Here is a 142,732-nt window from a genome sequence, read left to right as displayed (position 1 = left end):
TTCTCATGTGAATGTACCTACTTTGGAAGTAAGTAGTTTTAGGTCAGATTTTCTATTAAGGTTTCAAAAGCCCTCTAAACAAATCAGGAACCACAAGGTAAGAACCAAGTACGACATTAACATTTTAGTTAAATGCCCCTGACTCACAATGCCAGTTATTATAGCTCATAGACAACTTGGTTACTGACAAGAAAATTTGAGGAAACAATTCACCCACTCAAGAAATAAACCTTGGCACAGTTCCTCTCCTAGTTTCACAACACCCAAGCACTGCTTCCTTCTACACCATATTCCTATACCTGTTGGCACGTGATGGGGGGGGACTGACAGTGTGCATGTGTGTGCACACGTGCATGTGTGTAACATCAGACACTTTAGGAATAATTCTGTCCAGCAGAATATACATGACCTATGTATAATATGTAGTGGTTCTCGACACTGATTTTTTTGGTAACTTTCATTTCCTGATCTTGATTTAATGTAAGAAGTAATGTTTTACTTCCCACCTTCCCTGATGAAGGCAGAGTCAGTGGGTGGACACAGCTGGGGGCTGACTTTGGCTTCATGGAAGAGAAATACTCTAGGGGTTAAACTTTCCAGACGACAACAGAACAGGACTTTTTGGACCAGGGAGTGGCCTGGTCTTGCAAATGTTAGTATTTCCCCCCAGAGGCTAAACGACCATCTGTCTGTGAGCACTGCTCCTTCCAACGCTAGGAATCCATATTTCCAGAAACAACTAGGCCAGTAGCAGCCCTCCTGCCTCCCAACTCCAGGTCAAGAAAGGCACAAAGAAGACTAACACATAATACTGAGGTGGTGCTTTGGATCCGGGAGACCTTGAGGTACCAGGAGAAGAGTACCAACAGCCGCATCTGGCCAATGGGAAAGGTGAGGCACAGAGAGACTGATTAAATACTTTCAGTCATAGGTGAGAGGGCATTGAAGGGAGAGATTATCTTTTTCCTCACATTGGGGAAGAAAAGATGCACTGCCAACAATAGTGAGCACAACTCTCAACAGCAAAGAGGCAATTCCAGCTCTTCAGCCACCACAGTCAACTGTCCTCAAAGCCTCTGTGACGATTCCTTCACAGAGGAAATCCAAACTCCCTAGGGCCCACCCTTGGGACTGCATCCAGGGCTGAAGATTTAGGCAGGATTGGCCTGGGCAGGCACATAAGGAAGCTCTGCTTCTTAAGGCATGGCTGCTGTCCGTGAGGAGTGGGCTCCACAGTGGGAGGTGGGCATCATACACTGCCTCCTCCTGAAACTACCCTGCAAGAATGCTTCATCTGGTGGAAAGCTGCTGCCTAAGGAACCCACCTCCCTCAGAGGCTGGGGGCTTCCGCTTAAGCTAAACACCATTACCAAACCAACTAATTTCTTGTGTCACTTGGGAGAATAGGAGAGAAAAAAAAAGACAAATTAATCATTATTTGCAGATGATTGTCTAACTAGAAAACCTAAGGGAATCAATGAAAAAACTATCAGGACTAAGACCAGAATTTGCTCAAGTGGCAGATTAGTCAAGCATACAAAAATCAATAGCTTTTTGGGTCACTTGGGTGTGGCCTAACACCTTGGAAGACCTGTGCTTTGTTGTGAAGTCTAGCGCTTTGTGCAACTTGCCGTATTTTAAAAGATGGAGGTGAGCTAGGAAAATGCCTCCTCAGCTGCAGTAATCGCAGTCCTCTCAAACACCAATATGTGAAAGGTGCCTAGGGTGATTGCTGCAGAAGGGGACACAATTACCCCTGCATTCTCTCCCGTGGGGGGCTCTCCCCCCAGGCCCAACCCAGCCCCTTTCTCACGGCTCCTTTCTATTCCAACCCAAAAGACACACAGGGCAGCTTGGGAAGGGCCGGTGCGGGAGCGACTAAGGGTGGATGTGGTCAAAGATTGTGCTGTCATTTCTATAGGAAGTCAGTTTTTTTAAAACAAAGGCAGCGGACTGACAGGTCTCGCATGTCGGTCCTCCCATTGCCTCATTGTTTATGGTGCAAAGGTCGGGTGGAGAGGTCACTGTGCTGTGTCCCCACCGGGGACTCCCACAGTCTGGTCAAACTGGCCACGGGAGGCCCCACGGGGCTGAGCATGGCAGTCCAGCCAGCCCAGGGCGCCGGTCATTTGCGGTCCAGGCTGGCATGCAGCTGGGCCTCCCGTACCATGCGGTCGAAGGAGCGCGTGTTGGTTTCCTCGCGCACTTTCTCGCGCACGTGGAAGGAGGCCCGGGCTGTGGAGCGAGCGCTTTCCAGTGCCGTTCGCCGCTCACGCGATAGCTGCTCGCTGCGCTCCAGCTTGCGCCCGATAGCTTGGAGTAGCTCCCGTCGCCGACAGTCTTCGTCCCTCTCCACCTTTTCCTTGTTGGCGCGCTGGGCCCGCTCCTTTTCCGACCGGCTCTGCCCCACGCGCCGCGCCTTCTGTTGCACAGCCTCCTCGGCCGCCTGCGTCGCATGCTGCAGCCGCCGCTGCCCTGCCCGGGCCAGTGCCTCCAGGTGCGCCTGATGCTCGCGATCTTTGCGCTCGGCCGTCTCCTTGGCCCTCCGGCCCTGCAGCTCCTCCCTCCGGGCCCGCTCCCGCAGCTCTCGGGTGCGCTGCTCCACCAACTGTTCGTAGTTCTCTTGCGCGCGGCCCAAGCTGGCCTCCAGGGAGCTCCGCAGGCCCTCGCGCTCCTCGTGCTCCTGCCGGGCCCGGCCTTGCAGGAACTCCTGGTGACGCGCCTGCTCGGCCCGGCTCAGCTCCCGCTTTTCCCGCTGCAGCTGGCCCTCCTGCCGTTGCTTGGTGCGGGCTGCACGCTGGGCGCGCTCCTTGCGGACCTGCTCGGCCCGCTCGCGTCCTTCCTGCAGGCCCTCCTCCCGCTGCTTCAGGTTCTGCTCCTGCTGCAGCTTGCGCAGCCGGTCCTCCCGAGCGGAGCGCTCCGCTCGCTCCCGCCGGAGTAGGCCCTGGCGATCGGCCAGCTCCCGCCTCCGTTCCTCGCTGAGCTCGCACTGCCGCTGCCGCCGCCGCGCCGCCTCGCGCTCCTCGCGGCCCCGGCGGCCGCGCCGCTCCTCCACCTGCGCAGCCCAGGCCCGGCGGCCTTGCTCCAGGGCTCGCCGCTTCTCGCGTTCCTCGCGCTCCCGTCGCTGCTCGGCGCATACGCGCTGCTGCTCCCACTGGCCATGGGCCGCTGCGCGCTGCTCCAGCAACAGGCGCTCTTCCTGGTGCCGCGCCAGCATCAGCGCCGCGATCTTCCGGTCGCGCTCGGGTACTCCTCTCAGGCCCCGCTCAGCGCGCACTTGGCGCACGATGCGCTCCACGTGCTGGGCCGTCTGCGGCGAGTGGCTCAAGTCGCCGAGGCTGAAGCTGCGGGCGGTGAGCGGCACCAGGGCCAGGGCGGACGGGCGGCCCAGAGGGTTGGGGGCGGAGGACAAAGACCCCGCGGGGCAGCTGTTCCTGGCTGAGACCCTCTGCGGCCAACGCAGCTCCCGCAGGCTCTCCCCACTGTAGGACGACGACGACGCGCCCGACTCGGAGCTGAGGGCGCCCTCACGTCGGCGGGACAAGGAATCTAGTGAGTGGCTCTTCCTGCCCGCCCGAGAACCCGCGGGCGGAGGTTGGGTCCGGGCCGGGGACGGACTGGAGGAGGCCTTGCGGGCCGCTCGCGGCGCGGGCGAGGCCGGGAGGCTGGCGCTGCTGCAGCTGCTGCTGCTGCCGGCGCTGGGGGCCGAGGCCGCGGCAGGCGCGGGGCCCAACGGCGTGAAGAGGCGCCGCTTCTCCTCGCGCACGATGCGCTCGCGCTCGGCCCGGCACTGCTGGAGCTTAGCACGCCGCTCCGCCTCGTACGCCTCATACAGGCCGGTGGCCACTCGCATGGAGCGGCCTGGGGCCTCACGCACCAGGTCCGCCAGGGCCCGTGGCAGCAGCTCTACTGGTTTGACGGCGCAGCGGGCGCAGGCCTCGAGCGAGCGGGGGCTGGTCAGCACGTATCGGCTGCCCTCGGCCTCCGGACAGTCGAAGTTGAAGAGGTCGAGGTGCAGCAGCGGGGACTGCTCCCGCCGCCCGCCTTCTGCGGCGCACGGGACTTCAGCCTTGCAGGGCACTGACGCGGAGGCCGAGGCCGAAGAGGCTGCGGGCTGCTGGGCGCCTTGGGCGTCAGGGGGCACGGATGCGGCGGCTCCATTTCCTCCTCCTGAGCCGCCGGGCTCGGCTCCAGCCTTCTCCTCTTCAGGTATGGGGTCCACCATGACTGAGCCCTGTCCTTTTGTGGAGTGTCTGCGGAAGACAAGGGAGGGACATCATGGGATACATTTGAGAACAGTTTCCCCCACCCCATTCATATCCACCCCCTCCCATCTTAATCCGCTTTGGGATTAGGCTCAGAGGCCCAGGTGGAACGTAAATCATAATACCGATGCCCTGGAAACCCAGGCGGGTGCCGGTCCTGGTGCACAGAGAGCAGTCTCCATCTCCCTGAGCCCCGGAGTGTGGGGCAGAGGACGTGGTCAAGCTCCCCAGGGCGTCTGGCCCGCTGGATGCATCTCCTTACTGCTGCAAGTTAAGATGAAAAGATCGAGGTGCAGGGCAGTAGCCGGCCAGAGAGGCGCTGGAGGATTCCCGGGAGGATTAGTGTATTTGTTTGTAGCTTGGGCGGGCAACAGGGGATGCGGCTTTGCAGGAACAAAAAGGGAAGAGGCCTGTTCTTCAAAAGGGCATTGCTGCGAGGTCCCCATTTGCCTAGGGAAGAAGTTATGGCTGATTGCTCTCTGCCAGAGGAGACCCAAGCACGGGGTGCTGGAAGGACTGAGAAATGCCTCAATCCCAAAAGGCCTCTCCGGGAGGGGGGTGATGGATCTTGCTCCTGCCTTTTGTGTATGGCTTGCTAGGCGCTGTGCCCACCTCATCCCACCCCCACACCTGCCCCGTTTTTGCACAGGATGGAGAAAGTGCCTGGATCCTGCTTCCAGATGCACCGGCTCCCCTCCAAATATGATGTGCTAAAGGCACCATCCACCCCAGTTTAGGCTCGGACACCTGCCCCCAAATGCCCTCCGAGTCCCTCAGCCGTATCCCAGCGAGGTGGACTCCTGGGATAGCCTGGCCTCACCAGTGCTGGCAGCTCCGGGTCCCCGGGCGGGTTCACTTACCGCACGTCCGGGGCTCGGGCCCCGCGCCGAGGGCTTTTGTTCGTAGCTCGCGGCTTTACTCTGCGCCTCTTCAGTCCCCGCGCCGGCGGGGTCGGGTTACTGCCGACTGCATCCGCGATTGGAGCGCCAGCTGCCACCTCAGCCACCGCCAGCGTCTCTCCATGGGGCCCGCACACATCCCAGACGCTACCTACACACGGGAGGGGGAGGGCGACAACGTTTCCCTAAAATAACGCAGCTCTGCTCCCTTCCTTCTCACCGATTCTTAAAAAAGGAAGCCGGGTTCCATCAGTGCTGCATCCATCGCTGCCTCTCCAACCGTGAAGGTACCGCAGGTCTTTCTACACCCCCGGCGCCTCCTGGTGGACACTCAAGGGTGTTGGTTTGTTTGCTTAAAGGATGAAGGAGAGAAATTATATATATATATATTATATATTATATAAATTATATATATATATCTTAATTTCTTTCAGCTCCTTAACTGGGTAGAATGAAGGAATAGCTTGGTTTGTTTGCTTCTCAAGGGGACCCTGAGAAGTAAACAAATTTGATAGTGAATAATTAGGGTGAAACAATGGCTTCTGATCCAAACTATGATGTTATTTGTTTTTTAAGGAAAACTAAGAACGTTCAAATAGGTTTGAGGCAGGCAGAAGATGTATGACCAGAGCTTTATGCAACATTTTAGGGCTTCCTAAAACCAATTAGTGCTACTTAATCAGTATTATTTTGAGACCCCCTCCTTCCCACCTTTTTCCCATTGGGAGTGACAGTGGCCATCGGCCAGAGCTGGGAGGGGAACTTGGAGGGAGCCGGAGGGTGGGTGGGATATGACACTAGCGTGGTGAACCGTGTTGTTAATAACCTTGATGTTGTCAGGCAGTGAGGAACAAGTCAAGGGCTTAAAGCAGGGAAATTACATGATTTGGTTTATATTTTAAGAACATAGCTGGCAACAATGGGCTGAGGGCTTTCGGAGGGCCAAAAGGAGGCAGGAAGCCCAGTTAGCTGGACAGTGCAGTCACCTAAGGCAGGAAGGGTTGGGACCTGAGGGAGAATAACAGTAGGAGTGAGCCTGTGGGAGGAGGGAGTACAGATTCCTGAAATAGAGAATACAAGAAGGAAAACTCAAAGGTGGCTCTGCTCTGGGGTTTGGGGAGTGGTGAGGGGTCAAGGATGACTTCCAGGAGCAAAGAGGTGGCTGGGTGTACCACAAACTGAGAGTGGATCCAAGAGGGAGGATTAGGTGGGGTGGAGGGCCGCGGAAGGATGCCTTCCTTTCTAGACCTTGAGTTTGAGGTGTTGCTGCTCAGCAGGTGGCTGGGTAAGTTGTGCTGAAGGTCTGGACTGGAACTAGAGGTTAGGGCTCGTCACTGTATGTGACGTTCCTAAAACCACCAGTGTGATGAGATCGCCCAGGGAAGGCAGGTGGGATGCGAGGGATGCGGGCAGGGCATTGATGGGGCTGCTACGGGACAAGGAGTCCAGGAAGGGGACCGATAAGGACAGGCAGGAACTTGGGGTCTTGTGGAAACCAACAAGAGGATGTAGGATTTGAGGCAAATTTCTTAGCCCTTCTGAGCCTCAATTTCCTCAAGAGCACTTCAGAACCAGAGTGGGCCCCAAGTGTTAAGGCTGCAGAGGTCCAGAAAGATTTTTGCTTGGAATCACATACCCACTGAAACTGGTAGTAAAAGGGTCTTTGGCGACATCAGCAAAAACAGCTGCAGTATTGTACTGGGGGCTGATGCTGGTGCAGTGGGAGGTGAGAAAGTGATAGTTACTGATGCTTGACATTTGAATAAGAGTGTTAAAGACTGTGAAGGGTTTGAGATTTTATCCTACTTCCATGCTAACAAGTTAGCCTTCCAGACAGCTAGCCGTCCGAGACTCTTGGGTCAGAAACAAAGGACTTTGTTGCTTGGGGTACAGGCAGCATGAGATTAATGTTTTCGTGGACTCCCCAAGTCCCATGGAACAAAGGAGAAGTGGGCTTAGATAGATACTGCACATACAATGGGTGTGTGTCACAGCTGAATGACCCTAAGCTTGGTAAACCCTAATCTTTTAAAGGGGCTACTAGCAAACCTGTTCAATCTTTTCCCCAGAAGGAGGCATTATTTTTGTTATCCTGGATAGGAAACATCTTCCCTGACTTGTGGGAGACTATTTCTCTCTTCCAAGGATGTTTGCTATACAAATATCCTTGAAAAATAATATAGGATAAAAGCCTTTGCAAAACATGCAGGAATGCAGTGAACAACTGCTTTTGATAGAGAAAAGGAGTAATTGGTCAGGTGACTAGTAAGAGGTGAGGCTGGGATTTAGACCTGGCTTTGTCTAACACTGAAGTGCATCCCATGCACTGTATTTCCATACCAAACCAAGCATCTGGAGAGAAGCGGATTCAGATGCAGAAAAGTGGGGTGGGCAAACCTCGGTGGTTTTCCCTCTTTATGTAGAATCCCATTAAATTGACTACCTTAAAGATTAATAATGTCTGCTATATAAATATCATCTTTGTCATTAAATAGGGACAATAATAGCTACCTTTCAGGGTTGTTGCCAGAACTGGAAAGACCATGTGCCAAGTACCTAGACCAATGTATTGTCAATTAAGCAGTGATAAAATAGTTCCCATTCATTTTGATAAACCTCACGTTTTAGGTGTGGTCAGAATCAATAAGGAAACATCTGTAGTGTCTGCAAGTTTTTAAGGAGAAGTTCCACCATTGACTAAGGAGTAGTTCTTTATCTGGGAAGGTCGTGGAAGGAGAGAGCCTGGGAAGGGGGTCCTGAAATACGACACTGGCCTAGCCAGCTAGTTCAGCAGAACTAACTTGGCAATCAATGGGACACCATTAAACGGTCAGATATCTCTTACCTCTCATCTTTAAGTGCCTTGATCATTTCAGGAGATGGCTTTCACAAGGGTTAAGTGCTGATTTCCTTCAGGTTGGGAGTCCTAGCCTTGGATCTTTTAACACCAAAGATCAAGGGTGTTAAGTCCAACTTTATTATGATACTCAGTAAAGAAAGCAGTCCAGTTTGGGAACGCCCACCTGCCCCTTTTGAGTGGGATAGTGGACAAGGTGACGAGGAATGTGGGCTTAAGAGTCAGACAGACTAATCATTCAGATACCAGTCTGTAGGATTTGAGGCAAATTTCTTAGCCCTTCTGAGCCTCAATTTCCTCAAAAGAGGACTGCATAATATGCAGTTATTTTGCCTTGCACAACCCCCTAAAGACAATAATCTATTAAGTACGTTGTTACATTCTTTAATGTAATAGCTCACTGTCAGTGTAGGCTGCTGTAACAAATTACCATGCACTGGGTGGCCTAAACAACAATTTATTTCTCACAGCTCTGGAGGCGGGAAAGTCCAAGGTCAAGGTGCTGGCAGATCTGGTGTGTGGTGAGGACTCGCTTTCTGGTTTGCAGACGGCCATCCTCTTGTATCCTCACATGGAGGAGAGCAGAGAGGGAGAGAGAGCAAGCTCTTATCTGTCTTGGCTTTTTCCCTTTTTGATGTTTTGTTTATATATCCCTTGTTATTAGTTTCAGGTGTACAAAACCACACCATGATTAGACATTTACACACCTCACAAAGTGATAACCGCAACAAGTCTACAACTATCTGACACCGTACATAGCTATGACAATGCCGTTGATATATTCCCTATGCTGTACTTTACATCCCGTGACTATATATATACAGAGGGTGCCAAAAAAATGTATATGCATTTTAAGAAAGGAAAAAAACTGTATTAAAATTGTAATAACATATGTATATCGATAGCAAAAGATGAATACAAGTCATGTGTATACATTTTTTAGGCACCCCCGGTATATATTTAATTATAGTTGACATTCCATATTATTTTATATTAGTTTCAGATGTACAACGCAGTGGTTAGGCATTTATATAATTTAAGAAGTGATCCCCTCAATAAGTCTAGTATCCATCAGACACCATACATAGTCTTTATAACATTATTCACGATATTCCCCATACTATATTTCACGTCCCCATGACTATTTTGTGACGACCAATTTGTATTTCTTAATCCCTTCACCTTTCTCACCTATCCCTCTAACCCCCTTCCCATCTAGCAACCATCAATTTATTCGATCTATGGGTCTATTTCTGTTTTATTTGTTCATTTATACTGTTCTTTAACTCTTTTGCTGCATTAATTGATTTCAATTTATTTTTTCAAAATGTGTCAAAAATTCACAAAAAATAAAAAGATAAAGTATTCTGACTATTTTATGCATTTAATAACATTTTGAGCTGCTTTGTACATAAATGAGATTATTTTTATTTTAAACCTTTGTTATATGGTAATAAATTTACCATTATATTGAATTTTAGCGAAAAATACTCAAAACATACTAAGTGGCATCAATTAGATTTAAGTATAGATAAATTAGAATCTAATGGCATTGATGACAGAAAAAATTATTACAAAATGTTACACATTATGGCATACATAACATCTTTGTTGTTGATAGTGCGAGCCACAGGAAAACATATCTGAATGTTGCAGCAAAAGAGTTAGATTCCACATGTAAGTGAGATCTTACGATATTTTCTCAATCTGACTTATTTCACTTAGCATAATATCCTCTAGATCCATTCATGTTGTTGCAGATGGTACGATCTCATTCTTTTTTATGGCAGAGTAATACTCCATTGTATAAATGTACCACAATGTCTTTATCCAGCCATCTTTTGATGGGCATTTCAGTTGTTTCCATATCTTGGCTGTTGTGAATAGTGAGCACTGCAGTAAACATAGGGGTACATATATTCTTTTAAATTAGTGTTTTGGATTTCTTTGGATAAATACCCCAGAGTGGAATAGCTGGGTCATAAGGTAGTTCTATTTTTAATTTTTTGAGGAACCTCCATACTGTTTTCCATAGTGGCTGCACCAATTTGCAATCCCACCAACAGTAGACAAGGGTTCCCTTTTCTCCACATTCTTGCCAACGCTTATTTGTTGATTTTTTGATGATTGCCATTCTGGCAGTAGTGAGGTGGTATCTCATTGTGGTTTTTATTTGCATTTCTCTGATGATTTGTGAAGTTGAGCATCTTTTTGTATGTCTGTTGGTCATCTATATGTGCTCTTTGGAGAAATGTCTATTCAGGCCCTCTGCCCATTTTTTAATTGGATTGTTTATTTTTTTGGTGTTGAGTTGTATGAGTTTTTATAAATGTTGGGTATTAACCCCTTATCAAATGTATCATTGGCAAATATTCTCCCCTTCAGTAGGATTTTTCATTTTGTTGCTGGTTTTCTTTGCTGTGAAAATACTTTTTAGTTTGATGTAGTCCCATTTGTTTATTTTTTTTCTTTTGTTTTCCTTGACCAAGGAGATACATCAGTAAAAATATTACTAAGAGTAATGTCTGAGGGTTTACTTCCCATATTTTCTTCTAGTTTTATGATTTCGGGTCCTACACTTAAGTCTTTAATCCATTTTGAGTTTATTCTTGTATATGGCATAAGAAGCTGGTCCAGTTTCTTTCTTTTCTTTTCTTTTTTTTTTTTTTTGCACATACCTGTCCAGTTTTCCCAGCACCATTTATTGAATAGACTGTCTTTACCCCAATGTAAATTCTTGCTTCCTTTGTCATAGATTAAGTGATCATATAGGCATGGATTTATTTCTGGGCTTTCTATTCTATTTCATTGATCTATGTGTCTGTTTTTATGTGAATACCATGCTATTTTGATTACTATGGCCTTGCAGTATAATTTAATATGAGGTAGCATGCTGCCTCCAGCTCTGTTCTTCTTTCTCAGGATTGCCTTGGCTACTCGTGTTCTTTTATGGTTCCATATAAATTCTATGATTATTTGTTCTAGTTCTGTGAAAAATGACATTGGTATTTTGGTAGGGACTGCCTTGAATCTATATATTGCTTTGAGTAGTATGGTCATTTTAACTGTATTAATTTTTCCTATCCATGAGCATGGTGTATGTTTCCATTTATTTGTATCTTCTTTAATTTGTCTCTTCAATGTCTTATAATTTTCTGAGTATAGGTCTTTTATTTCCTTGGTTAAATTTATTCCTAAGTACTTTCTTTCTTTTTTTTTTTAAATTAAAGTTTATTGAGGTGACAAATGTTAGTAAAATTACATAGATTTGAGGTGTACAATTCTGTAATAAAATCATCTCTATATCACATATTTCTTTTTTGATGCAGTTGCAAATGGCATTGTTTTCTTAGTTTCTGATAGTTTGTTATTTGTGTATAAAAATGCAGCCAATTTCTGAATATTAATTTTGTATTCTGCTCCTTTACTAATTTTATTTATCAATTCTACTAGTTTTTTGGTGGAATTTTTGGTGCTCTGTATACATAGTATCATGTCATCTGCAAATAATGACAGTTTTACTTCTTTCTTTCCCATTTGGATGCCTTTTATTTCTTTTTCTTGACTGCTGGCTGTGGCTAGGACTTCCAGGACTATGTTGAATAAAAATGGTGAAAGTGGCCATCCTTGTCTTGTTCCTCATCCCAAGGGGAATGCTTTTAGCTTTTCCTCATTGAGTATGTGTTAGCTGTGGGTTTGTCATATGTAGCTTTTATTATGTTGAGATATGTTCCCTCTATTCCCACTTTGCTGAAAGTTTTTATCATAAATGGAGGCTGGATTTTGTGAAATGCGTTTTCTGCATCTATTGATATGACGATATAATTTTTATTTTTCATTTTGTTTATGTGGTGTATCACGTTAATTGATTTGCAGATATTGAACCAACCTTGCATACCAGGAATGAATTCCACTTGATCATGATGTATTATCTTTTTAATGTCTTGCTGAATTCAGTTTGCTAATATTTTGTTGAGGATTTTTGCATCTATGTTTATTAGGGATATTGGCCTATAGTTTTCTTTCTTTCTTTCTTTCTTTTTTTTTTTTTGTAATGTCTTTGTCTGGTTTTGGAATCAGAGTAATGGTGGCCTTGTAAAATGAGTGTGGGAGCCTTCCCTCCTTTTGGATTTTTTGGAGTAGTTTGAGGAGAATAGGTTTCTTTTTGAATGTTTGATAAAATTTCCCTGTGAAGCCATCTGGTCCAGGACTTTTGTTTGTTGGGAGCTTGTTGATTACTGATTCAATTTCATTGGTAGTAATAGATCTGTTCAGACCTATTTCTATTTCTCCTTGATTCAGCCTTGGAAGATTGTATGCTTCTAGGAATTTATCCATTTTTTTCAGATTGTCCAATTTGTTGGCATATAGTTGCTTGTAATATTTTCTTAAAGTTTTTTGTATTCCTGTGGTGTCTGTTGTCACTTCTCTTTCATTTCTGATTTTATTTATGTGGGTTCTCTCTCTTTTTTTCCTGATGAGTCTGGTTAAAGGTTTGTCAATTTTGTTTATCTTTTCAAAAAACTAGCTCTTAGTTTCATTGATCTTTTTTTTTTCAGTCTTTCTTGCATTTATTTCTGCGCTGATCTTTATTATTTCCTTCCTTGTACTCACTTTGGGCTTTGTTTTGCTGTTCTTTTTCTGGTTCCCTTAGATGTAAAGTTAGACTGTTTATTTGAGATTTTTTCTTGTTTCTTTAAATAGGCCTGCATTGCTATGATTTCCCCTCTTAGAACTGCTTTTTCTGTGTCCCATAGATTTTGGGTCATTGTGTTTTCATTTTTGTTTGTCTCAAGGTGTCTTTTGATTTCTTCCTTGATCTCATTGTTGACCCATTCACTATTTAGTAGCATGTTATTTAGCCATTATGTTTTTGTGTGTTTTTCAGTTATTTTTCCTGTAATTGATTTCTAGTTTTATACCATTGTGGTCAGAGAAGACAGTTGACATGATTTCAACCTTTTTACATTTATTGAAACTTATATTGTAGCATAACATCTAGTCTATCTTGGAAAATGATCCATAGGCACTTGAAAAGAATGTAATATTCTGCTGCTTTGGGGTAAAATGCTCTAAAAATATCAGTTAAATCCATCTGGTCTAGTGTGTCATTTAAGGCTGCTGATTCCAGGTTGATTTTCTATCTGGAAGATCTGTCCATTGGTGTCAGTGGGGTGGTATAGTCCCCTACTATGATTGTGTTACTGTTGATCTCCGCCTTTATGTCTGTCAATATTTATTATATATTCTTAGGTGCTCCTATGTTGGGTGTATAAATGCTTACTAGGATGATGTCCTTTTGTTGGACTGATTCCTTTATTATTATGTAATGTAATGTCCTTCTTTGTCTCTTAGTGTAGTCTTTGTCTTAAAGTCTATTTTGTCCAATATAAGTTTTGCTACTCCAGCTTTTTGTTTGTTTGTTTGTTTCCATTTGTGTGAAATATTTTTTTCCATCCCTTTACTTTCAGTCTATGTGTGTCTTTTGATCCGAGGTAGGTCTCTTGTAGACAGCATATGTATGGATCTTGTTTTCTTATCCATTCAGCTACCCTTTGTCTTTTTAATTGGAGCATTTAATCCATTTACATTTAAAGTGATTATTGATAATCACGTAGTTATTGTCATTTTATTTTTCATATTTTTTTATCTTTGTTTTTTTCTTTCTTCTGCTTCAAGAAGTTTTTAAAAAACATTTCTTGTAATACTGACTTGGTGGTAATGAATTCCTTTAGCTTTTTCTAGTCTGAGAAGCTCTTTATCTCTCTTTCAATTTTCAATAATAGCCTTGCTGTGTAGAGTGGTCTTGGTTGTAGGTCCTTGTTTTTCATCACTTTGAATATTTCCTGTCACTCCACCTGGCCTGCAAAGTTTCTGTTGAGAAATCAGCTGCTAGTCTTATCGGAGCTCCCTTGTAAGTAACTAGTTGTCTTGCTCTTGCTGCTTTTGGGATTCTCTCTTTGTCTTTAACCTTTGCCATTTTAATTATGATGTGTCTTGGTGTGGGCCTGTTTGGGTTCATCTAGTTTGTGACTCTTTGTGTTTCCTGGGCTTGTATGTCTTATTTCCTTCGCCAGGTTAGGGAAGTTTTCAGTCATTGTTTTTTCAAAAAGGTTCTCGATCTTTTGCTCCCTCTCTTCTCCTTCTGGTACTCCTATGATGTGAATGTTGCTATGCTTGATGTTGTCTCGCAGGTCCCTTAAACTATCTTTTTATTATTATTATTATTATTTTTTCTTTTTGTTGTTCTGATTGGGTGTTTTCTGCTCCCTTGTTTTCTAAATCACTGATTCGATCCTCTGCTTCATATAACATGATGTTGATTCCTTCTAGTGTATTCTCCATTTCAGTTATTGTATTCTTTATTTCTGACTAGTTCTTTTTTTTTTTTTATGGTTTCTATGACCCTTTATGCTTGCTATCTCTTTGTTGAAATTCTCACTAAGTTCCTTAAGCATTCTTATAACCAGAGTTTAACTCTGTCTCTGGTAGGTTGCTTGCCTCCATTTCATTTAGTTCTATTTCTGGAGGTTTTTCCTGTTCTTTTATTTGGGACATGTTTCTTTGTTTCCTCATTCTGGCTGCCTCTCTGGGATTGCTTCTATGTATCAGGTAGATTTCCTATGTCTCAGTCTTTTCTGAATGGCCTTATGTAGTATGTGTCCTGTGTGATCCAATGGTGCAATCTCCCTTATCTCCTATGCGTGTGTTCCAGGAGTGTCCCTTGAGTGTGTTGTGTGTGTTCTCCTGTTGCAGTTGAGCCTTGATTGCTTTTGACACATCAGTGAGTGGTATTGACTCCCTGGCTGACTGTGAAGATTGGCTACGCCCACAATGTATAAGCTGCTGTGTGTGGGGCTGATCCCTCAGAGGGGGATTCGCCCTCGTAGGCTCTTATGCTTGTTGAGACCACCCTTTTTGTGTACCACTTGTGGGATTAACCAGGTTCTAAAGCTGGCCTCTGGGTGTGTTTTTTCTGGTGTCTCTTGGGAGGGGCTCCCATGCAGGCCAATTTCAGTCTTGCCTGTGACTGGCTCGTGGCTATCTGGTAGGAGCTACAAAGCTATATGTGGATGGCTGCTGCCTGTACTGAATATGGAGGCACGTGGGGGTGGCCTTGCTGTGAACTGAGGCCAGCTGCCACCAGTACTGGGCCTGGGGAAGCTTAGCAAAAGGCCCAGGGCCCCCTAGGCCTATTTGCCACCTGCTGGCTACTCGTAAGGCTCAGCCATTGAAGGAGCCTCCGGTACGTGGGCCAGGCTGGTTAACCTGGTGTTGAGAGTGCCTTTGAAGATGTAGCGCTAGCTGCGCGGGGTGGGGTCCCATGGAGTCATGCTGCATGGCCAATGGTTTTTACAAGATTATTGCAAATTCAGTTCTTGTGCCAGTGCCCAGCCCATGACCACTTTGCAAAGTGCCCTGAGAACACCACAGCCAGCCACTGCTCACCTCGGGCTTGCAGATCCCCAAGAGCTGCCCAAGAGTGGCTGAGGTGCAAGTTGTGGCTTACTATTCACTACCAAAAGTTCCCTGGACAGCCACAGGCTGTCCACTGCTGTAAAAGGCTTCTACAGCTTGTGGGGTGGGGCCATCCACCCCGGCACTGAGAGTGCCCTGGCAATGCAGCTCTAGGTGGTGGGGTGGGCTTCTAGGGAACTACGGGGTATGGGCAGTAGTTTTCACAGAGTTAATGCAGTTTGAGTTCTTCCTGGCATGGGTGCCAGGCCTGTGACCACTTCGCAAAGACACCGAGAACACCGCAGTCAGCCATCACTCGCCTGAGGCCCAGAAGAGACTGCAGCACAAGTTGTGCTCACTGCCCACCACCAAGAGTTCACTGGGCTGCCACAGGCCTTCCACTGCTGTAAAAGCCTTCTGCAGCTTGTGGGGCAAGGCCAGCCACTCGGTAGCTGAGAGTGCCCTGGGCGATGCAGTTATAGCTGTGCAGGGCAGGGACCCAGGGCATTGCCGAGGTGGTGCACACGCATGGATTTTACCAGACCAATGTGGTCTCAGATCTGGCCGTTTGGGGGAAGGTTCAACATAGAAAAGATGGTGCCTTCCTGTATGCTACACGTGAGGCACGCTCCACACAGGGATAATGGCTGCTCTCCCTCCAGCCTTCACCTCGAAGCCATACAACTCAGTCTTTCCCTATATGTCTCTGGCGCCTTTCAATATGTCACCCCTCCACCAGAGACCAGGTGAGTGCTTGTGAGTGAGTTTGTGCGCGAGCCCTTTAAGAGGGCGTCTGGGTTTCTAGCCGCCTTCCATGTCACCAAGATGGGCAGACAGGGTCCTTGCTGATTTTCACTGCCAGATGTTGTGGGAACTCCTCTTCCTGGGACAGGACCCCTGGGCTGGGGAGCCCGGTGCGGGGTTGGGACCCCTCCCTCTGCTTGGGGGACCTCTGCCACTGAGGTGTCCTTCCCAGTGTTCAATCACTGTCTGTGGGTTTGGGCTCAACCCATTTCACATGTCCCCCCCTCCTGCCAGCCTTGATGTGGTCTCTTCTTTATATCCTTCGTTATAAGGGTTCTGTTCAGTTAGTCTTCAGATGAGTCTTGAGGTTGATTGTTCTATAATTTATTTGTAATTTTGGTGTGATCCTGGGATGCAGTAGGCATAGGGTTTACCTAATCCACCATCTTGGACCCCAGTTCTCACCTGTCTTTTCTTATAAGGGAGTGCCCTTATATCCATCATGAGGGTTCCATCCTTATGACCTAATCCATCATGAGGGTTCCATCCTTATGACCTAATCACCACCCAAAGTTCCCACCATCACATTGGGGTTAATGTTTCAACATATAAATGGGAGGGGGGAACACAAGCATTCAAATTAAGAGTCCATAGCACTCACTTAATTTGGACCAAAAAACCCATACAATGTAGACATTGTTACCTGCATTTGAATTCCTTTCAATCAGCTCCCACCCCCCACCTCAGTTCTGTGTTGTGTTCATTCCCCTTCGCAATATAATCCTATTCACAGAACAGTGATTATTCACGCTAAAGTTCTAAATCAGGAGTCAGTAAACTGATCTGTGGGCAAATCCACTGTTTTTTAAATCAAGTTTTATTTGTTTACATACTGTCTATTATATTGGTTTTCACGTACAATGGCAGAATTGAATAGATACTGTATGACTCCCAAAGTTTAAAATATTTACTGTCAGGCTGTTTATAGAAAAATATTACCAACACCTGTTCTGATGACCTCTAACAACTTGTGCCAGTTAGCAGTTTATGGCCTTGCACTTCCAAATTCACTCTTCACTACCTGCTCTGAGATAATGGACTGTTTGCATTTCTACTTAACGGTGAGCACGATGCTAAGGTTGGCCAATAGAGGGAGCTGGAGAGACGTTGTAGAAGGAAGGTGCTTCTCTTCCTGGTTCCTGTGGCTGTGCTTTTTGCTTTTTCTTCCTCCTGCTGCATGATGAGTGGTGCAGATGTGTGGAAACATCCAGTGGCACCCTGCTCCAGCTGCATGCCTAGAGCAGTCTCTTGGTGACCTCACAGTCTGGGCCCAGGCTGGTGAGCACCTTCCCAAGCCTTCCTGAGGCGGACACCACGTGCGTTAAGGCTCCCTCTCACCAGCCTCAGTCCACCTTTGAAGATTGTTTCCTGCTTGCCTGGCAGCTGTGGAGCAGCTCTGCCCCAAACAGGCTTCTTTCCGGTGCAATGGGCTACAGTCATACCTTCTCCAATGAGATCTGAACCCCAACCTTGTGAAGGGGCCTCCCTTTCTAAGTTGTACTTCCTTGATTAATCTCCCTCAGCCTTAGGGAACCCTTGAGAGTTCTCTATATTTACTCTCCATTCATAGCTTAATACCTCTTTATATTAAGCTTCCTCTGCTTAAATTACTGTGTTTTCTGTCTCCTGATTAGACCCAGAGTAATACACAGTATAAAGTGTAACCATTTCCAATTCTTGAGACTAAAGCCTTAAGAAGAAATACAGGACACAAACCAGCAAGTAAAAGGTAATATTTGTTAAAAATAAAGGGTTTTATTTCATACTTTATTGAAGTAATACTGTGTTTCCCCGAAAATAAGACCCAGCCATCCAATCAACTCTAACGCGTCTTTTGGAGCAAAAATTAATATAAGACATTTTTGCTCCAAAAGACGCGTTAGAGTTGATTGGATGGCTGGGTCTTATTTTCGGGGAAACACAGTATATGTTCATCATGGTAGGAAATTAGAAAATGCAGGGGAGAAAAAAGAAGGAAAAAAGTCACTGTAGAAACATCATCACCCAAAGACCACCAGCTTGGTGTGTAAGCTGTGGGAGGACAGGTCCTTGTTTGTTTATGCTCACAGCTGCTTAGAACCTGATACATAATCAGCCCTCCTGCTGAATGCAATGGAAAAGAGGGGGTGGGATCTAATTAGTGCTACTTTGCCCACCATATGTACCCTGACACTGGTCTTGTCAAACTATTTGGAGCCATAAAGCCACTTTGAAGAATCGCCAGAGTTAGTTACCTTAAGCAGATGATACTCATGTTTGAGAATTGTCCTGTGAGACAGGAGAGACCAGCCTGCACTAAAACCATGGAGGTGCATCAGCAAGGAAATCTAGAGGGAATCTTACAATTAATCCAGTGGAAGTTTTTTCTCCTTTCTGGAAGGGCCTCATTCCTTTTTGTATGATATTGGAGAAGTGTCCTCATTCCTGAGCATGACCGTGCCCTGGGGCTGCTGCCTGTGGGTATTTGTCTACAAGAATAATTGAAAGAGTGGGCTGTTGCTCAGAAGCCAGACTTGTTTCCAGTCTTTCTGCTTCTCTTACTGGGTCATCGGCGTCTGACACGAAGCCACCTGCCTGCTCAGTGCTTTCGGCCCCTTGTTGTCAGACGGGCTACTCTGAAGTTATAGCTCCTGTTCCCTACAGGCCTCTTCCCCTGATATCTGCGCATTCATTCTCTCTCTCTTCCCCCTCCCTTTGTTTTAATGGGCAATTCTAACATCAAACATTGCGCATCATTGCCCCCCATAATGTGTTACAGCAGTCATCCTGATGTTTATAAGTGGAGATTCAGAAATGAGTCGTATCCTGTTACTGAGATGGTGGCCCCCTTTTTGCGTGTTTCTCTTGAAGATCAGGAATCTGCCATTAGGCTTCTTTTACCTTTCCAAATGTGTCAATCAATCACACAAGAACAACAAAAAATGCAATGAAAACTTATTGTTAAAAAGCACCAAGCTTAGTTGGGAAGTCTGGGAATACTGGAAAGGGTAACACAGGACTCTCACCCTGCATGCCAGTTAAAGTAACAATACCAAACATCCAAGAAGTTAAATAATAACAGGGTTAAATCAATCACAAGGCAGAATGTGATTAATACATTACTAATCAGTGCATTACTAATTATTACTAATTAGTAATTACTATCCAGCGTTGGGTAGGTCCTTCAAACTCTCTGAGTCTGATTTCCTTTCTTGATTAGCCTGCTGAGGCTGCCATAACAAAATACCACAGACTGAGTGGTTTAAATAACAGAAATTTATTGTCTCACAGTTCTGGAGGCTGGAAGTCCAAGATAAGCGTGTCGTCAAATTTGGTTTCTTCTGTGGGTGCTCTCCTGGGCTTGCAGACGGCCACCTTCTTGCTGTGTCCTAACGTGGCCATCCCTCTGTACCCTAATCTTCTCATAAGGACGCTAGTCACATTGGATTAGGGTCCATCCTAATGACCCGACTGGAACTTACTTACCTCTGTAAAGGTTTTATCTCCAGCCACATTCTGAGATACTGGGGGTTAGGATTACAATGTATGACTTTTGAGGCGATATCAGTCAGCCCATACCATTAATGAAATGGAAATAATGACTCCTGGCTCTCTTTGGTCCTTCACATATTGACTGAGTGCCATGCACTGGGATTATACTGGTGGAGTCCTATTGCCATAGACTCTATAACCGGGGAGATGATTATAAATCACTTATAAGTGCGAGGAAGGAGAAAGACTCCTACAAGAGCATCTAATCAGGCAAGAGATGGCCATGTCCCGAACTAAGGCTGCAGCAGTGAGGACAGAGAGGATAGAAAAATGTTAGAGATATCTATGAGAGAGAATCAATAACGAGGGGGAGGGATTAGGTGTGGGACCGAAACTTAGGTCTCTGGCTTGGGCGACTGGATGTGATTGGGGTGGGTAGTACCACTTGCTGAGAGGGGGAATGGAGGAGGAAGAGGAACAAGTTTTTAGCAAAGATGACGTGTTCCTCTTTGGACCTGTTTAATGGCCATGTCCATCAGGTGTTGTGGGGACAGAGCCAGGAGTGCAGTTTCCAGGCTCTCGGCCTCACGTGGAAAGGTGCTGGCTCAGGTAGTAAATGGCCATCAACTGTGATCGGATGGCCATCAGCTGTGGCTATTTGGCCGTCAGCTGTAATCAGTGAGCCGTCAGCTGTAACCAGTGAGCCATTGGCCACTAATATAACTGCCATGGCTACGCTAGCAGAAAATGGGGGCTAGCAAGGAGATGGTGGCTGAGCTAGCAAGAGCTGATTGCAGTTAGCACGGCGGATTGCAGCTAGCAAGTGAGGTTGGGTGGCACAGAGAAGTGGACGGCAGGTTGCGGATAGTGTGGCTCCTGCTTCCTGTGTCTCCAACCCAGCTGCCAGCGAGACTATAGATGACTCCCCCATCTATGGCTCTGTGGATGTTCCTTTTTGGCCTCACCATATCCTGCATTCCTATGTGGGGAGCAGGACCAGAGACCCCGCGTGACACCCTACATGACAGGTGTCTAACTCAACATTTGAAAGCCTGAGCTTCTGAGTCCACATACCTGGATTCCCAGGTATGCCCATGTCCTGGCTGTATGATTCTGGGAGAGTTACTCAACCTCTCTGAACTGCCATTTGTTCACTGAAAAATGGGTACAGTAGTAATATCTCCCTTTTAAGGTTGTTGCTGAGAATTAAATGAGATAAACTGTGTTCAGCATATAGCACACTAAGTACCTGGTGCATAGTAAACACTGAAAAAATGGCAAGTCATTATTATCATTATTACATTTGAATGAAATGATTAGCAAATCCAAGCTTTCTTTTGGTTGACTTCCTGTAGATCACATCTCTAACCTGGATTTCAGTTCCTTTGCTCCATTTGGAAACATTGCCTTCTACTTATTTTGCCTTTTGTTCCTGGAGATCAGAGGATTCCCTGACACTCAGCTCTTGGATAGAGCTGGGTAGAAGGCAGGATTATTTTGTTTACCTAAGGTAAACTTTGACAAGAAAACTCAATCCTCACTCCACATTCCCACCTCCAGGTGGCGCCCCTCTTCCACGCATCTGCATGTGGTATTAATCCTCTAAAGTCAGAGACCAGGTCTGAAAACACAGAAGCTAAACCCTAAAACCCAGAGGAGTGCCCAATGCACCTGAAGGACAATTTCACAAGGAAACTTGAAGAAAATGTCTCTCTTTTTGGCTGTAGGAATTGACTCGTACCTACAATTCTCTAAGCAGGCCATGCTGTTTCATGCTTCTGTTTTTCTCTCTCTCTCTCTGTGCCATTTGCTGGCAATACTTGTTCCACACTACTTTGCCTCTGTATCTCCTTCTCATCTAGCAAAACTCAACTCAGATGTCACCTCCTTAGTGAAGCCTTCCCTGATTGGCCCTTCAATCGGGGTTGGGTGCCTTTCTACTGTGCTTTCACCACACCTTGAGCATTGTATTTGGATGGAACTACAATGGGTTTTAAAACATTTTATTACAGAGAACTTCAAACATTAAAAAAAAAAAAAAGAATAAATGATCTAATAACGTCAATCTTACTGAACTGTGATTTCTGATTTTCTTATTCAGTTCACCCACTAGACAGTGAGCTCCATGAGGAGTGGACATATTTTATGACAATTTGTCCTCAGCTCCATCCTCAGCCTGACACAGATAACAAAGGTTTGATGAATAAGTGGAAGTATAGTTGGTCCCATTTCTCTGTTCATATTCTTCCCCCTCTGTCCTCATGTTTTGGGAAGCTCTCCCCATCCATGTGTCTGGTCTTTGATGAGCAGCCATGGACACGCCTGGCAGCACTAAGGGCTAAATGGGGCCTGCCATGACACCCTCCTCCACCGAAGTTATGGGCTTTGGGCACACACACACACACACACACACACACGTCCAAATTTCAGCTCTATTGTGCTTTTTATTTTTGTTCTTTGTGAATGTGACAAATTATTTAACATCTCTGAGTCTCAGTTGCATTATCTGTAAAAATAGAAATTGTTTGCTTTGCAGAGTTGTTGTGAGAATCAAATAAGACATCTAGTTGCTTGGAACATAGTAGGTGTGTGATAATAGATGCTAGTTTCCTTTTTTTGTGGGTTTTATGTCGATTCTAGGAAAATGACTTCATCTTTGCAGGAGAATGGCTGTTTATTCATTATGCAGCTGGAACAATGACAATATGGATCTTTGGGAAACACCGGCTTCCCCTGCCGGGCACAGGAAATGGAACATCAGGCTCCCAGCACACCCATGCCCTTTGATTTTGACAAGGAAGGCCAGACTGGCCAAGGTAAAATGAGCAGGGTGGCAGGCCCCCTGCACTGTGTCCCCCCAGTTCTATCTGTCCGTTCTTCCATTCGTTTGATACTCTATATTCTTGAGTGCCTTCTGTGTGCAGGCATGGGGCCAGGTGCTGGGGCTGGGCTGTAAACAGACGGCCACTGCCCTCACAGAGCCTGTGGTGTTTGTGGATGGAATAGAGGGAGAGACGGGTACACACTGCAGCAGGGAGAAGGGCTATGAACCAAAAGTGGGGGCTACGAGAGGGACTAAGACCTAGTCTAGGGGATGGGAGGGCTTCCCTGAGGAAGTGACCTTGAAGCAAAGATATAAAGGACAAACAGGACTCAGCCAGACCAAGTGCATGGGGACACGAGAACCATTGCATCGTTCCACCCAGGCTCATCTTTCCCCATCAACTCGTGGGGTGCCACATGTGGCTATGCCATCCAAAACTCCCTACACAAAGCTCTACCAGTACCTCACCTCCCAAACCTCCTAGCTCACCCCTCTGGCCCTCTCCTCGACTGACTCCAGGAACTAGGGTCTCCTCTCCAAGGAAATCGCTTTAAGATGACAGTTGAGAAATGTGTCTCTTTCAAAGAGCACTTGCCTCCTCAAAGATGCATACAGAGGAACTGTCTTTAAAGAACAGATTCCAACTACTGAGACTCAGGTACTTTCTTGGCCATGTTTTGGGGAATCAGTAGCTGCTGACTCTACCCTGAGCACAGCCTTTTGCCCCTCGGGGCAATCTTTTTTCTCTCCCTACGGCACTGGACCCATTAACTTCTCCCCACCAGAGCAACCCAGCAACACCCAGAACCTGTCCTTCCTGCTTTGGCGCAGCCAGAGGCCAGGGCCCAGGGCAACCCAGGGAACCAGGAAGGGCACACAGGTGTTCTGTTGCTGGGCAACAGGACCCAACCCAGCCCGGGGCAAAAAATGAACTTGACCTCAGCCCTGGGTGAGCTCAGCCAACAGATGGTCTGGTCTGTGAGTCTCAAAAGGAAAAGAAGCCTCACCAAGAATGGAGCCAGCCTGCTTTCATTTCCTTTCCTTGACTAGGCTGGCAGATCAGGGCAACACCGGCAATCAAAGGCAAGATCCTGGATACACTCTGTGGTTGGGATGGGGAAGCGTGTTCCTAGTCAGACTATGGTCATACGGTGTCATCTCTGGTGGTAGTGCTGTCCCAAATGCTGTGCTGTTGAAGGGTTTTCCCATGACTTGGATGTAGACAGGGTGATCAAAGATGACACACGAATGAGGGCAGAGAGAGAATAAAAATAACTACAGCTAGCATTTATATCCCAGGCACTTTTCACTTGGCCACTTCTTACTTTTTGTCTAATGCCATGGTGACCCTAAGAAGTGGGAGTTATTGCAGTCCCCAGCTGACAGATGAGGAAACCAATTTAGATGGGTGAAAATGCCCAAGGTCACACAACTAGCAAGTGTTGAGATGGGGTTGAAACACCGTCTAAAGCTCTTCACTAGCACTGACAAACTCCATTCATTCATTCATTCAACAGACATTTATTGAGCTCCTGCCATGTGCCAGGGAGTTTTTGAGGTACGGCACACAAGATCCTGCTCTCATGGAGCTTGTATCCTAGTGAAAAGAATGGGAACAAAGAAGAAACCAAATAAAAAAGACAAGTTCACAGGAGAGCTGTAAAAAATAAAGTGGTAGGGTAGGACCTATAATAGGGTAGGACCACTTTAGATAGACGGGTCAGGGAAGGTGTTTGTGAGTAAGTGACATATGTATAAAAAGGAGCCACAGTGGGGAGAATCTAGGGGATGGCCCTTCAGCAGAAGTGGGTTTGGCACCTTTGAGAAACAGTACGGGACTTTCGTGGGTTCTGAGTGAGCTGTGATTCTAGACTGAGTCCCAAGAACTTCAATGGAATAAATGTACAGTCTTGTACTTGGGCTCAGAACAGCAATTGCCTAAACATAGGACATCGTGGACTTGTCTAAACAGGGCTTGGGTGAGAGAAGCTGGAGTTTCAGTTGATCTGGCAGAGTTCACATAACTTTGACTTGCTCTGATAAAAGTAAGGCCTGGAGTGGAGCAGAGGATGACCCTCTCCTCTCTGAGCAGGTTAGGCACCACCTGGAGATCCATGCGTGCTCATGCAATCCTAGAGATGCTGTACCAGGGTGGTGAGCAGGGTGGGTCAGAAAAACCATTTTCCCAGGTAGCGAAGATTTAGGGAGGCACGGAAGCTGTTCCAGAAAAATCTAGGATCAGTGGGAAGGAGTTTTAAGAAATCAGATTTCTTTGTTGATAAAGTGACTATGTACAGACATTTCCTAAAGTAGGAAAAAAGATATAAATAAGAAGGAAAAGAAATCACTTTTAAACCCATTATCTAGAGAAAACCACTGATAACATTTGGTTATTTCTAAGTTAAGAGCTGTCTCTGGCAAGATACACAAAAACGTCATTGCAGTTGTCTCGGAAGAATTGGTGGGAGACTGGTTTTACTTCTCGCTTTGGTACATTTTGCATTTTATACAATGTACATGTAATGTAAAAAGTATATAAATAATGGTAAAAGAGTAGGCTCTTTGGACTGAAAAAGAAATGAGTCTAATCATTTGGACTGTTCAGAATATATAACATACAGTTTCTTTACAATTTAAGCTTATCTGTGTTCATTTAAAATGTATTTATAACATTTGGCTTTAAACATCTCCCTGAAGCAGCCCTCAATCTAAGCAGGCACTTCTGTGTTGTTTCGATGTGACTCTGGGAGTTGTCATAGAAAGTTGGATTCAGACAGGCCTCTTTTCCTTTGCACTCGCTTTGGAGTCAGAAAACCCATATTCCAATTTTGGCTCTACCACTTATAGCTATATGACTTTGAGTCACATTACCATCTCCGAGGAAAAAGAGCCTTGCTTTCTTCCTAAGTAAAATAAGGATATGGGGGTCACAATTCCTTATTTATAACTGTGAAATCCCAGAAGTTCGAAAAACTGAGTTTTTTCCCTTACTTTGGCATAAAAACTGGTTAGGTGACAAAATCTGACCTGAACTAATCTGGAGTCATCTATACTTTTATTTATCGCACTTAATGCGACTGTTCAAACATTTCACTACAGACAAGTGAAAATGTGGGCTACACAGTGCTGTGCCACACCCCAATGGGGAGTGTCATATAATATGCAGTATAAGCTCCATAGCACCACTATAAAATCCTAGGAATTCTGACTTCCAAAAACACATGTAGCCCCAAACGACAAAAAATACAAGGTATAAAAAGTAGTAAGACAGAGATTGCTAACTGCTTACCCAATATCCGTTCTTACCATCTTGCTTAATACAGAACCCTGATTCATTTTATTAGGATTAGAAATGTGCCCAGCTAAAATATTCCACTTCCTAACCCTCCTTATAAATCAAAGAGGCCAATAAGATGTAACAGGAAATGGGTGGGTGGGGCTTCCAGGAAAGCACCCCATTTTCTTCTTCCTACTGCCGGAATGGGGATGTGATGGCTGGAGCTATGGCAGCTACCTTGAGTATGTTTACGTCACAGTAGTTACCTCTCTGTTAAAGGTAATATTAACTCAAGCAATGGCCTAGTAAATTGCCTGAAGTCTTCTAAGTCTCACAGAAGTCCCTAAGAGCACATGAAATGAGGTGTGGTATTCCTGGAGACGTCCTGATGATGCTAAAGACGTGCCCAACAGGAAGGAGTGAGTGGGCGACCCCTCAGCTTCCATTAGAGCGCGAGTCCTTGCCATAGGAAAGAAGCACTCAGCTTTCCAACCAATGATGCCAGTCTCAGGGAAAGAAGGATGAAGCCTCTAGGGCAGGGGTGTCCAAACTGCGGCCCGCGGGCCAACTGCGGTCCGCAATCCATTGTTAATTGGCCCGCAGCAAATTCCAAAAATATATTTAGTTTACTTAAATAAACCAGGTGAGGCCATACGTACTTCCCCTCGAGTGAGTGGCCCGGCTGTTTGTGTATTTTACGCATATGGCCCTTGGTGAAAAACGTTGAAAAAAGTTTGGACACCCCTGCTCTAGGGTGTGGGTATAAGAGCCCAAGAGAGCCCTTGGCCCCCTGAAGCATATGCAGGAAACCACCAGTCAGTGGTGAGGGGCTTTCACCTAATCCCGTCCCTGAACCCAGGGATGGGGAGGTGGGTTGCTGACAGCCTTGGCTCTGAGGGACCCTGGGCTTGAATGGAAATCTGGAGGGCTAGAGTTAGAGGGCTGAGCCCAAGGCAGGCTATGAGACAGTGCATGGTGGGGGAAGCCTGAGAGGTCCGACGATGGTTTCCCAAAGTGAACACTCGGTGCTTCTAGAAAGGCCACAGAGGGACTCACTGGGAGAGGGCAGGAGGGTTCTTGGGGGCTGGGACTGGGGAGAGGGTCTGGAGGCCTGGCTGTAGGTCTCGCAGGCCAGAGAGATCCTGGGGATCCTGGGCCCCTGAGTTCATTGTTTGTTGAAAGTCGTTGGATTGTTAATTATGTCGTTTTCTCTGCAAAATTGCTGTGACCTCTGTCAAATTACTAGCTGTTTTTGAACATTTATGTCATCACTTGTCACAAAAGGCTTGTCCTCTTATAGCGGACATATTATAGAGCAATACTTTCGAATAATCTGTGAAGCTGGCAACCCGGACAACAGCATTGTAGAAAGAGTGTCTTTGTTAATATGGTCACAGAATATTCGCGTGCCCCATCACTAGATGAAAAGGTGCATTTAGAGACACCCCTCTTAATTCCAAATTCCACAGTATATATACTGCTTGAACTGATAACTGTTTCTGCCTGAGGGTTGGTATCAAAGTTGAATTTTAAATGTGTCACATCTGTCAACTCCTCAGGGTTGTACAGAGCCTTCAGGTGCTGGGTGGAAGGCATGGAGCCTGAACAAGTGTGTGCACGCCTTACTTTCTTCTCCTCTTTGTGCCTTGTTCCCCCATCCCCAGCCCATCCCAGCTCCATGGAGATCAAAGCCGCTCCCTAGACCATACAAAGCCATTTCTGGAAAAGCCACATAAACACAGCAGCTCTTTGCTGACGGGGGCTGGGAGTGGTGCCAGGCCAGTGATATTGGAAGGGAAACCTTCCAAATGCTGGATTAAGCTTCTGGAGCAGATGTTGCCTGTGGATTGCCAGTATTCGGAGAGCTGGGCAGGCAGCAGGCAAGGACTGGGATTTGGGTAGCTCTCAAAACTGGTGAACAAAGACCTGCAGACACCACGCTGATGTAGAGGCTGTCAGGGTTCCTGGGGGAGCCCGCTCAGTGCCCACAAGACTGGAATTGCAGTGAGTCATTTTAGCTGGAAAGAAAGGGCCCAGAACAAGTGTCCCTGTGAACACTTCCCTGACACCTCACCCACACAGTACTCAGTGGATATTCCCCCCTCTTCCATCTTTACATAAACTCAGCCTCCCTATTTTGAAAACGGGAACAATTTAATGCCTGAAATTTGCAAAGGAGTCAGGCTTTGAGAAACTGTAGAAATAATGTTGGCATCATATCCACAACCCATATTTTTGCACACAAAGTCCAGTAGCTCAGAGCTGATCCTACCGCTTTTCGGAGTAGGTGATTTGAGGAACAAAGAGGTATGCCAGCTGAAGGACATCTCTCTCCACGGGCATGTTACGATCCCTGAAATTCACAATGGCCAGTTGAAAGCATTGGGTGACTGAGTGAGGGCAGAAAAGGAGAGAGCAAAATAGAGGAAGCCAGGAGGCCTGAAAAGATGTGATGAAAGATACGTTTTGCTGACTGCAGTGATCTGTTTAAGCACAGCTTTGGGACAAAGACACATTACCCCACGGTGTTGAAACGAATATTGGATCTGGAGTCAGGCAGACCAGGGTTTGAATCCTGGCTGTGACACTTACTTGCTGGGTGACTTTGAGTTGGTTACTTGATTTTTCTGAGCCCCCATTTCCCATCGTAAAGCAGGCTAATGATTCCGGTCTCACAGGGCTGCTAGGAATGTGAACGTGCTCTTCTACTGAGACTTTGCCCACAGAAGTAGTTTATTAGAATCTGTGGCCCCAGGGTCATCCCTGCCGGTGCTGGAGTGTTCCATTAGCAAGCAGATTTTCTCTGCGGTCAGCGTTCATCTTAGCTCAAACCCCTGGCTTGTTCTAGGACAGTGACTCCAGAAGTTGTGGCGGCATGCCCTGCGAGCTGTTGAGAGGCTGGAGGCTTGGATTTCACTGAAGGCTTCAAACAGTATTTGCATTTTGAGGCCAGTTTCCCTTTGTCATGTGTTTTCCCCCCATTGATGCTTGGCCTTTGGGAGAAGATTTTCATCTGTCTAGCTCCCCTGAAATTAATCTTTCTCTGGAAGTATTCCTTACCACCAAGGAAGATCTGGGCCTATCCCCAGACAAACTTGCAAAGGTGGGTGGGACAGAGAAGGGAGAGGAGAGGAAAAGCTGGAGTCAAGTCAGGAACAGGAACTGGTGTGAGAGCAGCAAATAGAGAAAGTGCAGGGAGTTAGAGGTGAGAGGAAAGGGGCCCGGAAATTGGAGGGACACTCCCTAAGTAACGGGAGGAACCGGCCGTCCCCATGGAGCTGCTGTCTCCCAGGGACTCCCGTCCCCAGAGGGATGCAGAGCGGCCTGCCCACATCGACCTGTGCAGGGGCTGCCTCTGTGTAGATTTGAAAATCAGCGCCATGATTGCCCGTTCCCTATGCCCTCCCACTGCCTCTGAGAGGCCCACGGATTCTTTACTAAGGCCCAACTCATGCACTGCCTATCCCCACCCAGTGTGGGGCAGGCTTCCTGGGTGTGCCACCTGTGTAGTTGTACAGGTCGTGTGCTCAGAAGGACACGGCCTTAGTTTAATGCTCTTGTTCTATCATCATTTGGAAATTCTTAATAATTGTAATTTTTGAAATAGATGACTGTTTTGTAAGCGAAATCTAATGGATCAATGGATCATGCATGATCTAAGATGCCTGATGACAGCACATGGCAGAGCAGGCAGCAGGAACACAGAACAATGGACCTGGTGGCCCCGCATGCATACACATGCCTGGGACAGTCTTGGGTTCCACTGGATCCTAATGTGGCTGGGCAAGATCTGGGCCCAGATTGGTGGCAGTGACAGTGGTGGCGGCAGCAGCAGCAGCAGCCACAGGAGAATGGAGGGGCTTTACAAGAAGGTAGCACTGGGACCCCCAGTGGGAGGCCCACTTGTGCCTCTGGGGCCCATCCTTGCAGTGTCTGTACAGATAATAACTCTTGGGCCTGAGCTCCCAGACTGGAATTGCTGGCCTCTAGGCAATAAATTTTGGCAGTAAATTATTACGAAATAAAAGCATATGTATAGACATTGCAATAGAGCATGACAGGGAATTATTAGAATTCTTTAAGGTGTTTAGAATCTTCAGTTTTTAAAACTGCTGCAAAATTGCAAAGAAAATATTCATAGCCTTAGAGAAATTAGATCTTTGCACTCAATGGAAAAGAACACTATATTCATATGAAGCTTTGGAAAAACCAATAATAAACAATTATTAACAAGCAAAACAATTTCAAAATTAATTTTTCTTATAATTAAAGATACGAGAGAATGCATAAATAGGTGCTTTAAATTATATTCAGAAGAGGAAGCAACTTTCAGTTTCTTATACAACCTCCACAAGTTATAGGAAACATCAGAAAAAAACATTAAAAAGCCGTTGTGTAAAATAACCTTTAAAATCAAATTCAGACTTGCGTGAAACTGATATGAAGAATTAAATCTGCTTAGAAAGATTGTTCCATGAGAATCATCAGCTCTAAATGCACTAAAATTTATATGTTGGAATAACTTATCAGAAATGTATTCCAATGTTGTCACAGCCCATGAAATACTCTTAACAGCTTCAGTAACAGTTGTATCAGCAGAGAGCTCCTTCTCAAAATTAAAAATTATGGAGCATTACTTGCAATCTTGCATTTACCAAGAGCAACTAACATCATTCTCAATTATGGTGACTGAAAATAAAGTTGCTAAAATTATAAATTTTGATGACCTCATAAATGAATTTGCAGAAAACCAAGCCAGAAAATTCTTATGATCAATCAAGATCTAACATTATTGAAGTATTATTATATATTACATTACATAAAATATGCCACCAAAAATACTTTTTTACAACTGTGAGTTTACATTGTACTCATATAGCACTATTGCCCCTATTATCTTTTATAAGTAACAAAATATTTCTAAAGGCAAAAGCTTTATATTCTAGTACCTTGAACAGCACTTTTTTCCTACTCTTTGAACAAGGCATTTTTATTCTGCATTGGACCCCACAAATTATGAGGTCTGTCCTGCCTCAGTGCCTTGAAAGTTCTCTAGATTCTAGCAAAGCCCATAGACATATAAACTCTTATGCTTTAAGAGTTTCTCTAGACTCCAGAACAATGGTTCTCAAACAAGGCAATTTTGTCCCTACCCCATGGGACGTGTGGCAATATCTGGAGATATTTTTTGTTGCCACAACTAGGGGACTGCTAGCAGCATCTAGTGGGTAGAGGCCAGGGATGCTGCTAAACATCTTACAATGTGCGGGACAGCCCCCACAAGAAGGGATTATCCGGTCCGAGATATTAATAGTCTGCAGTTGAGAAGCCCTGAACTAGAGTCTCCAAGTGTGGATTTGCGCTCGCACAGCAGCATCCTGGTGGGTTGTTTGAAGTGTAGACTCTCAGGCTACAACCCAGACCCTCTAAATAAGAATCTGCGTTTTACAAGATCCCCAGGTGACTGGCGTGCACATAAAAGTTTGAGAAGCACTGAGCTAGGGGATGTGAATCTCTAATGGTATATTTCAGACATGCGGGAGGGAGCCCTTCTTGCCCCTTCAGTCATGCCAGCCCTGCAGGGACCCCAGGGACCGTGCTGTTCTGCCACTGTCTTCATGCTTCTTCCTCATCTCCCAAGGTCCCCCGCCCCCCAGGCATGTGACAGGCAGGCCCAGGTGCAAGGACCTGTGGGTGGTGTCTGTCGGACAGCACTTCAGTTCTGGCACTCTCTATTCTGAATTTGTACCTCTGTCAAGCAAGTATGCAGAGAAAAGACAGTCGGCTGGTCTCAGACTTGGGCCTGTCAAAGCTCTGGCCCGGCTCCCAGCTCGTCCCAGGCCTCCCTCTGCTGTAGTGGGCCTGAGTACTCTGTGAAGTGCCTCCACGTACTAGGGATTGGTTCTCCAGCACACCACTGTCTTCAGAGCACAGCCTTTGAGCACGCTGTTTCCTTCACAATGACGTTTCCCACTTGAACTGCCTCTGGCTGAGCCTTCAGGACTCACTTGTCTCCCTCCTGGAAGCTTTCAATTTCCCTCAGGGTCCCCACACCCACAATAGACAGATCTGTGACAGTGGCCCCAAGTGCCAGGGTCTTCATGGGAGGGAAACTAAATGAAGGTCAGGTGGGGGCTGTGGCAAATGCAGGGTTCCTGACCGTATAAACAAATGCAGGCCTAGTGTTTACAAAGCTTTGGAGTTTTTAAGAGAAGCAGAAAGTCTGGGTTTTTTTTTTTATGTGAAATCTTCTTAATTTCAAGTACTTGCAACTAAATAAAAAATTCAAACAAACTAACCACAAGGCAGACCCCTCTGCGGGAGGCTAGGACCTCAGAGAGACAGTATACTGCTGCGCTGGCTGGGTAAACACTTAAGTTGTGTTGTCATTATTTGTGGATATCTTTGTCTTCCCACTCAGCCCGGTGGCAACTTGAGTGTGGGGTCTAGAACACAGCAGTCCTTAGCACATGAATGAATGAATGAATGAATGATGCTGCTATTTAGAAGCTCTGGCCATCCAGTGGGCTTAAAGCCATGGTTTGTAATGGGCAGTGTCACCCCCCAGGGGTTGTTTGGGCATGTTGTGGGGGTGTTTTTGGTTGTTACAATTGACAGCACCTTTGGAATTTAGTGGATGGGAGTCAGGGTGATAAAAATAATATCAAGCACCTATTTTGTGCTCATTGTGTGCCAGGCTGTGTTCCAAACACTTAATTGAAATGGACACATTTAATCTTTACAATAGCCTTATAAGGTAGGTACTACATGCCATCATCCCCATTTCCGGGTGTTGTGGGGAGGGGCTAGTTGGTCTGCAACAGATAGGACAGCCCAGCCCAGCAGGGAACCATTCCTCTCTTCCACAGATTCTTGTATGCCCCACTGGATGTTTATGTAGGAAAAAAAAAACCTGTTTATAATGATTAGAAATTTTCATGTGAATTGCAGGAAGAGTGTGCTTTATTTTTCAGCACTTTACCAGGAGCTCTCTGTTTCAGAAAAATCAAACAGGCAGCAACATTGCTCAAGGCATTTGAGTCATTAAAACCACACACCTACATCCATCTGCACTTATAGTTGCCAAAGTCATGATGGTTCTAGGTGCTGGCACTGATCGATTGATTTTTTTTCTTTTTTTTGAAGCAAACTGTTTATTGAGTAACTACATACTTCAAAAAAGTGAACAAATGATAAGTATAAACCTCTATACATCTGTGTAACATTTTCCCCCCCTTTGTTCTGCCTCCCCACCCCACTCCGATTCAAGCCGCTGTTTTTCAGTCTAGTTGTTGTGTAGGACACAGCTCCCTGGCCCAGGCTGGTATTATGAGCCTTGCGCTCCTCCCGCTGAGGCAGTGGGTCGCCTATCATTGTTCGGTGGCTCACAGCAGCTCATGGCAGCTCTCGCCGGCTGTCAGCCGCTCACAATGGCTGCCGGCCACTCCTGGCAGCCCATGGCAGCCCACGGTAGCCCACGGTAGCCCACAGCAGCACAGTAGCACACAGGAGCCCACAACAGCCATGCCGACCTCCAGCTGCTCACGGCAGCCCAGCTCCAGGGAGAGCTGTTGTTCACAATCTTAGCTGTAGAGGGCGCAGCTCACTGGCCCATGTGGGAATCCTACAGGCGACCTCAGCGTTAGGAGCACGGCGCTCCCACCACCTGAGCCACCAAGCTGGCCCAAGAAACAGAACATTTTTAACACCCTGGAGGTCCCTTCTAGTCACAATTCCCCCAAAAGGTAACTACCATTTTTTTCTACCACTTCTAACACCTTACGTTAACTTTGTCTATGTCTTTGAATTTCATATAAACTCTTTCAGTCAAATCATATTGTGAGATTCATCCATGTTGTGTGAATTATCGTTTGTTCATTCTCGGTACTGTATAGTATTCCATGGTATGGACGTACCTCATTGTATTTATCCATTCTGCTGTATGTGGACTTTTGGGTTGTTTCCAGTTTGGGGCTATTGTGAATAATGGTGCCGTGAACATTCTTGTTGATGACTTTTGGCGAACATATGTATGCATTTATTTAATTTTTGCAATACGTGTGTAGGCAGATTGTTATCTGTGATTTTCATTTCATGGGAGTAAGGGAGTGTTATAAAATACTTGGTCGCCAAAGAAGGCATAGGTTCTGAGGGAGAAATTGAGACCCTCTGGTTGAAGCAAGTGCTTCTATCCATGGTCCATTTGTCCCACAAGGATTGTCCCTGCCATCCTGTGCTCTGTGCTGGGAAGTGCTGTGGCTGTGCTCTGTGGAAGGAGAGATACGAGAATCTTGCCAGAAGGCTAGAGGGCAGAAGCCTGCATTCTCACTCCCACCACTAGAGGTCAGGCATTCATTAGGGACGGAGGACCAGCTGCTCCTTCTTCCAGGCAGGCTTCCTCTCAGGTTCCTGCCCCTTCTTCTCTCTTGGTACCTGGCAATCCAACTCCAATAGGGAGACATTTTAAAAAAGAATTCTTCATAGTGCACCTCAGTGGAGGCAGATGGAACTGACACACTTTTTGGACATCACCCACCTTCCCTGTTAAATGGAGAATCTCTGGGATCTGTCTCCTGGGTACACCATGTGCTCCCTACCCTCACTCACCCTAATGGCTTCGTTGGTGAGTTTATCTAGCACTGGGCCACCACAGCTACATGGTGGCTTCTGCAGACACACGTGTTTAACAACTTGTTCTGGGAGTAGGGGCCTAATTTGTAGCTTTTGCTAATTTCCATGGTGTAAATATTTCCACCACGTCTGATTTCAAGCTATTGATGTGATGTCATTGAATGTAGATTTGGGAGGAGATGCTAAATACCGTGTTTCCCCCAAAATAAGACCTAGCTGGACCATTAGCTCTAATGCGTCTTTTGGAGCAAAAATTAATATAAGAACCGATATTATATTTATATTATATTATATTTATGTTATATTATATTATTACATTACATTATATTATACTCAGTCTTATGTAAAACCTGGTCTTATATTAAAATAAGACCAGGTCTTATATTAATTTTTGCTCCAAAAGACGCATTAGAGCTGATTGTCTAGCTAGGTCTTCTTTTTGGGGAAACTCAGTAGCGTAATATTATATAGTATTTCCACCATACTTATATAATAGATGTAAGTAATCTTGAAAGCATAGATAAGAATACAATGTAGTAAAATAATTGGGAAGTGGTAAGTTTTGGGTATTTATGACTTTAAAAATTACAATTTAATTTTTCATATATAATTTAATTTTTAATAAAGGCTGGCTCACAAAAATATTGGAAATTTCACAGTTGGTTCTTGAGAGATGGTACATACTAGCAGTTTTCAGTACTGCAGTTAACTGTCTCTGGTCCCCTTTAAAAATCACATTTGTCTTTTGCAGTGCTAACTTGGGCTCCTGGACCCAATTCTACTGTGGGTGAGGTTCTGCCACACCAAAAAACAATTCTCAGACACCAAGGTGTCTGAGAATTCAGTTCAATTCTGATAGTATCTACCCAGAGATAGCATCAGATTCCATGGGTGAGACTGCCCTCCCACCCCTCCCCCAGAAACACACACACACACACACACACACACACACACACACACACATACACTTCAGATGCCAAACAGTTGAAAGCCCAAGCTTTCTGGGCTTCTGACCAACTGGCTAGTACAGATTGGAGGTTCCAATGACCCGCCTCCAACTCAGAATGCCAATCGCAAGTCCAGTTTGTTACGTGCACTTCTGCTTGACTGGCTGTACATCAGAGATTCCTATAACCCCCTCCTTGGGTTTGATTAATTTGCTAGAACAGCTCACAGAACTCAGAGAAACATGTTACTTACTAGATCACTGGTTTATTGTAGAAGGGAACAGTCTGATGGAAGAGATGCATAGGGCAAGGTATGGGGAAAGGAGTTTCTAAACCCTCACTAGACACACCACTCTCCCCAAATTTCCATGCTGAACCCAGTCCTCTTGGGTTTCTACGGAAGCATTCTTACATAGGTGTGATTGATTAAATCATTGGCCATTGGTGGTTGATTCAACCTCCAACCCCTCTCCCCTCCTGGGAGGTCAGGATGGGACTGAAAGTTCCAGCCCTCCAGTCACGAATATACCTCTATCATTCTCAATACTTGGGAAATTCCAAGGGTTTTGGAAGTTGTGAGCCAGGAATTATGGACAAAGACCAAATATATATTTTTCATAAATCACAATCTCACAATTGCAAATTGCAGTTTTATTCCCTAAGAGGTAGGCAGGCTTGGCCCTGCTACTTAGTAACTGTGGACTTGGCCTTATCTTTAACTTCTCTGTACCACAGTTTCCTCAGCTGTAAAATGCAGGCAATTGTATCAATCCCTATTTTATAGGCTACTGCAAGGATTAAATGAGTTCAAATATGTAAAGCCATTAGCACAATGCCTGGCAGACAGTATGACGGACTTAGTAAGAGGCAATGGCTGCCACATCTCCACAGCCCTGCCTCTGCCTCTCTGGACAGACTGAAGGAGGGGAGCACTCCATTCCTCAGTCTACCTGCAGCCCATAGCTAGCAGAGCCAATCATACAACCCTGCCTTCCCACCATTAAGTCACATGAAAATGAACCATCAGGGCAGCCTAGAGGACAGAAGTCACTAGGGGAAAGCGGTGTCAAATGACCAGTGCGGGTGGGGTTTGTGACTGGTTGTGTCTGAAAGAGGCTCAGGCCATCCATCACTGCCCTCAGCACCTTCCTCCTTTTCTGCTGGCTGCCTCCATGGGCAAAGGGCAGGGAGGAGAAGCAGGTAATCAGGCTGGAGGGAGAGAGCCTGGGTAGTTATGAAGACACAGCAGTTAGACGCTCTCTTTGCTACTTTGACTCTTCTTTGAGTGTAAAATGGGGCTAATACTTTTTGCCAGCTTAGCTGGTCTGTGTCAGAGATAAAAAATGTTGTCAAAGACTTGTCAGTGCTTCAGAAAAAGCAGGAGGGTCTGGATCACCTGCTCAGTGGGCAGCGTCAGGTGCACATTGCCTCAGATGCACATTTTCCAGAGCTGGGCTCAGGAATGGGGTGTGCAGGGAATCGTAGTGGCTGCTCTGGGCAGCCCTACTCTCAGCTGTGACTTCTGCAAAGGCCCCTCAGACCAGTAGCCAACAGGGACTGGGCCACTAAGCCTGGCTCTCATAGGTTCCTGACATGTCAGAGGAGGAGTGCCCCAGGTGATGGCTCAGGTCCAGGTATTCACACAACCACCTGAGCTGAGGATGTTCCTGAAGAGTGGAAACCACCCCTCAGCTGTGCTGGCCCAACCCTGAGAGTCCACCCATCTTGGACTCTGACTTTTTGTGGTGACATGGCTTGAATACTTGCACCTCACCTGGAGTCCAGCAGGTTTACTTGTTTACTTCCTTGGGGCTTGAAGGCTGCCCAAGTAATCTTGAATCAAAACAAGAAAGCCTGTGCTAATTCTTGTCTGAGGTCAGACAAGCCAGTCATCTGCTTGGTGCCTCAACTTCCTTATAGATAAAAGTAAGGAATGTCTCATTTTATGGGGATGTTGTAAGCACATAAAATGAGCTGATGTGCAAGAAATCACTTTTTAAAAGATCAAGAAATATGTAATGTCAATTTGGGTCATTATTTGATATTTTTATTGGGGGTATGAGGGGCTGTATGACTTATTTGAAAAAGTGTGACTTTTGGAACAAGCAAGAATGAATTCTGGTTTTGTAACAACATACATGCTAAGTAGTTTTTGATGTCATAAAAATCTCTCTGAGCCTGTTTCTTCATGTGTAAAATGGTGTTAATGATACTTAACTTGGAGGATTGTTCTCAAAATTAGTGGTGAAGAATAGAGTGAAGAAATAAGATGGAGTCACTATAGTCAAGCTGCTAAAATACTAAAATCAAGTAAGTTGAAACATGAGGAAATGATTCTATTCTTGTTTTTTTATTTTATTTTTCATTCTTGTTTTAACTAGCCTGAGAACTTAAACTTTTGAACTTTTTAAACACTGCATAAATGCCTGGATATACATCAAACCTCCAGATAACCCTCTGATCACCCCCTGAAGGTCTAAGGAAAGAAGGTTCACATACCCAAACCACCCGACATCCATTATCCAGACCACTGGTCATCTAGAGGATTACCATCTAGGACCAATCCAGAGTCTAAGAATGCAGAACTGATTCTTCTCAAGATGTGCTTTTCACTATAAGAACTCGTAGCATTTCTTTCTTCCTTGGAATACTCTGGGTATGGCCTAGTTGTGTTTCCGGTTTATAAACCCTAACATCCTTGAATAAATCTTTATCATTTATTTCTGTCCAAAGCCTCCAGACTCTTCAAGTTTGACAGTGGTTACATGTATAAAAGTCTCTACCCAGTACCTGGCAAACAGTAGGTGCTCAATAAACAGTGGCTGTCACTCCTGTTATAAGTAATAATGACAGCAACAAAGACACAACTACTAATTCCGAACCTTTTCTGTCCTTCACTTTCAGGGAGCCAAGCTTCTCTTTCCTGCTCTCAAAGTGGTACAGGTACAAGCTCCTGCGTAGTTAGATTCCTGGGAGAGGGGGAAGGTATATCCTGTCCTCTGAGTCATACATACCACAGGAGGACCAACTCTTTCTCCATTTGCCCAGGACTGTCCTAGTTTTAGCACTGGAAGCCCCAGTCCCTGCAATTCCCTTAGCCCCAGGCAAACTGGGATGATTGATGATTCTACAAGCGGCAGCAAAGGCGAAAAGTCTGTGGGTCCAAGTGCAGACTTTGGCAGATCCTCAAGTATGAGTGTCTCAACTTTTATTAAGCACCTCTGAGACAGGCACTGTACAAGGCCCTGGGGCACAAAGATAAAGAGTCACAATCATCAAGGGGCCACAAACCCTGTAAACACCAGTGGAGGACTTAGCTCCTAGTACTGCGTTGTGATCACCACTAAATGATGTAGCCACAGTGCACAAACTACTCGTATATAAACAGCCACAGGAGGCAAGGCTCAAGATGGGAAATAAATTTAGGAGTGTGGCGAGCTTCTAGCCCCGACTCTGCCAGTTCTAGCTCTGAACTTCAGTTTTCTTAACGTTGAGATCCGTCGTGCTTTTAGCGTGCTGAGGAATCACTTGGGAATGCTCATGAAAATAGATCCCTGAGTCTGACCCTAGTTTTACCCACTCAGAAGGGCTTAAGGTAAGACCCCAATTACACCCACCCCACCTCTCTGAGCAATTTTGACATTGGCAGACTACCACCAAGGTTTAGGAAGTACTGCTTAATGGGTAGATAATGACCTGCCTGAGGGATAGGTCTAGGGAACGATTCAAAAGCTAATAAGGCAACATGCGTTAAAGCACCTTGTGAACCTGAGTGCAAACCAATTCTTTGGAAATTATATTAATTCAATAATCCAAATAATATCTAAAAAAATCTAAATAATAATAATAGTAAAATAACTGGAGGATGCACTGCAAACGCGGCACAGTCCGAGCCAGTACCACCTCCCAGTCCACTCCAGCACAGTCGACGTAACTGTCTCTTTAAGACACCCCCACCCCCACCCAGGCTCACCTCCCGTAGGGCTTGCAGCTCGGCGGCGGCGCGTGCGTGCTGGCAGCCGTGGATCGCCAGGGCCTCCCAGCGGGGCGGTCGCGGCGACGCGACGCCGGCGCTTGTTGCGTGCGCGCCTGGCTCCGCCCCTTCCTCTCCCCCCTCCGTGGGCCTCCCCCGCCCGCGCGGTACAGCTGGGCCACTGACGCGGGAGCTGCTGCCTGCCACCGCTGCCGCGTTCTGTTCTCCTCAGCCGGCGACAGTCTCGCTCCCTGCCTCCCGCCTCCTCTTCCCGGAGCGCCGGCCAGCGCCATCCAGACTAGGGCAAGCGCGGCACGCGGGGCCTCGCCTAGACCCGAGAAACCTGCGGGAGCGCGCAGGCGACGGAGGGGATCCCAGCGCCACAGAAGCTGCGAGCGCCCCCATCCCGGAGGTCGCCGCACCGTTCCCCGGGTAAGTTGTCACCGGGGCCGGGGGGCGGCGGGGTCGGGCATTGTGTCACTGGCGCTCCCGGCCAGCTGTCAGGGACGCGGGGCCGACGCGCACCGCCTGTGAGGGACGCTGGGGAGCCCCCGCCGGCCGCCCGGCGTCGGCTGCTCGGTGCCAGTCCGGCTGTCACCCGGCCGCGAGCCCCGCGCTGGGGTGGGTCAGCCGGGCACGGTGCCGGGAGGGCGGCCAGGGGAGGCTGTGCTGAGGCCGGGAGGAGGACCAGACGGCGGGGGTGAGGCCGGGAGCTTAGTGACCGGGATCGGGGCGCGCTGCTCTAGCTTCGCGGGGCGTTCGGGGTCGCGCTCGCTGTCCGGGAGTTCAGGGTGGAGACCACAGTTGGCGGGCCGCTGGAGAGGAGGTAAGCAGGGGTCCTCTTTCTTATTACTGTTATTATGTACCCCGCCTGCCGATCAAAGCTGCGGGTCGCGCGTGGGGGCAGGGTTGGCTTAGCGACGGTGGATTTCCTGAGCAAACCTTGCAGTCCGTGCGTGTGAGCACCGTAGCTGTCTGCAGCCCCCGCGCCCTGTCGGGTCTTTAATCTCAAAAACTTTTCTTTTTATCCGGACTGAGACTCACCGAAACCACTTCCTGTTTATATATGTAGACTTTCTGTTTCACTCCTGCTTTTCGGAGACTCCTGATATTAGTGTAGGTCTGACTGTCCCGCAGGGTTGTGGCTGGGGGGCTGCTGAACTACCTGGAAAAAGTCACCTGTAAGGAGAAGAGGAGGGGGAGGTGGTTGAGGGGACCGTAAAACCCAGAAGAAAAGAGGCGTCAAAATCAGGTCTTTGGCTGGTTTGAGGGAAGTGCACATCTCGGCCAAGAGGCCTAATGCTGCTGTTCCCACAGAATGTTCTCTCCGTGGCAGGCGACTCCCTGGTCTTTGTTGCTCCTGGTAACTGGACTTTGTGTGTGTTCTATACAGAGGGGCAATAAAACTACCCCGTTCATTTAAACTTAGGTATTTACTCTTTCTAGATCTTCAGGGGTCGGAAGTGTTTCTTTCAGCTGTTCCTAGTGCTTAATTCATTTCTGCTCTTTTCCTTACTCTGTTTTACAATATACTCGTATGTATGAAGGATACACACTCGTACACACACACACACACACACACACACACACACCCCGTTTCTGTTTTGGGAATTCCACACCCAAATTGTCACCATCTAGTAGAGGCTAGTAGAGACATGTGCTTGGTGGTAAGCTCTGGATTTCTGGTCTTTGCAATTTCAGCTGGATGTATTTTCAACCAGAAATGAAAAATTTTCAGAGTTGGGTGTGTCTGTGTCTACTTCCCTCTCAGTAAAGGAGGTACTATTTAATAAAGCAACAATAATAGTAGTAATAGGGAAAAGTGTTTAGGGACTTACTGTGTACCAAACTTTGTGCCAAGAACTTTACTTTCTTGATCGCATTTCATAAACAACAAACTTTTTTGGTAAACATTGTTGTTATTCGCATTTTTTTCAGTTGAGACCAAAGCCAAACAAATAATTTGCCCAAGGCACAAAGATAGTTTGTGATGGAACCCTGTTAACTACTAGATTATACTGTTAATTTCTAGTTTGCTTACCTTTTGGTAAAACTGGAGTTTTTCTGGAACTTTTTCAAAGCACTACTCAGATCCTGAGTACCCTTAACTCTGCAACGTACACATTTATGGTATGTTTGCATAACATTCATTTGTTCATTCATTCTTTCATTCAGTACTCACAAGTATTTTTGCGATACGGAATGTATGCCAGGCACTGTGCTAGGTATTAGGGATCCTGCAATGAATAAGACAGAACCCAGCCAGTGCCGTCATAGAGTTCACAGTCTTTAAGTCAATTTTATTTTGGTTTATGTTGTTAATTCTCATTGGTGGCCATTTGCTGCTTAAGGAACTTCTGCCCAATGAATTAATTAGAGGACAATACTAGTATGAAGCTTGATAGATAGGACTTCCTGTCAACAGAATGACTTTTTGGATTTAGAACTTCCTGTCCACAGAACGACTTTTTGTTGTTTTCATTACTGTGGTTTAAAATATATGTATGAATGATGCACACAGTAGAAATGGCATATGAAACAAATGTCACCTACAGCTTGACTGGGACAGGTCTCTGGGTGCTCAGAGGGCCTGCCCCTGCCTTTGCCCTGCAGTGTTTAAACCCTGAGCCAAACCCATTGTCAGATGGCAGTGTTCAGCTTATTTGCTGGGACCTGCCTTTTCAAAGCACAGAATTTGGGCAGATAGAAGAGGAAGTTAGGCAAAATAAGTGTTACAGATGCAGGCTGGCAGATGAAGAGACCTTAGCACTTTGTCTGGTTTCCTGGCAGGTCTCCATCTCGTGGTGATTGAACGTGTACTCTTATGTAATGGTGCATCTCCTGGCAGGGGATTTCCTCCTGTGCTGTTGCTGGGGCAGCAATTCCTACAGCTACCTTCTCCCTGTGTATACACACACACCTGTATACCCTCCAAAGGTAGTAATTCAATTGGCTTATTAAAAGTACTTATTTCAGGTTTATGGCTACTAAGCATTGTTTCACTACCTCAATGCTTTTCCATCCCCAGATAAAAACTTGTCTTATGTTTTAAATTTTTCCTTGTGCTCTTTTTCCATATCCTTAGCTCTTTGGACAACCAGGTAACTACTGGTATCTGTTTGTGGGCTCAGAGAATTACAATATCTTTAAAAAAGTTAGTGAGTCACATAATTTTACTCATTTCCTTACCCAGACAAGTGAAGTGGAGAGAATGTCTTTAGCAGAGCCTGTTGCAGGCAGAGAAGGAAGGGCAGAGAGCACCTGTGTTTGTTTTTTTACCCTGTAGTTCCCCATTTCCCAAGTGACAATTCACTGAAAGGCAGCAGCAGGGCTCTGATGCCTTTTTGCAGGTCTGAAATGCCTACTTGGAGACCTGAATGTCAGCAGATCCACTGGGCCCGGTGGTGGAATTGCCATGCATGAAGCGTTTGACTGAGCTCCTGAAGTGACACGCGATCTCCTAGTTGAAGCTAACAAGCAGTGTTAATTTTCCCTCTTCTATCTGCTTGGGCAGTAGGGATGTCTTGTTTAGGGGGCATTCCCTCAGGCAGTAGGAGAAAGATGAGAGGCAACAAACAGAGGAAGAAGCCCAGGGCCTTTTTTTTCTCCCCAAACTTTTTGAAAGCAAATATTGCTCCTGTGCAGACTTAGGTATTGGGGATTAAGACACTTGGGTTAAAGATAAATGAGCATTGGAACAAGTGCATGTATGATAATAGATACTCTTTCCCCTGGTTTCTCCTCAAGATGGCTTCAGTCTAGGGGTCACTCCTGTATCCCATGGTAGTAAGATTTCATTTAATGGAATTTTAAAGAAATTAATATTCTTAAATTATGTTGCCACATTGCAGGGAAGGTGAAAACTAGAGCAGTGAGAAACAATGCCTGATCCTGTCATGTGGGAGGGCTATTTCCATATTGGTGGGAGTGAAGGATGCAGCTTGAGGTTGGGGCTGGGGATTTTGTGATGAGTATTTGAAGCTGCTATCAGCTGTGGATCTGACACCAATGAAGCAATTTCAGGACAGTATTGGCGTGACCATCCTTGAGCATCAAGATATCTGTTCACTCCCACCCTGGCTTGGATTCAAGGCAACAGCCATTATTCCCTAGGATGATTGTAAGTTCGTGAGTGTCTCTGTGTGAAAAGCTTTATTTGAAAAGTTGGAGGTGCTGCGGAAAGTTACCTCTTACAGGCTTCGATGTTACTGGCAGAGCCTGTCAGGCACCTGTGCATGTGCTCCCATGTTTCAATGAAGGTGTTCCTTTTCTTTCCCTTTTAGTCCTGTGGCCTAGAAAGCAGCAGGGCTCCTTCTGTCTGTTCTCTCATCTTCTGCTTCTTACCAGAGTGTGGAAGTCTCTTCTCTGCTGCTAGACCTTGCGGTGGCACCAAGCTGGGTCACTTCAGCCATGAAAGGCCACCTGTGCTCTTGTCAGAGCTGGGGGACAGTTGAGTCCCTGTGAAGGTACTGGTATAGCAACAGCAGAAAATGCAACTATAGTGAGAACTAAATGGGTTTCACAGACTCTGGTGTTGCCTGTGATATATTCTCCCTCCCTGGTTTTTACATCTCAAAAAAGGAAAATAGCCACCCTTGAAACATCTGAAGGCGGCATTGCCAAGAATCAGAAAGAGAATATTATGGAAGCATTTTTCTCAGGCAGAAATAGATATAGTTCCCTGATACTGTCTCCAATATTAGTAGATCCTTAAAATTATCTGGTAGCTGTGTGCCCTTAAATGTACTACCACCTCCCCCACACATATACAAGTGTTATACTGTTTTGGGGTGCTTTTTTTTTTGGTAGGGCCCCTTTCCTTGATTTGGAGAAAATTAACCTCGGATTCCTGATGACAGTAATAGGTTCTAAGTGGGTTTGCAGACTGCATTTGGTGACTGACAATTCTTTATTACTCAGAAGAGGATCTTTTGTGGTGAAAAATGAAATGATTCAGGATTCTTTTCTCCTGTAGTTGGAGATAGGACACAAAACCTCATGAGAAGAGACACAAATAAGGGCTTTTTCCCTGCTCCCCGCCCGCCCCCCTCTTATCATCCTTTCTTAAGGAGGGGAAATATCCAATCTTTCCAAGTCCAGTCACCTACCAGCAGTGACTTGCCTTCACCCACAGAAGTTTAAGATCAGAGCGTGGAATTACTTTGTGTGAAGGAGCAATTGCTGAAATTTTGGCTGGACTAGGTAGGCTTTGGCTTCTGATAAAGCCAGTAAAATGAAACTGGCTTCTGAGAATGGGATAGGAGTGTTTATTCCATTCGGTCTTGTTTGGGCTATTCTTAGTTGATCTCAGTGAACTGAGTGGAAGTTTAAAAAAGGGACCTTGAAAAAGAGAACAAGGTGGTTTTGCTTATTTTGTATTTTAAATTGTAGTTAGGTAAACTGCAGGAAGACTGATTTTTTTGTTTTTGTTTTTTTAATCAACAATACACTGAGACAATATTATAGAAAGCTTGGGAAATAAAGGAGAAAAAAAATCACCACGGTTCTACTATCTTAATAAAAACATCATTTCCATGTATTCTATTTTTTTCTTTTAGTTGGTAATCTCAGTACATTCAATTTTATGTTTTGTTTTTTTCACATAGCGTTCTACCATAAACATTTTCCTTATCATGGCACATAGCCTTTTGTAATTATTTTAATGGCTTTATAATATTCCATCATGGATCATTTGTGGTTTAAATATCCTCTCTTATACATCTAGATTATTTCCAAGTTTGCTCAAGGAGACTTTTTTCAGAGGGGTTATTTTATGTTGTCTTATTATATGTATTTTAAAAAACAGCTTTATGGAGACATAATTTATATTTACCCATTTAAAGTACACAATTCAGTGGATTGTAGTATATTTACAGAGTTGTTATTACCATCACCATAATCCAATTTTAGAACATTTCCATCACCCCCAAAAAGAAGCTCCATTAGTAGTCCCTCCCTGTGCCTCTGCAATGCTCCCAGCCATCACTAACTAATCTACTCTCTCTAGTTTATCTATTTGGACATTTCATATAAACAGAATCATACAATAGTGGTCTTTAGTAATTGACTTCTTTCACTTAGCATAGTGTTGTTGAGGTTCATTAATATTGTAGCATGTGGCAGTACTTGATTTCACTTTATTGCTAAATAATCTGTTGTATAGGTATACCACCTTTTGTTTATCCATTCATCATGTTACAGATGAATGGATAAACATTCGGGTTTGTTTTTCGGTTATTAGGAATGATGTTGCTATGAACATCTATGTATAAGGTTTTGTGTGAACATATATTTTCATTTTTCAGGGAGATATTTTAAAAGCTGCATTCATTTTCTTTAAATTACCATTCTACTGGGTTATGCAGTTTGTTTGGGGAAGAACAGTGTTAACAGCAAAATCTGTTGGTCTTAAGGTGTTGAGGATATTGCCCTGATTTAGAAAAAGATGTACACGTATGCACGTGTGTACACACACACAAACACACAATCATGTGTTTATGAAGTTTGAACTCTCCAACAGCATTGTTTCTAAATCTTTGGTGTAGAACTTGAAATGGTAGTGTGCGTTGACAGATGCAGTACTGCCCGAATTCAGTGCGTATGTACTGACTGCTACTTTGGTTTTTTTTAAAGAGGATTTTCAGCATCTTTAGGCCTCAGTTCTAAATCGCATCATTGCGTTTTATGGAGAGAACTTTACCATGAACCCCACAGAGGCTTCCTTATCAAATGTAATTTATAGATCTTAGAAGCATTTCCTATGACAAATTCCATGCCAGGGTTGTGCACCTGCTTAGAGGCTTCTGCTAGGCTGGCGAGTGGAATGCTTAGGGAACAGAGAGCCAGTCAGCGAGGGAAGGGGAGGGCTCTTACTGCTGGACCTTACTTGCACCCAAGGTTAAAAATATAGATCATGCCAGACACAAAGAGGAACAAATGGTGCCGCTGGGAGTGTCATTTCCTCTACAGGACTTAGCCCTGTGTAGTTTCACATCATACCAGTCTGTTACTGAAATGATGCAGTTAGCTGGTCTTGCTTTCCCTGCTCCTAGATCCCCACCGAAAGCTTTTGAAAGCATGGTATGTGCAGGCTACCTAATCTCTTTATCAGAGGGTCAGTATGGCTCCACCCCAGAGAAGCATGTGGGACACAGGGCACATGCCTTTTGTCCAATAAGCCAGACAAAAACCAGGAACTTGAATTATTTTCTCCTATACTTGTATTAGGTTTCTGTACCTGGAGCCAAGCCCCAGGATCAGTCCTTCCAAAAATTCCTGTGTGTGTGTGAATGCAGCCATAACTTCCCTGCCACAATTCACTTCCAAAAGTTTTGGATTTGGAATAGGCTCTACCTGTTAATGCAAATTCTATTCCCAAGTCCTAGGAATCTCAAATGATGGAATGAAGTGAGACAACACTTATCTGAAGGTTCAAATTCTTGACTATAGTATCCAGATGTTACCACAAAACTCCTTGCACAGCAAACTGCATATGTGCCGAGACTCTGTAGGCTCAGGAGAAGCTAGAATTGGAACCTCCTCACTTTATAGAAAGGAAAAATGGGAACTGGATGTTCAGAGCTGACTTGCCTGAGTGGTGACAGGGCCAGGGGAGAAGCCAGGGCCCCTGATGACTAGTCTAGTGCTTTCTCTACCCCAGTGTATTCGATTTCTCTTCTCCTTTGGGCCTGTCCCGGGAAGGGGTTTGGGAGCCCATCAGGGTGTGTGATTCATATTGTTAGGAACAAATTCACGCCCCTTTTGTGATTGTGGTTTTGAGTCTAATAGTGAAATTACAAAGGGGAATGAGTCTTTAAGGGTAGAACTGTTCTGAAAACGGGCACTGTTATTCTTAGGTTGGGCCTGCTTAAGTGTTTTATCTCTGTACGGTGCTGCTTTGCAGTTCAAAAATACCACCTGACTCCAGGCCAGTGGGAAGTGTTCTCTGAGTCATTTCCCCCTTTCTTGGGGTTCTCTTTGCCCAGGTGGGACAGTGGCAGGAACTGGTAACATTCTAGGTGTAGTAGAACTGCCCAGTAATTGGAAACATGTCGGGGGGTGCTGACATTCCCTCCCTCCTACCCCACCAGCAGACCAGAACCCTTCACAACTGTGGTTCTGATTTCCTCAGGTTTATGTTATGTGGGATCAGCCACCCATCCAAATGCAGTGGGATGCATGTCTCTGAACAGCCAGAAAGGAAATAAGCTGCCTGGGCTGAGGTCGTACATGCTGCCTTTCCCCATCCTGAGAGCCGATGAGCAGTTCTGTGTGCACTGGGTGCTGCTTTTCCGTTGGCATGCTCAGGACATTTATAGAGAATTGACCAATAGTGTGTTGGCTGGTCACACCTTTATCACTCCTTGATTCCAGTCCGCCTCCAGGTAGAAACTCTGTCACGGGAAGGCCATCTACCTCCTTGTTTCAATCCTGTGGTGAATTTGCTTGTTACGCAGCAGTATGGCAAGGAAAACAGGCTCCGGGTTTCATCAGAGTTCGTTGGTCCATATTTCTTTCCCTTTACATGCACTTTCAAGTCATAATAATTTATGAACTGATAAATCTGGTTGGGATGTAACTTCATGCTGGTGGGAGATGGGTAGATGGTTGCTGCAGAAACCGAAAGGAAGTAGATCTAGTGATTTGTTTGGCAAGTATTAGTGAGTAGCTGTGGCTACGGTAGTATACGGTTGTGAATAAGGAACAAAATGGACACAGTATTTGTGCTCATGGAGTTAACGTTCTGGGGGAATAACCATGGATTATTTCATTTGAAAGTAGTAGTAGAGGGATCTGTTGTGTAAAGTCGACTTTCAGCTTGACTACTCTGAAGGAGTTGCTCTGACTTTTTCAGTGACATCTGTGCCCAAAACCAATAATCCCCCTGGAATGGAGGAGGTTTTTAAAAATATCCTTGAAGAGTCTGTCCTGGCCTCCCAAACAAGGAAGCAAGTTGCCTTTCCCTATAGAGTGAGCTAGGTCTAGGAGTTGAGTCTAGTGTGAGGATGCCTGGTTTTTGGCTTTTACTTAACCAATCAACTTTTAATGTGGGAACGTTTTCTGACTCTGAAATACCTTTTTTTTTTAAGTTAAGAGAGAAAAGCAGGTGTGTATTCAACAGTAAGAAATTGGGAAGTAGGATCAGTGGTGTGAATTCCTTAGAGAATCTTTCTTCCATTTCCCTCGAACCTCAGTTTTACATCTAAATGTTGATTTGTGATCCCTTTTTCTGATATGTCTGTGGCTGTATAACCTACTGAGGGCAGTAAAGGACTTAATACAATACTGGCAAAAATAAAGCTCCCAATAAATGCATGTCCCCATATATTTTACCTCTAAGGGTAGCCATTTCTGTGTAGGCCCAGGTTCTAGGCTGACATCGGAAGTCCCCTGAGGTCAGTGACTGTCTTGTCCACTCCTTTGTACTCAGCTCCTGGATTAATTTGTTGGTTGATAAGTAATTGACAAAGTATAGAGAATTAAAATAAAAAGAGTGAGAGGGCAGGGTGACTTTGAGCTCATGAGCCTTGATGACAAGGAAACAGAGTGGGATTATTAATGACATTCTAAAAAGACGTTTGGAGGGAGGCCTGCTTTGAGTGAAAACAAATATAAACTGTGATAAAATGCTGTTAACATTCACCAAGTTCGCTGTGACTAGTGCCAGGAAAAGAAGGTAGCTCAGGAACCATGGAGGTGGGAGAACCGTGAAGGAAAGAGAGGGTGTTAGCGGTTGTCCAGAATGTTGTTTTTGTGTATTTGTTTGTTTGTTTGTTTTAGCATCCACTGTGAATCTGGTTGCAGGCAACAAAGTGGTTAACATAGGATGGCTTGTTTCTGTGTTCTCCAGAATTGAGCTGTTTTGGGGGTGGTTCTAGAATTATAAAATATAATTATGTGGGTCATCTCCTTTGTGGGTCTGTGTACGCTTTTGAAAAATCACATCTTTGAAAGAAGGGCTGCTCTCTATAAATACTGACTGCTTTTCTTGGGATATATGCAAGCAACCGTAGAATGAACAGATTTCAGAGCCTTTGTTGTTGATAAAACTATGAATAGACACAAAGTAGATATTTTTCAAGCAATGCATCTGAACGCATTTATTAATTGAAGAAATATTTATTGAATGCACTTTCCCATATCATCATCTCCCCACAGGGATTTTTTGCAGCACAGGCTAACAAATTTTTTGAATTGTTCTCCAGTGTTTGGGTTAGTCTCTTTTACCCTCATAGATTTCAAGCCCTTAAGGATGGAAAGTGCTGGTTTAATTTTCCTCTGTTTTCTCTGCAGGCTGGGTATCCGTATTAGTAGCAATAAAGATTTCTTCATTTTGCAAAATGCTTTCCACAGAAGACATCATGTAATGCTCTGAGAAGGGTTTTAGTCCCATTTTACAACTGGGAAAGCCAAGGCCTTTGATCACAAGTAGACACTGAGCAGCCACTGTACACGTAAATATTCTGCTGAGCCAGCTGGGCTCAGGCGGAATCAGACATTGGTATCCCGTGCAGGGGAATGAGAAACCTCCTGGATTGCAGACTGGCTAAATTTTAACTTGCTCATGAAAAGCAGTAACACTCTCTTTCCTGTTCTCCCACCCCCATCTCCACATAGATTCTCTCAAGGTCACGATATCAGTATATTTTTGTGTACTGATGGGACAAAAATGTGAAAATGTACCTAATTTAAAAAGGCAACTTTCATCTGAGGAAAAAGCTTTCCCATGTAGCCCATGGGGTTTTATTTTTTGGAGGAGCAGGGGAGGCCGTCGGGAGCAAACCCTGGTATCTAGAAATTCATGCAGTTTTGGGTTATTAGAGAGTCTAGTTGGAGCTCTGCCAGAGCAGAAGTTCAGAGTTCCTTGGGTTCCAAGGGCTCTGTGATGGGGATTTTGAGTGGTTCTACGAACATATCTGTATCAGGCATTGTTGCAATTTTAATTCTGTCTTTCTGCACATGTCTTCTGACTCCAAGTAGCAAGGGTGAGCCCAGGGCCTCCCCGAGATGCCCCTCATATTGTTTCCAAAGGAGTACTGTCTTGGCCTCAGAATTCATGAGGGTCCTGAAGGAGTGTCCTTCCTTTTTTTTTGCTGACCTAGGGACCCATGGTCTCCTATCGGTGAGGCGTGACCTCGTCTTGCCCATTGTCCTGCCCTTGTTTTCAGAGGCAGAGGAGCCTCTGAAAGATGAGCCTGTGTGGGCAGTGAGGATGTAAAGGTGGAGGTCCTGCCTCACCCAGGACAGCTTCGATTTGAGGAAACATAAAGCAGTGCTGGTGTTACTGGGACAGGGTGTCCTTGGCCAGTCCTGGCTGGTTTTTCCATTTAGTTGGGAAAGTGGAGGAGGAAGACTGGCTCTGGGCCCGGCATAGTTTCCCCCTTTCCTATGGGGAATGAAAACGGGCGATTGTTTTAGGAAGTGGCTGCTGAATGGGAGGCAGTGGAGGAGAGCAGGCCTCGAGTCAGACGGGCCCTGCTCTCACTCTCCCTCCGCTTAGCCACTTCCCAGCGTCTGACCTTGAGCAAACGTAAGCCCTCTGATCCTCAGCCTCATCTTTTGTAAAATGGAGATGATAATTACACACTACCTATCTCTAGAGGAATAGCTACCGAGATATTAATGATTACCTGGGGTCAGGAATTCTGGGATAAGGAAGGGAAACAGGAACTAACTTCTTCAACTTTTTTGTGTCATTTGAGTTTTTTGCTGGTATATCTGACTTAATTAAAATTATGTTTAAAAGTATTTCCTCATGGGATTATTACGAAAATCAAATAAAATAGGATATTTAAAACACTAGATACAGTACCTGACAATCAAAGATACTCAAATGGCAGTTTTTTTGGGGAAGAAGTGATATTAGTAGTCAACCCTTGCTCTTACAGTGTTAGATTTTGTGTCTAGTTAGTGTGGCTTTGGGTAAGTTTCTTTGTTAAGCCCCATCTTCTTCCACTGAAAATGGGGGTTAACCATAGTATCTTACATGTGGAGGGTTTGGAGGAGACATGTAAAGCAATCAGCCTGCTATTTGGCGTATAGAATTGCTCAGTAAATATGAACTGTTATCAGCACTGGCCAGGGCTGTGCATGTAAGAGGCACCACCAGTCTGGACAGAGAGGGGCCGAGCAAGGGGAGAGGCCAGCTTAGGAGCAGGTCCTTTCTCCCCTTCCCAAGGCAGATGGACCACGTACAGAATGACAAAAGGGAGGGGCTTATTTCCTCTCTCTTTTCTTCCACGTCCTCCTGGGAGACTCCTTACCACTGCCCTTGCAGGCTCAGGTCTCTCAACTCTTTCAGGTCTGGCCTTCTCTGTTAACCTGCCCTGCTGCTGGGATGGATCTACATGACAGGCTCCCAGTGCTGAGTCTGCTCATCTCGCTCTGTCATCGCGGAAGGCCTGCACGAGGGTGGGCTCAGTGTCTAGGGAGAGGCGTCTCTCCACACCACTTTGGTCCTGCCTGTGACTTCCCACCTCTCCATAACTACCTGCCTGTTTGTGGGACTGGAGCCAGGCTCGGTAGGAAATAGATTTTGAGCTTTGCTATCGGCTCCTGTTCTGTATATTCACATTTTGAGAGGAAACACCCATGAGTGATTTCTGCCCAGTCTTGTTTCCAGAGAGTGATTCTCGTCCCCCGACTCGTTGTGGGGGCCAGAGCCGATCACGCTTCCAGTTTCTCACCTTGGGTTTGTACAGTGTACTTCTCACCCTTGCCCTTTCGGTTCTCTCTTTATCAGACTTTACCTCATTTGCATGCCTTCTTTGCACGTCATGAGATACTTAACCAGCTGATGAAAAATACAGGCACTACAATGTCAAATGTTTACCAGTCTGTTTGCTCAGTGGAGTGGATGAAGGTGTGTGCATATTTGTACAGACTTTTGCACTTGATAGGTTTTACATTGTTTTCATGTCTTTTACATACACCTTTCCCCAAATTTACATTTAGTGGTGGCTGGCAAACCTTAGTCCATTTTCTTTGGACTATATCCTCGCGGTGGGTATTGGGTTTGCATTTTATAATTGCTCCTCAGGAGCTGAAGAGTCTGAGGGATCTGCTCCCGAGGCCCTCACTTTTCATTCCTTAATACCAACCAAGTCACTGCACCTCTGGACAAGTCTGCTCTGATTCCCAGCCTGCTTTCTTTCCCAGCCTGGTTTTTTTATGGCATCAAAGTGCTTCCTGTTGGCTTGGCAAAAGAAAGATTCTCAGATGACCTTAGAGACCTCATGGAAAGGACCCTTTTACACTTAGCTAATTGCACAATGAGACTGTTCAGTGGAAAAATTACCCTCCATCTGCTTTACGAAAGTCCCTCTAAAACACAAGTTGTTCAGGCTGTTTATCACGTTTCTGTAGTATTTATCTGATTTTTGAAGATAGATATGCTTAAATTAAATCTGGTTATAAGGGTGATGCCTAGAAGTTTTGGAGGAGATACTTATAAAAGAACCAAGCTCTGGGTTGGTTTCAGGCCTAATCGTGAGCTTGCAGGAGCAGCGTTAGGGCGCTGGGGAGAGAGGATGGCACACTGCCTTGGAGCTGTCATCTTGGAGGCACCTTTTGGGGACCATATTGTAGGCAGTCCCGGGGCCTATGTGAGTCGTGCCTGGGCCTTAACAGAAATCAGCCAGGTGGTGTTTCCAGTAAAACTGGCAGCTGTTCTTACTGTCAGAATTAATTAAAAATGTTTTACATGTAAATGTGGAATTATGGGAATCTTCCTTTTGGGGTTTTCGTGCTACCCTTGCCTCATAAAGGCCTTTATTTATCCCTTGCTTCTGGCCAGAAGTGACTCTCAACTCTGTTTTCCCATCCCCTCTGGTGACTTTCCTCACAAATGAGTCGTTTGTGGTGGAGAAGTGGGGGACCAGTCCTCTCTTCAGTGTAATTTGAAGGTTGCTGATGGGACGATGTGCCCAGAACATGCTGCTGCACAGATACCATGGTAATGAAAATGTTCATCATTCGAGTTATTTCTGTGGATTAAGGTATTTGGATGTAGCAGGTGTGATACCTAGAAAGAGTGGCTGTATCAAGGTCACAGGGCCCAGAAAAGAAAAGCAAACTGTGGGGAGTGGGGCAAGGCAGGAAGCATTGCACGCATGCTCTGTGCCAGGCCCTGTGCTGGGTGCTGTACCGAGGGGGCTTATTTTCACTGTGAGATCAGAAAACCGAGCTTCAAAAGTTAAGTACTAGAATTTACTGGGTTGGAGCCAGAACCAAGGTTGGAGTGATTCCACAGCCTGTGTTTTTTTCATTTTTTAAATAAAATATCTGGATTAGGAAGTGGGGTGGAGGATGGGGTGGTGAGGGTGACAGAGGACAGATGCCCGGAGAGAGGAGGACGGGCCAGGTAGGAGCTGCAGGGGAGCGGTGGTCCTGGGTGGAGGGTATGGAAAGGAGAGGTTGGTGAGAAAAATAAACCAAAGTAGACGAAAAGGAAAACAAAGTTGGGGTATAACTTGGAAGGGTGTGTACCATTGGTATAATGGCAGCTCTTCCCTGAAGGAAGCTCTGAGGGGTTTGTTTTTGGGCCGGGAGGACCAGATAGCCTCTGTATTTAGGCAGGTGGCAGTTGGGCCCTGCAGGAAGCCTTTTAAACCCTGGTATTTATAGACTGGCCCGTACTCTACTGAAAGGCAGCTCCCATTTCAGTTAGCGAAGGCAGCATTATCTGCCTTGGATACACCGCATTTATAGATCCCCATTTGGCCCAGTGGGAGAGGCTAAGTAATGCCCTGTGACTCCCTATTGCCTCGGAGATTGTGCAAAGACTAGTACCACTAAGTGACCCCTAGCTGCCCCCTCTACTGTAGATGCTCCTTTTCCTCTCAGGGATGAGATGGAGTCAGGAGTGGGAAAGGGAGCCCTCTAGTCTCTGTGTTTAAGGCAGCCAGGAATTCCCGAGAAGGATGATTCTGACTTGTTCCCAGTTCCTTGCCACAAGGCTGGGGTTGCTGTTTACAGTATGGCCAACCCTACATTCAGTCCAATTCAACATTGAGTTATTGATACGTGCTAGTATGTGTGGGAGGATGGTACACAAAGGTGATTGAGACAGGTCTCTGACCTAATGAGGGGATGATGAGTAAACAGGTCCGGCGGTCAGGCTAGTTCCTTTTTCATATAGCAGGAAGTGTTCGTAAATTTCCAGTCTTGTCTAACTTAAATGGTTATCGTGAGGACTGATTTTGTAATAATGAATTGAAAGTGCTTCGAAAAGTATAAAGCTCTAGATTTATGCAAAACTTTCTTAATATTACAAGGTAGACTCATAATAAAAGATAACATGTATTAAGTGTTTTTTATGTGCCGGGCACTGTTCTGAGTGCTTTATATGTATTAGCTTATTTAATCTTCACAGCAGCTTTGAAGTAGATTGCTTACATTATATCCATTTTACAGTTGTGAAAATTGATGCCAAAAGAGGATTAAAAACACCTTTCGAGGATGCACAGCTGGTAAGGAGCAGAGCCAGGCAGTCTGAACCCTTGGCCACACCATGTGGCCTGTGTAAAGACCCTGAAGGAGTCCCACCTCAAGGGTGGCAGCAGCCAGGACTTACCCTGAGAGACCAAAAGGAGCAGGGAAAGGTCAGGCTGGTGCTCACGAAAGTGTTAGCATTTCTGCGTAACTTAATTCAGTTACTGCAAGCAGTTACGAACTTGAAGCCGTCTTTCTTGGACACTAATGCCGTAGAAATACAAGATAACTGAAGACAAAGAGGAAGGACAGATTGGTGAGCTCAGGTATGTTGGTGGATATTTACTGACTGACTGAAACAGGCAGAACTTTATAGCGAGTGCAGCTTTCTTCAGTCTACAAACCAGTGCAAAGATCCAGGCAATGTGCTTTGTGCTGGGACTTTTAAAGAACACACATTAAAAAAAACATAACTTCCCCTCTCAGCCTATTGCTCTTGAAGTTTCTATTAAGGATATCTGCATTTGATCATTAATATGCAATGTATCCATCTTTGGCAGTCATTTTCCAGAGAAAACAGGTTCATTTTTTGAGACAACTTCTAGCCAGGTAATATTTCTGATGTGGAAGATTGGGGGCAAACATTCATGCAGATCATGGAGAAGGCAGTCTCTTCATCTGATGCATGAGAGCTCTGGGAGTAAATGTCTCTGAATTCCTGTTCACTCCACTCCATTCTGTCAACAGCATTATTAGCTTGTGGTGCCTGTTACTGGAAGTGATTATCTGTCTCATGAGTAATTCAGAGGAGTTAGCCATCACCATCTAAGGACCTAATTCCCAAATCTTGCAGTGGCTTCAGAAGTTTCTTCGGAATACCCCAAAGCAGTGTTTCTCAAAGTGTGCTTTAGAATTACCTGACCCACCCAGTGCCTTGGGAATCACTTGCCTTGTGGGTGGGTCCTGGCATCCGAATATTAAACACACTTCCCTCTGCACTGCTTCCCAAGTGGAGCTGGGAAGCCAAGTCCAAGCCCATCAGAGAGCAGCAAGCAGCAGTGTGAACAATCTTCAAAGCTTCCTGTTTTCTTTTTATAATAAATGGGAATTTTGCCTCCTGTCCCATAATACATATATCCAGGAGAATTTTAATATAAAATCAATTACATTATTCAACATGGAATAAATTTGAACCTCTACCAAGATTGCGTGCCTTTGGGCCAGGCTGCTTAATTTGTAATCTTGGTTGCATGAATTGTTATCTGTGTGACCTTGGGCAAGTTATTTAACTTCTCTGCTTTGCCTAAAAATGAAGATAGTAATAGTACCTACCTTTTAAGGTTGTTGTGAGGATTAAATCAGATACTAGATGGAAGATGCTTAAATCCACGCACAATGATTAAGCAGTCAAAGGCCAGTTAATGATACTATTACTATTATCCTGAGGTTTCATGTTACTGAGAGTATGATCACCCCAGTTACGGAATCAAGCCCTGCAGAATCACAAAACATCCCATTCCCATTGACACAGCCAGACCACAGGCTTATAAAAAAGACCTTTAGCCATCCACAGGAAGCCTTAACAGAGCACTGGGAAAATGCTTTGTGATAACAGGTAATCTCGGGTCACATTCTAGTTTTAGTCCTCTGAGGACCCTGTGTGAAGGGGATAGCATGACTGTTCTCAGGCAGTCAGAATCTGCCACAGGTGGGAGAGAAGTACTTGTGTAGAAAATGTCAGAGAATCCACCACGTTGTTTTAACCAACTGTTTGTTCTTTCAATCTGCACTCTTTTTTCCCCTGTTATTTTTGTTTAATGGTTAGGAAAGAGGGCTCATTGCACTTTTCCTTTGTAAAGGTACACATCTCAAATTCGTTTCCCCCATTAACTTACTGTTGTTTTTTTTTTAATTTAAGAAATCACAAGTTGTACTTGTTTCTTAAAGAAAGATTAGGAAGTAGAGGTTACTCGCAGTCATGTGATTTCTCTTCTAGAGATCACCACTGTTCACCTGTTATTTTGCTACCTTTGTCCAGGACAGTCAGGGATGGCAGAGTGGCCCACAGGGTGTTAGAAGCAGCAGCCGCATTTCTGGATGCCACGCTGGCCCTCCTGTGGCTCATGGCCTTACATTGGGCAGCCCTTCTTGGGGATAAGCACTCAGCAACACTGTGTCCCCAAACATCGTCTCCCCTTCAGAGCAGTTAGTATGGAAGGCCGACTGCTTGTTTCCAGTCCTGCTGCATACTCCAGCGTTTTTGGCCTGGTTCACATAGATTCTGCTCTCCTGGTTTTGTGCTCATTTTTCACGTAGGCCAATCATAAGGAATCTTGGGCCTCTTTTCGCTGTAGGAACTTGTACAGGTCCTCAGGGTTGATAGTGCCCCATCTCATCCCTTCTTTCTCACTAAATGCACCTGGGAAGGCTCTGCCCAGGAGGAAAACTCATTGGGTAGGGAGAACACTGCCTCAGGTCTTTTTAAGTGTCACGTTTCCTCCCCCTTTTCTCTTCTTCCCAGGATGAGACCTGCCAGTAAAACTTTAGTGCAGGACTATTGAGATGTATTTATCACTCTGGTGATGGCCAGCGGAATCGTCATCTCTTCCGTATTGATTCCCTTCACCCTGTTGCAAACGGGAATTACAGGAAATCACAACTAGCACAGAAAACCTTGGGCAGATGGAATATGTCACCCCCATTCCCAGAAACAGGCAGAATGGCCAAGCTGACCTACCTTAGCATTTAGTAGTCAGGGAACCAAAGCATGGCCTGAAGATACAGTCACCATCCGGGACCTGAAACCTGAGTCTTTCCTGCCCTCTGACTTCTGTGTCATCATCACACCCTTCTGAGTCCCTCCTTTCCAGTCATGAACCGGCCCCTGCCAGTTCTTTCTTCTGTAGGTTTCTGTCACCAGCACCCTGGCTGGACCTCTTCATCCTGTTTGACCTCCCAGGCTGCTTTAGTCTCTCTTGCCATGTTCATGTCCCGTGAACAGCATTCTTGTCTCAAGTGAGACTAGGTAAGAGAAGGAAGCTCTGTGTGTGGGAGGGAGGATTTCCAGCCCTTCCCTTGGTAGCAGGCTTCTTGAGGGCAAGGCCCTGAATTCTGGTGCCTCTTACGTAGGAGGCCTTCCGTAAACGCATGTGGAATTGGATCAGGTTAAGATTCCTGCTCCAGAACTTCCCTGGCTCCCCACTGCTGACTGCTCCAAGGCTGAAGTTTTCCGCCTGTTTTCTGTGGCTGCACAGACGGGCCTTACTGTCAGCATTCACTTGAATGCTTAGCGCTTTGTGGGATAAGCTGCACTGCTCTGTGAGAGGTCCTAGGAAAACGATAGGAATTGTCCTGAAGGGTCTCAAACGGAATTTGTTTTCTGTGCTTCCCTTATTCTGGGCCGTGCCCACCGCCCCCTTTCCCCATCCACCTCCCAATCCCCCAAATCCCCAGTTTATCATGCTCACTTCAGCCTCCAGCCCCAGAAATTCCCTCCTCCTTCTCCATACGTATTCAGCCCTCAAAGCTGTCAGCTCACATCTCCCTTTCTTCCTTTTTTAAGACCCTTTTTGTCTTGCTTCAGATCCCTGTCTTCTTCCTCTTTTTTTTTTTTTTTTTTACTCACAAGTGGCTGCTTGTTCTTCCTTATTTTCTAATTACTCATACCTCACGATTCAGCAGTTTACTGGACCTACCTGGAATACTTTTGCCTTATTGCGCGCCTCGTTTGCTGCCTGGGTATGCAGCCTCCCCAACTGCATGGAAGTTCCCGGTGGGCTGGGGCCTGTGCCTTCCGTGCATTTTGCAAGCTGTCTACAGAGGATGGTCAGGAAAGGATGCTATGTGGGGTCGACAGGTAGATGCAAGGGGTAGAACCCTTGGAGATGAATGGTGATCTGACAGTGCTTTGGGAGTGTGGTTCCTAGCAGGATTTTGGATGGCCTGGAGCAGAGCAGGGGTTGGAGGCCAGAAGACCATCCAGGAGTTTTTGGACTCTGCAAACCAAGACCTGAGAGAAAATGGAAAGGACAGGAAGGGTCAGGCTTATCTCCAAAAATTCATCCTGAGATTCTCGTGAAACCTCGGTGTGAAAATGTGTTCCTCCTAGAAGTTGACCAGGGTACTTGAGGAATTGTGGTGAGGTCAGATGCCTGTGTGGTAAATCCTCCCAAAAGGAGGATGTGAAAGGTCCCTGACGTGGGGAAGCTTACTGTTTAAGGGAACAATTAAGTGGCAGACCTGTCAACTGAGGATTTGATTTATTTGTATTCATGACATTTGTATTGATTTCTTTTTGGAAGTTTGGAGATTTGAATGTATTCTGCAAATACAAACATTTTCTTTGTTTGCTTTGTCAGTGATGGGACTTACAGATTTATGTTGCATTTTTCATTTGAAGAATAGATTCTCCCATGAAATTAAAAGCTGTGTCTTCCTCTTTTGACTTGGGCAGATTTTTAAGCATTATGCTGACTTTTCCCCCCATCTGCCTTTTATTTCTTAGACCCACCTAGAACTGTGAAACAGGTTAGTAACAACTGTGGGCTGGGGCCAATTTCAGCCAGCTAAATTCCCTGAAATCCAGTTTAAATCTATGGGGCACATCAAAACTTACTGGAATTCTAGGTAGGAAGTGTGGTTGCAAAGGCAAAGCCATTTAATTGTAGCTTGTACGAAATAAAACCAGCTTGAATTTTCTTCTCATAAACTTTCTCTGAAATATCTCTTTAGATCTTTTATTTTTGGCAAATACTAGGTATTGGGGAGGCAGCCTCATTACTGTTGTGATGGAGGGGTATAAGCCAGTGGGTGATTTCCTAGAATCCTGAGCCTTTAAAAAATGTTATTCCTTTTGGAAAGTATTAAGTGCAGAAGCCAGGCTGTCTATCTCACTCAGATTTATACCCTCTTCCCATTCTAGTCTCCATTACTAAATATTGTGGCCTCAGTCTACCTAAAAACATGATGGCTTAACTGTGTTTAAATGTCTGCAGCAGTTTGGCAATGAAGTTTATTTTAGCCCTTTAATAATTATGAGGATGATAATGTCAATGGAAGAAAAGTCCAAACCTGTGGAGGATTTTTATAAGTGCATTTGGGTCAAACTGGTGACATATTCCGGCAAGCAAAATCTCAACAGATTGAGAAAATGCTCCAGAGAATGACAGTTTTACAGCTTATTTTATACATTAGAATCAAAGGAGGAGATGTAAGGAGGGTTCCGTGACATCCATTGGTGATAGATTAAGGAGGACAGAGAAAGCAAAGCGGAGAAATCTCTAGAATTGGATAAAAGGCAAAATGGAGAAACACTTCTTTTACATTGGTGAGTACAGGCTAGTTAATAATTTTAACATTTATAACACATAGAGCTGGTATGCGGGGAACAAGATAACAGTGAGGGGTTCTGTGGTCTCCTGCTCTGGTGGTCTTGTGCTGTCGTGCTGGGGGCTTGTTCCAATGAGAGATCTAGAAAAGAAAATTTTTCTGATATTTCAAAGATACGTTATCCTAGATGAATAAGAACAATGGACAGCTGGACGGCCGGGTGGCTCAGTTGGTTAGAGCGTGAGCTCTCAACAAGGTTGCTGGTTCAATTCCCACATGGGATGGTGGGCTGTGCCCCCTGCAACTAAAGATTGAAAACGGCGACTGGACTTGGAGCTGTGCTGCGCCCTCCACAACTAGATTGAAGGACAACGACTTGGAGCTGATGGGCCCTGGAGAAACACACTGTTCCCTAATATTCCCCAATTTAAAAAATAAGTCAAATTAAAAAAACAACAAGAACAATGGACGGAGCTCACTTAAGGTAAACATTGACCTTTGCTAAGGAAGCTATAAGCCTGTGATGTGACTATCCGCCATGACCTGCCCAGTTAGGACTTTGTGATCAGACCGTCCTGTGTTATGGTTTCTTTCGGCCTCTGAGTTTGTCAGGCCTGCCACGTGGCCCCCCTGAGCTTGTCAGGTTTATTGCATAGCCCACTTTTCATTCACAGTAATAACAGACACTCAGTGGCAGGTACTCTGATTGAGTTGTGAACTAGTTTTTTCTAAGTCTCCTAGGAAGAAACTCACTATCCATATGAAGGAATTACTGTTAAGTAGAGGAAAACAGCCATGGAGTATAGAGAAATCATCTGCTCAAAGGTTATACTTTAGAGAAGTACTTTGAATGAACTTGTATGTTTTCTATTTGGAATGGGGTGTTGTTGCTTCTCTTGAGAAGGCTTTTTACTATAGTATTATATGTAATGGTTCCTCTGGAACTCACAGCAGGATTCTTTTTCTACGCTGTCCTGTATTTACAGCTGCTTTTCCCCTAGGGGAGCATTCATCTGTCTTAAAAAGCAGAGAGAAAACAAGAAGTTCTCTCAAACAGTGAGGTTTGGAAATCAGAACTGCATTTTCCTTTCAGGAGGCAAGTTTTAAAGGGTTGTTTGGCTGGAAGAGAAGGAAGTCTGGCTTCAGTAACAGCTCTCTCTCTACACACACACACACACACACACACACACACACACACACCGCCCCTCCCCCCCAGAAGTTCCTTGTGACACATGTGAAAGAGTTTAGGACACAGGATGCCCATTATGGCCCCTTTGTTGTACTAGACCAAACATTGCTTTTCAGCCCCTGAGTCAGTCAGTTTTTCTGGCGGGCGTCTTTCTTGTCCTGGGTATCCCTGGGCTGGTGTTGGCCCTGAAAGCCAGGACCAACCTATGGTGATTGCATTTGAGAGTAGGGTCAGAGCATCTGAGAGCATTTTGAACAGAAAAGATTTCTGAGCATTGGGATGTTTTCATCCTACCAGTGCTTCAAGGCCTTGGCGCTCAGCTTCGCCAGGCATCCAAATGAGGTTGGTAAACGGGCTTAACCGTAACGCCCCCTCGCCTCTTTCGGCACAGTTTTAACCATACATTTTTGTTTTCTGAGAAGAGGAGGAATTCTGCTTTGGAGTCGAGAGACTGTGCCTTCTGTTCAGATTCTCTAAAGGGTTACACTCGCAAAGCTAACGAGCACTGTCTTCCACTCCGCACACGCTCTGATTCAGAGTGGGCAGCAGGCTGGAGGTGAGGGCTATTGAAGGCAGATATTGAGGTGACAGGAAGGGCAGCTGTACCCCGACGCTCCAGTGGTTTGCCCCCTTGCTGGTGGCCCACCCCCCACAGCTGAGCCAACAGGGAGGCTTTCAGCTTCCCTGAAATGACTACTTCTCCCAGCTGGCTTAGTGTGACCAGCCATAGGGAGGGGTGGGCTTCCTGGGGAAGAGGGTGGGAGAGTCTTAATTAAACCCGCCTGGTTTGGCACTATCTCAGGCTCATCTCCTTTTACCATGTTGGCTGATAGTTCCCTTCAGCTCTCAGAACAACCCTTCTTCATTCCCAAGGGGAACCCATTTTTGCTAAAGCACACACATAAATACCCACCCCCCGCACCAAGCTACAACCTACCTTGAGTATTGCTGTTTGTGCCTTCTGCCTCTTTTCCAGAAGAGGCAGGTAGCCAGTCTTGCCTTTTCATGGGCTGCTCCTACCACGCGGGAGTTCCTGGGGACGATGCTGCTGGATGGTGTCATCTGGCGGGGCCTGGACGGGAGCCACTGCCTGCGTGCTTAGAGGAGAGAGCGGTGAGAACAGTGCGGGGCTGCGCTGTCTGAGGGGGCCCAGTGCTCAGTCCGACCGGGAGGTATTTGATTGAACTTGGCTTAGTGAGAATTAGAACTGAGTTCTTGTTTAGCCACTAACCATGTGTCCCTGGGCAGGTCATGGTCCGTTTCTACGCTTCAGTTTCCCCCTTAAAATGGCAAGATTGGACTTTACAGGATGAGCCCAAGTTCCTTGAGGCAGTAATGTGTCCGGATCCCAGGACAGACCCATGAGTCCACTGCTGTTGAGGTGAAGCACAGGCTGGAACAGAACAAGCTGCAGTTCCCGGTTTTCTTTTGCCTCCAGGCGTTTGCCTGTGCTCTTCCCGTCCTTGGAATGCGCACGCTCCCTTTATCCACCTCTTGCGCTGTCTGCTAACACCTTCCTGAAGGCCGTGTCCGATTAGACTGCTGCTTGCCCACTCCGCTCGGAGTGCCCTCCTCTGTCTTCCTCTTTGCCCTCTGCCTCGCGCTCAGCCCTAGATGACTGTCGCCTTATTCTTCTTGACCCCATGGTGAGCTCCCAGAGGCCAGAGACCGCCTGCTGTCAGCACCATATTCCCACGGGGCTGCTGTGGTCGGGAGTGCGGTGTGTTCAGTGAGTGTGGATGATGAAATGGCCCTCCTGCACCAGCATGCCTCAGTCCTCTCTGCAAGCTGCACGGGGCCTCCCCCAGCCCCACCTTTCTGATGAGCTGCGTGCAGGTGCTGGAGAACCTTGCGTGACTCTGCGAGTTGATTTGGAGGGTCTTCTCATGGTGGCATAGCGTTTGGTGGTGACGTCACCTTGCCCTACGTCCTCTTTCAAGGTGTTGTTTCCACCTGAGATGGGCCCCAGACTTTGCCCTGCTCCTCCCCATTTCCAGCCTTGGGTGGAGGGGCAGACAGGCACACAGATTGCAGTCCCTGCCAGCTGCCCGGGGCTGGGCCATCTGCTGTTTTCGACAGCGGGTGGGGTGAGGGGTGATCAGCAACCTAATCTCCTTCACTGCTCTGACTACTCGGGTGGGGTCCAGCCCCCCTTCTCCCCACATTCTGTCCTCTGTACTAGGGCTCTGTTACGCTACCCTTCATTGAGGTCTTGCTTTTGTTCCAGCTGCTGCCCCCCACCACTCTGCTAGGGGAACCCTTGCTGCATTTTTTGTTTACTCTGTGTGTGTGCTTTGCCCTTTAGCCCTTGCCCCCAAGAATCTTTATATAACATAAGGCAGCAGCAGCAAAAAAAAAAAAAATCTTTAGAAATGTAACTTTGGACTCCTGTTGGTCTCTGTTCAGATGCAAATGATGAGTCTCTTCCCATCAGAGTTGGTACCTTTGGGTTCACCACCCCTTTTGCCACCTTCCTTCTGGGGAACCTTTGAACCACAGGGGCGGGCCAAATCAGTCACTGGAAAAACTCTTAATTTTGCTTGTGCTTCAAGCCTTACCTCTTTCGGGCCTTGTGTGGACATGGAAAGAGGCGAGGAGAAAGTAACCTACCCCATCACTCTTGGTGACTCTGGCTTTGGAGGCTCTGAAGTGGTGTGTGTGTGACGCCAGTGCTGCTGTTCATAGCCTGTATGTTGAATAACAAGGCCCTAGCTCACCTCCTCCTCCTCTTCATACCAGTCACAAAGATGGGCCTGGGCGAAGGCAGGTGGGAGCTTCGGAAGTAAGGACTTTCATATTTTAAATCTGAGGGCCTAGGCTGAAAAGCCAGTGTTTACAGAACCCTTTCCTGGGTCCCTCATGCCTGAGCTGCTGGCTTTTCTGGAGCTTTCCTTGGCCCAATTTTGTTGGCCCAATATAAGAACTTCTGCCCTTCAGAGGGTGGATGTGCACGGAAACTGGATCCTTTCCCCTTTCTCTTTGACTCATTGTAAATAGATAAGGCCAAACACAGCATTTCAAACAGAATTTTAGAGCCAGAAGAATTCTTAAGTCATCTTTTCTAACCCCTCTATTTTACTGAGGAGGAAATGGGCCCAGAAAAGTTTTGTGACATGTCTGGAATCAAACAGCTATAGGCAGAGCTGGGATTAAAAGCCAGATGTCTGAACTCCTCAGCTGCTCTCTTCTCTGAGGGACTATAAACCCAAGGTCGGGGTGATGGGAAAATGCAAATGTTTTCATGACAGGAGGCAGGACGAGAGGCCTTCCCGTCGTGGGAGGGGATTCTGTACTGCGTGTGCAACTCTCATAGATCTGCCGGCATCTGCTGCTGCGCGCAGCGTTGATTCACGGAGGCCAGGCTTCTCCACCAGAACACTGTGGAAGTTTGGGGCCAAACAATCCTTTGTTGTGGGGGCTTGTCTTGTATGTGGGACATGTAGCAGCATCCCCGGCTTCTATCTACCCGATGTCAGGAGCACCCTCCCCACAAGTTATAACAATAAAAAATGCCCCTGGATGTTGCCAGATATCTTGGAAGGGGTGTAAAATTGCCCCCATTTGAGAACCACTAGTTAGGCAATAAGTAATTTGGGGAGAAGGATCCCTCTTAGGCATTTACACTGGAGTTAAATTTTGAGTGTGTGTTGGTCTCAGGGTTACAAAGAAAAGTGTATAATGGATGGAGCCCCAGTTTTCCTGGTACCATACAATTTAGTTTGCGATGTAATGGGGTGACCAGAGTAACCAACGCATGGAACAGATAAATTGCTGTCTTAATGATCCCCCCAGGATGTGGAGTACCAAGTTGGACTCTGAAGAATGGGGTGTAGCCCAGGGTACTTAATGAGGAGGAGATTTTGCTGCCCGAGGCTGGATGGTATAGCTAAGAACTGAGTATCTCTCATTCACATCTTGAGTTATTCTTACCTACTTTTCTCAAGGAGCATGCTTCCATTCGGAAACATTTTATCGGAATCTGTAGAGGTCAATCAGACGCCTGTGAACCAATAGAAGCGTACAGTGGGAGGGAAGGTGGCCTACTCATGCCTGATGCTGGTATGGCTAACTCATTCCTTAATGAGATTCACTTCTTATTTCTAACTTGATTTTCTTCTGCTTTGGGATGAATCCTCCAGTAGACCTTTCTTGTCTCTTTCCTAGTGTGTTAAGCAGTGTTGCCATAAGACGACATAAGAGCTACAGTTTGTAATGTTTTGAGTACATAAGTATAGAACATGGGTAAATGCCCCTCTTGTGAGCCTTAGAAAGTGTCTTTATACCCTTTTCACTCTTCGTAGGCTATTGTACTTAAAACTGTATTTAAGGGCACTGAAACCCCCATCTTGTGCTCAGCACAGGCTTCCCTGAAGAATCGTACTCCAGGGCACAAAAAAGGATGAGTGATGGGACCTTCATAGTTCCTGTCAACTTCGCCAGACTGAATTTTTTTCGATACTTTAAACATGATGCTCTATTGCCTCCTGGATTGCATTGTTTCTGACAATAAACCTGCTACAATTATTTTTTTCCTCCAAATACAGTGTGTGTCTCTTCCCCCCTAACCCTCCATGGCTGATTTTAAGATTATCTCTTTATTACTAATTTTCAGCATTTTGATTATGATGTGCCTTGGTTTCTTTTTGTGCTTCTTTTTCTTGGGGTGAGCTTCTTGGATCTGTGCATTTACAGTTTTCATTAAAGTTGGAAAATTTTCAGCCATTATTTCTTAAAATATTTTTTGTGCCTATTCACATTTCCCGCCCCCACCCCCCACCCCCATTGCGCTTGCCCACTATACATATGATAGGTTGCTTGATATTGTACCACTGCTGACTGATGATGTTCCATGTATATCAGTTTGGATATTTTCTATTGCTATGTTTTCAAGTTCATTAACTTTTTCTTCAGTAGTGTCTAATCTGTTAATCCCATCCCATGTAGTTTTCATTTCAGATATTTGTGTCTGGCCCTCTAGAAGTTCAATTTGGGTCTTCTTTGTGTCTTCCACTTCTTTCCTCATCGTACTCATGCTTTCTTCTTTCTTGAACACATGGAATATATTGTAATAGATTTTAATATCCATGTCGACTAACTTTATCATTTGTGTCATTTTTAGGTCTGTTTCTATTGTTTGATGATTTACCTAATTAATACGGTCATATTTTTCTGCCTATTTACATGCCTATTAATTTTTTATTTGAAGCTAGACGGTGAGTTTTATGTTGCTGGTGCTGGAGCTTTTGTATTCCTTTCATTACTTTTGGACTTTGTTCTTAGAAGCAATTCAGTTTCTTGGAAATGGTTTGATACTTTCGAAGCTCGCATTCCAGTTTTGTTAGATTAGGTCCACAACAGCCTTTAAACTAAGGCTAGGTTGGTTCCACTACTGAGGCTAAACCCTTTGGAAGATTCCATCAATGCCCTATAAGGAGATTTCTTCCACTTTGGCCGGTGGGAATGTAAACTGTTTCTGACTCTCTGTGAGCCCTGGGGGTTATGCTACCTACTTCTTTCCATTGATTATTTCCCCACCTTGCTAGTTTTCTCACACATGCACATATCAGTACTCAACTAAAGACTCAAGAGGATCCCTCTGCAAATCTGGAGCTTTTTCTCTTTGCAGCTTTTTCCTTTCAATTACTTTGCCCTGCAAATTCTAGCCGCCTTGGTCTCCCTAAATTCCCAGCTCTCTCTTCAACTCATCGAGCTTGTTAAAGTCTTTCAGGTTTCTTCCCCGTACTCTGTTGGCCTGGAAACTGTTAGGGGAGTTAGCTGGGCACTAGTAGGGCTCACTGCATTTCTTTCCCTTTTCTCAGGATCACTGCCCTGTTTATTGTTGAATGTCTGAAAAACATAATTTACATGTATTATATCTGGCTTTCTAGTTGTTTAAGGAAAGATGGTCAGTTCCCTCATTTCCCGGTTATTCCATCATGACTAGAGATAGAAGTCTCTCAAACCATCACCTCAGACCAATTTTTAACCTTGGATGTCTTTTTCCTCCCGTGCTCACTTGTTGAAAGTGGATTCACTGTGACAGATTTTACTGATAGTTCTGCCAGGTTCAGGTCATGTCAATTTACCTAACATTTATTGAATACCTGCTGTGTCCAAAAAAATAGTATGGTTCAGTATCATGCTGTACATGGTAGGTAACTTTACCTGTATTCTAATGCTTCCCTTTTAGAAGAAGGTTGGTTGTATTTCCAGCTGTTATCCTGGCGTGAACATGCACATACACATACAGTTTGAATGTCCTCTGTCCCATTTAACTTGGGCAACTAATTGAATTAATAGGCACAATTGGTGTGCAAATAGCAGGTGCTCAGCTGTCTTTCCCTGAAATAGGCCCAATAGCCCTGTGGGGAAAGAGAAGGAATATTAACACTATGTGTAGTGACCCTTCCATCTTACCTAGTCGTACTCTGCCAGATATATTAAAGTCTTTAAAAATGTGCGAATCCTGGACACTTTGCAATTCTATGAAATAGGTATTGTTACTCCAATTTTATATGTGGCAAAACAGGCTCACAGCAGTAAAGCAGTACATCTAGGTCCTATAAGAAGCAATAGGCAGAATCAGGATTTGAATTGCCTTTTGTGTGATTCTAAAACCCACATCAATTGATCCTGTTTCATTTCCCTCTTCTGAGCTTCAGCTCACTTCCCTTTTATCTTTGACGCTTTGGCTCTATATCACCCATGTGTTTTCACTTTGTTTTTCATATTGTAGTTATTTATATATGTGTCTTATCTCCCCACGTTGACTGTAAACGCTTTAAGGGCATGTGCTTTCCCTTATCTTTGTACTCTACAGGGAATCTAGTATATGTAGGTGCTCAATATATATGTTGAATTAAGTCAGTAAGTTCCTTAAGATATGTATTAGGAATAAGTCCAGATGCCTTGTCTGGAGGGAATGTTAGATTCTCTCATTCATTCATAATGTTTCTTGTCTTATTTGCTGTGTTTATCGTAATCCCTCTTAACATCTTCCAGGACATTACCTAGACTTTATGAAGTTCTTCATTTGGTACCTCTGCCTGAACTTTGACTAATTTGAGATTACTTTTGGAATCTCTGTTTGGAGAGTTAAGGGACTGTCCTTTGTTGTGAATTAATCAGATTCCTTTCTTCTAGGGTCCTGATTTAGAGCCCCACATGGAGAGAACTGGAAGTATGATTAAAGTTAGAACTGGAGCAGGTAGGCCTTGGAGGAGGGCTGTGTGAGGGCAGAGGTGGGGGCAGGGGCCTGGGGCTAATCAAAGGCGAAGGAAAGGTGGGCAGGTTCCGGCTTCTCGTCTTTGCTTGAGGCCTCACAGTCCAACCTTGACAGCTTGCGGGAAGTTTGGGTAATTTGTGAGGAAGAGAACAGGAAGAGTCATGGTTTAGTTGTAAATTAGGAGAACTCTTGGAATTTACACAAGATGGAGAACATTTGGAGCCAAAAGACAGTATCATGTTTAGCTTAAGTGCATACCTCACTGGGGCTGTTACTCTTCAGTATATAGAGGTAAAGAACATGATCCTAGAATCCCGAAGCTGAACCTCAGAAGAAAATACTCAAGTGACATTTGAGTAGAAAGGAGGAAAATGCCAGAAACGGGGACCATGTTTTTGGCGAATCTTAAGGCCTGAGAGACACCAGAAAAGGTCATTTCTCTGGCCCTGCCACTAGGTTGACTGTTTCTTCTTATTCACGAAGTCTACATTAGAGGTAGAAGTTTTGGGGGAGGAGTGACAGGGTGGAGAAGCTTTTTTATTGAACACTGAGGAAGCAAGCAGGTCTGTAATAGTCATCACCCAGCTTCTCCCTAGCTTTGGCCAACCATAACCTGGAGGAGTGTCAGTTCAGAGGGACTCCATGTGGCATCTCGGCGCTATCCGGACAGTTTAGGAAGCCTTAACTGAAATCCTGGGTTCAACTGAGAAGGTACAACTTACAAGATACAAATTCCCTCCAGACATCATCCAGTCTTTCTTTTCCTTTCTTTTCTAAATCCCCTCCCAAGCCAATTAGTTTTCCCTTATTGTGTCCATTTTCTCACTTTGAATTCACATTGAAGTCAATATAATCTACCCTTACCATTCTAATGAAATTGCTCTTTATCTTACTGGACCTTTGCTGTATCTGTCAGCTCTCCCTCACATCCTTCTTGAATCTCTCTGTCCCTCCTTTGACATCTTTGATACACAAGCTCCTGGTTTCCTTGTACTTTCTGGAATGACTCTCCTGGGCTCTCCTTCCCGATATGCCTCTTTAAAGTTAGTATTTTCCTCAGGATTTTGTCCTTGACTCTCCTCTCTCTCAACTCTCTTCCTCATCTATTCTGCATGGCTTCAGCCATCACTTACAGGCTTATAACTGCAGGGCTCTATCCCAAGCTCAGAGTGCTTGGCAGTTTCATACTCATTTCTGATTTGCCTGCTAAGCTTTCTACCTGGATATCCTTCAAGCACCTACAATTCAACATATCCAACATATCCAAGAATAACCTGAGCTAAATTCATTACATTCTTCAGCAAAATCTGCTTGTCCACCTTTGTTCTTTTTCTCCTGTGGTGGCTTCTACCATTCACCCAGTCACTTAGGCCAAACTCCTGGGCATCGTCCTTTATTGTTCTCACTCATCCTATCCTATTAGTTTTTGGCATTTTCTGCAGAATTTGACACATCATGGGCACTGAATGAATGAATAAAAGAAAAGTTTCTTGATTTCATCTGAATTTAATTACCATTTAGCACTTTGGCCTTGGTAAAGCTAAACACCTCTGGTTACTCTAACTTTGGGGAAGGGCATTTTATTTGGGCCACATTTAAATTATATTAAGGAGAGGGCACTTTTTTGTTTAAAACAGGAATACTTTGTGGAAGGGTTAGTTATTATTAGAAATGGGTGCGTTGACCACTGTGCTATCTTTGAGGGCTGCTCGAAGGAGCTGCCGACAGTTAAGATGAGGTGGGTAAAGTCAGCTTGTGCTGGCCCAGAAGGCGTTGTCTGCCCCTGGTGTGCATGGGAGTAGACGCAGTGTGTTGTGCGTGAACTTGCCACATGCTTTGAGTTTCATTCAAGGAACATGGTGAGACCTTTCCACTGGAGAGGGTACTGTGCCGCCTGTTACTCACTGGTGGATTTCCTAATTACATCCTAGTATTTCTCACGAACACAGACGATGTGTTTGTACTGTCGTGCTTTTCAAGTTTATCTCCTTTGCTTACCATCAAGCCCCAGAAAAGGAGAAAGTGACTTAAAGAATCATAGGATTTTGGAGCCAGAGAAGTTCTTCAAGAAGCAGCCATCTAGCTCAACCTTCGCATTTTCAGACGGTGGTGACGATAATGATAGATGGTGAGGACTGCAATACCTACCCTTTTTGACGACTCACTATGCTAAGTGCTTCACATGCATTTCCCCATATAATATTTACAATAGCCCTAGGAGGTGCCTGTTATTAGTGCTGTCTTAGAAGGAAAGAGGTCCAGAAAGACTGGATAACTGCTTTGGGGTTAGGAGTATGCTGAAGTAGCTTTTATGCAGAAAGATGAAGCATCTTGCTTGCCCAAGGTTGTTTTCCAGTTAGAGGCAGAACATGCGCAGAATCCAGTTCTCCTGACCTTGAACTCAGTGAGCATTTATTTTTGTTTTGACATGAGAATTCATTCTCTATGGTCATTTTTGTCTAATTTCTTGCTCAACCCTTTTTAATTTCAGTGAAATTGAATGAAGTAGAGGAAAAGGCGGTTTGGAATTGGGGTTTTTGGTGAGGTTTTAAAGTTTATTTTTAAGTAGGCAGCCTTCCCAGACTGACTGGGAATGTAGCAGAAGGCCTGAGAACCAGGAAGTGACACAGACCTGTTTATACCATCCCACTTGGAGACCTTTGGAAAGCAATCCACAGAGATGATAAAAAGTAAACATAACTGCATCAGCCATTTCTCTTGGGCACACTATTTTTGACCTGGAGGAGGTGTTTCCTGCAGAGCTATGAGTACTTTGAAAACCCAAATCTGGCCGTTAAACATCCCCTTGCGTAAACATATATAGAAAGACAGACAGATATTTATTTCTTGTTACCAGACAACAGCATTCAGTGGATTTTAGCAGACAAAACTGTCACTTTTTTCTCTCTCTCTCTCTCTGCCATCCTTTTGGTGAATTGTTCTTCCATTTCCTTTTCTTTCTTTGTAATTAGCACACTATGCGTGCAAAACTGTCCTGAGAGCTCACTAAATATGCACGTGATCTACAAGGTCCAGCTCAAAGCTCTCTCTTTCACCTCCCCTCTACTCCCAATCCAAAGTCTTTGTTCCTATCTACTCTATGTTCTCATAGCACCTTTTTTAACAAACCTTTTTATTGGGTCCTAGTAACAATTTCAGAGTGTTATACTGATAAACATATAATTCCGCTCACGTCAATTGTGAATTCCTTCCAAGTAAGAACTGTGCTCCACTTCATCTCTGTGATCACCCAAGCCTTGCACTGAAGACAGCCAGTAAATATTTGCTGAATTGCAGTATAGTCACTGCAAACACAGAGCCCTAAGAAGTCAGATTTAGCAAATCACCTTCCCAGACTTTATTTGCCAAGTGGGTATTGAAGCCTGCTCCACTCAGTTCTGATGGGAACCAAACAGAGGCGTGTGATGACACATAGATGTATCTCTAGGGTCTACCGACCAATTATAGCTGCTGCTACCAAGCATTTGTTTTGCTACGTGATGAAAACTTCAGGATTTATACCTTTTACCCTCCTGTTTTATATCTGCTGCTACTTTGCCATCTTGTATTGCTTACACAAATTATGTCTTTTGGAGTTATCTTTTTTCCCCTTTACTGAACAAGTAAATGTTGAGCACCTTGGGGTACAGAAAGAGGCAGAATTAGTGGTCTTTGAAGGAATTTACTGCCTGTAGTAAACGAAGATTACCACAGTTAAGTAACTAACTGTGAGTGGACCCTGGGGAAGGATATGATTGGTTGTCCCATTTGTGGTCCAGACAGTGATGGTAAAGGTACAGAAAAGCCTTCCATGCTTGTGGGCTGAATTGATAAGTTTTCCCAGAAGAGAGGCAGCTAAGCCTGACCTTGTATTGAAAAAAAAAAAAAAAAAGAAAAAGAAAAAGAAAAAGAGCAGAGAGCCCTTTGCAATAGGAAAGCAGGAGGAGGAAAAATTTCTAGGCCCCTTGGATTCCACTTATCTGTAAAACGGGGGTAATGACAGCTATTCAGTGAGGTAGGTGTGTGTGTGTGTGTGTGTGTGTTTATCACACATTTAAGCTCCCTACCCTCATCCTTTCCTACAACAGGCTAGAAGACCTCCTAGGCTCCCCTAGACACAAACATTAGTATAGTCACATACATAATTATTTAACTTGGGGGGAGTGATTGCTAAGTTCCTTAAAAATATTTTTAGAACTTCATGGGAGAGAACCTTGGCAGTTCATTTGTTTAACCTGTTGGCTGTTCTGTCATCTAAATTGTGTTTTGAGCCTAGTCTCAGGGCATGTATTTCCAGCCCAGCTGAAACAGTGCCCTTTGGAAGTCCAGTGGGGGCTCAGCACAGCCTGTTAGGGCAGGAAAGGGTCTTAGCCAACACTAATGTGAGTGCCCACTGTTCCAGACACTGTCTTGCATCTTTCACACTTACTTCCTTCCCACCTCACAAGATCTCGGTGAGGTGAGGATTGTTTGTCCAGTTCATAGATGGGAATTGAAAGTGACTTGCCCTGGACCCTTAATATAATATCCAAGCAGACCAGAGAGTCTGGCCCAGCCTGCAGCATCTTTTCACGATTCCAGCCTCCCTGAGAGATACTTAGTTGAACTGTCTCATGTTACTGATGAGGAAACAGGCACAGGGAGGCGAAGGGATTTATCCTGGTTCATCCGATCAGTCTGATGAAGCTGAGACTAGAGAAGAAGTGCTGTCCTGCTTTCAGAGGCAGACATTTACAGCCTGAGCCAGTGCCTGCTCACAGGTACTCTGCCTCTCTCTCCCTTTTCTGTCTTGTTTTGTTCTTTGTCTTGTTTTGTCCTTCTCTGTTGCATCTTTTTCTCTTGGCCACTACAGCTCTGCAGTGGTGTATGTGTGTGAGTGTGTGTGTGTGTGTGTGTGCGCGCGCGCACGCTGGGTTTTGGGGTGTTTTTTTTGTTTTGTTGTGTTCTTTTTGTTACACGTTTGTTATTTTTGGAAAGCACTTTAAGAACACTGTGTACAGATAGCTTATATAATTGTGCTGATGGATTAATTAAGCTCTAAACAGGAAAGTGGAGTCTCCTGAATTTGCTGCAGTGCAGAGGGAGGTAGATGCTAGGACAGGTCCTGGGAGAGGTAAGGGAGAAAGGACTGCTCGTGCAGAACAAAGAGGCTGGATTTCACATTTCTCCCTTCCAGTCAGGACTTTTATTAACTTGTGATTTCAGAGGAAATACTTCTGGGCCCCTCCTGTTATTCCCTAGAAGACATTCCAGATTTCTCAGAACTGAAAGGGCACTTGGGGATCATCCAGGCCCACCCTGGAGGACCAGGAAGAGTGATTGAGGCCTGAGGCTGATCCACGGTGGATTGGTGGGGCTGGAATTTAGGGCTTCCTCCCGCGTTCAGGTCCATGCTGCAGTCATGCTGCTGATAGATTCTAGAAGACAGACGTTGGCGACTGTTAAAGAGAAGGCCTGTGGGATGGGGGTGGTAGTGTGTCTGCTGGTGTTTCTGCTGTCTAAAGCCTGAGGAAGAGGGCAGTGGGAAAGTGTGACAACCAGAGGATGGGTGAGCAGTCTGGGGCAGCAAGACCAGGATACAAGGAACAGCAGAGCAATTCAAAACAACGTATAACAGCTGCCCTGCCATAGTTTAGGTGGCTTATGAGGGCTTATGAGGGTTATTTTTGTGATTTATAGGAGGTGAATTTTAGTGAGAGAGTGATGTTTGTGTCTTGGCTTTGGAACTAGAGATTAAAAGGAAATGGATAGGGTAACATTTTGGCTCTCAATGATCTCAAAGTCCACTAGAAGCCTCTGTGCCTATTGAAGCACCCAGATGTTAGTGGCACAAAAGGAAGGGGAAGACACCAAGGTTAGCAAGATTGGAAGGAGCCATCTAGCCACACGGGGAAAAATAAACTAACGACAACCAGAAGCAATTTAACTTCATCATTTTGGGGGGGAAGAGTTGGAGGTATTAATATCTGATTAACAATTAGATATCGTGTGCAGCGGTGGCCCTGCCGTTTCAGGGTGAGTGGGAGTGAAGAGGGGAGACGCTGAAGGGAAGAGAAGCAGCGGTAAGAAAGCGTGTCAGTCACTTCTCCTGTCACGCTCCTCTGGGGAGCTTTGGATTTCACAGAGTTAGGACTTCTCATCATGCTCTGAAAGGTATTCACTGGTTAATTCTGTTCACACTTCACGGACTGTTCTTTTTCTTCCCCCATCACAGGGCAGTATCAGTGTTAGTGAAGATGGTTACTCTAAGGAATAAACTTGCTTGTTCTAGTCCCCTTTCTGGACTAGTTTGAAGCAAGAAAATGATTTATATTGGTTTTACCTATCCAGTTCCCTCTCCTAATTAATGGAGAAGTTTAGGAAATAATTTATCCTGAAAATTGCATGTAAATTAGGCTGATCTCAAAAATGGTGAGAAACACACCGAGCATGTGTGAGCCAAGCTTCCCCAGAAGAGAGCTCAGTAGAGTGTGACTCAGTCCTGCCCCCCAGCAGGACTGTGACATTCTCTGCAGAGTAGACCCCAGTGCAGCCAGATCCCTGAGGAGATCTGGGCCCCAGGGTGCTAGGACAGGGTGGCCCCACCTCCTGCTGCCTCCCCGGGCTGGGAGCCATTTTTGAAGATGACTCCCAGGACACCTTTAATCTTAGCAGGCTCTTCAGTTAACCTGGAAGCATCTATGGCAACAAGAAGCCAGCACATCCCGTGACCGTTAGGCCTGGCTTCCAGCTTCTCCTTATCGCCGTGCTTGTCAGCGTTGCGTGTATGATGAGCACTTTCCCAGGTAGCTCTATGCTGTCTTGGTTTCTGGGCTAAGACTGTACTTAGAAGGATCTAAGTCCAGTTTGCAGAGCAGTCCCTCAGATTGTGTCTCTTTGAGTCTCACCAGAGACTAATGAGATATTCAAAGCAAGCAGCAGCCCCAATTTCCAGATGAGGAAACACAGGCTGCGATGAGGTGAGTGGCTTCCCCAAGATCAGAGCCGGCGTAAGGGTAGTGATCTTCCTCTCGGAGGCTCACTGTGTACAGGAAATGAGTGTTCATGACACTGCACGCGCAGAGCACAGTCGCCCAGCTTTTGGTGTTCTGGGTTCACACAGGTGGAAGAGGTCAGACCCTGCCCGTACGGGGCTGACAGTCTAGCGCAGGGGGTCTCCCTTTACCACATTCTATGGGGGCCGCAGCACTAGTCCCAAGAAAGAAAATACGAAGGGCGAATGTAGATTTTCCCTGACTGCTCACCCGTGTTTTGGAGGGGCAAGCTGACTGCTGAAGGAAGAGACGGCTTCTACGAAGAGGAGCTTGAATGCCATAGAGAATTCTGTGGCAGAGAGAGAGAGAGAGAGAGAGAGAGAGGTTATTAGATGTGGAAACGTAAGCCAAAGGGTCTTCTTCATGACCAGCCAGCTTGTTGGTGGCAGAGGTGGGACTAACTGTAGCCCGTCTCTCTTGTCTCGTTTCACCTCTAAGTTTAGATGTTATATGCCTTGTAAGGATGCGTGAGTACAGGCTTTGAAAATGAAGCTTAGTGCCAGATTCCTCTTTATAATTTTTTCCATCTTTTTTATTGTGGTAAAATACACATAAAATTAAATTGACCATCTTAACCATTTTTAAGTGTACAGTTCACTGCTATTAAATGTATTCATAACGTTGTGCGACCATTCACCACCACCCATCTCCTAACTCTTTTCATCTTGCAAAACTGAAACTCCATACCCATTAAACAATATAACTTCCCATTCATCTCCTGACAACACCATTCTACTTCTGTCTCTACTTAATCATAATGTTTTTTAATTAGGGGAAGAGGTCACTAACATACCAAAGGAATACGGAAATGAAATGTATTCTTGTTTTTAGGTTTTTGCCTATGTGTTTCTCTAGGGAATACCTAGGCTTGATTTGTTCTAAAGTGTTTTTCTTTTGACTCGGTCTAAAACCACAATCCGAGAAGAGTCCCTCCCCCCGACCCTCCCTCCCGTATTCAAAGCAGATCCTTTCTTAAAATGATGAGATGTATAGTGTGATCCTCCACAGTAGCTGGGTTCTCCTGTTCTGGGCGATACCCTGGGGTTGTAGGGATTGCTTTTCTCTATATTATTTCTGAAGCACTGACCCTTGGCCCAGCCTCGCGTGTAAACACTCCATTGGCTGCCCTCTATCTTTATTCTTTGCAAAGCTCCCATTTCCATCAACCCATCTGTTCTGCACTTGATCAGTCCTTAGGCTTCATGGTGGAATTGGTCCCTTGGCCCAGGTAGTTGCTTGAGCAGTAAAGGAGGAGTCAGCTGTTTCTTTAAAGCAAAACAAAACAGGAGCTCATATGTGTGCGTCTTCTCCCCAGTTCATACTGCTCCTCCCCATGGCAGTCATGACTTTGCCTTTGGCAAACATTTGCTGCCTGCCTGTCAGGTGCCAGGCCCTGTGCTGGCTTCTGGATTCCAAGTTGAGTAATTCACAGTCCCCGCCTTCAAGGAACTTTTGAGTCTAGTAAGGTGAGACAGATAAACAAATAGATGTAATAACCTGTTAGAGGTGCAGTCACAGCAGGTGCACTTTGGAAGTAAAAAGGGGGTTCTGCTGGAGGTGGGCATGGTGTAAAGTGTCAGGAAAGGATTCCTCCCGGAGATGGTCCTGTGCTGAGCCCTGGAAGGGATCGTATTCCTGGCAGAGGGCACAGGCAGGATTATTTGAGTGTGAGTTCGCTGAGGGAGGAGACAAGTGGTCGACAGGAACGCCTTGATATGTTTATATTTGTCTGTTTGAATAGGTAATGCACACACAAGGCACAACAAGGGAATACAGTAAAGGAAACATAAGTATCTTTCCCTGTTAACCATTCCGTTCCCTTCCCTGAAGGCAATTGTTAGCTCCCAGTTTCTTGTGCATTGTTTCAGTGCACAGGTGTGTGTCCTTAAAGATACACATATACACACAAATGGTTTGCTTCACGTACTAATTTTGGAAGTCATTCCATATTAGTAAGGACTGAACTGCCCACTTCTTTTTAAACCACTGCATAATATTCTATTATATGGGTGCATGGCAACTTATTTAACTCGTCCCCCTTCAATCTTTTGCCAGTACAAATAATGCGTGAATATCCTGCATATATGTCATTGCACATGTCATTTCTGAGGACAGACTCAAGTAGAATTGGTAGGTCAGAGAATATGTGCATTTTTTGACAGATGCTGTCAGGTTCCCCTCCAAAGATCTCATTAATTATAAAATACTAAATTTAAGATTCTTTACCACTTGGCTCCTCCCCCTTCCTTCCCCAACCCTCTGAAATCCCTGCCAGAGTGAGCTTCCTTAATGAATTTGGTGTTGTAACTTCCCTGTTTCTAATCCTTGAAACCTCCATGTGGTTTTCAGGGTACGATTTAAACTCCTTAGCCTGGCATCTGCCTCTAGCCTCTGCCAGGAGTGCTGTACTCCCATTGCTCTGATCCATTTGTATGTGGTATCTTCTTTTCCTCCTTTCTCACTAGATACATCCTTTAGCGGTCAGCTTAGCATCACCTCTTCTGGGTAGTCTTTCCTGGTTACCTCCACTCATGCACAGAACAAACATCTAAGCACCACTCTCATCCAGCTTCATCCATTCACTACAGAAGTATTTGTTGTGCATGTGCTGTGCTGTGGCCCAAGCAGGTGTCATTTGATGATGCATTGGTTGTTGCCTTGCGAGACCGGTGACACTACCTGGCAGGGTTACCTGCTGTGGCTACATGTAAAATAACAGGACCAAAAGGGCCATTGCTAACTGACTGATGGCCCTGGGCATATCCTTCCACCTTGTCACGCCTTGGTTTTGGCATCTGTCAAATTAGGAGGTGAAGTCTGATGACCTCCAAGGTCTCCACAGCTCAGGTCTTACTAATAATTACAACAGCAATAGCAGCCGCTGTTTACTGAAGACGTGCAAGTTCTAGGCACTGTGTCAAGTGCTTTGTTTGATTCTAATTCTTACATCATCTATTAGTCCATGAAGACAGTATGGTTACTGCCTCCATTTTACAGATGAGAAAACTGAGGTTGGGAGAGTAAATTGGCCATAATAGAGGAAATGTTTAATTTCTGGTATTCTGACTTTACCATCCTTAGCCACATAATTTTTGGCGACATAAATGTGTACACATTGCATACATTTACATACACAGTTTTATGTATTGTTTTGTGTCATGCACAGGCTTCACCCCTCAACCTCTCCATGAACCATCCCTGTTCTACAGCAGTAAAGGCTCAAGGTGGAGTCTGGGGAGGAGCTGGGGAGCTGGGACCAGAAGACTGCCACAGTCACAACTATTTGGGGATAGTGGATAAGGACCCAGTGGCAGCCTCTGTTCTTAAACCCCTGGCTCATTGAAGACCCTCATAGTTGCTTTTCCTTTGGACTAAGACAACTCGTATTGCTCTTTGCAGTAACTCTCTTTATTTATTTATTTACTTTTTATTTATTTATCTACTTTATTTATTTTAAGGAGGGCACAGCTCACAGTAGCTCATGTGGGGAATTGAACCGGCAACGTTGGTGCTACCAGCACCACGCTCTAACCAACTGAGCCAACCGGCCACCCCATGCAGTAACTCTCTTTAGAAGAGGAGCATAGACTGAGTCAAGGCTTTAGAGGCGATTGCAGTCAGGTTTGGATAGCACCCCTGACAGTCGCAGCGGTGTCCTTCCTTAGGGTTGTAGATGGCAGGCTCTGCTGTCTGTCTCCGTAAGGCCTTATTAATGGGCAAAGAGTTGTGTATGGAATTCAAATTAAAAAGGAAATGTAATCGTATTATTTGGAATACCTATTATAAACTAGGATAAATGAAGTCAAATGAGTTAAGTAAAATATAATAGGCCTATATCATAATGTATCATCAATCCAACTGCTTCCCTGAAGGCATGTAGAAAAAAATCTTTAAAAAGTCTTGACTCCTGATTTTTTCTTTAAGATACTCTTCTGAAGTGTTTTTTCCCCAACTGGAATGGGTGATGGGGCTAATTAATAATTATAACCGTCCTACCTGAATCATTGCCAGGTGTGGCCAACAGGCCACAGCCAACAGGCATGGCCTCTGGAGTCACAGGTGTGTCAGGTGAGCCTTGATTAATTAGTCCATTTTTGAAATTCATGGCTGTGGAGTCATCGTCAGATCCTCAGGGGCTCATCCAGCCTCGGGCGATTGAGCAGGCCGAGCCTGGACCCTTGGCTCCCACTGCTGCATTCCTTCTCTAGGCGGTGTAGTGCTCCCTTTACGACACATATTCTCTCTCTCTCTTTTTTTTTTTTTTTTTGGTTATTTGGATTTGCTCTGAGTCCAAGTGGCAAAAGCACAGCCTGACTCTGGTGTAGCAGCTCTGTGTCAACAGATGCCTCTCTCCTCTCCGCTGGAGCCTCAGGCAGGGAGCCAGGCAGAGCTGGGGCAGTTTCGGAAAGCTTTGCCGTGACCGGCAGATCTCCAGGTGAGCAGGTTTGTCTCCTTGTCCTGTCGCAAGGATCTGGCTCCTGGACGCTGACACTTGATGGCAGCTTGCTGCCGGCCTTGGCATTTCCCTGGTGAGGAAAAAAAGCCACTTGTGTGCTGTCTCTTCTCCTGGCAGCAGGAATTCAGTTATGGCTTCCTTACCAAAGTGACTACTTGTAACTAACATATGGATAAAGTTTCCACTTTACTTATGTCTTTGTTTTCTGTTTATTTTCTATAGGTGAATCTGCCCCTGGCTGACCTTAGAATTTTTCTGGTTTTTAATTTTTTCCTTTTTAAAATAACTTGGACGGATAAAAGATGTGCCATGGCAGGATAGCACCAAAGAGCACGTCAGCGTCTGCTGTGGCCTCCGCGGGACATGGAGTATTCCTTCCGCTGGTGATCCTTAGCTCCCTCCTTGGAGATGGACTTGCCTCAGGTGAGTCTCGGCTTGCCTTCTGTTTGTAGGAGGGACAAGACTCAATACCATTGTTTCTTTTCTCCTCAGAACTGTAGTGGGGGATTCTCCGTCTGTCAGGCAGTTACGGGAGAGCGGGGTCGGGGCTTCCGTGCTGTAGTGCGGCAGCGAGAGGCCTAATGAGCCAGCCGGACAGAAAATGGGTGGATGGGAACCTGCTGGTGGTGACAGCATCCCCCTCTCCTCCCAGCCGTAGTCATCAGGCAGGCGGAGGTGTGACAGTCAGAGCGTGATGTGCAGGTAAGGGTGCAGGCTTTGGAATCAGACCCTGCCAGACCTCAGAGCCCAGTCCTGCCGTGTTTCCCCCAGAATAAGTCCTAACTGGAAAATAAGCCCTAGCGTGATTTTTCAGGATGACATCCCCTGAACAAAAGCCCTAATGCGTCTTTTGGAGCAAAGCTTAATATAAGACCCGGTCTTATTTTCGGGGAAACACGGTGCTACTTGCTGGCTCTGTGACCCTGAGGAAGTCTCTTTGCTTCTGTAAGCCTGTTTCTTCAGCGGCAGAATGGGAAAATAATAGTATCTACCTCACAGGGTGCTTGTGAAGGTTGACTGAGATGGCACACTGAGTACTTACTGATTGTTAGCTCTTTATTGTTTGTTTCTTGTCTTTCTGTTCTTTTTCTCAGAATGAGTATTAGGTTGGTGCAAAAGTAATTGTGGTTTTTGCAATTATTTTTAACATTTTAAACCGCAATTACTTTTGCACCAACCTAATAATTCAGTGAAGCAGTTTGACATTACAAACTTTGTGATCTTGGACAAGCCACTGAACCATTCTGTGCGTCAGTTTCTGCATCTGTCAAATGAAGGGGTTGACCTGGATAACCTTTAAGGTCACATCTACTCCCTTAGTCTGTACTTGAATGATTCTGAGGACTTTCTGGTTGAAGAGTCAGGGCTGGAAGAGCCCCGGGCGGAGCTACAAATGCAGTAGTCAGCCCTGGTCTTTGGTTTGTATGGTCTTTGCTGCTTTCCACAATGCTCTGAAGATACTTCTAGATTTTCTTCATGGGGTCCTCTAGACCTGGGGTCTTTTTAGAAAGGGCATATTGGGTGTGTACCATCGGCCTCGGGTGATGCTGCAGAACCTGCCTCTGTATCTGTAAGTACCCGTGGAGGCCTTACCTCTACCAGAGTCTCTGCAGAGGGGTCTCAGCTAGATTCTGAAAGAGCTTGCAGGGAGGCCGGGGGTGATACAGGTGTAGCTCTAAGAATCTCTAAAAATAAAACTAGATCAGTTTTATCTCTTTCATTCTCTTTCTGTCAACTCCCACCACTTAACACGTACAGATAGATTATGGTGCAGTCTCATTTAATCTTTTGTTTTGAATGGTTGGGAGAAACAATATTACTGGTTTTTCCTTCTGTCATATCCTTCCTCACCGCCCCATACGGATTTCATCTTCTGCCTCTCATTCACCTCATCCTGACACTTAACCAAACCTTTCCCGTAAGCCTGAGATTTCCTTGGCTGGAAGGAGTCCCTGGCACAACCAAGGGGGCTGCTAATGGTTGGGACCCTACAGTGGGGGCATCATGGTTATATGAGGTTGGAAAGAAAAACCTGGCCAGCCTACACCAATGTGCAGCAAAATGAAATAGAGCCTGTGTTCATAGGGCCGCTCCAAAGCCAGAGGAGGCCTTTGGAGGTGGTGGTGTCAGAACCACAGAATGTGGAGGCCCTCTCTTGTTTACACTGTATTGCTAGAGCAGAAGTTGACAAACTATGGTACACGGGCCAAATCCTACGCTGTCTGCTTTTGTATGGCCTGCAATCTAAAATGATTTTTATATTTTTAAATAGTTGGGGAAAAAATCAAAGGAATAATATTTCATATTATGTAAAAATTACATGAAATTCACATTTTAGTATCCATAAATAAAGTTTTATTGGAACATAGCAATGGTTCATTCATGTATATATTATCTATGGCTGCTTTTGTTTTCCAGTGGCAGAGCTGAGTAGTGTGACATAGAGCATGTGGCCCCAAAGCCTAAAATATTTAGATTTTATAAAGTATTATGCCCTTCATAGAAGAGGTTAGCCACCCTACCCCAGCCTAGGACAAATGGTGCTTAGTAAGTATGGGTATGAAGGAATAACTGTCAGAGCAGAAGGAAGGACCAATTAGAGCTAGGATGGACTTACGAGGTCATTACACTTGTTCAGGGTCTTGGGGCCAGGACTAGAACCTGGCCTGGTGCCTGTGCACTACCATGGCCTTCCTTCCAAGACTCCACTGGAAGAAGCTGCCTGACTTCTTACCTGACACTATTAGGGTCTGCCTTCTGTGTCTGAAGTCTTTAGACTCTGTAACTTCATTAAGTCATCCCCCTATCCCACCCTCCTTTCTGTGGACTTCACCCCTGCCCTCGCCCATTTCCCAACTATCCCATACCTCCCAAGTTTCCATCTAAAGTCTGAAATCAATTATCAGGGACTGATGGTTCCAGACTGGCTGCATGAAGGATTATTATTCTACAATGTGGAAAAATATATGTCTATAGTGTGGGCTCAGCCCAGGATGGGAAAGTTGGCTCTTGTTTTCTTTCCCTCCCCCATCTGCAAAGAATCCTCCCTCCCCTGCAAACCCCACTCTCCAAGTCTTTCTACTACTCATAAAACGTGTACTTGCACAGAGCAGGATGCAGGCAGGGAAGTGGTTTCATCATTACTTAGATCCAGTGCACCAAGTTGCTGCCAATATTTTTCCCTCTCTCTGGAGTGGCTCCTAAAGGAAGGAGGCACCCACTCCTTGGCCTGAAACCCAGAACACACCTGTATGGCCGTGCCTGCCATGAGCAGCATGCCAAGCAAGCTTGCCAAAAAAAAACCAAGACTCTGAGATACTCTGAAGTCAAGGAAAGGCAATTCAGTTCAGGAAAGGTTCCCTCTTCCTTTTTCTGCAATTCTTACCCATAGCTGCCCCTGAACACCCATTCCAGAGGCATTTTAAAATGAAGTGCTATAAAATAGAGAGCCTTGTTTTCTAGTGGGCTCTAGTAGACCCTGAATATGTTTGCGTGCATATGTGCACATTCATGACTGTGAGAACCCCACTGGACATAGGTAAGTGGGCATATTCTGGGGGGCAGTTTGTCTGCCTGGTCTCTGGTCATAAATACCACCATCACCCTACTCTTGCTTATAATTGCTCAGGTTAGAAGAAAAGATCATGTATGAAGAGGCACTGAGAGTCTGGAATAAAGTTATGTCATGTTCAGGGTTCAGTTTTTCCAACCTGGTTTCTTTTACCTGCAGCTCGGGATTTGTTATTAACAGAGAAGTTGTTAGAGAGGCATTGGATCTACCTTCCCCCTTGGTCATTCCTTAGAAGAGATGGGGGAAATTATTGAAAGTTGCCTATTTAGGAGTGGCAAAAGGAAGCATATCTCATTCACACCAGGTCACACCATGCAGGCGAAGACCAGAATTAAAAATAAAATCTATGTAGGGCGGCTGGATGGCTCAGTTGGTTAGAGCATGAGCTCTCAACAAGATTGCCAGTTCAATTCCCATATGGGATGGTGGGCTGCGCCCCCTGCAACTAAAGATTGACAAACGGCAACTGGACTTGGAGCTGAGCTGTGCCCTCCACAACTAGATTGAAAGACAATGACTTGGAGCTGATGGGCCCTGCAGAAAGACACTGTTCCCCAATATTCCCCAATAAAATTTATTTTAAAAATAAGATCTATGCTCATACTACCCAACTTGCCTTTTGCGGAGGCTAGAGAGAAATTATTAGGTTGGAGCAAAAGTAATTGCGGTTTTTGCAATTATTTTTAACCTTTTAAACCGCAGTTACTTTTGCAACCAACCTAATGGGATCCCAATTATGTAGCAGCCTCTCTCAGAATCTCACAACCCCTTCCCTTTACTTGTGATCTTAAGAAACCTTAGGCAAATCACTTGATCTCTTTGTCTCCTCCATCAAACAGAAACAAGATCCTTAAGGATGTTAGCTTGGTGTTGCAGAGACTAATAAAAATGATGGAAGGCACTTGACATATAAAATGTGCGGTGTGTAATTCTCAAATAATAACAGAGATGTTATGTGGCCCACTGTTGAGTCATGCTGGGCAGGAGACTATGCAGATGACATCATCTACTGTCTTTAAAAAAACAAAACTGGGACTGGCCCGGTGGTTCAGGTGGTGGAGGTCCGTGCTCCTAACACCAAGGTTGCTGGTTCAATTCCCACATGGGCCAGTGAGCTGCGCCCTCTACAGCTAAGATTGTGAACAACAGCTCTCCCTGGAGCTGGGCTGCCGTTGAGCTGCCAGGAGCGGCCGGTGGCCAGCATGAGTGACCGGCAGCCGTGAGCAGCCGTGAGCTGCTGTGAGCAGCCGACGGACAACCAGTGACCGACTGCCTCAGCGGGAGTGCAAGGCTCCGAATACCAGCATGGGCCAGGGAGCTGTGTCCTACACAACTAGACTGAGAACACGGCTTGAACTGGAGCTGGGGGGGGGAGGTGGGAAAAGTGGGGGGAACTGAAGATGCATAGACACTTTTTGGGATGGGGATAAGGTGTCAAATGACTAGTTGAGAAAGGATTAACTACTTATGGATCTCCTTTTGTCTTCCAAGTTTGCATAGTTTGATAGTCTCAACCCAACTGGCTTGCTGACTCATAAAAAGCTTTTGATTTTCTTTCTCTCCCTTTCCTGAGCATATTTACTGAGAAAACTCAGTATTTTTTTTGTTTCTGATTTTTTTCCCCCTTCAAATGCTGCCATGACACTTCAGACCATGTTAAGCATCACACAAGCACCTAAAGCAAATTTAAAATAACAGGACAGCAGCCATCTGCATTTCTTTGTGGCAGAGCGAGAAAGCCAAGCACTTAGTGTTCATTGAAGATGGAAAATATTGAGAACAGGCTCTCAGGGGATGATGTGGCTTTGGCCCTTAACGTTGTTATGGCAAAGTGATGTTGGCAGGTGGTCCTGGCTCACCTCACCCTTTCTGAGAGACCTAGAGTCAAGAGATAATGTGCACTGAACTGAAAGGAGAGCACCCGTAGGAAAGTGATGCATATACACGTAGAACGTGGTTTATTTTTCCGGCTCTGTGTTACCCCCATTTAAAGCTCTTGGGATGTGTTTGAGCTAGGTAGTCACGCAAACCATTTTACAAATGAGAAACTAAGGCAGAGGTTAGATGACTTGCTCAGAGACAGGCAGTGGTAGGTGGTGGCGGGGACTTGTGCCCAGTCTGTCTGACTCTGTTGCCCATGGTCTGCTGGGAACCACACGACCTGTGTCGAGTTGCAGGCTTCTCTGAGAGCCGTGTCTTGTGTTGCTCTACTGGAGGACGCAGCTCAACCTTCAGAGGATTATTTTGCTAAAGGAAGAAAGACACCATCTGTTTCTCCCCTGGATAAGGGATGCAGGAGTCCTCTCTGGGTTACCATGATTCCCTCTGTGGTGGTTTCTGTTCTCATGTACAACGGCCCTTGGTTGGTTGGTTCGCAGTGTAGGCACAAGGTTTGCCAAGGCAGTTCTATTCTTGGGAAGGAACAATAGGGACCAGAGCAAATTGTTTGCTAAATGAGGCTGTAGTTCCCCAAACATCCTCAGAGCATCTTCCTGTCAGCTGCAAGCCCTGCTGACTAAGTGATGTAATCTCTCCACGGTGTAATTACCTGTGACTATAAAAAGACTTGAGGATTGTGGTAGGAGGCTGGATGGGTCATTATAGGGCTTGTTACACCCTGGCGTCATAAAAAGACATGAGAAATTACCCTCTGCAGGCTAATTGTTGTGCCATGTTTAGAACATTGCAAACACATGGTAGGTACAAGCCTTGCACTATAACTTTTGAACAAAAGAACCAGATTCCACCAGACTGAACACCTAAGTTTTGTTAAAACCCTCAAACACAGATTCCGTTTGCCAGGCAAAGGTGCCCCTCTAAGCTGCGCTAACTTTAGAGCTTGGAGGTTAGCCTTACCTGCCCAAATCTTTCTGAGAAAGGGGGTCCACAGGGTGGTAATAAAAACAAACTAGGATTAGCACTCAATGTTTAATGACTCTAGACACGTTTGTAGATGAATTCTTTTCGCCACCTCGTACCCACTGCGCGATTCCTTTCCTCCGCGTCACTTAGGAGCCTGAGCCTGCAGAGGATGTGAGTAGCCCTCCCGTTCTAGGTGGCATGTGCTGGATGGATGGCTGCCTGGCCTGTGCCCAGATCAGGAGTGGCCTACCTCGTGTCTAGCTTGGGGGTCAAGAGGGACCAGCAGCATTAGAGACAACCTGTCTGTTTCGGTGTGAATGAGAAGGTTGGGGGCTGGCTGCTGATTTCTCTCAGCTTTGTTCACTGCCTTACTTGCAGCCAACCTAAAGCATGCAATTGAATTCACTAGAAGATGAGATTGTAACTGTTGAAGAAGGATTGTCCCTAGGGTTTCTTCACATAGCTGTCTCTTGTTAGGTGGAATAGGATTCAGTTTGTAATGCCTTAAAATGGCAGATACCACCCGCAGCTCCCATGGAGCCACGGAGGTCACTAGTACAGCTCAGTATAATATCTAGCTGTTCGTTATGCCTCTACCTCTGCCGCTTTGTGTTTCAGAGAGGCAGTGTAGTCTAATTAAAAGCGTGGACTCCACAGGCAGATTGCCTGGGTTAGAATACTGCCTCTGCTCCTAGCTGCTTGTGTGACTTGGATAATTTTCCTGACTTCACTGTTGATATTTCCCTAGAATAGGAATGATAATAATGCCTACTTCATAAGATTATTGGGAGGATCGAGTAAGAGTATATGTAAGTGCCTAGGACAGTTCCTGGCATACAAAGAAGTAATTCCCAGTTTGGAAGATCAGATTCTAGAACCAACTGATACATCCTGTACTTCTGATGCCACAGTGAATTAGTTCAGACAGATGGCGGGGTTGGAACTGCGCCTGGTTTCTTCTGTAGTCGTGGATGGTCTTCCTGTATAGAATTAGATACATATGCGTGAGTTATTCATAATTTGTAAGTTTCTATTCTCAAGCACCACATGTTGGCATCCCACACATGAAGCCAAGTTGAGAAGAGCACTCACTGCCCCTTTGCAGTGCTGGTGCTTGGGAGGTCAGCTAGGGAACCTCTCAGTAGCCATTCCCTTCAGCGTCTTATTGGCATTTTAGAGCCTGGGTTCCTCAAAGTTGCTATTTGTTAGGAACTTTGGGAGTCAGTTTTGAAACTTTCCAAAATTTTAGAGTGCTAAGGGTCTATTCTTTTAAAGACGATATTTTATTTCATCAGCACTGAGATGTGATTGAAGGATTACATTTCAAAAGATTCCTAAACACATCTGGGAGAATACAACATTAGAATAAAAGAATAAGAACTCTCTGGTCTTCTCTCCATTTGGTAGTTCTCGCCTCCTTTTCTTAGCTATATTTGACAGCATTTCTTCTTTTCCTACCTAGATTCATTTGCTTCCCAAGAGATGGAGAGTTCGCCCTTGTGTAACTTCTTTGACTTGTTAGCTTTGCCAATAGCCAAATCTTTTAAAGTACAACTGTTTAATCTTTCAGAATTCTAGGAAGTAGTACCGAGAAGATAAACAGATTCTCTTTAAGATTTCTTCTTTGCAAAGTTTTGTTTTCTTTTTAAATTCATGAAAGTATTTAAGGCGTTTCAACTCAGGAGGAGAAATATGTTTCAGGAAGTTATGGCCAAGTTTAAATAGGATTATACAATAATTCTGCTGTACCCTATGTTATTCTGAGTAACAAATGACACTTTATGAACTACAAAGGGTCTGATGACCAATTCTTCACGTGTAGTAGGCACATGTCTCCTTGGGAAAGGGCAGGACCTGTGTGTTTATTGTCACTGGCTTGAGTTCTGACAGTTTGGCCTTGTTGATTCTGGTTATCAGTGTCGCCGGGATTGTCACACACCAGGCAGGGGCTGAGTGGGCGTGAGGAGCTGCCTGTCGGTGTGGACTGAGCACTGGCCTAGGCGCAGGGAGGTGCGGGGAAATGGCTGTTCTGCTTCTCAGTCCATCTCAGGACTTGAGGCCAGAATGCAGAGGGCCTGTGGTGTTGAACCAGTGCAGCCCCGCTAAGCTTCCTGAGAACCGTGCGTGGCTGCTCAGAATTGCTGATTAATGTCCACGACCGTAGCCGGTGACTTCAGTAGGCTGCGTGGGTCTCTACTTTATACCCCTCAGACGGTAGACCATTCAGTCTTTGAGGTCTTCTTATATATACTTGTCTTTCAGTCTTAGTTCTGTTTATGTTGTTGGTTTTGTGTTTGCACATAAGCTCCTTGGAGGTAGGGACAAAGTCCTTTCAACTTTGCCGTAACCAGGCCAGTGATCATTCCAGGTGGGCTCAAAAGTTCACCCGGGAGACAGTGCTGTGGGCGGGGTTGAGGGGGGGGGGTCACAGAATCATGGTCTGGCTTGTATGTGAGGACCAGCTGATGTATGGCTCCAGTATGGTCCTGCCTCAGGGGATACAGGTGGTGCTCTTCTGGGCGGGGGGAGGAGTGGGGCAGGCTGCCAGAAGAGTTCATCACGGAGTCTGCTAGCTCTGAGACTCGGTAAGGCTCTTTGAACCCAGTGTGGGTCCCCTTAGGTGATGAGCAAGGAGGAAAAGTAGGCCTCATGACCCGCAGGGAGTGAAGGTCTGTGGAAGAATGCATAGGAAAACTGTGGAAGGAAGAATGATGCTGGCCCGGAAACATTCCCTGACTGGAGAGAGGACCCAGGGATGGGCAGCTGGATGGATGTGGCTTCCCTTCTTCACCCACCGCTTCCTCTACCTCTGTCCCTAATGTCAAGCTCAGGGGACTCCTTTTTCTCCTTTCCCTGAACATAAGTACTTTCAAGCCTATACATACCCTGTTCCTCTTTGGCTGGAATGCTGCCTTTTCCCTCCCCTCCCATACTTCTTGTCATCTTTTAAGATCCAGTTCAAAGTCACCTCCTCTGTGAGACACCACCCATCATCACCTTACCCCGAGAATCAATAGGGTCTGAAGGAAGGAGAATAGGCTTTGTGTGTATTTCTTGAATGGAATTAGCAGGAGCTGCTAATCTCAGTCCTTTCTTTTGGGAAGATGTCAGAAAGGTTTCGTATGAACACGATTCTGTTTCCAAGAATCTTGACTATCTTTGATTTGAAGGGATTAGACAGCTCATTAAGACTTCTGGGGATTGCAGCTTTGGGGAACTGGAGCCCTTTGTTCTGCAGATCATGATACACAAACCCTATCGACTTGTTCTAATGACCACCAAGGTTTGCTAGGCTTGCTGTGGAACAGATTGGGGTTGGTATTTTCATAAACAGTATTAATTCATTTAGCAAGTATGTGTTGACATAAGGTGGGCAGGGAGGACAGCAGGAGATACGTAGTGGGACCAAGTCCTGGACTGGATCACATGTAGTTTGGCCTTCACAGTCAGCCTGTGAGAGGAGGGCAGCTGAGCCAGGCACAGTGCTCCACAAGGTAAGAATACAGAGCTGATGGCTTCGCCTCTGATTTAGTCACTTACTTGTGGAACTGCTCGTGAGAGCCAAGACTGGACCAGCCACCGTTCTGTGATACGTGCTGTAACCGGGGAAGTGTTGCACCGCACTGGGGTACACTTAGTGGCTCCTGGCTCCAGATTGGGGTGGTCACGGAGGTTCCTCTGAGGGAGGGAAGTCTGCACTGAGACCTAGCAAGTAGGACGGACAAGTAAGTAAGGCGAGGAACGCAATCTCCTGGGCCCGACAGGCTGGTTAGAAACCTAGTTCTGCCACTAACAGGTTGTGTCATTTTGAGCCAGTCTCTCAAAGGTGATGTCCCTTGATTTTCATATGTGTGAAAATGGGGTGATAACATACTTACTATCTAGGGTTATGGGGTTATCATCATTGTTACTACCGTGGTACCCCGAAAATAAGACCCAGCCAGACCATCAGCTCTAATGCGTCTTTTGGAGCAAAAATTAATATAAGACCCAGTCTTATATTATATTACACTATATTATTATTAATTATATAAGATCGGGTCTTATAGTAAAATAAGACCAGGTATTATATTGTATTGTATTGTATTATGTTACATTACATTACATTACATTACATTATATTATATAAGACTCGGTCTTATAATATAGTAAAATAAGACCAGGTCTTACATTAATTTTTGTTCAAAAAGACACATTAGAGCTGATGGTCCGACTGGGTCTTATTTTCGGGGAAACATGGCATGTGGCACCTCGCCAGTGGCAGGTACAGCCAGCATGTTGGGGGCAATTTGAGGCAAGAGAAGGAGAGAGTTGTACAGTGCCTGCTCTGCTCACCGTGACATTCCTGTCCTTTGGAACTTTACATGTCTCTTCTGTTGAAACTTTGAAAGTCCAATATACTCTGTCCCCTAAACTGGTTTGCTTCTTGCCCTGGTGGGCAAATGAGTGGTCTCCTTTACTTTGGGTGAAGTTTGGAAGCTGGCATTTCAAAAAAGAAAAAGGAAGTCTAGCTTTAGCCTGCGAGTTCAGAGATTTGTGCTGAACATCAACCAAAAGCACAGTTTGGGGAAGCACCAGAGGGGTGAGGTGCCTTTCCTAACTGAGTTGTCCGAGTTGTGGGGGAGGGAGGGGAAGAAGGAAGGGGAGGAGGAGGAAGAAGCTAGAGTACCCTAAGCATCACAGAGTTAAAGAAAAAACAAACACCAGTTAATGCAGTAAGGGCTGAATAAGTCTAAACGGAAATAAAGAAGGCTGGAGGCGGGTGTTGATTTTGGTACAAGTTGTGGAGAAGATTGCAGATGAGCAGAATGGTCGGTCGGGCTCCTATTTGCACATGAGAACGGGAAGTAGTAACTGATGAAGGCCGCCCTTGCAGCCTGCCTAAGGAGGGCCCACTCAGGACAGATGTCTCATCCTCTGCCTCAGCCCAGCCAGCCCGTGGGAGGTGTGTCTGGCAAGGATGCACCACGCAGGATCCTGTGTGGGTCTCAGCTCCAGTCAGGAATTCCACAGGGAGGCTGAAGGGTATGGGAGGTTCTTAACTGATTGGGAAGAGAAGAGTGGAGGAGCAGCTGGCATTTGGGGTTGCAGATGTATTCCAGAACTCATCATCTTGGAGCAGGCCCAGGTGATTGCAGAGGTTGGGCTGAGGGAGGACTGCCTGTGATTTGATGTGTTGGGGTGGGGGAGGGTGCAGAGAACTGGTGTGACTTCCAGCAGAGGTGTGACTTGGCTTTCTTTAGAGTGACTTTCAGCAAAGGAACTTGTTCCCTGTGCTGTTGTTCTCAGTACCTTGTTAGGCAGTTTAGAGGCTTTGCAGGCCCTCTCCCTGGCATCCAGAAATTCTGTTGCCAGTAGTGACCGACTCTGGAATAATTAAGAATGTGAGTAACAGGATTAATTGAGATAATATATGTAAACGTGCTGGGTCAACAATAAAAGTCTATTCCAATGGAAGGGATTATTATAATGCTCTGATTTTCAGTAGCATCTCTTTCTGAATTGCTCAAAGCACTTACTTAACATTAACTGGTTAATCCTTCATCCATTCCTGGGCCAGAGGCTGGCTTTAATAGCTCCCTTTGTATACAAGATCAACTAAAATCTCCAACAGAGCCCCCAATCTTGAGTTTGAAGCCCAAATCTATGGAGTCTAAATGTACAGTTTTGGACCTCCGAATATGATAATTGCCTCGTTCCTGGGAATAAAAAAGTATGAGAAAGGGAGGGATCATTAATTATTTCCCTCCCCCGCCCCCCCCCAGACAACTGGTCATGTCAGACAAGGGTGTCATAGTCAGGATTTCAGAGACCTGGAAATCTAACATCCATTTTCCTCTGAGAAGCCACAGAGTCCATCTTCGGAATGAGGGTCTGGTTATAAACTGAAGAAGCAGAAGCCAATAATCAGAGGAAAGTTTGGGGCAAAGAACAGGGAAGCAGAGAAAGGGAGCTGGCAGCATTCTTAATTCCGTTCTGTTTAGGTTGTGGTTGGTGGCTTGAGGTGACAGATTCTTGCACCCACAGTGTCTACTTCCTGCTACACCACCAGTGGAAAACCCCCCTGCCACTCTGATGTGTCCCAGGAAGTGTCAGGAGGACCACAGAGGTGCTTATTCAGTGAAGCCTAGGCCCATTGACCACCTTTGTTCCTTCTTAGGTCTGGTGAAGAGTCTAGAGCCAGCGAAGAGAGGTTCTTGTTGTTCACATGACTAGGTTGAGGCCCTTCAGGTCATCAGGACCTTTCTCCCAAGCCCAGGTCTGCTTACCTGCCTCTGCTCGAGACTTAAGTGACAGTGCACTTTCTTACACAAGGTCTTAAAGCCCTGGGAGCAGGAGGATGTACTGAGTTAGGAAGCTCCTCCTTTCTCTAGCAGCAGCTCTGTGACGCCTGGGCTTTAAAATTCTAGAGGTCTGCCCATCGGTAGTCACAAACTTGTGAGAGAACCAGCAGGCCGAATCCTTTAGGTTATATGCGCTGTTGGGTCTCAGATTTGAGCGTGGGTCACAACCCCCTGGGGGACCCCACCTCCAGAGTTTCTCATTCAGCAGTTCTGGGATGAGGACTGAGAATTTGTATTTCTAAGTTTTTACATGGTGCTGCTAGTGATCTGGGAACCACACTTGAGAATCAGCGATTTACACGTGGAGTGAACAAGCCCTTCACTTGGAGAGATCTGACCCTTCTCAGAGCAGAGTTTGGTGAGGTGGGGGTAGAGAGATGGAGCCCTTGAAGACAACTGGGGAGAGAGAGGTGCTTCCGCAGGAGGAGGAGCAGACGGACCCACCTCATTGAAAACTGGGAAAAGGTTACGTGATTCAGGGAGCATGCTGGCATCCTCCTAGTTCTTACCTTCTGGGAGCTGGCTCTGGGCCTTGCCAGCTCTCCTACAGAGTGAGCAACCAGGCTGGTGAGCCCTGGCGGGGCATTGTGGGCATCTCCTCCCTCCACTTCTTATTCTGTCCTCTTAGGCAGCAGTTGAGCTCTTAAGTGTGCATTTCAGGAAGTCTTTCCATAGCTCGGGGTCTGTGGTATGAGGAACAGGACCCTGAGCTGGGGGTCCCAGCATCAGCCCCAGCTCTGCCTCTGATGAGCAGTACTGAAGGTCCCTCACTTTGCTCAAGGGTGAGTGAGGCTTGGACGAGCTCTCATGGCCCTTTGAGCTCTGATACCCTGGATTCGTTAAATGCCTCCCCTGACCGCTCCTCCCCAGGGTCGGGAACTCTGCTTCCTTATTATTTGTTTTTATTTTATTTTTTGTTTTATCTCTGTGTGAGAACTTCCGTCATAAGCAGTACTGAATCAGAATCTCTTACAGGGACTGGCTTACTAAGAGCGAAACTCGTTTGGGTATTGGAGTAACTCTTCATTTCAGAGTCTCTGGCCTCTGCAGTTATGCAGCTTCCATAAAACCTGAGTTATGCAACTTCCATAAAACCAGAGACAAAGGACTTAGCATCTTGTTTGGGTCTTGATCACTTTCTCATATCATCACTCTCTACTGGAAGGTTTCCTGGGCAGTCTGATCAGTGCTAGTTTCCAGGGTGCTGGGCATTGTCATTCCACATTCTCCACTGCCTGGCATGGTGCTCATGGGACGCCCGGGTCAGTATTGCTGGGTGGATGGAATAGAGGCTGTATCCATGTACCTCTTTCCTTTCCTTTAGTTTCTCCCTCCCGTCTTCTTGGTATAATTGCCCTTTTTACCCTCCATCTCCCCTTCCTCCCATCCTTCCTCCCTCTCGTCCCACTGCGTTCACTTTAACTCCTCTGTACCTTGGCAGAGCTGGCCATCAGCGTTTATGTGTTGAGTGCGTTAGGGGTGAGGGTATGCTTGAGAAGATCACAAAAGACTCTACGTAAGTCATCTGTGTAAAGGGCACACCCAGAACTCACCAGTCTTTTTCCTTTTCCCTTCTCTCTTCTGCCTACTTTAAGTAGGCTAGCTATGAGTTACAGAATGTTTTACCCTCCCAGGGGAGTTTGCTGTTCTTCAGATTGAATTTGACCCTGTTTTCAGCCTTTACTTCCTGCTGTCAGTATTGGCAGGCTAAAGGCCCGGCACGTCCCGCCTTACAACCATTGTCTGGCCCTGTCTCTCCAGCCTCTGTCTGACGGGGCACAGGAAGAGTTCTCAGCCTTGGTTAATGGCTGACCCCTGATCCTGCCTGGGCGCCTTTCAGGCAGCTCAAGCAGTGACTAACCTGAGGGCTTTGTTGAAACAGGGAAAGATCAAATTTAATTCATTTTAAGTGAAATCACCAGCCTTTTGATGATTCCATTAATTTCCTCCCTTTCTGAACACCCTCCTTTTAGCAGTCATGGGAAATCCTGACTCTGTTTCTCATTCCCCCACACACACTACCCTGCTTTAATCTGAGGCAGCTGGATACTGCACTCTGTTTTCATTTAGTGGAAGAGCAGTTTGAAGATGATTTTTTTTTTTTAAGATTTTAATGGGGAAGGGGAACAGGACTTTATTGGGGAAGCAGTGTGTGTACTTCTGGGCCTTTTCCAAGTCAAGTTGTTGTCCTTTCAATCTTAGTTGTGGAGGGTGCAGCCCAGCTCCTGTTGTTAGTTGCAGGGGGTGCAGCCCACCATCCCTTGCGGGACTCGAGGTGTCGAACCAGCAAACTTGTGGTTGAGAACCCGCGCTCCAACCAACTGAGCCATCTGGCCACCTGGGAGCTGAGCAGCAGCTCATTGACTTCATTCTAGTTGCGGAGGGAGCAGCTTGCTGGCCCATGTGAGAATCGAACCAGCCGCCCTGTTGCCCAGAGCTCGCACTCTAACCAACTGAGCCACCCGTCCGCCCCCTAAAAATTATCTTAATGACTGGCTGTGACAGTACTTCCAGAAGTTAAGACCGTTGGTGTGTTTAAGTTCACACTCACTTGGGGACTCAGTCTTGCTCACTTTGCTCCTATAAAGCTGTTTACTTAGTTCTTGGTATGTGGGTGGAAAGGGTCCCCATGCGTGATCTCTTGTCCAGGCAGTGTATACAAGATTTTCATCACTCAACATTTCTAGACCTCCTGGGGTGTGCCAGGCACCGTTCTCCTCACTGAGTGTCTCCCTGGCACCTCCTCCCTACGCTGGTGGAAGCCGACAGGCCTAAGTAGGGGAGGTTCCAGCAGGGACCATGGCTACGCGCAGACCTTGGGAACTGTAGTCTTGGAGGCTTCCTTTCTCAGTGTTTTTATGGTTGCAGTGCCTATTTCTGTGCTTTCCCTCTCTTGCTCTAAAGGGGAATAAATAATATGAACTCCGTCTTGAGCTCAGAGAATTAACGGGGTAGCAGTAGCTATAACGGCTTATCACTGTTGGCAGTTGACAAGATGTAAAGCACTTTCTTGTATATCATGTCATATTGGTATCCTTACAATAAACCTATCACAGCCAGTGAAAGGATAATAGCTGAGATTTGAACCCAGGTCCTCCCATTGCAAATCAAATATTTTTTGTACTACATTGTGTGTGTGTGTGTGTGCGTGTGTGGGCGCACGCTTTTAACACTGACTTCCCCATGCTGTTGTCTTTTGCATTATTTCAACCACTTAAGTGTTGAGAAGCTATTACACATGCACTGGGCCCTCTTGCTTCAACTGAGGGCCTCACGATCAAATTGGGGGAAAAGATAAGACACAGTCCATCTTTGTTCCCCGTAAGTGGCTCAGGTGCTGAGTGCTGTTAGAAAGAAGAGAATTAACCCTGACATCATCCAGGAAGGCTTCTAGAAGAGCTGAGACTTACCCTGGGTGGGAAGGCAGAATCCACACAAGGGGAGAGGTGAGAAAGGGAGTTTGGTTGGTATTTGGCAGCCTGAGACTCTGGGATACGGAGAACGTGGTGAGGTTTGGTTCCTTCATGAGACTTAGAAGAACCAACATCCTCTGGGATGATGCTTTTCCAGCTTTACTGTGCTTTTAACATTTTGTTCTCATACCCTGTGCCCACAAAGAACTATTCACTTGGTCTGGGTTACAGCCCAGCAATCTGCATTCTTTACAAGTTTTTTAACATGGAAGAGTCTACAGCCCTTCAGTTCTCCCCACTGAAGAGAGGAAACCAAGGGTACAGGTTTCATTTGTTCCCTTCCAGAGACAAGCTATTTAACCAACTGACCCCATGGTTCTGTTGCACGTGGTGAGGGCGGCCCCCACTTAAGAAACACTGTACCCTAAAGGAGTGCTGGTGCCCTCCATGTTGCAGAAAGCATTAGGGATTGGGGACCTGGGTTTTGACGTCATAGAGGGCCCACTTCTGAGGACTGTGTTTAAGACAAAGTCAGGAGGAATGGGAGCAGTGGAGATGAAACGATGTAAGTGAAGTCACGCTGACAGTAGGGGGCCGTCTGGCTGCTACCTGGGCTTGAAGACCGGCGGTGGGGCTGGGGCTGAGGCCGAGGCCCTTTCGACAAAGTCTGTGCTCCGGGTTACTGCACACTCCTCTGACTGCTAAGAAAAGCCTTTTTACAGCTGCTGTCTGGTAGCTTAGCTTTCAGTTGAGTATGATGTGTTTTAGAGGGTGGGGGGCAGTGGTCAGGGGTCAGCCAGTGGGTGGGTAAAAACGTCAGGAATTCGGGGTTGTGTACATTGAGAGCCCTGGAAAAGGTAACCCCCGTCTCCCATAGGATTTGGCAGTCTCGGTGAATCGCATGATTTCTATCTATATTTTGGCACTAAATGGGACCTAGGGTGGTTGTGAAGATTAGAAAAGTTACCAAATCCCCTGTTAAAAAATGACATGCCTTAGTTTGGCGTGTGGTAAAATACTTGTAGTATAGTGAAAAGAATTAACATTTAAGTGTGCAATATGTTCTAGGTAATAGCCACTTTATTTATTTTCTTGAATTCTCAATGAGTTTGTTTATATCCACACGTTATTTTAATTTTTTCCCTCATTCCCCCACCCTCTCCCCTTTGGAGCTTGTTCTCTATATCTATGGGTCTGTTTCTGTTTCATTTTGTTTATTTTGTTTCTTAGATTCCACATATAAGTGAAATCATATGGTATTTCTCTTTCTCTGTCTGACTTATTTCACTTAGCATAACACCCTCTAAGTCCATTTATGTCGTCACAAATGGCAACATTTCATTCTTTTTTATTGCTGAATAATATTCCATTGTGTATATATACATACCACACCTTTTTTATCCATTCCTTTATTGATAGACGTCCAGGTGGTTTCCATAGCATGGCTATTAGTGGTAATGCTGCAATGAACACAGGATGCATATCTCTTTTTGAATTAGTGCTTTTGTTTTGTTGGGTAAATACCCAGAAGTGTAATTGATGGATTGTATGGCAGCTCTATTTTTAATTTTATGAGAAACCTCCATGCTGTTTTCCATAGTGGCTGCACTAATTTACAATTCCACCAGGTACGAGGGTTCCCTTTTCTCCACAGCCTCGCTAGCACTTACCATTTTGTTGATTTATTCATGACAGCCATTCTGACAGCTGGGAGGTGATATCTCAGTGTGGTTTTAATTTGCCTTTCCCTGGTGATTGGTGGTGTTGAGCATCTTTTCATATGTGTGTAGCCACCGGTATGTCCTCTTGGGAGAAATGTCTATTCATTCAGGTCCTCTGCCCATTTTTTTTATGGGATTGTTTGAGTTTTGGGGTTTTTTTTTTGGTTTTTTTTTTTTGGTGTTCTTAGTTGATGTGTGTCCTAAGCAATAGAGAGTATTGTTTTATACTTTTTGTATGTAATCTTCCATAGCCGCCCTCTTTTCACTCAACAGTGGTTTTTAATTTAGCCATGTCAATAGCTTTGTTTTACCTGCAGTATAACATTTCATTGTGTTAATATACCAAAACATTTGGAACCATTCTCTCATTGATGGATATATAAGTGACTTTAGTTTTTCGCTGTTAGAACAATACTGCAAGGAACATTCTTGTACATGTGTCCTAAGCATGTACACAAGGTTCCTCTGGCGTATACATGTAGCAGTAGAGTTACTGGATTATTAGAAGTGCACAACTTCAACTCTCTACATATTGCCCAATAGCTCTCCAAACTAGTTCTGTCAGTTTGTACCAGTAGTGATGTATAAGAAAATTCTTAGTTCTCCACATGCTTTGTAACAGCTGGTGGTGTTAGATACTAATTTTTGCTAATATGATGTACATAAAATGGAATTCCCATGTGGCTTTAATTTTGTAGTTCTTTGATTATCTTCTTCCAATTTGTAGATTATTTTAACTTTCTCTATGGCAGTGGTTCTCCAGGGTCCCTGAGACCCTTTCAGGAGACTGGCATGATTGAAACTATTTTCATATTAATGCTAAGATGCTATATGCCCTTTTTTGCACTCATCCTTTCACAAGTGTGTAGTCAGAATTTCCAGAGGATACATGGCGTGTGTTGACACGATTGCTCTGATATTTACTGTTCTTATTTTTTAACTGAGTTTACAAATAAATATTTTTAGTTTTATTTTCCACTGTGGTATATATTGATTGATGTAACACACAGGCACCTCTTTGGAGGGCTTCAATAAGTTTTAATAGTGTAAAGGGACCTGTGAACGAAGAGTTTGAGAGCCACTGCTGCTTTACAGCATCGACTTTATTTATATTTGTTCCTTTCTGGAATGTGTTTTCTTTGACTTGTTTAAGAACTTCTTTCCAGATTTCGTAAAGATGGGCTCTTATATTTTCTTACAAGTTTTGGAATGTATTTTTTGTGGGTGGCATCTGCCATTTCCCAGGCCCCTTCAGCCACTAGGAAGAGTTTTTTAATTTTTTACCTTCTCAAAAATATTTATGTAGCCTGAATAGAATATTTTCCACATCTATCCTTATATATATTTTTTAAGTTTTTCTTTTTTTTGGGGGGGAGGGGATGAAGGGATGGGGGAAAAATAAGCAGAGATTTAGTCACCTTCTCTAGACCCCTTTTGTTCAAGAGAGTCTCCTAGCATTTTGCAGAATACAGCAGCCTCTGCTTAAAAAGGTGTACACTTTCATTTTGGATCCTTGGGGTCATTAGTTCATTCCAGCTTCCTGTCCAGAGGATCAGAACTTGCCAGTAACAGGGATTCTGGAAGCAGATCCCCTCTCTAAAGCCCCCGTTTCCTCTGGACACGTGAGTTTCGTTAGCATGAAAGTACCAGAACTCTTCTTCCTTACTGTGTCTGTGCTGGGTGGGTAGGTGGGGGCCATGGGCTGGCAGGCAGCGAGCAGGTTAATTGCAGGTCAGGGTATGAATGATGGCCCCTCCGAGAAAAAAATCACACTGCTGACGTCCACGGTCTCATCAGCTCTCACCAGACTCATTGTTTCTCTGTCTCCAGTGTCTTTCCCGCCTCCCTCCCCTCAAACCTGTCTTCCACCCTGCTGCCAGAGTAACTCCACATTTCAGACTAAGCATAATACTCCTCTACTTAATGGAAAACAAACTCAGGGCTCACTATAAGGCTTGTATTAAGGTGCATACTCTTTAGCAACATAGCTAGCCCCCATGCTTTCACCTTGCTCTCCAGCCACTTCCCTGTCCTGTGTTCTGTCCTCAAAGCTCCCCAGGAATTTTATCATTCTCATAATACACTGTGGAATGTGCTTCAGTGCCACGCTTATGCTGTGCCGTCCATCTGAAATGTTGTTCCCCTTTGTCTGTTGGAGGAGAGCCTGTTTGACTGTTAGACCTCATTCAACAAGTACGAATTCTGAGGATAATTCCTTTTTTCATCTTAGTCTCCCCATTGACTCAGCCTTTCCAAATAAAATGAAGACTCGGAGTTAATTTCCATTAGTTTCTCTTGTGGCTTTGTTAGGGTACAGCTGCTACATCTCCGTCCCTTTCCACAAGTTCCTTCCCTATAAATTCTATTTATAGGATTTGCCCCTGTCGTTTTGTAGCCGAGTTCTTTTAGTAGCTTCAAGAGAAGGGGATTTATTTTCTGTGGTTAAGGAGCTGATATAGACATCCTAATAAATTGTCTTCAAGCATATCTTGCCTGCAGGGAAAGAAAGTACTGAACAGATGGATGGAAACACCTAGTCCTTTACTTTCCCCACCACGAATTCAGTGACTGCTCATTTTAAAAAATTATAAATTGACATTTACTTTAAATTAACTGACATACTTAAAAAGTGGTGCATGAGTTGCTCGTAAGTGTTAACACTGCCAGCAGGAAGGCCCAGCTCAGGGTGAGCGTTCTAGAAGGTGCTGTTTTCCCATTTAGCCACGCCCCTCCTCCTGCCGCCCCTTAGCAGCCCAAAGATAAAATTTCACAAACCCTGGAAATCTGCTAGAGATGGAAATCAAGTAGATTAACTGTTTTATTTTCTGAATGAGCTTTATAGCAGGAATTCACACAGGTATGGAGAAAATGGACTCCTGCTTGAAAGCCTCCAGGCCTGAGGGCTGAGGTGGGGAACTGAGAACTGAGAAGGGGAGGTCTCTGCAGGGGGAAATCAAGTCAGAGACTGTATGATTGCAGGAGCCTTCTTCACATCATTACTGCATCTGAAAAAAATGACCTTTTTGGCAGCTTGTTTATGGTCCTTTCATTTGTTCTGGAGGATAGTCACTAGGTAGGTGGGGAAGATAAGACAGCAAAAGGGGAAGAGTTACTCCCTGGCTTTGTTGCTGCTGAGGGCAAAGCTAGGATTTGATCTGTTGCACACTGCCACGTAAATAGGCCAGATGGGTATGCAGTCTCAGTTTCAGGAGAAAGGACTTACGCCAGAGAAGTGAGGTCTGAACACACAGGTGCTGTCCTACTCGCTGTGGACACCTCAGGCCTTCATGCAGACATGGCCCTGAGAACTTCCCTTTGTGGCTGATGCTCTTCTCCTAGCTTGAAGAGTTCTGCTAATGTTGCTATAATGTTTGATTAGTAGTAGTTTTAAAAATGAAACATGAGGAGTAGTTAGAGAAACCTTTCAGATCAAGCAAAATGATCTACCCTAGTTTGTCCATGCCCCCTCCCCTGAAACCCAGACACTCTGGAATATGTGAGAAACAATCCTTAAACCACATGTATGAAATACAAAATTAGCCCTTCCCACCAAAATTTTTTAAAGCATTTTTATTAAAAAAGGATTTTACCATCCGTCAAAGGAGTTACTGTGCAGTTGTTCCGGTGTATGTACAATAGGATTGCATTTGCACCCAACGTTTTAGGCTCACATCTGTTGTTTAAGGTGTGTAGGAGAAGAAGGCGGGGGAGTTCCCAGTCGCAGCTTGAGTGTATCAAATAAAGCATTAGGTTGGGCCTCCAACTCTGAAAACTACGCTGAGTTCTCTGTCTGGTCATAAGCATTTGCCTCCTTTTTTCTCCCCGCAGCTTTCGTCTCTCCTGTTCCCTGCCTTGCCCACTGCACAACAGGCTCTTTTGCCGAGGATGAGGGACCTGGATGTCAAAGCCTTTCTCTCTCCTGACAGGGAAGCTGTTCTGTTTATTTTCCAAGAAACCTTTTTGCACTTGGGGAATTTTTTCCTTGCCTCTTATGGGAAGTTGCTTCATCATTTCCCAAAAATATACTGTACCTCTTGTTTAGACAGGGTGCCCTTAAAGAGCTTTGGAGCCTGAGGGAGGGGTGGGGATGTTATGAAATCCTTTGTTCCATGCTTTGATGCGAGTTGGAATGCTGGCCGTCTGTGGGCAGCAGTCTACGAGATTGTCAGGCCTGGGTCCAGGAGGGGTGTGGAGAAAGGGGACACTCCTGGGACGCAAGAGGCGGGGTCTTTTTAAGCATCTAGTCCATGTTGTATCAGCCCTTTGGACACAGTCTCCAGCAGGTGTTTGTCTAGTGCCTTAAATGTGCACAGGCTGGTAAAGGTGGGCTCTCTGCCCTTGTGAGATGCTCATGGTACCCTGGGGAGACCGGACCCACTCCCGTGTAGCAACAGTGGGCAGAATGGCATATGACTGTGTGCTAGGTTGTAGCCATGGCTGCTTTAGGACAGAGGAAGGGGACTCCTACAGCAGAAGGAATTAAGATGCGGCCTTGCCTATGGGTCGGGTTTGAATTGACAGAGGACACAGTGGAGGCTGTTGAGAAGAGGGGAAGGAGGAGGAGTTGAGAAGAGTTAGAAGATTGATCTGAGGCCGTGACCGTGGGTGAATGAGGCAGTACGGGTAGCCTAGTGGGACTTGACATTAGAAAAATGGGACCAGCCAAATCATGGAGAGCCGTGCACATCCAGCAGAAACGTTTAGACTTGTAGAAAGAAATCAGCAGCCTTTTGAATATTCTGACAAGAAGGCATCTTAGGGAAAATGTACTTGGGGGAAGATTAGCCTCCCAGGGTAAATTGGAGTTTGCCTCCAGGTGGGCAATAGGAGGGAGCCCCAACTCCATCCATAGTTATTGGAAGGAAGTTACGATGTTAGGTAGTGGGGGAGGAACAGCCTGGCAGAGGCTTCTGCTGTCTTACGTGAGTGTGGTCCCTCAGTACCTGTGGCCTCTGGCCGTCTGCAGCTCTCTCTGGCAGGGCACAGCAACTCAGGCCATGAGGTGGCTGGCTGAGTAGGACCAGCTATGGGTGCCATCCTGAGCACAGCTTTGATCAGGCCCCATTCAGTGTGGAGGTGATGTCCCCTGGTGGGCTGGGGGCCCTGGCATAATGTGCAGGTTCCAAGCCTCCAGCTGGTCATTTTAGAATGTGATCGGCCAGGAATTAATTGCTTAGGGACGGGTGACACTAGTCACCTTATGCCTCATCAGCAGTGGAAGAGCGCTGTTTCCAAATGTTGCCAATGCTGAGTCACGTCACCTTCCCCTGTGCCCCTGTACCCCCCTTAACAATTTTAAATAAGGAATTTGGGTAACTTTGGATTATTAGTAAAATCAAAGAGGACCAGTCAAAAGGGCTCTAATAAGAGTATCTATCCAGTAGTTGCTCTTGGTAAAAAATGGAAATTGGGGAAAAAAGCTTTTGTTGAGAGAGCGTATCAAGGACAAACAAGGATAAACATGTTACGCTTATCACAAAATCTATTAATTTCCAGTAGAATGAGAGAAAAGTAAATGATTGCCATGGGAAGTACTCCTTAGATCTCTTACATCGGACAACGGATGTCAGTTTCAACACCAGCTACGCGGCCTGGGCCGCGCCTGCCGTTCCCAGCTGACCCACCCCAAGCTCCCCGGCACGGGCCCCACGGCACGGCCAGTGCAGAACGGCACGTTGCAGCCCTGGGAAGCAAGCGGTTCTGTGGGGATCATCCCAGACTGTTGCCAGGCCAGGGTGTAGGCCAGGCAGAGGCTCCGCTGCCAGCTGTGGCTCTCTGCTGAGGGGTTCGGGGCCCTTGGGCAGGAGAGCTGCTAGGGAGGACCATTTAGCTTGGAGCTTTGAGTCTGTAGCTTTCATCTCATGTTACTACTGCCTTTAAAGACCAGCGCTTTCTCCCCCTTTCCATGGAAGTTGCCAGGCCCCAGATATTCTGTTCTGGATGGCTGGTAGATAATCTGCTCAAACCATTCTGAGTAACCAGTTTATTACAGCTGAGTAACAAGACGCTCCCTAACCAGGGCCTGGCTTGCAGTGACCTGCCTACATTTGCAGAAAGCGCCGTGGTCTGTGTTGTTTTCCTCTGTGCCTCTGAGAGGTGAAGCTAGCTGGGAAAGTTGAGGGCTTGGGTGGGGGAGAAAGCAGCAGGCCCAGAGTTCAGAATCAGTTACTCTGCAACTTCTGTGCTGTTTTGGGGTGTATGGTTTTGTGTAGTTTTGCAGAAGGGCTGCAAGTACAGCCCTAGAGGGCATTAGCTCTAGAGGACATTCCCCACTGGCACATAGGATGTGAGGCACGTTGATTCTGTTTCCCCTACGCCTTTTGGCTCCCATTTGGGGAAGGAATTAATGTTCAACTAACGTTATTCTCCTGCAAGGTCTGACTGGAGGCATCTGCAAGGACCCTGAGGATCCCTGATTGCATGTGTGACGAGCCTTTTCCATGAACTAGGCTTGGAGACTGGGGAAACCCAGGAAGAGCTGTCATCCTGAGTAACAGGCCTGTGGCAGGTGCTGCCTGGCTGGACTTCCCTCTGTGCGGAAGCCAATCCTGGCTTCTTTGTAAAATGCAGGTGTGTGTGTTGCTGAGTGCCAAAGGCCCTTGGGCCTGGGCACAGCCCGCATTTGTGTCTGGGCCTAGCTCAATACATTTTCTCTGAATTCACCAAAATGATGACGCTGGGCCTTTGGAGTAGGGGAGTAAGGGGGCAAGAAATCCAAACTTGCTACCTCACGAGGCAGTTCTGAAGCAATGCTCTGAGCAGTCAGCTTTTAAACATTTGTCTTAGGAACAACCTATACTCTGGTACATTGTAAGTCGACACTCCAGTCGCCTTTGTGTAATGAATTTGGACTTTTGTGCAGCAGCTGAGAAAAGCTCTCAACAGTGGTGAGGTGTGGCTTCCTGCCAGCCCCCAGCGCTCCGAGCAGTGTGGCCGGCTTCATCTGTGCGGCGTGTCTGCTGGAGCAGTCACCGGAATTTTTGTCCCCATATTTTGTAAGGATGAGTTGAACATGGAAAAATTACACTGCTGATGGTACTTATAAAAAGGGTAGATCTTCTAAAATTGATATAATTGAGGAAAAGATTTTGAAATTAAATGAGTGTGTCAGTAGTGGGGAATTATTAGTGTCAGTTGAACACTTGCTGACTGTAAGTAAACAGCCCTGCTCAGTTGTGAAGAATGAAAAAACAGAGTTAAAGAATAATGTATAAAATACCCAAATTGTATTGTCCAAGATTGTCTCTAAAAGGCAGAGTATAATTAGGCATTTTACGACCTTGTTTGGACTTCTGAGAAGATGACTTCTTATAATATAGTATAAATCTACTGTTTGACTTTGGAGGCCCTTTTCAGGGAAATGGGGGACTACCAATAACCAGGTTCTGATGTGATTAAGAGTTGTGCAAAAACGAAACCCTTTTTGTAAGTGTGCAGGGCCCTTCCAAGACTGTGAGAGTTTGTCTTTTGGAATATATTCCATGTTGACTTATTCTCTTAATGGATTAATGCCTTTTCCCCTGCATTGTACTCATTTATGAGATATGATCAAAAAATATTGGTGAATGTTTAAATTAAAAAAAAAATTTTACAGTATAAGACATATTGCCATTAATCCCCCCAAAATACCCTCCCTCACTTCGAACATATGTATCCCATCGTTCTTGCCACTTTTTGAAGCAGTTCTGGAAGTTCTCTTTTATGAGTGTCTTTAGTTGCATAGTCGTGGCTGCCTCAATGTCCTGAGTCATTTTGACTTTGGGGAAGAGCCAGAAGTCGCATGGTGCCAGATTCGGTGAATAAGGTGGATGAGGACACACTGTAATGTTTTTATTTGACAGAAATTGCCGTACCAGAAGCGATGTGTGACAGGGAGCTTTTCTGTTGTGATCAAGAAATATCACAACAGGGTCAGCCAGGTGGCTCAGTTGGTTAGAGCGCAAGCTCTCAACAAGGTTGCTGGTTCAATTCCTGCATGAGATGGTGGGCTGTGCCCCCTGCAACTAAAGACTGAAAACGGCGACTGGACTGGCCGCGCCCTCCACAACCAGATTGAAGGACAGCAACTTGGAGCTGATGGGCCCTGGAGAAACACACTGTCCCCCAATATTCCCCAATAAAATTAAAAAAAGAAAAAAAGCAATATGGTGAATGCTGCTGCTCAGTGCCATCCAATGGAAAGGCAGGGATCTTCAATATGGGCGCGTTGAACGATAGTAACAGTGTGTGACAAGTTTCAATTTGTTCAGTGCAGTCAGTTGGATGTGAGCTACGTTTGAGGTGTGTTTTAAAGTGTGCCGTAAATCATGGATCACAAACAACACATTAACATGAAATGGGCAAATGGTTTCATCCTCCATCATGACAGCACTCCGTGTCACACATCACTTCTGGTATATGTCAGTTTCTGTCAAATAAAAACATTACAATTTGTCCTCATCCACCTTATTCACCAGATCTGGCACCGTGTGACTTCTGGCTCTTTCCCAAAGTCAAAATGAGCATGAAAGGTAAATGCTTTGAATCAATTCAAGACATCGAGGCAGACAAGACAGTGCAGCTAAAAATACTGTGTTTCCCTGAAAATAAGATCCAGCAGGACAGTCAGCTCTAATGCATCTTTTGGAGCCAAAATTAATATAAGACCCGGTCTTATCTTACTATAAGACTGGGTCTTACATAATATAATGTAATATAAGACCAGGTATAATATAATATAATATAATATAATATAATATAATATAATATAATATAATATAATGCTGGGTCTTATATTAATTTTGGCTCCAAAAGATGCGTTAGAGCTGATTGTCTGGCTAGGTCTTATTTTCGGGGAAACACGGTATGAAAGAGAACTTCCAGAACTGCTTTAGAAAGTGGTAAGAACAATGGGATAAGTGTGTTCAAAGTGAGGGGGAGTATTTTAAGGGGATTAATGGCAATGTGTCTTTTACTGTAATACATTTTTTTAAATTTAAACATTCACTGTATTGTTTGATCACACCTCGTATATGGTAATTTCTGTCACCTTTTTTTCCATTTAGATAGATTTAACCTAGGATTTTAAGCTGTCGGATGGGCTTCTATTTATAAGGCTGGGCTACTGAAATATTGCTAGCTTGCTCTATCTGGTAAAGCCCTAAGTTTGGGGAGATAAGAGAAAAACAACCACCAACAAATAACTGTTAACTTTTCATGTTTTTCAGTCTCGATCCCTAACTTTGTGGGTATAGAGTTGTTGCGTGTATGTGCTTTAAGCAACTAAGTTTTTAAGGAAAAAATAACCAACATCCCACACAAGGGCACCATTATAATGGAAAGAGGAAAAAGCCTCTTTAATTGTAGCAGTCTCGCAGCCTGCTCCCAGGGCCGGCCGGCCACGGCATGGAGTTGATAAGCGTACAGTGTCTTTCATACTTGCCATTGCAACATGTTAATTAAGAGAATTCAGCTGTGGCACCAGCTGGGGATGTCTGGCTTTGTGGAAGATTGCAATTAGACGCTTTATTTTCTATTTTCTTTTTCCTTTCAACTTTGGTGGAATTCCTTTGAGTAGGGGCTTTTAGTCTCAGCAGTATAAATACTTTAATGTGCCTAATTATGTAATCATACACTTATACTCCTCTGTACACACACATCGTTTTATGGAGTTTTATCCCCTTTTCTAGTAAATGAAACACATAGCCTGCTTTTTGGCTGGTAGGGTGGAGCCATACTCCTCCGTGCAGGAAGAAGAGAAGGAACAGAGACAGTGACTTTCCTCTGGTTGTGATCTGCCCGGAGGCCTCCCCCACCTTTATCTCTTAAATAATTAACATCTCAATAATTTCTTAGCAAAGTCAAGGTAATTTAAAGAAAATTGGACTTTATAATACTGTCTTTCCATTAATTTGCAAGTGCAGTCTTAAAACGTGTAGTGTTAGTTTTCCCAGTCCTCTACTCCAGCCAGGCATGGGTATGGGCCTGGCCAGGAGAGCTTCTGCATGCAGGCACAATGGAACCCATTGATTTCTGCCGTTCCGCTTGTACAGTAAGGTCCTGTGACCCCAGCTGTTAGAACCAGGACCTGGGAGCAGCTGCTTGCTGAGATCCAGTCCTCAGGGATAGGCCATCTGCTGCCACATGAGAGAGCCCTGGGAAAGGAATTGATGACAAGGTATCTTTGTATTCCTTCCCTCTGTTCCAGTCCCTCCAGATCTCTCCCCACCCCCCTCACCTAGGCACACTTGAGAAGCATGAGGAATCTACACTCGAAAACTCACGTGCTTTTCCCCTCTTGTCTCTCCCTTATCCCCACTCCATCACATTAGCGTACCCAGCTCCATGAACAAAGATTTTCCAGAGTAGGCAGCAGACTTATGTGGCTGGTTTCTTCAGCTGGGTTAGTACTAGAGGGCAGACTTGCATTTTATTATTAATAACATGGCTTTGCATTATAGGATGGGCAGTTTCCTTAAAAGCTCATTTTATAGAAGAAAAACCCAAGATTTTTTCATTCCTTATCTTTGTATTCAGGGCCCTCCTTGTTCTGGCGCCAGCCTGATTTTCTTAATTTCCAGCTCTCTTCTGTTAAACCTGGAATCATTTGCTGGTTTCCGTACTCATGCCACTTCTTCTTGCTTCTCTGCCTTTGCTTATATCCTTTTATCCTCATGTGTTCTTCCCACTCTCCTTTATTCCAGTCACAATCCCATAATCACAGTCCGTTATCCCATGGCCACAATCCTACTTGGATTAGTCCTTCTGCAGAACTTCCCGTTGTAGCCCATATTGACTTGTAACGTGTGTCTATAATGGTTACTTGTTGGATACTGAGCTCTCAGAGACTAGGGCCTCTATCTTATTCATCTTCCTACACTCCTTCCCCCATTGCCTGCCAGTATGTTGGTATTTATTAAAAACTTGTTTAATAATGAATGGAGAAATGTAACCCTTGCATGAATTCTAGGAAGTAAACAGAGTAGATAACTGTTCTTATAACCTGGTGGGGGCTCCTTATCTATATCCCCAAAGAGTATGAAGTCTCCTCAAGGACAGAACCATGTATTATTATTTGCTCTTGAATTTCTAGCACCAACTTGGCACATTGGTAAGCGCTCAGTAGATATTTGTTAAATTAATAAACGAATTCCTATTGGGAAAGTGAAACCAAATAGGAATAAGAATTAACACTCGTGGGGGCTGCCGGTTGGCTCAGTTGGTTAGAATGCGGTGCTCTTAACAACAAGGTTGCTGGTTCGATCCCCATATGGGCCACTGTGAGCTGCGCCCTCCACAACTAGATTGAAACAACTACTTGACTTGAAGCTGATGGGTCCTGGAAAAACACACTTAAATAAATAAAAGTTTTTTTAAAAAACAAAGAAAAAGAAGAATTAACACTTGTAAATGTTTCTTAACTCTCTTTTGGGTGAAAGTTATTAAACCCATTCTTTTTTTTTTTTTTTAAGATTTTATTGGGGAAGGGGAACAGGACTTTATTGGGGAACGGTGTGTACTTCCAGGACTTTTCTTTCCAAGTCAAGTTGTTGTCCTTTCAATCTTATTTGTGGAGGGTGCCATTCAGCTTCAAGTTGTTGTCCTTTCAGTCTTAGTTGTGGAGGGCGCAGCTCAGCTCCAGGTCCAGTTGCTGTTGTTAGTTGCAGGGGGCGCAGCCCACCATCCTTTGTGGGAATCGAGTCAGCAGTCATTTGGTTGAGAGCCTACTGGCCCATGTGGGAATCGAACTGGCAGCCTTCAGCGTTAGGAGCACGGAGCTCCCACAGCCTGAGCCACCGGGCCGGCCCTAAACCCATTCTTTGAAAGACAAAAGATTAAAGGTTTTTTTTCTGCTCACCGGTGTGACATTTGGACATACACATAGGTACCTACTGACACACAGAATGGGTAAGGCAGCCACAGGCAGCATCTTCTGACCAGGAATCTTGGACCGGTCAGTCAAAGTGGCTTCGCAGAGTCAGGGTCCAGAGACCAAGGGAGGCCAGGGGAAATGACAGGAACATGGGCCTCAGCGTGACAAATAAAGGGCAGTTGAGACTCTCCCCCTGACTCTGACCAGGTCCAGACCCAGGCTTCACTAATCTGTTTTGAGGTCTCTGCTGAGTGATCAAGGAGACTCAGCAATCTGCTAAAGCGCCAGGCTGATACATATGCAGGACGAAATCAAAGACAAGCCGGTCCCAGGCATGTGGGAAAGCACCTTGAGGGCCAGGTGCCCTGCTTTGGACTTCAGGGGTTTGTGTGGATTCCTTTTGTTTTTCAACTTCCTTCGAGGCTTCAATCAGGCTTTCTCAGAGAAAAGGAGGTGGGAAGAATTCTCAGGAGGGGAGAGGCTCTTCTGTGCTGCCTGGGAGGAGGAGTGGGCTCTGCGAGGAGCACTCCGGCCTGCAGCCCCTGGACTGACCTCCATCGGCCCATATGGTCCAGAATTTTGGAAAGACCCCAATGTCGAAAGTAGGGAAGAGCAAAAAAACCCCTGGGTGGGTTTCATTCCTCCCTGCCCTGATCAGCTGATGAGAACACAGGGTGATGAGAGCACAGGGTGACGAGTTCCCCTGCTGTGAGGTGCAAAGGAAACCCGGAAGGCACCACAGGCCGCTTTTCCTGTGGTGGCAACGAGAGAGAGTGGTTTTAGATAGGTGCTTTAAGGAATAGAACCTCATCCCCCACAAGACGAGGAGGAAATGTCTAGATCAGTGGCCTTGGTAACTTTTGAGTCCGTCTACCCACGCTCATTTGTCAGTGTTTCTTTCCCTCGTTGGTTCAGAGATGAGAAGGGCAAGACCCGTGGTCCTGGCAGCTTTATTCCACCACCACCACCACCACCACCACCCCAAAAAAGAAAAAAATCTTTTCCCTTTTATATTTCCTAGTCCCTGTCTCGTGGGAAGGTCAGCTCCTACAGAATGGACAGGTTTCACTATTTATGGTATGTATGCCTTAGCATCGTGGTGTGTGAGTGACACCTTGTCAGTCACAAGGAGACCCTGTCCCCTCTTTCTTCAGAAAATTCCATTCCGACCTTTACCCCACAATGACTGGTGAGTGTTTTTCTAACTATAGTGTTTTGCTGGTTTTAGGTACCACCATCCTCAGCTGATTTCTGCCACTGTCCATAAGACCGTTTTCTGATGATTTCCTTTCGTCCTCTGCAGCTGTGTAGGCCTGTGCGTAGCAGTGGTCTGTTGAGCAGCTGGGAGGAGGAAAACTGCTTGACTCCCTGGTGGTACTTGGCAGAGGCTGTTTATGTGGGGCTTTGTAAGGGATGCCCCAGTGATGCTGTACATTCTGACGCTGGCAGAAAGGTAGCCCTCTGTCTAGGTTGCACCCCCATTCTGCATTTCATGGCAGTCTTCTTTTCACATGTCCCTCTTGGAAGACTTACGTTCCCAGCTGAAAATGCTCCCATACCTTTCCCACTTGCAGCTTTGGTATCTATAATGCTTAAATAGCTCCATTGTTTGTAGTGCTCAGAGATTAGTGAAGGAAACTGTCTGTCTTGCCTTGTTCCCCCCCCACTTCTCTGGAAAAATGTGGCCCCACTTGAGATGTGAGCCAAGTCTTCTAGGCACAAGTAAACTCACCAGTCCACATTCTTCTACAAACAGGATTCCCGTCAGCTTTTGTCCAAAAGTACCCCACCCCCATGTTACACTTCTGTAGGTCTTGGGGCGAATGTTTCCAGTGACATCTATTAATATAATCTAGGAGCTTTCCTATAATAGAGAGGAGGGCAAGCCAGAGTTTGAATTTACACTCTTAATACTTAGTAGCCCTGTAACCTCAGGCTATTACTAAATTTTTCAAAGACTTAGTTTCTTCTCCTGAGCAAATTGAGTCTTATAGCAGTTTCCTCACAGGGCAGGACAATTAAATAGGATGACAGCTGCAAAGCGCCCAGTGTAGTGCCTGGAATAAAGGTTAACTCTCGTCCTCACTTCTACCCTGCTGGACAGCAGACATCTTTACATTTATTTTAAATTTAAATTTGTGTTTCTTGGAGGCCTACTGTGTGTTCTTGGCACTGGATGTGGCATTAGGAGTTACCATTCAATTGTAGAGTTGGAAATGAAACCACAGCTGTGAACTTTGTTTCCAAGAGTCCAATCCTGTTTTAAACTCCAAGGCAGTCTCCTAAATTATCACCAATTACCCTTCTGAGGTTGGACCGTGCCTTAAGCAGCTGACTGGGGAAGCGTGCTTCCTCCTGGGGGTGGGGGATTCTAGGGGGACGGCAAATACAAGTGCAGCTTAGTTAGATGCCACTGTGAAGGAGACCAAACCAGGAAGTAGCGAGTGCTCATGAAGTAAAGAAACGCTGACTGCTTTCTCTTCACCCTTTAACTACCACTCTCAAGGGGAACATAGCAGTGTTTGTCACTGCACACAGAATGGCCTGTCATCCCGCATCCTGGGGATGATGGTGGGGGACAACTGTGGACTGCTCTGTAGGTCACTGCACTGCATGGATGTCTGTAGATACTGCGTGGCCCCAACCTGGGCAGTAGGATGAAGGAGCGGTCCTCCTGCCGCCCTTCTTTTAGCAGTCATAGTAGTAAGGGGACTAGGGGTGCAGTCCCAGGTGGCAGCCTCTTCCCCCAAGTCCCTGAGCTGTGAGAACAAGAGGGGCTGAAAGGGTAACAGGCCATATGGGAGCCATTCGTCAGTCCAGAGCCACCCGGGCTGTTCTGTGAAGGGAAGTGGCGAAAAGGGTTGGCATATTACTGAACTGGAGCAAGGGGAGAGAAAAGCAAGCTCCCCCAAGTGCTCATCTTGCTCTGTTCTCTGCCTGTCCCCTCTCCAGATATCCAGAAATTTCTGTAACAATCCTTTTTTTTTCCTTTGCCAAAGTCTTTGCCCTTCCAGAGGTAAGGGTTTAGTTTGCTATGTGAAAGTACATGTAGAGAATTTATCAGTGCCTGATACGTGCGAGGCAGGATGCAGGACGCTTCCAGGTAGTTTTATCGGTCCTCCCAGACAACTGCGTGGAGAGGGGTACTGTCCTTTAAAGAAAGCTCAGGAGAGCTCAGGCAGCTGACAGGGTCGCCGAGCAGGCGTCAAACCCAGATTGCTCTGTCTGATCCCCAAGGCCGTGCTCTGACCCCCGCCCCCATGGCCCTGATCCTCTTAGGGCTCTTGTCTGTTCTGGAAACTTATCTCAAATCAGAAACCACATGACCCTTTGCAGTTAGAAACAAGACTGTGCCTTGAAATGGGGGCAAAATTTTGCAAGTTAAGTAGATTTCTACTAAGCATCTACTCTCTGTCAGACTCTATGCCAAGAACTGGGGGGTACAAAAATGAACAGAGCAAATGCTCACCCTACAGTTTGGGTGGGTGGGTAGGTGGGGTTAGTAGAGAGGTGGAGGAAGAACTGACCCGTGAGAAAACAGTTGCAGAGACAGTGTGGTGATGGTTTACGGAGAGGATGGAGATGTTATGAGAACACAGGAAAAACAAAGCTTCTGTTTATTGAATACTTAGAGTGTGACAGACCCAACACCAGGTATTTTACCTACATAATTGTGATGAATCTGCACAGCATCTCTGTGAGGTCGACACCTGTCATACCCCCATTTTACAGCCGAGGGGGAGGAAGACCTGCCTACGCCCACATGGTGGCTCTCATTTTAGCCCCGTGCTGGTAAGCTCTGTCTTGTGCTGCTTCATTCTCTCCAGAACTTCTCTTTGGGACGTTTTGGTTTCCTGGAGCAAGGCCGTTCCAAGGTGACCTCGGAACTGAATCTTGAAAGATGGGTGGGGTTGCAGCTGATCTGACCACATGTGCTTTCAGGTCAGGGTTTCCAGGCTGAGGAGAGAAACAGCACTTCTTCTTTCGGAATGACTAAGGACTTTGGTGGCTGCTTCCAGGTGACAAGAGTTTTCATGTTTGGGGCAGGGTTCAATAAAGAAAGTGGTCCTTCTTGTTGGCTGTGAAGCTGCTGGCTGGCATTTCCCCTCGCCTGTGAGGTGGAGGGAGTGAGGGACCCACACATAAAACAAGACGGACTGGCTCTGAAGCCAGACCCTCCCATGAGTCGCAGGGCTTGGGCTGGGCCTCTCTTAAGAAAGGGGTGACGGGGCCCTCAGAGGAGCTGTAGGGGGCAGCCTAAGCCTTGAGTGGTTTCTTTCTGTTCCCCGTCCGGACTCCAGGGCCACACCCTGGGAAAGGCTGGCCCTCCCCTCGCATGTGGGAAGTTCTCATGAGAAAAAGGATTCTGTCTGGACAATGGGCTTCCTGTCTGGCTGCTGGGAAGGGTCTTAGAGAAGAGGAAGGTTGCACATGGCGTGAGAAATCGTCTCTGCCCGATTGCTGCAGCCAGCTTCAGACTTTTCACTGTTTGAGTGGAGGGCCAGGCCGGCAGAAAGCCGAGGAGAGCCATGGACAGAAGCAGCCCTTGGGTGTCTCTTGAGTAATTGAACTCCTGCCTGTTTCCCTGCCCCGACCTGCCTCAGCAAATGTAGTAGCTTCTGCACAGACAGGATGCTTCTCCTCAAGCCTCTCATAGCCTGTGTTCAATTCAAAAACCATGGGGTGGCTGCAGGACTTTTATGAAAGAAACTCAAATAGATGGTGAGGCCAGCCACCCACCTGACTTTAGACAAATTTGCAAATGTCAGAAGAGGCTACAGAGGTCATCTAATTCAGTGCCTCAGTACTGAAACAGGCCCGGAGAGGCCAGTGTCCACGGCAGTACCCAGATTGTCTGTCACTGGGCTCCCCTCTGTGTGGCTCCCTTTCCAGAGGAGAATCTGGGCTCAGAAATCCTGTTACTGCCTAGTGCCATGGGGAGTTCTGCCCCTTGCTGAGTGACCGTGAGCAAGTTTCTTAATCTCATTCAATTTGCTCATCTGTCTCATGTTGTAATATGTTTCTTACAGGGTTTTTTGAAGCTTAAATGAGGTAAGTGCTTAAACTAGTGCGTGGCTTATAGTAGATGGTCAATAAATATGACCTATTATTACTGAGATTTAAAGAGGGCCTCAGAAGGAACCTTTTGACTGTAATCACATAATGGCCCTTTAACCGCTCTCTGCATTTGTTTGGAATACCCATCCCAGCTGTCTTGGGAGGCTTTCTTGAGGAAAATCCCCTCCCCTTTGAACTAGCCTGCTCACACTGTATAATGCCTTTCCTTTCACATACAGAGTAGCTCCATGTTCCCAAAGCTGCAGAGGGGGAGCTGCAGAATGGAAGCTGGTGTGCTATCCTGTCAGCAGGCCCAGGTTTCCTCAGTGCTTAGGAGCTAGGCTGACTCATGAATCCAGCTTCATGACTTACAGATGTGTGGTTTGGGGCAAATTTCTCAACTCAGCTAAGCCTCCTCGTTCTTCTCTGTAAAAGGAAGAAAATGTAGTACCTGTTTCATAGAAAGAGAGACCTCAGAAGCGTGCCTGGCGTATGTAATACACTGTTTGTAGTAATTATCTTCCTCATCTTCTGTTCCTCCCCAAAAGAAAACCTACACATTTGAACACCTTTTTGCTCTGTTCTCACCTGGATTTTTCTCTGGCTCTCTGTGCTCCTAACAAACCATTTGGGACTAGAAGTAGAAATTGGGCCTTCATATAGTAGGAAAAGGTTTTGAGAGCAAGCACGTAGGTGAAGCTTTTAAAACAACCTGACGGGACCCTAAGCGCTCAGTGCTGTCTTCTTTCCACACCTGCAGTTGAACCTAATAGTCCATGCCCTGTGGCATGATGGTGAACCCATTCCACTGTTTTCAGGTCCCCAGACTCATGCTGACTCTCAGACACAGACTTGTTCCTGTGCTGCCCAGCGTGGTGGCCACTCGACCCATGTGGCTACTAGGAAATGTAGAATGGCCCGTGTGTATTTCTGTTGGACAGTGCCGTGCTGGATATGTGGTTTTCGTCCTTTGCATCCTCCCCGCTCCTTATTTTGTGCTGTTTCTCTTCTTCGCCAGGGCCTGTCACCTTCCTTAGGCTGCCAGCAGTGCTCAAATGAGCCTGTCTGCCCAGAAGGACACCCCAGGCTAATAGAAAAGCGCACCTTTGAACATCACCTTCTCTGATTTCCATTGGAGTTGGCTGTGTGCGCATCTGTGTCCTCCTAGCTTCTAAGCATTTAAGGGCAAAGGCCTGTCACATTCAGTTTTATGGCCCTCTGGGTGTCTTGTGTGGTGATCACACCTGCCTTAATCATTGTTGGAATCACAACCAAATAGGAACATGGACGATTCTGCCTCAACTGTGTCCCTGATGATTACGATGGCCATACTGGGGTGCTGGGCTTGGGGAGCCTCTTTCTGCTCCCCTAAATTCTCAGAAATCCTTCTTCAGCCAGCCTATTTTTCAGCACCCTGATTAAGCACCTGTTTCTCTGTACCCAGTTTAGTTCTGCTGCACTGATTGTTTTGTCTAAAACGACATTATTTCAGAGCTGTGAGTGCACACGACAGTTTCTCAAGCCTCAGTCCCTGTGTTCGGAAGTGTCGTGTGTGCTTGACACTGTCGTCAACCAGAAACCTCTTTTGTTGAGAGCCTTTTAAAAATGCGCGAGGTATTTAAACATCTGCTTCCCTCCTCAAGCTGATTTCACATTCCCTCCTCCCCATGCCTCGTTTTGAAGGGGTTTGAGGATTTGTTCAGTTTGTTAAACTGAACGCAGTGACCCTGGGGCCTTTCCTAGAGCTTGTTTTGATTTGCTTTTTATGAACTCTTACGAAAGTTTGTTTTGTTTTAATTTGCTGCCACTTCCTAAAAAGCTAGTCCCCCAAACAACAAACACAAAGAACATTTGAAGAGCTGACTGAGGGTTCTTACTGGTTTCTACTGGGGGTTTTAGGCTGTGGTGACGTTGTGATGGAAGTATCACCGGATCGTTTTGCTTTTCCATCTGCGCCGTCACCAGCTGGGTGGATGGCCTGTCCCTGAATGACTACTGTGCTGGGCCGGGCCCCTGAAGAATTATCTCACCGCTTTCTGTGCTCGCCAGAAGCCAGAGTGGCTGAGAGAGACAGTGGAAAGCAGAGAGGGAAACTAAGGAGAATTGATTTTTTTCCCCGTAAAATTTCTATCTTTTGGCTTTCTCCCTCTCTTTTTAAAATTATGCAGTTTTGCCAAATCAGATGAGTTTATTGTCTTCTTGAGGTTAAGAACAGAGCTTGAAACTTCCTCTGTGGACCTGGGGTTGTCAGAGAGCGAGCTAGATGCTCAGATTAAGTCAGCCTCTTGCCCAGAACAGTGGCTTCTGGAAGCCACTGGATGATTTATTTGTTCTTCCTGATCTTTCCTTTCCTGCTAATAACCCTGCACGTCACTGAGAGGGTCCTCGCCAACACCTGCCTTTGCCAAGATTCGCCCACTCTGCTCTTCGACTGCGCCAGAAGGCTGTATTTTTTTCTTGTTTTCTTGGTGTCTTAAAATGACCTTGCCTTTTTTTTTCCTTCTAAGTCCTCCTTATTTCCTTCTTGGACCAGGGGCAGCCTCTTTATGATGCTGAACCTTATATACTTTTGTTTCCTTTGTGAGACCTTCATAGATCAACATAAAAGAACTTTTGTACAGTTTATTTTAGCATACTAGGGTGGCTATACTGTACATACTGTAAAGGTTCTCTCTACCTCTGGTCCATCTTACATCAAATTTAGCTTCTCTTATAATTCTGCCCTTCTCAAAACCCTTCAGAGGCTCCCCTTTTCATTTGAATATAGTGTGAACACTCCCTGTTGCAGTCAAGATGGTTTAATTGCTCTTTACATTTTTGGAGAGGGTGCAATTTTTCTTTATTATATTATGCAACTCAGCTAACCTGGGCTACTACTCTGGACTTAACCTGCTCTTTCCTTCTTCAGTGCATTTGCTTCAAATTACCACCTCCTTACGTCCTCCTGTTCTGAGGACGTAAAGTCCCGTTTGAAACACTGCTTCCTTCATGGGCCTTTCCTCATGTCCCCCACACAAGATGGGATCTCTCCTGCTTTCAGCTCCCTCTTATAACACTCTTTGACAACACAGTCACATTCTTTGACATGTCTTAGAATAAATCTGTGTAGAATATCTTAGGAAGAATACAGAAGAAATTGGTTCAGTGTTTAGAGAGAGGGACTGAGTGACTAGGGCACGGAGAAGGGCTCACTTTTGACTGTACATTTTTCTTAGTTTTCTAATTTTACACTGTGTATACTCAGATACTTCCTATGATTTTTTTCTATGAAAGTATTTGCATAACAAAGATCCAATCTGTACAATGCTATAAAAGAATACTGGAGAGTATAACCTGAGAGTAGGGAAAGTATCCTTAAACAAGACACAAAACCCAGGAGCCGGAAAGAAAATGACTTTTAAAATGTGTGTGTGCTTATTTGTCATATTTCTATGTAGCTACAAGTACCTGAAGTGTTTATCTTTTTCCAGAGCACGGTACAATGACCCCTACACAGTAATCGATGAATATTAGTTGAATTGAAATTGAATTGCAAGTCACTTCTTTGTAGGCCTCACTTCTTTTTATAAAATGAGTGCTAGTGACCTTCAGGGTCCTGCTCAAAGATTCTGTGAGGATGCGGCTTTATGAGCAGAAATTCCCAGCAACGCAGGAGCAGCTCTTCCCCTGAGACCGTCTTTCCCAGCACACTGGACAGTGTGGGTCCTGCCTGCTTCCAGGGGCTGCCCTGGGGTGCTCAGCATTAATTATGTGGAGGAAATGAACCAATTAGACATAGTAAGAGGAGAGCCAGGGGATCTATGGCAGGCTTGTTGCCCTGAACAAAAGAGGCAAAGTATAAAGGGTGAAACAGTTTGCTGAGGTTTCTTTGGAAATTCAGCTGGCCAGCTCTTTGAACTACTTGGCCAAGGTTTAGCTAGGCTCCAGAATGCATGTTTGCCTCTGTCTCCCTCCTGTTCAAGACTTTGGACGAGGTGGGTGGTGTGGGAACCATCTGGAGAGGGGGAGTGAGGAGACTTATTTGGGCTCATCTGCTAGTTTCAGAGAAGCTGCCCAGACTTCTCTGGATCCCTGTGGCACATACCCCAGCTTTGTTTTGTTAACGAGCTCTTTAAAAATGGAGACTTGGGGCTCAGTTGGTGAGCACAAGAGCTCTGAACAACAGGGTTGCCGGTTCAATTCCCACATGGGCCAGTGAGCTGCCCCCTCAACAACTAGATTGAAGACAACGCGCTGCCGCTGAGCTTCCGGAGGGGTGGCCGGATGGCTCAGTTGGTTAGAGCGTGAGCTCTCAACAAGGTTGTCGGTTCAGTTCCCTCAATGCGATGGTGGGCTGCGCCCCCTGCAACTAAAGATTGAAAACGGCGACTAGACTTGGAGCTGAGCTGTGCCCTCCACAACTAGATTGAAGGACAACGACTTGGAGCTGATGGGCCCTGGAGAAAGACACTGTTCCCTAATATTCCCCAATAAGAAAAAAATTGGAGTCTTTTCTCTCTATCTTAGTGCTAAGAAACTGGAGGGCGGGGAGCCATTGTCCCCAGTTAGACGCGTTATCCAGCCCCAGCCTGGCCAGCAGTCAGCTTGCTAATAGCAGTTTGTAGGTTGAAGGGAAGTGATATTTGGTGAGATGCTGGAAGGGCACCTCTGAGTGAGTGCTGGGTGGGAGTGTGAATGGGAGAGCACCTATCTGGGACAGACTGACTCCAGGTCTGTGAGAGGAAGTGAAAAAAAAGCCCCACAGATCCTATTCTCGTCCTGATGTCCTTGTGGTCTCCAGGGTGGGGCGGAGTATCCGTCAGCCAAATCCAAAGTCCTTTGCAAACTTGTGTCTTTCTTGCATTCGTGAGGCTATGGCAAGTTGAAGTTAGTGGGTTTCTGGCCATCCCGCCAGCGCGCCTTCTCTCCCAGCTTAGCTTTCCAGACAATGATCCCTTAGTGTCCACACTGTGGCCCTCCTATTTTTGGCTAAGTATGCCCCGTAGTCCACTGCCTGGGGACTCAATTCTGCAGTGTTGGTCCAGGGTCAGAAGGGCAGGCCATGGAATCAGAGGTCACCCTCTCCTCCCCAGGGCTGCTCAGACCTTCCAGCTCCTCTGACTTACCATTTCTGCAACTTATCCACATCCCCCTAACTGGCCTATTTGAATGGGAGGTAACCTTGATACACACTCTTCATTAGCTCATGGGGTAGAAGCAGTGTCTGCTGGTGGAAAGAGCACAGATATTAAAACCAGAAGACTTGAGTCTGCTCCCAGGCCTGCCATTTACTCTGCCTTACGCATAGCTAAAAGTCATTTAACTTTTGTGGGCCTCAGTTTCCTCATCTTCAGAGGGGCGTCATGATAACTACCTCATGGAATTGTCAGACGAATACATAAGATAGGAAGTGAAGGGGCTTTTAAAACTGGACAGTCCTGAATGAAAAATGTGGATTTACTGTGGGCTGGAGGCACCCGATGCCAGTGACTAGTCTGGAAATGGGAGGTACTGCCCGCAAATCCATCAGAAATCTTCTCTGCCGCCAAGATGGTGCATTTGTATCACACGATGAAGTCCTTTCTGGTATTGATATTGGAAATAAGGCTAGCATTTCCCCCACAGGTTAAGAGTATTGTACCACCTTTCACTGATTCATTGCGTGTTTCATTAGGTATTATTAAAACCATATTATATGCTAGATCTCTGAGTTCAGGACTTGGTCAGAGTCTACCATTCAATTGTGGATGCAGCTCTCTTAAGGAGCAGTGGGGAGAGGAAGGAAAATTTTGCAAGCAGCCAGACTTCCCTTGTTGCCGGTGCACTTCCTCTCTCAGTGGCAACCTGAATTTCCAGGGCTTGACCAACAGCCTTTCCATTGGACCAGCTCTGCTGCTCTTGTGTTTCTTGTTGAGGCTTCAGAACTCGCCCCCTCCCCTCCGTGTCACTGAGAGGACTCCCACTAGAAATCCTCACCACTCTCTTTGTCTTTGCAGTGTGTTCCCTGCCCCCAGAGCCAGAGAATGGGGGCTATGTCTGCCACCCTCGGCCCTGCAGAGACCCCCTGAACTCGGGCAGTGTCATCGAGTACCTGTGTGCTGAAGGCTACATGTTGAAGGGTGACTACAAATACCTGACGTGTAAGAATGGCGAATGGAAACCAGCCATGGAGATAAGCTGCCATCTCAACGAGGGTCAGTTGGGCAAATGAGAAAGGGGTTCTGCTTTTGTCTAACTTACAGGAAATGGTGCTTGCTTTCCCCGGAGCGTCCTGTGCTGGGGGGTAACACAGCCCTTTTGATGCCCTGAAGTCTGCCTTCTTTTGTGATTTCATGTCTTTGTGAAAGACGTTTGGGGTTTCTGGTGCAAGTCCCACTGTGGTTCAGCTGAGCCACTGACGGGCTCGGTCGCCTTACTGAGGCATCTGTTCTGCTACGTAAGGCCCTTTGATGCTCAGAATCTCTTGTTTACCTAGCCAAGTGCTGGTGGACTTTGTGTTTTACTAACACATAAGCATAATGCCAACACCTTCTGTAGTGTCTCTTTTATATTTTTTTTTTCTTGAATGATAATGGACTGTTTTGTTATGGAGCTACAGTCCAGCTGGACAGAAGACCTGCCCCCCTCCTGCCTTCTCCTGTCATGCATGACAGAAAAATCCAGCTGCCTGCAGGAAAGGGCATCGTACAGCCGTCTCTGTGCTTCACACTCAGGCTGCATGGCCATGACACCCCAGAGAAGGGAGGCGACTGGCCTGAGAATGACAACTAAAGCTGCAGGATCTTAGAACAGCGGGTTATTTCAACCCAGTTCTTACAAATTTTCCTGCTACATGAGGAAAAAGAAGGGTGGACTTAAGATAGTGGAATGATGTGTCCATTTAATGACTACTGGGGACAGGATCGGAAGTGGTTTATAAAGATAAGCTCTCGATGTGAGTGAGGTTAGGTATCAGATGGCCCTCAGTGAAGGGAATATTAGATTCAGGAAGCGGATTAGGGAAATGGCCCCTTTCCTTGTTTGCATAAGCTGCTGTGCACTGTTACTCCTAAAATGGCCCTCGCTGTGGCATGTCTCTGCAGGGAACCATGCAGAGGGCCTTTGATAAGAGCAGCTGTGGGGCTCATGTGTTATGTGTCTGGATACAAACTGCTTCTGATAATGGCTTGTTTCTGTAGACAAAGACACCAATACGTCACTCGGGGTCCCCACACTGTCCATAGTGGCTTCCACTGCCAGCTCCGTGGCGCTCATTCTGCTCCTCGTGGTGCTGTTTGTGCTGCTGCAGCCAAAGCTGAAGTCTTTCCATCACAGCAGGTGAGCCCAGTTGCGGTGGGTGATGGGCTTTGTGATGAGCGCTGGCCTTTGGCAGAGGGTTGCTGGGATGTCTGCCAGCCTGTGCGTGTCTGTGGGTGCCCAGGGAGAGGAGGGGGCCCTGCCAGGTGTTACACTCCTGGATGTGCTGGGCACCGTGCTTGTTGCTTTACATACATTGTCTTAATCCTCACAGGAACATTTCAGATAAGGAAACTGAGGCTTAGAGAGGTTAAGTCATTCTCTCAGGTCTTCCCTCTAGATGAAGACAGAGCTGAGATCTGAACCCTCTCTGTCCAACTCCAAAACCATGTCCAAAACCATGTCCAAAACCAACTCCAAAACCTACATTAGTGGCTTTCAGAGTGTGGTTCCAGCACCACCGTCACCTGGGAACTTTGAGGAATGCAAGTTTTCAGGCCCCGCCCAGACCACCTGAGTGCATTGCCCTGGCAGTTCCTCCTTCCCGCCGACTGGAACAGTTTCTGTTCATTCACAGCCCTTCAGAAGTCACTGTCATCAGGAACAGGCTAAACTGCGCGAAATACAATGTTCCTACTTGGAATTTACACACGTGGACCAGGCTCAGTTTAATCTCCTGTACTGCGTGTGATTTTTCTTTCTTTTCACTTTGTTTTGTTAGAGAGAGAGGGTAGCAGCTACTTTTAAGGTTGTTAAATAATTAATAGAATAAAGAGGATTTGGAAGGGACTATTTATTTGAGAGAATAAGCTATTTCCACATAAAGTCAAGCTGATTTTCTTGCCATTTCATTCAAATTAGGGAGCTTTTCCCCCGTGTAGTTAACTAGTTAGTCTGGCTGATTTTACCTCTCTTGAGTGGAAGATAGATTTGGTTTTCATTATGCACTCTGTTTAAATTTTGTACTGTTGTACATGTATTATTTTTTAAACAACAACAAAAAATTATTTTGAGTAACTAGTTACGCACATGCCAGAATACACACTGCTTTCCATGCTACCTTACCGTCAAAGTTTTCCTTCCTTCCAGAAACCTCTGAGCACTTTCATGAGTGCCACTTTTGTCATCCTCACAGTGTGTATGCCATTTGAATTGGGTAGCACAGGTTTTATCTCCAAGTACAGATGAGGAAATTGCGAACTAACAACAGTCTAGCAATCCAATGCGGTCCAGCCATAGGCCGTACGTCCGTGTTGTGATGCACTGAGGAGGGCAGAGCAGCTGTCCAGTGTTCTAGGCAAACACTGGCCTCCGTCTAATCCCAAGGACGCAATTGGACAAGTCCAGTGTGGGGCATTCTAGGAGACGGCTGGCCTAGAGTCTATTAAAAAAAGTCATTGTCACGAAAGAAAAGCTGTAGGGGACTCTTCTGGATTAAAGGAAAGAGACAGGACAGCTACGTAAATGCAGTGCGTGATCCTTAATTGAGTCCTGGATGAAAACAAACACCTGGAACAGATGTATTTGTGGCTAGTTGGGGAAATTTGTGTTACAGTATTATACCAGTGTTCAACTTCTGGGTGACATATTCTGTAGTTACACAGGAGAGAAGTTCTAGGAGGTGTGTACTCAATAATGTCTTCAACTTACTTTCAAAATGGTTTGGATTAAAAGAAAAGTGTGCGCACATAACAAGTAATCCCCAGAAAGGTGTCCATGTGCATAAACCACAAACATAATGTTGAGTTGAGTAAAAGAAGCCAGACACATACACATATATACACACAAATTTACTGTATACCCCATTCATAGAAAGATCAGAAATATGCAAAACTATAGTGTTGGAGGATTCATGTGTATGCAGTAAAACTATTAAAACAAAAAGCAAAGGAGTGATTTTCACGAACATTAGGATGCCCGTTACTTCTGGGGATGAGGACGTGGGAGGTGACGGGCAGGAGAGGAGGTCTGGGTGCCGGCAGGTTCTCTTTCTGACCGAGGTATGGTTTATACAGTGTGACCTTCGCAGTAAGTCACTGAGGTACACATTTTTCTGTGTGTTATTTTCTATATTTGTGTTACAATTCATATACAGTATTTTTTTAACTTTAGAAAGTTGTGCCAGGTGAGTGCCAGGTGAACTTTAGAAAGTTAAAAAAATAATAATAATAAGGCACACAAAGTGGCAGAGTCAGAAGAACTAAATTCTTCCAAGTTGGAGTCCAGTATCCCATTTCAAGACCACAGTGCTTCTCTCTCCTCTCCTTTTTAAAACATCGCTGTGTGGAGATGTAATTCACAGGTCATTCGGTGTAGCCGATTGGAGTCCACGGGCGATGGTTTTAGTCCGTTCCTGGGTATGTGCACCCAGCGTCCTCTCTCCCAGCCTGCCTGTGCCAGGTGAATGGCTCTATGCCCAGGTCTCTAGGTGCCTAGTTTTGCACAGTCTAGGTGCCTATGAGCCCAGAGGTTAAGAACACAATCTCTAGAAGGAGCTGGAACTGGATTCACATTCCAGCTTCCTCCCTTACCAGCTGTGTAACTGTGAACAAGTTATTGAACTTCTCTGAGCCTCTTCTGCATTTTTGGTGACTCTCTGTGAAAGGGCTCAGGTGAGGATTCGGTGTGACAAAGTGTATAAAGCACTCAGTGCTGTGTCTGGCGTATAGTCAGTGCTCAAAACTGATTGGTACTTTTAGTGTTGCAGTATTCATTTGTGTGTGTATTTTAATTCTTCCTTTGTCTTTTCCTCCTCCGGATACAGGCGTGACCAGGGGGTATCTGGGGACCAGGTCTCCATCATGGTGGATGGAGTCCAGGTTGCGCTGCCATCTTACGAGGAGGCTGTGTACGGCAGTTCCGGTCACTGTGTGCCGCCCGCTGACCCCAGAGTGCAGATTGTGCTGTCAGAAGAGTCTGGGCCTAGTGGGAGGAACGGGCCGAGGGAGCAGCAGCTGCAGGACCAGGGGGCCTGTTCCTCTGCAGGCGGAGAGGAGGAGGCCCCGGGCCAGTCTGGACTGTGTGAAGCCTGGGGCTCCCGGGGCTCAGAGACTGTGATGGTACATCAGGCAACCACCTCGTCCTGGGTGGCCGGCTCAGGGAACAGCCAACTGGCGCACAAAGAAGCCCCCGATTCAGAGAACAGTGACATACAAAGCCTTTTATCCCTCACATCAGAGGACTACACAGATGGTAGGTGGTCTGTGCTGAGCGTGAATTACTAGCAGCTCAGGGTCCTTGCTGGGAGTGAGGAAGGGCTGGGAGCCTCTAATAAGTGGTGTGGGGGGCGGCTGGCTGCGAAGAAAGATAATACCTGGGGTATTAGCCTGCACAATAGGATTTCACCCTCAGCTCCAGATAGTTCTTTGGGCTCTGTATAGGGACACTTTCACTGTTGTCTGTGAATTTTAATGGTTTCGAGTCTCCAAAATTATTCATGGCCACATGGCTGTGCTAAATCAAAGGGTAGACAGCTGGTTGGAGGTGGGGTTGGGGGTTTGTCCTCTCGTTATAATTTTTATGTTCCCAAAAGGACAGGAATGACGAGGAAGTGTGGGGTCATATTACAGAGAAAACTGAAGCCTGTTCCTTTTCCAGAGCATTCAAGTACTTCGTTTTAAGTAGGAGAATGTCAGGTTCTATGTTAGTTGGTTTTCTTGCGCTATCTCAGTTAAACCTCTCAATGATGCTGAGAAGTACATTATTATATCCACATTTTACAGATGAGGAAACTGAGGCTCCAAGAGGGTAAGTCACTTGCCCATAGGTAAGTGGTTGAGCTGGGATTTGAAACCAGGTAGATCTGGCTCCAAAGCCTGCGATTATCATCCCATAGTGCCATGCGGCCCCTAGTGACTCCAGGCCCTTAGTGGCAAGTCAGCCATAGAATGAAACTGACACCTCCTGACACCTCTGCCTTTGCTGGAGCTTGGAGAATTGAATGTGGGGGTTGACTCTGTCACTTTAAAACATCTTTACATGAAATCCCAGTGTGATTCAGGATGCAGACAAAACTTAAATGTGTCCCTTTTGACAGTGAGGATTTCTGCATTTACAAAGTCCCTTGAAAAGAGCCTTAGAGAAAAATTTATGCTTCCAGGGACTCCTGGGTAAGTGTCTAAAATATCTGAAGGTAAAGAAGCTGGAAATTCTTGAATGCAGATCATTTTATGGCGTTTCCCAATTATCAATAACATGCCTTCTTTTTTCTTGGTAGGATATAGAGCTAGTAAGGGCCACTGAGTAGTTGACCCAGGTTTAAAGGTAGAAGCCACTACCCCCATGGGCAGCCAGCCACACATACTGTGTGTCTAAGTGCACACATATTGTGTGTCCACACATACAAGTGTCCAAGTGCAAATCTCAGCCCTTAGGCTTCCTAAGGAGCCAAGATGGTACCTCCTCTTCCCTCTTCTCCTTCTTGCTATTTTGCTTTGTTCCATGTATCAAACAAGCATTTTCAAGAGCCCAGCTTGTGCCTGGTGCCAGATTAGGTTGCAGGGGTAATGCATAGAAATACGAAACATGCTCTCTGCCTGCATGGATTGTCAGTCAGTTGGGAAGAGGGAGGCTATACTCGAGAAATAATGGGATCAAGAATTGTAGGGTCCGTGTCAGAATGAGGGGTTGAGAAAACAAAACACGGAGGCTATTGAGTTCGCTGCAGGCAATGCCTTAGCTGTCTGGAGCTGACGGTACCGTAGGAAGTCAGGACCTTGAGGCGTGAGGAGACTGAGACCCTGAGAGGGTAAATCGTTTACTCACTACCATACAGCTGGAGGATGGCATTAAGGGGGAGGTAGGACTTAAGCAAGGCTCTGTGGTCTCATCTGGTGAGATTAGGGACAAAGAGTAGCAACTACACCAGCAGTTAGGCAGAAAAAAGGTGCAAATTAGTGGGAGCAGAAGGGGTTTGAATACCAGACTGAACATTCTGATTTTATCACATAGGTAGAGGGAGAGATGAGTAAGAAAGACCTAAAAAGGCGAGGGATTTAGACTACCTAAAATTGTCTGAGTAGTGCATTTTATTTTGTTAAACTAGGGGCTGCATGAGGACCCGTGCAGTGGGATCAGCTGTCGAGAGACCCACATGGGGTAACCATTGTGTTTTCCTTCTCTTCCTGCAGATATCCCACTGTTGAAAGAAGCATGAGGGCTGCCACTTGCCTCTCTCCTCTGCAATGGTCCTCTCTGCCCTTCCTCCCTCTCCCTGTGGGTTTGAGCACCCTGTGCTCCAGCCACCCTACCCGGACACCTGAGCTGCCACCTGTGGATCTGTGTATCTCTGAGAGCCTGCAGACCCACCTCGCTGGAAACTCAAGGAAGATTCGCCATCTGCCTGCTGGACAGCTGGAGGAGCTGGAGGAGCTGGCTTTTTGCCTGGCCCGGCCTTCCCATCCGTGTCAGGGACGTCTTTGAATGTGCTGGATTGAACCTTTCCTTTCCCTGAGCCCTCTGGGTCCCCTCCAGCCAGCTCTTTGGCAGCAGCCCAACCAGCCCACATGGGCCTGAGAGCCTCTGTGTTTACTTGTGCCTTCCCACAAGCCCGTCCAGTTTCCCTGTCACGCAGGCCTGTTGCTGTCCTACAAGCCTTAGTGGCCGCACTGTTGCCCCCTGCCACACAAGGGGCTGGGCTGGGGCTGGCCTGTTTTCTTTGAGGGCTGGCATCGCTGCCCTTAGCAGAAGCAGATCCAGGAGAGAGGGCTGTGGAGACAAGAGTGGCTCTAATTGGAGCAAGAGTTTTGGTCCCTGGGCCTGCCCCTGGTGGCACATTTCCTTGGCTGAGGATGGAGGATGTGGGAAATCCTACCAAAGCTGTCCCAGCACCTGGCTGTCTAGCTCAGAGGTGCCGCTTCTGGCCCCTGCTGAGTTGAGTTTCCAGAAAACATCCAGAAGATCCCAAAGGAGGCCAGTAAGGTGGCTGCTAATGAACTGTCTTCCTGATACGCAAGGACTCACCACCTCCTCCAACAGCGACCTTCCTGGCCTCGGTTTTCCTCTTTTCCTGGAGTATCAGGGACTCTGCGTGCTGCCTCCTGGGTGTTATCCTGGGCAGCTCCTGCTTCCTTGCTGCCCACAGAGGCCCAAGGGGAATCATCCCTGAGATGCCACGGAATGCCCATCTGGTCCCTGGCAGTTGGGGCAGGTTGCCCCGTCTGGGTTCGTGGTGATGGAGGGAACCTGAGAGGCACAGCCTGAGTCCCCAGGCAGCTGCAGGCAGCGCCAGCCCCGTCCTCACCACAGTCACGTGCCTTAGTAACTGCTCCAGGAAGCATCCTGCTGCTTGCTGCACTGCTGCTTTTCCTACTTCTGGCCTCGCCTGCCATCCCCTCCTCCTGTCTCACTGACAGACGGCTCCCTGGTCTCCTCTGGCACCTGGGGGAGGGGCTGAGACCGCCCTCACACTCCCACCTAGCCCGCCTGCGCTGGGTGAATGGCTGCAAACAAAGCAGCCTGGCTCTGGGCTCTGGGGTGGAAGGAGTGGGCTCCGTGCTCCACATGCTTCTGCTGGGGTCTCTCCATCAGCCGTGTCTTATTCGCTGATAGGGCTGGGCTGGCAGAGCTCAGCCAGGCTGCTGCCACCTTCAGAATCTGTGCTATTAAGTAGTACTTGTTTTTGAAGCGTTGGGGCTGGGAAACTTCAAAGCTGACCCGGTGCTGCACCTCTGCTCCTCCCCCAGCCTGTTTGGGGTGTTAAAAGTAATAAAGAGCCCAGTGTATTTTCAGCCCCTGACCAACAGGGTAGCTCCAGGAGCGGGGCCTCGGAGCTGAGGGGATGGCCTTCTCTCTGCCTCCTGCCGCCACTCACACACGCACTTTACTACCCGCTCAGTCCTGGCCTCTTGCCTCCACTTGCAGTCTTCCTTTCTCTCAGGGTAAGGCCGTGCCTGCCATGCCTGTTGGCCACTCCCACCCCTCTCCCCTTCCCCACCAGGAGCCCAGACCAGCATGGTTAGATGGGAATGTGGTCAGAGGTGCCAGAACTAGAACAGAAGCCTCTAAGGGAGATGACATGTACCAGGGACCTGTCCTTGGCCCCAGAAGAGGCCATTTCCAGAGAGTGCCTGCCAGCAGTCGCTGGCTCTGGGCCCATCTGGAGGGTGGGTCCCTAACGCCCCAGCTGCCTCACCTGCATGGGCTCTCCTTCCCCACGGGGGTACCCTTGTCTTCCTCCAAAACAGAAAGCAGGAGCAGATGGTGGGGGGTCCAAAGTCTCACTGCTAAACCTGCAGCTTTTATTTCCAATCTTCCAAAACCTGAATTCTAGCCTAGACTGTTTTTTAAAATAGAAGACCTTACCCTTTTTTATATCATTACTCTGGGGTGGTAGTTTTTTTTTTCTTCCTCTAAGAGACTGCACTTTTTATTTTAGGTTTATTCAGCCACATAGGTTATCAGCTTGAGCCTTCACAAAAATGAAAAGCCTTCCTTCTGAAGCTTTCTTCCCTCTCACCAGCCAGCCAGCCACAAATACTGTCCTGCAGGTCACAAGCCCAGACTTGTGTACCTGGTGGGAAAGAAAAGTCAGGGTAAAGGGGAGCCTCTTCCCCCGCCGCACGTGTCACTGGCTTTGATGAGCCCCTCCCCAAGGCCCTGAGCCTGTGGGTGCAGGAGCCAAGCCTTGCTGCTGACAGCTGTTAGTTTTCTCCCCCGCCCCCCAAGCTGTTTCTTAGCCATCAGCCATGCGCTGCTGTTTCTGGGGCTTCTGGGCTTTGTTCCTTGCAAGGGATTAGGGACTTCACAGCTGCCTTGAGGTGGGGCCTGGCTGGGAGACAGGTGGTGTCAGGTCGTGGGCTGGTAGGAAAGGGGCTGCCAGAGAGCCTGGAGCAGGTGGGAAAACTGTCCATAGCCTGGCTTTCCCGGGCTCACCTCTGGGGGAGTCCAGCAGAGGGCTTGTCCAGGAGAATGGTCAGCACCAAAGGACTTTTAGAAAGGTATTTTTTTGCACACGTGAGCTGACTCCGTACAGGTTTTATATCCTGGCAACTTGTAGTCACATTCCAGCGACTTACAAGGACCAGTATATGATGAAAATCACTTAAAATTTCCATCCCTTTCAATGCCTCAGTTTAGCATGTAGGCTCTATCTTTTGCCATTTCTGAATTTTTTGTGCCGTGTTCCCATTTCACTCTGTAAACTGAAATGAGCTGAATCCTGGCCACTTTGAGTCTTTTGGTTGATTAAGGCATTTCAGTGTGCGTTCTACTATTTGCAAACAGAACTGGAACTAAGGTTATCCTCCCTATTCATCTTGCCCTCGCCACCCCGCACTCCTGCTTTAAGTCCTGTGGAGAAGCTGGATGACAGGACAGATAAAGGGATGCTCTCCCTGCCTCCTAAGTGGTGACACAGGGATCAATAGCACTCTCAGCCTTTCCCCTCCGTCTCAGCTGAGCTCTCAGACCACTTGCTTCCCACGTAACAATGCCACTTCTATTCCCAGGTTACATCTTTGCATCAAGAGTGGAATATGCTACAAACATTTCTTAATCCTTGCCCCTTTTCTTCCCCCTTAAAGAGAATAAAGGACCCAGAAGGGAAGTGGTATACAGGCTTTCCAGCTGAGCTCCAGATGTGCTTGCTGAGGTCAGGCTGGGAGCTTCTCTGGTGGGGCCTGCGGAGGCTCCTGGCTCTCAGCATAGGGACAGTCATTACTGGTGCCCAGTGACTGGCTCGTGGAGGATTTTGCTTGGCAGATGGGTGGACTGGGTAGTACAATAGCTAGTTCCCTGGAGAGGGAAAGAGAGCAGTCTCAGCTTTGCTGGGAAACAATCTCTGGTTGAAAACCTAGTAGAACTTTGAACAAAAACTCCAAGGTTGAGCCGTGCACCAAGCAGCAAAGCTCTCTAGGGTGGGGTGCAGGGGCAAAGCATTTGGCTTGCCAAGCAGGGAGGAGAGATGGACGCAGGTTGTGTGGCTGCCCCCCCCAGCACCCCTGCCCTGGCTTACCACACCACTATGGAATTCTTGCGGAATGGTATTCATACAATGATTTCTAACGACATATGCATCAGTGACTCTGCAGGATGTCACTCGGTCAGTTTGGGTTTGCTTATTTTATTTGATATATATATATTTTTTTGGTATCCTGTACATTGCAGTGGGTGTGAAGATAGTATTTTAATATTTGTACAAAGTTTAATTTAATTTTAATTGTTCTATGTATATAACTGCATTTCTAAATAATAAAAAAAGAACTTCTTAATGAGGCACTTGTGAGAGATGCGAGCCTTCCTCAAAGTTTTTGTAGAAACCTTAGATTGAAAAGTGTGTGGGTAGGAGCTCGCAAAGGGAGGAAGCCCTGGCTCTGGGAGAGGAGGAGCGGGGACAAAGAGGTGGTCTATACGACAAGGAAGAGAGACCACAAACATAGGTGGGATTGATTTCTTCTTGTAAGTGCTCTCAGTGTGCCAACCACTGTGCGCAAGCTGGGACTCGGGGGCCCGGCCGGGTGTCTTGTGCTGGGGAGGCGGGCAGCGGCGACGCTGTGCCGGACGCTTGTGACCGGGAAGTTCAGGGGGGTGCGGGCCGTCGGAAAGCTCCTTTTGGACGTAAAGCTGACACGTAAGCTGAGAGGTGGAGGGCCACTCAAGGGAGGCAAAGGGGCAAAGGCAGAAGATGGCACATCCAGTTTGAGAAACCCCGCTGCTGCAGGGCGGGGCTGAGGGAGGGGGCAGGGCTAGGTCGTGGGGGCCCTCGTGAGCCAGGTTGGCGGTTCACTTCATCCGAACAGCAGCCGGAAGTGCCGTAACAGTTTTAAGCAACAGAATGGCTTGTAATGTCTGTATTTGGCAGGGGCAGGGGTGGGGAGGAGCTCTCTCCATCTCTTAGGAAGAGAGAGTTTCGGGGGATAAAGCGTACTGTACCCGGCGACCGTGTAAGACGTTGTTGGTCTTGTGGGGAAGGTGGCAGCTTGAGCAGAGGCCACACGGGAGGAGCTCGTCGCCGAGGAGAGGCTCACAGTAAGGTGAGCAGTAAAGTGTGTGAACAGAGTACTTCGGGTAAAACAGTCAGGCCACGCTTAAACTGCTGGGGGCAGGGGCTAACAGCCAGATGTGTTTCGCGACAGTGTCGGGAGGGGAAACATTTTGAGGTCATCTGTGCCAACCACCCGGTCTTACCCTCGGTAGCACCAGGCCTCAGCAGGATCCACACAAACCTCCCTGCCATTTGTTGCCAGGACGATGAAAGGGAAGAGCACTTTCGCAGCTTCTGAAAGGAATGGTGATAATAGCTGATACTTAAAAAGCACTTCAATGTACCAGGCACGGTTCTTACGCACTTGGTGTGGAATCCACACAGCAACTACAAAGCAGGTGCCCTTATTGCCTGTAGCCACATACAATGAAACGGAGGCATAAAGAGGAACATTCACTTGTCCAAGGTGGAGCCAGGATTTCACTCAAACCCCGGGAGTTCTGCTAAAATACCCCTTTCCTGACACCATCCGACACTGCCTGGCTCTCAAGGCCCACACGGCTTTCCTCTGCCTTCAGAGCCTGTTCTAACCAGTGAGCTTCAGGTGGAGGAAAACTTAATTTCAGGGGAGGGAAATGGCACACTGTTCACTAAGATAATAAACTCTTATTTCAAAGAATGGGAGGCGCCCAGCATGGTGGTGGGGACACTTAAGCTATGCAACACGTGGTAAGAAATAAGTTCACAAAGCAGAAGGAATTGTTCCCCCACCAAGAAAAAAAAAATAGAAAAGGGAAAGACTGCCTATTTCAGTGACAGGTAAGTTGTCTTTGTGTCTGGAAACAGGCAGAAACGTGTCCCATCAGGTAAGGAATGGTGGGGAAGGGAGACTTGTCAACATGGGGTCAACCCTGGGGTTGTTGCCTTTCTCCTGATGGCAGGTGGTGGGTGGGGACAAAGATAGCAAAGCCCACAAAACCCGCAGAGCTGAGGGGGGAGGACTGTCTTTGAAGTGGTTGCCTCAGGTTGGGAAAGGTGGATGGGAGGAAAGAAAAGGAATTTCCTGCCCTGTTGCTGAACTCCCACCTCCCAGCTTGGAAAGTTGAGACCCATAGACAGCAACAAAAGTAGGGATAATCTCTCAGGGTCTTTCTCAGACTACTTAAAATATCTTAAATACACCAAAGTAATACATACATTATTTCAGTAGAAAGAAAAATCACACAGACTGCCACCACCTACTGATAATATTGTTCTTATTGCTATGCCTATATGCATGCATAGTTTCTTTTTTAAAAAGATCACTTTTAAATAGTACTTTGGTTTTTTTAAACTTTGCAATCTATATTGCAATCCCACAAAACATTCATCTGCACCACTTCAATGGCTGCAAAGTTTTCTATCATTGGTAATTAGGACACTCAGGCTGCCAATTTTTTAAAAAAACCTCTTATAACCAATGGTTTGATAGCATTTTAAATTATTTCCTTAGGATAAATTACTGGAAATGAAATTGCTGGATCAAAAGAAATGCGCATTTTAGGGCCTTTTGCTATACCTCAAACTGCCCACCAAGAAAGTTATTCCAAATTATAGTTTCATTGGCAGTGTTCATTTTCCCACAACCTCACCAGCATTGGCAATTGTCAATTTAAAAAATATGCCAGTCGAAATGGTATTGTTTTGATTCACATTTGTTTTATAATTTCTAAAGTTGAATTTTTAAAATGTTTGTTTACTCTTTACAACAAAGACATTGAAAACTGTCCAAGTTTGATGTCCAAGATGTTCATTTGAGAGGAAAAGTCAAAACTGATTCCCTCTCTACATATGATTATGGGAATATGGAATATATAAAAGGATTATTTAAAGGGGGAATCACGGTTTTGAGTCTCATCTGTATAAGGAATTTCATCTGAAATTCCTGAGGCGAGGAATTGATCTGAACCTGGGGCAAGACATGACACATTCCCAGGATGGCCTGGGTCCCTCCTCAAGGCTCCCTGGTGGTAGAGGAGCATTACAGGGCATGGGGACAGTCCCATCCCACACCAAGAGGTGAACAGCTGTTTGGCATTTCAGATTTCCCATGACACCCAGTGCCCCCAGAAAAGGAAATTTCACAACATAGGAATGTCCTGAGCAGCCCGTCTGGGGCAGCTTGAACTGTCCCTGAGCCTAGGGTAGCCAATGATTTTCAACTTGGCAGGGCACCCCAGAGGATTTAGCAAGAGTGGACTTCCCCCAGCGGAGTCTCACGGGGGAGCAAGTAGCCCGACCTCCAGCAAAGGCAGCCTGTTTGCAGGTTAAGCCTGCCGCTGGGGTGCACATCTGGGACTATTGGGGGTGTGGGAAGGAAGGACACACAAACACACTGAGCGAAAGCGTGCGCAGGCGGGGACTGTGTGGCTTCTGGGTGGTCTCGTGAGGCCCTTGAGCATCTAGGCTCCAAAGACTTGTAGGGACCTTGATGCTGTAGTCTCTCTGTGGGATGGCCATTTCCACTCCTGCTGCAAGCATTTGTTCATTCGTTCATTTGCTAATTCATTCAATAACAACAAAAAATTTTTTTAGGATTTACTTTACACAAAGCCTGGTACTAGTTTCCAGGGCACAGCAGTGCCTAAGAGTCGGTCTTTGCTCTCAAAGAGTTTGTAGACTAATGTGGGAGGAGATGAAACAGCTACCTAAAACTTAAGGCAGAATTTAAAAAAAAAAAAAAAAGAAGAGGAAGAAAAGAAAGGAAAACACCTAATGAAGCACCCGCAAAGTGCCTGGAGAGTAAAGAGGGAGGAGGAGGTAATTTCTTTGGGGGGATGAGCAAAGTGTTCCCAGGAAAGGTGCTGTTTTCCTTGCATCATGAGGATGAATTGTATTTCAACACTATAGGTTGGAAAGTGAGTGAACAAGGAGCTGTGTGGGGTGGGAAGTAGGAAGAAGAGGACTTTTCAGTCTATGGAGACCTGTAGGAACAAAAGTAGCAACATACAAAACTATGAAGCACATGAAATTGCCATTTTTGCAGGTTAACAAAAAAGGTCACATATGGGCAATTTCAACCTAGTGCATAATTGTTTTAACATTTTCGCTGCGACGTTTGTCTACAGTCAAATATTTCCACGCTGCTGACTGTGGCATTCAATTTTACCCCACGAGCTCAATGTTCCAGAAAGGAAGTTTAGGAAAGCAGATGTACATTCTTCTATATTTTTGTGTTTTTCAAGAACAATAGGAAATTTTTATACTTTAATCATTCATTTTAATAAAATGTAGCACCTTAACTATATTTACTTAAAAATATAAATACTATAATTATTTTCTGTGGATTTTTGACACATTTTGGAGAACAAACTTGAACTCAATTAACTCAGTGAAAAGGTTAAGATCTGCCAAAATTAGAACTGCCTTTCTTCTCTGGGTCGACAAAACTTTAATTGTTTTAGTCCCAAGAAAGAAATGTCAGGACACCCATAAACAAGTGTCCAGAAACTTCCTGTCCCAGAGCCTATTCCCTACAAAAATAGAGCACCAAGCATAGCTGACTTTCTGTTCAAAACCCACCAGCTCCTGTCCCCTGCTTCCAGGGAATGTCTTCAGAAATCACGTGAATGGTTCAAGTCTTGAGGACAAACCAATTTAGTTGCTGCTTGGGACAGACAACAGAAGGGAAGCCCACTGCTTGCAACCAAGTTTCTGCCAGCAACAGCCAGGCAGCCATTATAATGGTAAGAGCTATTTTTACCCTTTTTTATTATTTTCCTTAGATCAAAAATTTAGGGATAGTAATTAAATCCACCTATAACACCCTTTCCTTGTCAAGTTTCTATGTTTTTCATTAGAAACATTCAAAAATAATCAAGCTGTCTTATAATAAGAGTAATAGATGTTAAAACATCAGAAATAATATTTTTCACCTACCAGATTGGCAAAAGAAAAGGCTTTAAAAATGTCTAGCAGAAGTATAAATTGGTACATTCTCTATGGAGGGCAATTTGGCAATTTGGCTATCAAAGTATAATGTAGCTCCTTTTCCCTTCTCTTACTGAACAGTACAATTCTAAAGCATAGTGTAGGGGAGAGCAACAAATTCAGAAAGGGAAACAAACAGATGAACCCTGCAATGTCGGATTGTAATTTTCAGGATTAGAATGAATTCATGGTTTTCAATCTACACAAATGGCTATAGAAATAAATATTAAATGTAATGCACAGAAAGAGAGAGAGAGAGAGAGAGAGAGAGAGAGAGAGAGAGAGAGAGAGAGAGAGAGAGAGAGAGAGAGAGAGAGATTCCTAGCTCTTCCCAGAAGGCTTGGGAATAGGGACACCTCAATAGCAGTGAGCACACACAGAGTTCAGATCTTGGCTTTCAAATACTGTTTTCCACTGAAAGGAACCCGTGCTCCTTGGAGAAATGACTGAGTCCATAGCCGAGGCAGGAGGATTACAAGAGGAGCCTGGAACATTTTGTAGTATCGGCAAGGAAACACTCAAAGAATGATGCCCGAAGGATGCCCACTTGAAACAGCTCCTACTGACCAAATCCGGAACAATTCGAGCATGAAAATAGTAACAATAATGGATTATAATCCATTGAATAAAATAGGAGACCATAAGTCCATACAGACAAAAGTGGAGAAGCCTGGTAGATATTAATCAAGCAGGACAAGTCAAAATCATGAACCCGCAGAGAGGATGCAATGAAAGAACCCAGCATCACTTCCACGATATTCCCACTGAAATGCAATGTAAATCTAAACATGAAAAAATGACACAACCCAAACTGAGTGATATTGTATGAAAGAACTGGCCTGTAATCTTCAAAATGTCATGGACATGAGAGTCAAGGAAAGACTGAAGAATTGCTTCCTATTGAAGGAGACTAAAGAAACGCAGAGAAATGCAAGGCATGATTCTGAACTGGATTCTTTTGCCGTGAAAGGTGTTAGTTTTTGCCACAATTGGCAAAACTTGAACGGGGTGTGAAGATTAGATGGTTGTAATGTATCCGTGTTAATTCCTTGATTTGTTGGTTATATTGTGGTTATGTCAGAGAATGTCCTTGTTTATAGGAAACACATATTAAAGTATTTGAAGGGGGTTGGGCAATATACTCCCGAATGGGTCAGGAAACTTTCTAGAAGTTTGTGATTGTTTCTAAATAACGTTATTTACTTAATTAAATTAAGGTTTTAATTAAACTGTTAAATGCACCCTTTGACCTGGAAATTCTACTTTCAGGAATTTTTCCTACAGATGTCCTTGCTCACATGTGAAATAGCCTATGTGTACAAGCTATTCAGTGCAATTGTCTCATAAAGCCAAAATTTGAAAATAACCTAAATAATCACCATGGAGGAGCGTGGGACTGGGGGAGCAGGACCCAGGGAGGGGTCCATCGCACTTGATCCGCAGGGAGCATCAAAGCCTGTTTGAGGGAATTGCTTCTGAGGGGAAAATGAAAGTGGTTGGCCTCTCTCAGGCAGATGTAGGGGAACTTGAAGGATCAGAGCAGAGCCAACCTGTGAGTGCAGAACCCTCGGGAGACAGTAATCCCCCTCTGATTTCCTCCCCCAGCAACTCCAACTCCGAGGCTGCAAAGGGCCAACAGGGACTGGCAGGACAGTTTGCAGAGGGGAGGATCTGACTTCCTCTCTCTGGCAGAACAAAAGCCTCTTGTCTGGGAAGACTTTGAAGAAGTTGATGCCTGAGCCTCGTCTTGGATTTGAGAGCTCAGCCCACGGCGAGTCCTCACACCGAGTCCCTTTAAAAAGCTGCCTATGGAGCTCACGGAGCTGCGATGGCTCAGCCCGCTGGCACCATCTAGTGTTGGATGAGGTGGGGTCCTCTGCGGGTGGAGAGGGGAGGTTTAGGGAAGGAGGGTGAGGTTGACCGGAAAGTTGAAATCCACCCTGTATCAGAGCTTGGGGCAGCTTCCGCCTCCTGGGTTGGGGCGTGGGAGAAGTGTGACCCAGGAGTTTATGAGCAATGAGTCTTGGACTCCATTTTAATTTTCTAGGGCAGCTGTGACAAATTACCACTAACTGGGTGGATTAAAGCAACAAAAATGTATTCTCTCACAGTTCTGGAAGCTAAAAGTCCAAAATCAAGGTGTCAGTAGGGCCATTCTCCCACTGAAGGCTTTACCCCTTCCTGCTTCTGGTGGCTGCCAGAAATTCTTGTCATTTGTTGGCTTATAGATGCATCACTCCAATCTCTGCCTCAGTCTTCACGTGGCGTTCTTCCCCGTATGTCTGTATCCAAATGTCCCTCTACTTATGAGGACACCAGTGATCAGATTAAGATCTGCCCAATCCAGTACGACTTCATCTTGATTACGTCTGCAAAGACCCTATGTCCAAATAAGGTCACAGTCACAGGTACCTGGGGTTGGGACTTGAACATATCTTTTTGGGGAGCACCATTCAAGCCACAACAGACTTTTGTTTTCATCCAACAGATGTCCCTGGGCACCTGCAAAGTGCCAGTCTTGAGCTGGGGGGCTGGGCCTGCGGAGCTGACTACATAGAGTCCGCTCTGTCTTTGAGGTTCTCACGTGCGGCTCTTTAATAGTCTCACCAGTGATCTGTGGCCTCCTGCCTTACCCTTGATTCCTCAGCACCCAGCAGGTCAGGCCCAGAGACTGAGTATTTCATTGAAGGAGGCAATTAGGACCAAGAAAGGGCAGGAGAGAGGAAATAAGGACTGCAGGAATGAGGAGGAGGGATATGACACAGAGGGAAAAGGGAGTGCAGAACAGTTGGCGAGAGCTTTGCAGAGCAAGTTTCCTTCTAGCTGGGTCTTGCAGCCATGGGAGTTTGCCAGACAGAAAAGAGTTGAGCGCGGGGAGAGACTTTCCAGGCAGAGCTGAAAGTGTGAGCATTGGGTTAGAACTGTGAAAGGTGCTGTGACGTTTGGTTGGAAAAGGTTGTATGGGAGGGGGTGTGCTGTCAAATGGCACGGACCTGAAAACGGTGGCTCTATAAGGAAGGGTCTTGACAGCCATTGTCAGGGCTTTTAACATTATCCCATAGGTGGAGGGGCACCCTAGGAGGCTTTAACGCATGCTCTAGGTGTCACAGTTACCAGGAGTAGAGACTGTGCAGCAGGCAGAGGTCATGGAAAAGGGGTCCAGAGGGCCTCTTTGACTAAAAATGTCCGGTCACAGAACGGCCCCCACTTTCTGGCAGCACCTAGTCCAGAGGAAAACCAAGCTGCCTTGAAACTTCCCCAAAATGCTTAACACAAGCCCGACTTCTAACATAGGCCCCTGCTAGCATCTGCTTCCTGAGGTGTGCAATCTCTCTCACGGCAACAAGTACCAAGAAATCCAATCTGGGTGACTATAGATGTGACCAGAAGAGTAATTGGCTATGGGCATCAAGGTGGTTCAAAAACCCTTTTAATTTCTAGTCTGATGAGCGTTGTTAACAATGAACCAGAGTTTGATTTTATCAAATGCTTTTTCTGCACCTATTTAGATGCAAACATGTTTTTCTGTAATATGTTAATGTAATGTATTATATTGAATAGTAATTGAATTTATTGCTATTAAACCATCCTTGTATTCTTGATAAATCCAATTTGGTTATGATAAGAGCATGTGGGAGTGCTTGCATGTGTGTTTTAAAATACACTGCTGTTTTTTATTTATGCATTTATGTTTATAAGTGAAAATGGTCCATTATTTTCTTTTCTTGTCCTTGTTTGCTATTGGAGCTATACTAGCCCCATAAAATGAAATAGGTATCTTCCCTCTTTTAAGTTTTCTGAAAAACTTTGTAGGATATAGAGTTTATTGGTTTCTTAACAGTTGGATAAAACTGAACTATAAAACCATATGTGCCTGGTGTCTTTTGGTGGAAGAGTCTTTTGATTATCAGTGCAATTTCCAGAATGAGTGTTGATTTAGTAAGATTTTCCATTTTGTTGAGATAATCTTGGTGACTTTTTTCTATAGAGTTATCCATTTTAATGTTTTTCAAATTCATTTGTTTAAAGTGGTTCAAGATATTTTTTTATTTTAAAATTTTTATTATCTGTAATCATGTCTTTTTTAATATTTCTCAATTGCTAAAATTGTTTACTTGTGTGACTTTTTCTTTTTTCTTGATCAATCTTATTAGAAATCTGTCTACAGTTTTATTTGTTTGTTTTGTTCAGGTTTATTAACATACAATTTATATATATAGTAAAATTCATCCTTTTCAGCTTTTAGTTTTGACACATACAATCATGTAGCCACCACCACAATCAGGCTATAGAAATGGTCCAAACCCTGTCAAAATTCCTTTGTATTCCTTTGTAGTGAACCCCTTCTCCACCCCAGCCCCTGGCAATTACTGATCTGTTTTCTGTCTTTATAGTTTTGCTTTTTACAGAATGTCATATAAATAGAATCATATATTATGTAGCTTTTTAAATCTGTTTTCTTTTACTTAGCATAATGCATTTGATTTTCATCCATGTTGTTACATGTATCAGTAAGTCATTCCTTTTTATTGCCAAATAGTATCCCATTGTATAAATATATCATTTGTTTCTGTTCACTAGTTGAACGACCTTTGGGTTATTTCCATTTTTGACTAGTGATGTGGAGCATCTTTTCAGGTGCTTATTTGCCACTCATTTGTCTTCTTTGGTTTAAGTGTCTGTTGAAAGCTTTTGCTTATTTAAAAATTGGGTTGTTTGTTTTCTTATTAAGTTTTGGGAGTTCTTTTCTATTCTGGATACAAATCCTTTGTCAGGTGTGTATTTTGCAAATATTTGCTCCCTGTCTTTTGTTTTGTTTTACTTTCTTAACCGTGTCTTTCAAAGAGCAGAAGTTTCCAACTTAGATGAAGTTCATTAGTTTTTTTATATCATCTCTATTATTCCCTCAGTTGGGAAGCCATAGGTTGTATTCCCATTCTTTCAGAGGCCACCCAATTTTTCCCCAAATTTTGAAGTTATTGTTTCTGTCCTCCCAAATATTTCAAAGACCTTTGTTTATCCTACGATTTAAAAAAGCTCTACTTTTGTTATAAATTTCTAGTTTTTTTGCTTTGGTATCAAAGACTATAGTCTGAATGATAAGGATACTTTGGAATTTGTAGAAGTTTACTTTTTGATTTACTACATTGTTCTAAATGTCACATTTCTCAAAAAGAATGTGTATTCCATTTTTTCCAGGTACAGAGTGCTGCAGCTAATATCTCAGTCTTATTAATGATATTGCTCAGATCCTTAATATCTGTTTGACCATGGAGGAGTGTGGTAATATTTCAAACTACAGTTGTTGACTTATTTAATTCTCCCTGAAGTTTTGTCAGTCGTTGCTTACCTTATGACCAGATGCTCTCCTGCACTCCCATAATCACGCACCACATTGATTTTGCAGTGTATTTATTTCATTTTAACACCAACCTCTGTTCGTATTTGCTGCATTTGGATAGTTTGTTGCTCAGGCACACGATCCTCTTTCAAATTCAAATTAAAACCCTGGTGAAGCTTAAAAATGAGCTTAGATTCATAAAGTGATGGTCAGGCACTGACAATGGATTTGGTGATGAGGAACAACACCTGCTTCAGAACATTTGAAGAACTTTCTGACATCTGACTTTTTGTCAGTTCCAGTGAGAGAGACTGAGTCAATGTAATGTGTCCAACAGGTGGCGCACTAAGCATACAGTTGGGAGCTCGTTTCTACCCGAAGGAATGGGGTATTTTTTCAATGAAAGATGAAAGGTTCAATACAATAGGTTTGTGTGTGTGTGTGTGTGTGTGTGTGTGTGTGTGTGTGTGTGTGTGTGTGCAGGAACCTAAAATAACAGATGTAAGATCTGTACTAGATCCTCTGAATCTTTTTTTCTTATAGAAATGATAAATCTAGAGCAATGAGAAAAACAAATTGGTTCATTCATTTTTTTCATTCATTCATTCATCTAATGTTTCCTGGGTATCACCAAGGACTTGCCAAGGTCACATTTTGCTACTTAGCAGCAAAGCTTAATTTGAGACCCAGATCCCCTAAAGAGATAATGCAAAAACTTAGAATACTCTCATATTCTTTCTTTTTGCTTTGGAAAGTGATTTTGGCATTCATTTAAGTATCAATATGTCTAACATTTTAGAAATTCACAGTGGCTAAAACCAGGAAGGCACACTGTGGTGTGAGTGTGGGCTGGGGGCGGGGTGGGGGGCTGGAAGCACTTGGATGCTGGCTCCCTCTTCATGGAAGCAGCTAACAGGTGGTGCCTAAAAAGATAAAAACAATCAAACGTAATGTGTGAGCTTTGATTGCTTCCTGGATTGCAGGGAAAGACAATCCTAGAAAGCATTTTTCAGACAATTGGGGGAATTTGAATATGTCCTGGATATGAGATGATACTATAGAATTAATATTCAAGGAAATGGTCATTTTCTTGGATGTCATAATGGTGCTGTGGTTACATAGGAGAATGTCTTTACTTACTTTTGGGAGATACATGCTAAAGTGTTTAGGGGTGAATGTCATGATTATGCAACTTTCTTTCAAATGGTTTAGCCAAACACACATACATACACACACACACACACACACACACACACACAGACACTCTCACACACACAAGCAATACAGCTAATGTGGCAAATTATTAATTGTTGACTCTAAGTAGAAGGAGCACAGTTGTTCTTTGTACTACCTTTTTAACTAAGTGGGCGTGTCCTTTCTAATAAGAGTATTGAC

The 142,732-nt window shown here is 45.6% G+C and overlaps 2 protein-coding genes and 2 long non-coding RNA genes across 9 annotated transcripts in view; 2 read left to right on the top strand and 2 right to left on the bottom strand.

Annotated features, from left to right (window-relative positions):
- Positions 1-5,442, bottom strand: part of CCDC177 (coiled-coil domain containing 177) — a 9,120-nt gene extending 3,678 nt beyond the window's left edge. The window contains exons 1-3 of one of the 3 annotated variants that reach the window (XM_033109560.1): positions 5,126-5,442; positions 4,391-4,529; positions 1-4,253 (exon numbers count right to left, since the gene is read on the bottom strand). The exon at positions 1-4,253 is cut by the window's left edge and continues 3,678 nt beyond it. In XM_033109560.1, the coding sequence (XP_032965451.1) occupies positions 2,126-4,225 (2,100 nt within the window). In that variant the 5' untranslated portion in view covers positions 4,226-4,253; positions 4,391-4,529; positions 5,126-5,442 and the 3' untranslated portion in view covers positions 1-2,125. The remainder of the gene's footprint in view (positions 4,254-4,390; positions 4,530-5,125) is intronic. The other 2 variants (XM_033109561.1, XM_033109559.1) reach the window with 2 other exon arrangements.
- Positions 5,443-39,535: 34,093 nt separating this feature from the next.
- On the top strand, positions 39,536-131,309 carry SUSD6 (sushi domain containing 6). Of its 3 annotated transcripts, none has more exons than XM_033106866.1 (6): positions 39,536-39,838; positions 80,293-80,493; positions 120,866-121,063; positions 122,048-122,186; positions 124,870-125,297; positions 127,235-131,309. In XM_033106866.1, exons 2-6 carry the CDS (start codon positions 80,373-80,375, stop codon positions 127,258-127,260), a joined length of 912 nt encoding a protein of 303 aa, XP_032962757.1. In that variant the 5' UTR covers positions 39,536-39,838; positions 80,293-80,372; the 3' UTR covers positions 127,261-131,309. The 3 variants fall into 3 exon arrangements, with proteins under 3 accessions (XP_032962757.1, XP_032962758.1, XP_032962759.1); XM_033106867.1 differs by lacking the exon at positions 39,536-39,838 and adding an exon at positions 68,498-68,562; XM_033106868.1 differs by lacking the exon at positions 39,536-39,838 and adding an exon at positions 79,925-80,049.
- Positions 59,783-63,331, bottom strand: LOC117022761 (uncharacterized). The gene is made up of 3 exons (XR_004423119.1): positions 62,587-63,331; positions 62,293-62,452; positions 59,783-60,307 (listed from the first exon to the last, which is right to left on the bottom strand). It is a non-coding gene; the product is annotated as an uncharacterized LOC117022761 (long non-coding RNA).
- Positions 131,310-131,963: 654 nt separating the features above from the next.
- LOC117022856 (uncharacterized) lies at positions 131,964-139,746 on the top strand. 2 transcript variants are annotated; one of them, XR_004423129.1, is made up of 3 exons: positions 131,964-132,076; positions 135,592-135,752; positions 136,418-139,746. It is a non-coding gene; the product is annotated as an uncharacterized LOC117022856 (long non-coding RNA). The 2 variants fall into 2 exon arrangements; XR_004423130.1 differs by having other exon boundaries at positions 131,972-132,076; positions 135,612-135,752.
- Positions 139,747-142,732: the final 2,986 nt, after the last annotated feature.

This window comes from Rhinolophus ferrumequinum, chromosome 6 (assembly GCF_004115265.2).
Source record: "Rhinolophus ferrumequinum isolate MPI-CBG mRhiFer1 chromosome 6, mRhiFer1_v1.p, whole genome shotgun sequence".
Taxonomy (NCBI): Eukaryota; Metazoa; Chordata; class Mammalia; order Chiroptera; family Rhinolophidae; genus Rhinolophus; species Rhinolophus ferrumequinum.
Note: the sequence above shows the minus strand (reverse complement) of the source record. Positions and strands in the feature narration are given on the sequence as shown.

Excerpts from the sequence above, each read along its gene's own strand:
- SUSD6 (XM_033106866.1), top strand. The coding sequence starts at position 80,373 with ATGTGCCATGGCAGGATAGCACCAAAGAGCACGTCAGCGTCTGCTGTG. Across the intron at positions 121,064-122,047 it reads AAGCTGCCATCTCAACGAGG|ACAAAGACACCAATACGTCA; the intron begins GTCAGTTGGGCA and ends TTGTTTCTGTAG. Across the intron at positions 122,187-124,869 it reads AAGTCTTTCCATCACAGCAG|GCGTGACCAGGGGGTATCTG; the intron begins GTGAGCCCAGTT and ends CTCCGGATACAG.